The sequence below is a fragment of the Dipodomys spectabilis genome, unplaced genomic scaffold (genome assembly GCF_019054845.1).
Source record: "Dipodomys spectabilis isolate Male_0828 unplaced genomic scaffold, ASM1905484v1 ptg000175l, whole genome shotgun sequence".
Lineage (NCBI taxonomy): Eukaryota > Metazoa > Chordata > Mammalia > Rodentia > Heteromyidae > Dipodomys > Dipodomys spectabilis.
In genome coordinates this window covers 11099131-11229535 of record NW_024870852.1, presented here as the reverse complement: position 1 = coordinate 11229535, position 130405 = coordinate 11099131, and the positions used below count along the sequence as shown (strand labels likewise).

Below are 130405 nucleotides of genomic sequence, written 5' to 3'. Positions count from 1 at the left end.
CACACACACTATAACGCGCGCACGCGCGCACACACACACACACACGCACACACACACACACTACACACCACACCGAGAGCTCAGGTAGCCTAATGCAGCAACTACTTTTCTGGGTTCTACTGCCCCTCATGGACCATCTCTGTGAAGCAGTTGCCCAAGGGGCACTCAAATGTTGCCATGGTGACCACATCCCTTCAACCAGCACTCTGCAGTGGCCCCCACTTGAAGTCAAGTTTCTTTTGTCTCCTCTCTTTCCTTTCTTCCTTCCTTTCTTTCTTCCTTCCTTCCTTCCTTTTTTTCTCTTTCTTTGTTTCTTTCTCTCTCTGCCTGGGGGGGGGGGGGGTGGTGGAAGCTGGTTCTGGGGCTTGACTTCAGGGCCTGGGCATGGTCCCTGAGCTTTTTTTTAACTTACGGCTAGTGCTCTACCACTTGAGCCACAGCTCCACTTTCAGCTTTTTCTGAGGAGTTTATTGGAGATAAGAGTCTCACAGACTTTTCTACCTGGGCTGGTTGTGAATTGTGATCCTCAGATCCCAGCCCCCTGAGTAGTTAGGATTACAGGCATGAGCCACCAGCACTAGAACCATTGTTGGTTTCTTTCTTGGTGCCAGTATTGGGGCTTGAACTCAGGGCCTGGGTGCTATTCCTGAGCTTTTATGCTCAAGGCTACTATTCTACCACTTGAACCACAGCTCCCCTAGCTTTTTTTGTTGGCTAATTGAACAGACACTCACAGACACTCCTTCCTGGGCTGACTTTGAACCATGATCCTCAGCCTAGATCTCAGCCTATTGAGTAGCCACCAGGGCCCAGCCAACTCTTTTTTTTTTTTTTTTGGGTGGGGGGTGCGGTCATGGGGCCTGAACTCTGGGCCTGGGCGCTGTCCCTCAGCTCTTCAGCTCAAGGCTAGCGCTCTACCACTTGAGCCACAGCGCCACTTCTGGCTTTTTTCTTTTTGCTTATGTGGTGCTGAGGAATCGAACCCAGGGCCTCTGGCATACAAGGCAAGCACTCTACCACTGAGCCACCTTCCCAGCCCCCCAGCCAAGTTTCTTATCCTGGCATTCAAGCTCTTAGCAATGTCTTCCTCAGTCATAGGCTGAACTGGGCCGTGTGAATCCTTGGTCCCTCCTCCCTGGCCTCTCTCACCAGTGTCAGCACAGAACTGTGCTGTCCTGGCCTTTCAACAGCAGGTGAAGTCCTGATCTTGGCTCCGCCCCAACCCTTGCTCTCAGTGCCCTTCTGATGACTTTCTGTTGTTGTTGTTATTGTTGTTGTGAGTCTTGAACTCTGAGCTTGGGTGCTATCACTGAGTCTCCAGCTCAAGGCAAATACTCTACCACTTGAGCCACAGAACCACTTCCAGTTTTCTGGTGGTTAATTGGAGATAAGACTTTCACAGACTTTCCTGCCTGGGATGGCTTTGAAGTGCGATCCTCAGATCTCAGCCTCCTGAGTAGCTAGGATTACAGGTATGAGCCACCAGTTTCTGGCAAGAAACCATTCTTGAAATGGACATTACTTGAGCAAGACATACAGGCTCCGTGCAGAGTGCTGAGGACAGGTAAACCTATAAGAAATCATATTGCGGAAGTGGCGCTGTAGCTCAAGTGGTAGAGCACTGGCCTTGAGCTGAAGAGCTGAGGGACAGCGCCCAGCCCAGAGTTCAAGCCCCACGACCGACAAAAAAAAAAAAAAATCATATTGGTTTTGAAGTTCATAAAAAAATTGGCTGAGAAATTATAAGGGCAACTGTGTTTATAGCAGCTTCCTCGATTCAAGATTTTGTGTGTGTGTGTGTGTGTATGTGTGTGTGTGTGTGTATACCATATCCATATGATCAACATTTTGCGTTTGTGTGTGTGTGTGGAGGGGCATCAGTAGTATGTCCAATTCCAGAAGACAAAGCTCAGAGTATAGTGCCTTGCTCTGACCACACCTACTTCCTGCCACTAGCAGTTAGTTGGTGCCTAGTGTGAAAAATGCTGAGGGCGTATCTGACGCAGCAACTAGCTCTGGCTGGAGGAGGCAAGGGAAGCTGCCATGAAAGGTTCAAAGCCAGGCCCTATGGTCTGTAAAAGGCTGACCCCTGACCTTTTCTAAAGCTTGGGAGGATCAAGAGAATGACAGGGGAGCCTTAGAAAGAATGGATGCATAGAGGAAGGCAAGTAGCCAGAATGTTACCTTGGGTAGGCCCAGCTCTGTCCACCAGAGGGCGTCTGACACCAGGCAACGAAGCAGAGGGAGGTGTGGAGAAAGGGGTTCACTGATGGCTGCCCAGCTCCTTGGGAGGGAGGCAGACTCAGAAGGTACAGCTAATTCACCATGCTGGAACCCCAGCTCTCAGAAACAAGCACAGACAGGCAATGTGAGTGGACTGATGTTTCTGCCCATCCTGATAGCTCAGGTTAATTTCCCTTTATCACTATAAGAAAACCTATTGCCGGGCACCGGTGGCTTATGCCTGTAATCCTAGCTACTCAGTAGGATTGTGATTCAAAGCCAGCCCTGGCAAGGGAAGTCCATGAGACTCATCTCCAATTAACCACCAGAAAACTGGAAGTGGTGCTGTGGCTCAAGTGGTAGAGTACTCGCCATCAGCTGAAGAGCGCCAGGGACAGTGCCCAGGCCCAGAGTTCAAGCCCTACAACTGACCAAAACAAAAAAAAAAAACCCTATTACTAGGCTATTTGGTTTCACCCTTGGTAAAATATACATGGGCTCTACTTCTCATCTTCTAGAAAAACCACTCTCCTGGTTTCCTCTCTCTGTCCATGACAAAGAATCAGATGGAAATGTGCCACTAAGTTCTCTAGACTTCATGAATGCACTTTCAGTAATAGCCATTTCCCAAATTCTACTCTCAAGTATGCTCCTCACCTTCAGTCTCCTCTCTTCCTGCTCAGTCTCCCCCAGCCCTACCCCCAGCACCGCCTCTTAAGGTTTAATATATTTTTCTCTTAGCTCCCACATCTGAGTCAGGGGGTCTCAACGGTTGCTCCTACTGACTTGCTCATGTTCAGTGATTTGGGGGAGGAGTGGGCAGCTCATCCTATGACTGACACTCTCTATGATTGCTGAAGAGCCTTATGATCTTTTCCCTCCATTCATATTTTTGTTTTAGCCAGGCCCCAGCTTCTCTGGAGTTCTTAGACCCCTGGAGTAACATAAACCTGAGACCCAGACCCAGGGCTAAGTTATTATCTATAGGGGAACTTCTTACACTGTCTTTCAAGCAGGAAAGACATGTTTCTGTCTCCACTGTAGACATCATTCCTGTTGCCTTTTCTCAGGGCCAAAGGCCATCCTGAGAATGAGGAGCTGAAGAGTGAACACTCAGAGCCCAATCTCCCATTCCCTCCCATCTCAGGCAGTTCATCTTGCAATTTTTCTCTCCACCCCCAAGTGGTACAGGTTTCTTTTTTCAACTACCACTTTGGTTCAAACTTTTTTTTTCGGTCGTTGGACTTGAGTTCAAGGCTTAAGCACTGTCCCTGAAACTTTCACCTTAAGGCTAGTGCTGTACCACTTTGAGCCACAGTGCCACTTCTGGTTTTCTGGTGACTGATTAGAGATAAGAGTTTCTGACTTTCCTGCCCTAGCTGGCTTTGAACAGTGATCCTCAGATCTCAGTCTCTGAGTAGCTAGAATTACAGGTGTAAGTCACTGGTGCCTGGCCAAACTTATTCTTAAAATTTGTTCTGGGAAGTGGCACTGTGGTAGAGTGTTTGCCTTGAGCTGAATTGCTGGGGGACAGCACCCAGGCCCAGAGTTCAAGTCCTACAACCGAGAAAACAAAAACAAACAAAACATTAAAATTTGTTCTGGTCCTTGGGGGGGAGTTCCTGTATCTTCTCACTTGGCACCTCAGTATGCAGTTAAGATGTACATTATCATGTATCTGCCATCTGGTGGGAAGGAAAACATTTTCAGTCTCCAGCTATACAAGGAGCTCCTGTTACTTGATGGGAGCCCCATGCCTGGGACCCTGCATTGTTCTAGATGGTGGATGACACTGCCTGGCATGTAGAGGGAGACGTTGCTATTCACTATGTGACAGGAAAGGCTGGGAGCCTGGCGCGGGCTTGAGTGGTGAGGCTCAGCGCGTGGGCCCAACACCATACACAGGTGCTGTGTCCACACCCATCTGTGCCATGCAGAGTGCCACATGGCTGCTGAGGGCACTGCAAGCGTGAGTGCATTCCACAATGTACACTTCAGTAAGCCAGATGGGGAAGATGCCAAACAAGCGACTGCCAAACAGGAAGTGAAGTCTTAAGACAACTATAGCCTCAGTTAGGTTACTACCATTAGGCAAATAAAGGCGAACAGAGAAATCTCGTAGGTCTTGTCTATGAAAACTGGACTTAATAGTCATATTTCTTTTCTTTTCTTTTTGCTGGTCATGGGGCCTGAACTCTGGGCCTGGGCGCTGTCCCTCAGCTCTTCAGCTCAGGCTAGCGCTCTACCACTTGCACCCCAGCGCCATTTCTGGCTTTTTCTGCTTATCTGGTGCTGGGGAATCGAACCACGGCCTCATGCATGCAAGGCAGGCACTCTACCACTGAGCCACCTTCCCAGCCCCACAACGGTCATATTTCTAAGCATGTTAATATTAGTGTTAAAATTTGGTAAGAGGGCTGGGAAGGTGGCTTAGTGGTAGAGTGCTTGCCTTGCATGCATGAGGCCCTGAGTTTGATTCCTTAGTATCACATAAACAGAAAAGGCTGCAAGTGGTGCTGTGGCTTAAGTGGTAGAGTGCTAGCCTTGAGCAAATGAAGCTCTGGGACAGTGTCCAGGCCCTGAGTTCAAGCCCCAGGACTGGTAAAACAAAAACAACAAAAAAACTTGGTATGAAAATACGTGAGTTGGGGCTGGGAAGGTGGCTCAGTGGTAGAGCGCTTGCCTTGCATGCATGAGGCCCTGGGTTCAATTCCCCAGCACCACATAAGCAAAAAGAAAAAAAGCCGGAAGTGGCGCTGTGGCTCAAGTGGTAGAGTGCTAGCCTTGAGCTGAAGAGCTGAGGGACAGCACCCAGGCCCAGAGTTCAGGCCCCACGACCAGGCCCCTCCCCCCCTCCAAAAAAAAGAAAATACGTGAGTTGCCAGGAGCTGGTGGGGGCTCATCTTGGCGACTTAGGAGGCTGATCTGAAGATAGCCTGGGCAGGAAGGCAGCCTGGGCAGGAAAGACCTTGAGACTCATAGCTCCAATTAACCATTAGAAAACTGGAAGTAGCCAAAGTGTTAGAGAACTAACCTTGAGCAAAAAGAGCTCAGGGACAGCATCCAGGCCCAGAGTTCAAGCCTCATGACCGACAAAAAGAAAAACAAAAGAGTTATTAGAAAACAGATCCCACATCCATTATTTTATTTTTCAGACCTTGGTTGAAATCTCCTTGCCAAAAGTCACTTAACGGTGACAGGAGTGTCCCTAAGTGGGAGAAGGGGACCCAGGCCTAGTGCAGGCCACCATCACGCATAGCCCACCACGGTACCACGCCAGCCTCCCAGCCCAATCCAGCTTGAGTCAGAAAAGGAATATAGCCTTTTATTGACTAAGTAGAACAAACTAAATACATATTTAAACGGTTTTGGTTCGTTTATACAGTACCTTAAATAAGTTATGCACAGTTGAGTAACAAAAGTTCTTATCAGAGTCAAATGGTGAAGTACAGAAGCAGACTGGCGCATCCCACAGCGGCTCCCACTCAGCAGCCCCTTGACACCGCACGTGGGGCTTAGATTCTATTTATTTACATCACTGCCTTTCTTTTATGGATGGAGCCTTTGGAGCCTCATCAGGAACTTGGAAAGCTAAATATCCCTTTCACCATTCACCCAATGCTTATTGCTGCTTCTTTCCGCCAACTACAAGGCAGGGCCGGGCTGTCCCCTACAGACACCAGCTGCACACGCCCTATTTGGTATAAGCATCCGTGGGAGCACACCCTGGGTAGTCTGAGGCCTAACCAGATGGGTCTGTGCGCGAAGTGCCTCCTCTTGGGCTGTGGAGTGGGAGGTGGAGGGTTGGCTGCAGGCCTGCCTTCAGGCCTCCCAACTTTCTCTTGGCTCAGAATAGGCTGGTTACCTGCTCCACCATCTTTGGAAAATACATGTCCATGCACTGGGCAAAGAGGCAGGTAGTGAGCATTTTGGTTTCACAGAACTATTCTCGAGAGCCAGAAGGGCTCTGCTGAGCAGCTGTCCTGCTGTCCCTGCCAGCTGGGGCAGGGCTCTTCTTTGACAGCTGGCCATCTGGCCCATGCTGGAGCAGTCCAGGTCCTTCTGGCTTTTCTCACATTTGGTTCAAACATGCCACCACCCAATTCTCTGCAAATAGCTAAAAACCATCCGCATTGGCTTGCTCTCCTGACTCAGGAGCCTGGAAACCTTGGTTCTAGTCCAGTTCTTAAGAAAGCCTCCAAGATGTGTCCTATTTGTAATGATTTATTCAGTCCACAATTCCTCCTACAGTTTCTTGGACAAATGGCCATCTGGACATCCTTTATATTTTCTCTCCAAAGAATTCATTATCACACAATTGCAATTGTCATGAAGCTTCAAGCGAACATGACGAGACATCCTGAAGACCTATGTCTGTACCTCTGCGAGGAGGTGGCGGGGCTGGGGAGCAACATGGGAAATTTTCTGTCTGGAAGCAGAAGATGCTCAAGCTGATGGCAAGAAGTGATGCGCTCCCAGTGGACCAACAGGCCCTAATGGACCACGGAGCCCAAAAGGCAGAGGGAGGGCCACAGCCCAGGCCCATACAGCCGCTTCCACGTGTAGATTTGTGAAGACAAGACTCAGCGGTGACTCAAGAAGAGCAACACATTGCACCTTTCCCCTCCCAGCTACACATGAGCAAGTCTACTGAGCAGGGGCACCCCCGTGAGGTGCAACCACTCAACTTCTTCCCAAGCCTTCAACACTGCATGAGCCGAAAGTACAGGGGGACTGGCACCCAGAGAACCAAAAAAACATTTAAAGATGGCTCCCATGTGGGCTGCCCTTGGTGCCTGCTGGTTCCTGTGATTTGTCCTCATACTGTGAAGCCCCTCCACCGCCAGGACCCCTCAGCAAGCCAAGGGCTGGCTCACCTTCTCCTCTGGACATGCTCTGCCACCTTCTGAACCACTCCAGCCACTCTTGGCCTTCTTCATTTGGATCAACTGTAGAGGCCATGCCTCTGAGCCACCTGACTCTAATACTTCCTAAAAATCCCAGTGGAGATGCATGGGAGCCTGTCCATCCACTCTCAAACTGGTAGAAGTGGTCAGTAGAGACCAGAAACCAAGTAGGGAGCCTAGAATGGCTCCTACCTCACCCAGATGCTGCTTTTCCTCCCGTCCAGGGAGCTGAAGAATGGAGTCGGAGAAAGGGAAATCATGGATGGTGCCCATGCCTTGTGTGTGACAATACACAGACTGAAGACATTGAAAGGGAACTGAATGTGGTGTCTCCAGCCTGTAAACCTCTTGGGAAAGAGATCAGAAGATCATAGTCCTAGGGTAGCTCGGTCAAAAAGAAGTTCCTGAGACTCCACTTCAAATAATGGCACATGTTTGTCATCCCCAGTGACACAGGGAAGCACAAGTAGGAAGATAGCAGCGCAGGCTAACTGGGATGTAGAGATTCTGCCTTGGAAATAACTGATGCATAAAGGGCCTGGAGGCATGGACACACACACACACACACACCCCTAAAAGCTCTGAGAACTGAACACACACACACACACACACACACCCCTAAAAGCTCTGAGAACTGAACACACACACACACACACACACACACACACACACACACACACACACACACACACACACACACACACACACACACACACACACACACACACACACACACACACACACACACACACACACACACACACACACACACACCCTAAAAGCTCTGAGAACTGAACTAGTATGGAGTCCTGCCTAGGATTGCAGATGGACTCTTACAGCACAGGAGCCAAGCAGTCTGGAATGGCTTTACAGACTCAAACAGAAACTCTTTGGACTGGAACCATAGCTTACAAAAGTAGGCCAGGCTCTGCACCTGAGTTTCCCTGTGGAAGACCACAACAAGATCCTGATAACAGTCTTGGTTCTGTTTGTTTTGTTTTCCCCCACTAAAAGACATGGGTGTTAAAACTCAGGATCCTTCTGCCTCAGCCTTGAGTGCTGGAATTATAGGCATGCATCTCCACTGCCCAGTGATTTTGGCTCTTATTCTAACCAGTATAACAGCTACACTGCTAGTCTTGTGGTCAGTGACAACTTTAAATGAAGAAAGTGAGCCAAGGACAGACCCAGGACACTCTTGTGCTAACTGATTTTCCCCCTGAGACGGTGACTTCCCAGTGGATGAGGTTCCATGAGATAGATGGGGGAGAGGAAGGCCAGGCTGTACTGGACAGACTGAAGGGCTCTAGGTCTTGTATTACATGCTAAAATAGTGTAATTACCTGTTCATTCTCTGGGTCCACCTTACTTTATACAATGGAAGTCTAGGTATTTGATATTTTTGTTGGTCCTGGGGCTTGAATTCAGGGCCTGAGCTCTTTTGTTCAAAGCTAATGCTCTACCGCTTTGAGCCACAGCTCCACTTCTGATTTTTGAGCGGTTAATTAAAGATGAATCTCATGGGGACTTTTCTGCTCGGGCTGGCTTTAAATTGTGATCCTCAGATCTCAGCCTCCTGAGTAGCTGGGATTATAGGTATGAGCTACCGGTGCCTGGCAAGTCTTTTTGTTGTTGTTATTGTTGTTGGTCGTGGGGCCTGAACTCTGGGTCTGGGCGCTGTCCCTCAGCTCTTTAGCTCAAGTCTAGTGCTCTACCACTTGAGCCACATTGCTGCTTCTGGCTTTTTCTGCATATGTGGTGTAGAGAATCAAACTCAGGGCCTGATGCATGCAAGGCAGCACTCCACCACTGAGCCACCTTCCCAGCCCCAGCAAGTCTTAAGTTCCCTGTACCAGGTTTCTTTGAAAAACTGAAAATCTTTGATTAAGGTACAGTAGGGACTTAAAAGCTCTTAAGTATGTTACAACTATATGGGAGGCCCATGCCACCATGCCCATCACTTTCCTGTATGGGACCAATAGGGCTTTTAATTCAGATCAGGTCAGTGCACAGAAAGTGGCAATCTAACCATGGCTTTCAAAAGCCAGCAGGAACAAGGTCAAGCAACTCACCCCAAGTGATTCCACAGGACAGGGGAGGATGCTGGAGCTCCGTAGGGAATAAGTGGGAGTAGGTCCCTGTGCTGGCAGAGAAGGTGTGAAGTAGCGCCCACCACTCTGGGGAGTAGGGAGGGGCTGGACAGCCAGGGGAGCAGGTAGAAAGCTTTCCCAAACAGCTCTTACATGTCACACAATCTTCCTGAGCTGAAGGAATGTACTGAACAGGTCATGTGAGAAGGGAGACTGAGCCTGTGTGCCTGATAATGAATTGATGTCATAGCCATAATGCCAGGAACCAGGTGTGAGGAGCCTCTTCAGGTCCAGAGGGCTGCTCAGCTAACACCAGCCTGTTGTGCTAAGTCCTCACACTCCGGCCCAGCTCATGTAACTGCTGCAGCCTAACAGTACTAACCAGAGCCCACAGGCAGACAATGCCCAGAGTCGGTCATATGCGGTCTGAGAGAAAAGGACATAGAAGATGACTATGCAAACAGTCAAGCAGTGGCAGAGGGCCCTGAACTTCCAAGAGATGTCCTGCTCAGTAATTTAATGATACTAGTTTGGCCAGCATGCTCAGAGAGAAGACTAACACAAAGGAGTCCCATTTTCTCTTGGACCAGTCCAAGTGCTGGAAACTATTTTCTGCACACACAAAATCAAGTGAGATATGGAAGAAAAATGGGTTCCAAACTAAAGGAGCCAGCCAGGTTGGAAACTAGTCCAAAATACTTTTCAATGTCAGGGAAAACTTATTTTTATTCCTTCTTAGCATTAGGAGTGCTTCAACTGAAGTACTGGCTTCTTTTTTGCCCTTTTCTGGGCAGAGGATGAGTCCTGAGTACAGCTTTTCGCCTACCCAAGTCCCTGTGAGGCTGAGAGGCCTCCTCAGCCTGCTGTCTGCGTCCTGGCCTCTGGCACATGAGGCCCATGGATGGAGCAGGAACTAGATAGTACAGGGGTGAGTTGCAGCCAGCTTGGCCAGCACTGTGACAGTCTGCCAGTGAAGCAGGTGGGGAGCTGGTGATCTGCACTGAATGGGCTGGCTAAGCCAGCTCTGACTGGGAGAGGAACATGGGAGAGCTACCGAGGAGGCAGTTCAGGCCACCTGTGTGCAAAGTCCAACATACTAGTTCTTCTGCACATTCTTGACAAGTTGCAGGGAGGTTTGGTCAAGTCCTGCTTTCACTTCAGTTCTTGACAATGACCCAACAGCTCCTGGATCCAACAGTCAAATCCTTGCTGCAAGGGCTCTGTCACATGGAGTGGCCATAAGGGTGGGTGGAGTCTGGGGCTCAGAGTCCATTGGCATCAATGGCTGTTACAGAGGCAGGAGTTGAGGAACGTGAGGTGGTGGCCGAGGTCTTGTCTAGGGCTGGGCTGGGCACACTGCAGTCAGCTGACCTGGCTGAGGAGCCCCTCCCTCCAGGAAGCAGTGGCCGGCTCTGGCTATGGGGACTCTGACCATGCAGACTCTGGCCACAGAGGCGGTGGTGCCGCTCCCAGTCCTTGTGCTGGCAGAAGGAGCCGCAGTACCGGGCAATGTTGCAGCCACTGCACGTCTCGCTAGCTTTGCGGCCACAGTTCCAGCAGTTCTGCAAGACATAGGCATCAGTTAGTAGCTGCTAGGATCTCAAGGGGTGGGCTTCTCATTTGTCAATGTTACCTACATGGTACTCCTTGCTACTAGTTCAACCATGAGAAAGACAGACATACCCTGTTCTGAATGTCCTTCATATGCAGAGCAGGAGAACTACCCAAAAGACATAGGGGACTAGCGCTGGTAGCTCATGGCTGTAATTCTAGCTACTTAGGAGGCTGAGATTTGAGGATCATGGTTCAAAGCCAGCACGGGCAGGAAAGATTGTGAGACTCTTATCTCCACTCAGAAAACCGGAAGTGGCATTGTGGCTCAAGTGGTAGAGCGCTCACCTTGAGCTGAAGAGCTGAGGGACGGTGCCCAGGCTCAGAGTTCAAGCCCCACAACTGACCGAAAGAAAAAAAAAAAAAGATACAGGGTACATGTACAGCCTGGGCAGGCACAAGCCCTCCTCCAGCTTAAGACACAGATTTATCTTCTGACACCTGCTTGGCTTCTCAGAGAGTAAATTACCTCATCCCCAGTGCTCCTGCAACAGACACCTTCTAAACACACCATAGGTGGACATTCATTCCTTCCAATGGAGGAATGAGCCCTGTTGTTTTTATTAACATTTTTTTGTGTGTGTGTGTGCCAGCACAGGGGCTTGAACTCAGGGCCTGGGTGCTGTCCTTTGCTTTTTCACTCAAGGCTAGTGCTCTACCACTTGAGCCCCAGTTTCACATCTGGCTTTATGATAGTTAATTTGAGATGAGTGTCCCTCAGACTTTCCTGCCTGGGCTGGCTTCCAACATCAATCTTTAGATCTCAGCCTCCTGAGAAGCTAGGTTATAGGCATGAGCCACCTTGCATAAGTGGACCTCTTCCAAAAAAGCCACCTGCTAAGGAACTGGGATGGATGGGGAAGAGGGAGGTGACTGTGTATTTCTGCTTTGGGCACCTGTGCTACCCATTCTCCTTTGCTGACGGCCTGGGATTTGGGGAGAAAGAGGTCTGTCTGTCCTCAAGGAAACTTAGCCCTGAAGTGATAGCACTTTCTCATTCCTTCTTGAACTTTTTCAGAGGGGGAAGGTACTACCAGAGCTCAGCAAAACTATCAGCTGAGAATGTAGCAATTCTATTACAGAACACATGAGCTAATCAAGGCATTGGGAGAACTGAAAGCAAGACATGAAAGCAGCACTACAGACACCAGACAGACAACTGGATGCCTCTCCCAGTTGGCTAGGAGAGAAGAGCACCTTAGAATAAAGGTGGCCACAGTGCAGCCCAGCACAGGCTCAGGCCACTAGTGATATGCACGTGCCCTCCGCACAAGGACTCCAGGACCCACTGCTGACAGACAAGTCTTATGCACTATTCTGATGAAATTATCAGGAAGAATGGGATTCATAACAAGAATTTATTTTATCTTCCTAAAAATGACAGGTCTCAGCTGGAGGTTTGGTTCAAGTGGTGGGGTGGGTGCTTATTAATGAGTGTGAGGCCCTGAGTCCAAAGTCCAGTACCACAAACAAATGTACAAACAACCTCCTAAAGCCCCAAACTACCAAGGTAGCAGGACAGAGGCTGCTATATCCACTGGAGAGAGAAGAAAGTCGATTCTTTAAGGGAGGATGGCTTTCAGTATGAATGCTAAGTGGGACTAGAAGAGGACTACAATTCAAGCCCCTGCCAAAGAGCTTCTTACAGGACAAGGAGAAACTGCACAGACACCAGTGAAATGTCAGTGAGATCTGTTTTATGCAGAAAATGGAAGGAAACCAGTTTACCTAGTCAATGCAAACAAAAGCTTAGGCTCTACATACATCCCTGTTTTGGAAAGGTTTCTGGGGTAGATGTTGGTGTATGCTTCATCTTAGGCCACTTTATACATGGTTTAAAAATGATAACCTCACCAGGCGCTGGTGGCTCATGCCTATAATCCTAGCTACCCAGGAGGCTAACATCTGAGGATCGTGGTTCAAAGCCAGCCCAGGCAGGAAAGTCCATGAGACTCTTATCTCCAATAAAACACTCAGAAAACCAGAGGTGGTGCAGTGGCTCAAGTGGTAGAGCGCTAGCCTTGAGCTGAAGAGCTGAGGGACAGCATTCAGGTCCAGAGTTCAAGCCTCACAACCGACAAAAAAAAAAAAAGATAACCTCTTGGAAGTGGAGGTGACTTAAGAGCTGGAGTACCAGCCTTGAGTGGAAATGCTAAGGGACAGTGCCCAGGCTCAAACTAGTATTGGCACAAAATAAATAAGTAAAGGCTTCTTAAAAAATCTCTAAATGGGGAGGTAGGAAGTTCCCATTTGTAATCATTTGGTAGATGATAGGATAGACATACATGCTTATGGTAGATGATAGGATGCACATACAGGCTTACTGTTGATGCCTGTGGCTGGCTGCTGTGCTGATTTTCTGTGGTTCCTTGAATGATGTTATAAACATCCAAATGACACGTGGCAGAAAAAAATACAGGCTTAGGATTTGAACCTATGCAGTCTAGAACTCATCCTCAACCAAAAATCACTATTCCTTCTTTACACACAGAAGTCTGCATGGTGGCTCAATGTTAAAATCTTAGCTACTTGGGAGGCAGAGGTCAGGAGGTTACAGTCTGAAGCTAGGCTGGTGAAAAAGCAGCTCATAGGACTCCATCTCAAAGTCTAGGCTTGATGGCATGTGCTTGTTATCCTCAAAACACTATGGCGACGTGTGTGTGTTTGTGTGTTCCTCATCAATGCAAAAAGTGAGGCTCAGCCGGGCACTGGTGGCTCACGCCTGTAATCCTAGCTACTCAGAAGGCTGAGATCTGAGAATCGCGGTTCAAAGCCAGCCCGGGCAGGAGAGACCTGAGACTCCTATCTCCAATAAATCACTAGAAAACTGGAAGTGGCGCTGTAGCTCAAGTGGTAGAGCGCTCGCCTTGAGCTGAAGAGCTGAGGGACAGTGCCCAGGCCCAGAGTTCAAGCCCCATGACCGACAAAAAAAAAAAGAAAAAAGTGAGGCTCTACCTAAAAAACAACCCATGTAAAAAGAGGCCAAATGCAAATAATAAGAGCATCTACCTAAAGAGTTCAAAAACAAAAGCAAAAACTGAGGATATATCTCAGTGGCTGGATGCTTGTCTAGCATATACAAGCCTGAGTTTGATCCTCAGCACTGAAAAAAAAACAACCAACTCTACAAACTGGATATGGTGGTTCACACCTATAATCTTGGTATTCAGGAGGCTGAGCATGAGAACTGAGTTTGAGGCCACCCTGTTTCAAACAAAACAGAATAATTGTAGAGAAAAAGTAGGAGGGGTAAGGAGAAAGGAAGGCTTAAAGAAGTTGTATTTTCACACGCAGGGTCTTTTATAAAGCAAATTTGTCTTTACCTGGCTATGCTTGGCATCACTGTATTTAAATGGGTCATTTAACAAGGAAAAAATAAAACTTGTACTGTTTAGCCAGGCGCCAGTGGCTCACGCCTGTAATCCTACTACGCAAGAGGCTGAGATCTGAGGATTACAGTTTAAAGCCAGCCTGGGCAGGAAAGTCCATGAAACTCTTATCTCCAATACAGCACCAGAAAACTGTAAGTGGTGCTGTGGCTCAAGTGGTAGAGTGTTTGCCTTGAGATGAAGAACTGAGGACAATACCAAGGCCCAGAGAGTTCAAGCCCCATGACAGACAGACAGACAGACAGACACACACACACACGCATGCGTGCTCAAATAACAACAACAAACACACAAAGAAACCCCAACAAACTTGTTTAATTTTAAAATAACTAAAACCCAGATCTGGGAGTATAACTCAGTGGTAGAGCTCAGAGTTTGAACCTTAGCATTCTAAAAACAAAAACAAAAAAATGAAAATGTATTTTATTTTAAGACAATGGCTTAAAATTAGCTATTAGTGCCTCAGCAGAAGAGAATTACCATACTTACAGAGGCAGGCTTGTTTCTCAAAAAAAAATTTTTTTTGGGTCCAGTCGTGGGGCCTGAACTCTGGGCCTGGGCGCTGTCCCTCAGCTCTTCAGCTAAAGGCGAGCGCTCTACCACTTGAGCCACAGTGCCACTTCCGGTTTTCTGGTGGTTTATTGGAGATAAGAGTCTCACGGTCTCTCCTGCCCGGGCTGGCTTTGAACCTCAATCCTCAGATCTCAGCTTCTGAGTAGCTAGGATTACAGGCGTGAGCCACCAGCGCCCGGCTCAGCTTTTTTCTTTTTGCTTATGTGGTGCTGAGGAATCAAACCCAGGGCTTCACGCATGCAAGGCCAGCACTCTACCACTGAGCCACCTTCCCAGCCCGTTTCTCAAAATTTTTAAGCCTGAAAAATAACTACAATGAAAGTTAGAGAAAAACTTCATGATAGTCAAAAGTACTGTCAGGATTATTAAAATGTTACTGTCAAATGCTTTTTTTTTGCATTATTAGGGCTAGAAATCAGGGCCTTATACTCATATATCTTGGCTTTTTTTCAAAGTTGTCACTCTACACTTCCACTTCCAGGATTTTAGTGGTTAATTGAAGATAAGAGTCTCTGGAAATTATCTGCCTGGATTGGCTTTGAACTCTATCCTCAGAAAAGCTAGTATTACAGGCATGAGCCACCCATGCCTGGTTATCAAATGTGTTTTCCTTTTCAGTTTCTTCCTTTTGTCTCCATCATCATGTGCTCCGCCCAACATAGGCACTGAGCAGGTCTGCCTAATGTGTTTCAGCTCATAAGAGCTGTCCTATTTGTAAAGAGACTAGATGTCATAGGACTGTGGTTTTATCTTCCTTTTGCTGGAACTGAGGCTTGAAATTAGGGGCCTCAAGCTTGCTTGGCTGGCATTCTATCACTTAAATTATCCCTCCAGCCTGGCTTTTTACTGGTTATTTAGAAATAAAGTTTCATGAACTTTTTTTTTTTTTTTTTTTGGATTAGTCGTGGGGCCTGAACTCTGGGCCTGGGCACTGTCCCTCAGCTCTTCAGCTTAAGGCTAGCACTCTATCACTTGAGCCACGGTGCTACTTCTGGCCTTTTCGGCTTATGTGGTGCTGAGGAATCGAACCCAGGGCCTCATGCATGCAAGGCAAGCATTCTACCACTCAGCCACCTTCCCAGCCCATTTCATGGACTTTTCAACAAAGATTTATTATCTAGATCTCAGCCTCCTGAGTAGCTAGAATTGTAGGTACAAGCTACCAACCCTGGCTTTTTTTTTTTCTTTTTTTTTGTCGGTCGTGGGGCTTGAACTCTGGGCCTGGGCGCTGTCCCTCAGCTCTTCAGCTCAAGGTGAGTGCTCTACCACCTGAGCTACAGCGCCACTTCCGGTTTTCTGGTGGTTTATTGGAGATAGTCTCACGGTCTTTCCTGCCCGGGCTGGCTTTGAACCACGATCCTCAGATCTCAGCCTCCTGAGTAGCTAGGATTACAGGTGTGAGCAACCAGCGCCCGGCTCAACCCTGGCTTTTTTTTTTTTTTTTCCCCTGCAGTACTCAAATTTGAACTCAGGGCCTTGTGCTGTCAATCGGCTTGCTTCTTCAGTTGACACCCTATGGGAGCCATATCTCCAGCCCAGTACCCTGCTTTTCTTTTCTTTTTTTTTTTTTTGGGTCCAGTCATGGGGCCTGAACTCTAGGCCTGGGCACTGTCCCTCAGCTCTTCAGCTCAAGGCTAGTGCTCTACCACTTGAGCCACAGCACCACTCCTAGCTTTTTTCTTTTTGCTTATGTGGTGCTGAGGAATTGAACCTAGGGCCTCAGGCATGCAAGGCAAGTGCTCTACCACTGAGCCACCTTCCCAGCCCTACCCTGCTTTTCTTACTTCAGTATCTGTCTTCAGAATTTCAGGATTATGTCAGTTCAATCTCCTGAGCTAGTTTTCTCTACTGTAAATTAGAGAAGCAATAATCTCTACCTTATTGGGTTACTGTGAAAACCAAAAAGAAAGTACATATACAGAGCTAAATGTCATGCATGCAAGTGAAAAACTCTATTGTAACTGGCTAAAAATTAAAATTGTCTAGTTCAAGAGTGGGCTCTATGTCTTACTGCCTTGCCCAGACCATAGCCTAGTAGAACTCTGACCTCGGTTGACTCTTCTTGCTCATTGATCACAAGGAAGGCATCTTCTGCGGCCTGTCGTTTGACATCTGCTATGGTTTGTTCCATTCGAGCTCTCTCTGTTGCAATCACTTCAAAGGCTTTTTGCTCAGCCTCAGCAACTGCCTTCTGTACTTCTGACATGGCCTGAATTTTCACCTTATTCACAGCTTCTTCTGGAAGAAAGTGACAGTAAAATCAACTGGCCGGGAAATCTTTCCCCTCCCCTTCCCAGCATTTCTAAGAAGGACAAAGCAGAAGAAACAGGTTGCATATCAGGGAACATGATACTGGCAGTACCAAAGTATCTATCTAAAATGGAGATGGGGCTGGGAAGGTATCTCAGTGGTAGAGTGCTTGCCTTGCATGCATAAGGCCCTGGGTTCAATTCCTCAGCACCACATAAGCAGAAAAGCCGGAAGTGGGTAGAGCGCTGGCCTTAAGCTGAAGAGCTGAGGGACAGCACCGAGGCCCAGAGTTCAGGCCCCACAACTGGACAATAAATAAATAAATAAATAAATAAATAAATAAATAAATAAATAAATAAATAATAAAGTGGAGGTGAAGGAAAGAGAATGGCAATGCTATGCAATGAGATGAGTAATATACCAAGAGCAGGCATAATAACAAGTGATAGGGTGAGGTGTCCCTGGAGTATACAGGGACAAATAAGTGACTAGAGGAGATTTTGATTCTGGAGACTTCTCACATCAAAGAAAGATGAGCTTGCACTGGACATTGATCAAAACGAACTAAGCAACTCAATGCAGCGATGGGAGGGAACGAATGAGTGGGAAAGAGGGAGCAGCTGACGCTATGCAAAAGGAAAGGAATGTACATATCACCCGATGTAAAAGAAAGAACTGTATTGTCAAAGCCCATAGAACTTGCTGGGCACTGGTGGCTCATGCCTGTAAATCCTCGCTACTCAGGAGGCTGAGATCTGAGGATCGCGGTTCAAAGCCAGCCTGGGCAGGAAAGTCTGTGAGACTCCAGTTGTGGGCCTGAACTCTGAGCCTGGGCGCTGTCCCTCAGCTCTTCAGCCCAAGGCTAGCTCTCTACCACTTGAACCACAGCTCCACTTCTGGCTTTTTTCTTTTTGCTTATGTGGTGCTAAGGAATCGAACCCAGGGCCTCAAGCATGCCAGGCAAGTGCTCTACCACTGAGCCACCTTCCCAGCCCCTGTGAGACTCTTATCTACAATAAACCACTAGAAAACCAGAAGTGGTGCTGTGGCAAAAGCGGTAGAGTGCTCGCCTTGAGCTGAAGAGCGCAGGGACAGTGCCCAAGCCAAGAGTTCAAGCACCATGACCAACCAAAAAGAAAAAAAAAAAAAAAAAGCTCACAGAACTCATAAACTTTAGCCTGGGCACTGTCCCTCAGCTCTTCAGCTCAAGGCTAGCACTCTACCACTTGAGCCACAGTGCCACTTCCAGCTATTTTTTCCTGCTTATGTGGTGCTGAGGAATTGAACCCAGGGCCTCATGCATGCAAGGCAAGCACTCTACCACTGAGCCACCTTCCCAGCCCTGTGTTTGTGACTTTAACTAAGCATCACTATCCTACAATACTGTGAAATTGGTGAAATTTTGTAATCATTTAATCACAATGAAGAATTTGCAAAAAAAGAAAAAAAAAAAGCGCTGGTGGTTCACACTTATAATCCTAGCTACTCAGGAGCTGAGATCTGAGGATCATGGTTCAAAGCCAGACCAGGAGGGAAAGTCTGTGAGACTCTTACCTCCAACTAGCCACCAGAAAACCAGAAATGGTGCTGTGGCTCAAAGTGGTAGAGTACTAGTCTTGAGCAAAAAAAGCACAGGGACAGTGCCCAAGCCCTGAGTTCAAGCCCCATGACAAATAACAACAACAAGAAGGAAAAAAAAAGATGAGCTAGATATCTAGATTTGGCAGTTACTATCCAGTCACCTATGACCAGCCCTCATGGGCATGCCACATGATATGCTCTTTGCATTTTGACATTAGTCAAATGAAAATGTGAATTCATGTGAGTCCACAGGACTACACAACAAAGATTAAGGAACTCTGTTCAAGACTGCTGTGCTAGAAATTCTTTTTTTTTTTTTTTCTTGTTTTTGGTTGGTCATGGAGCCTGAACTCTGGCCTGGATGCTGCCCCTCAGCTCTTCAGCTCAAGGCGATCACTCTACCATTTGAGCCACAGCCCCACTTCTGGCTTTTTCTGCTTATATGGTGCTGAGGAATCAAACCCAGGGCCTCATGCATGCAAGGCAAGCACTCTACCATTGAGCCACCTTCCCAGCCCCTATAAATTCGTATCTTATTGCTCTAGCCTTAAGAAAGCTTTACCCATAGGCTAAGGACTGACTTCTTTTCCTCAGGCTAGCTACACAGACCTATTATGGTCACCACAGGTAGAGGTTAGATGTGGTGAGTGATACTTATTTTTTTTGTGTGTGTGTGCTGTTACTGAGGCTTGAACTCAAGGCTGTCTGTCTACTACTTGAGAGCTACATGTCAATTTCTGACTTTTTGCTGGCTAATTGGAAATGAGTCTTTTTTTTTGGTCCGGTCGTGGGGCCTGAACTCTGGGCCTGCGCACTGTCCCTCAGCTCTTCAGTTCAAGGCTACGGCTCTACCACTTGAGCCACAGCACCACTTCCAGTTTTTATGTGGTGCTGAGGAATCAAACCCAGAGCCTCATGCATGTGAAGCAAGCACTCTACCAGTGAGCCACCTTCCCATCTTATACTTTTTGTCTGGGCTGGCTTCAAACCTTGATTCTCAGATCTCATGGTGAGTACTTCTAGAATCAATAGAATTTACCCTCACAGTTTACGGATGAATTGATAAAAATTACAGTTTGGGTATCTGCCTTATTGGAGGCCATGTATGTTAACAGACAGCACTTTTAAAACTGAGCAAGGACTTTTGTCTAGCTGGCTCAACATCAAAGTTGGGTCCTTAACCTAAAACCTCCCTAAGCAGTCAGTTACTAATTACAAGGAGATCATGCATATGATAATCTTTTTTTCTACCTTACAACAGCTTCATTTCTCACAATTCTACTCCACTTATCAATATAATATACGTTTTTCCTTTTCCAGTTGCATGAAGTTTTTCAAACTGTTTCACATGGTAAAATAATAATTTTGTTTGGAAAACTATAAACTAATGTAACTAATAACTGATTTTTGGACATTTTGCAAGTTGCCTCTCCCCAAGAATACACTAAAAAGTAATCTTTTATTAGACAGGAGAGGAAGTACAGGGGACTAGAAGTGCTTCACACATGGAAGCACTCTACCACTGAGCTATTCCTCCGCCCTAAAAAATGGCTTATAGCCGGGCGCTGGTGGCTCACGCCTGTAATCCTAGCTACTCTGGAGGCTGAGATCTGAGGATCGCGGTTCAAAGCCAGCCCGGGCAGGAGAGACTGTGAGACTCCTATCTCCAATAAACCACCAGAAAACCGGAAGTGGCTCTGTAGCTCAAGTGGTAGAGCGCTCGCCTTGAGCTGAAGAGCTGAGGGACAGTGCCCAGGCCCAGAGTTCAAGCCCCATGGCCAACAACAACAACAAAAAAGGCTTATAACTTACAAATTGTATTTCAATCTGGACCATTTGGTCTTAAAAAGAAATGTTCAAAAACTTTCACATGAAAATGAAGAATCTGGCCTGGGAATGTGGCTAAGTAATTCCTCAGTACCACATAAACAGAAAAAGTACTGTGGCTCAGTGGTAGAGTGCTAGCTTTGAGCAAAAGAACTCAAGGTGGCTCAGTGGTAGAGCGCTTGCCTTGCGTGCCTGAGGACCTAGGTTTGGTTCCTCAGCACCACAAAACCAAAAAGAAAAAAGCCAAAAGTAGCGCTGTGGCTCAAGTGGTACAGCGCTAGGAAAAAAAAAAAAAAAAAGAGAGAAAACCATAGCAGAAAAATGAAACGTTCTTTGGGGCTGGGAAGGTGGCTCAGTGGTAGAGTGCTTGCCTTGCATGCATAAGGCCCTGGGTTCGATTCCTCAGCACCACATAAGCAAAAAAGAAAAAAGCCGGATGGCGCTGTGGCTCAAGTGGTAGAGCCCTAGCCTTGAGCTGAAGAGCTGAGGGACAGTGCCCAGGCCCAGAGTTCAGGCCCCACGACCGGACCCAAAAAAAAAAAAGAGAACTCAAGGACAGTGCCCAGGCCCTGAGTTCAAGCCACAAGACTGACAAAAAGAAAAAAAGAAAGAAAGAAAGTGAAGAATCTGACTAGATTCACTGTTGTTAACATTTCTTTTTCTGTGGTGCTGGGGACTGAACCCAGAGCTTAGCACATGCTAAGCAAATGTTGCCTCACCACTGAGTTACATCTCTAGCCCAAGAACAGTCCTGACTAGGATAGAGAGTAAATGAACTGGGGATTGAAAAGCTGCGCCAAGAGCTGAATGAAGCCAATGTGGTGGCAGCATGAACACACTGTGTGAGGCAGGAGAGATTAATTCAACTTCTATCAAAAGGAAGGAAACAGCTGGGTACTTCAGGCCTCACTGTAACCTAGGAGAAGGGTGTAAAAGGGTGACACAACAGATAGTCAGGAGATATGCAGGATCAGTTGGAAGGGAAGAAGCAGGAATCAACAACTCCATGAGGAAGACATTATTAAATACTAAAGGGTCTGTTACCAGCCTTTCCCCTAGTATGTGTTCCCAGCTTGCACCAACTAGTGAGTACATGCAGCCTAGGTGAAGAGACACACATACCTGTTTTCTTCCAAAACTCCACAGGTACATATCCTGTTCCTGGTCTACTGGTAAATTCCCGCTGAGAATCTGTACAAGAGTGATAAAAAGTACAGTGTCAGAAATTGTCTTTAATAAGGAACCTTATTGTTAGGACACAAATAAAAATGGTATTTATTGGGTATTGTTGTTTTGTAGTGCTGAGTTCAAACCCAGGGCCATGTGCAGTCCCCAGAGGACTTGCCGTCCTCTGGCCTAACTTTTTTTTTTTGGGGGGGGGCGGGGGCGTGTAGGGTGGGAGGCTGGTTGTGAGGCTTGAACTCTGGGCCTGGGCGCTGTCCCTGCACTTTTCAGCTCAAGGCAAGCACTCTACCACTTCAGCCACAGCGCCAGTTCCAGTTTTCTGGTAGTTTATTGGAGATAAGAGTCTCACAGGCTTCTTGCCTGGGCTGGTTTTGAACCACGATCCTCAGATCTCAGCCTCCTGAATAGCTTGTATTATAGGTGTGAGCCACTGGCCCCGGATGGCCTAACTTCTATTTTTTAAAAAAAAATGCTTTGAGCCAGGTACTGGTGGCTCATGTTTATAATCCTAGCTACTAAGGAGGCTGAGATCTGAGCAGCATCACAGTTTGAAGCCAGTCTCAGCTGGAAAGCCTGTGAGACTCTCATTTTCAATAAACTACACACATACACAAACACACACACACACAAAAATAGAAAAGGGGCTGAGAAGGTGGCTCAGTGGTAGAGTGCTTGCCTTACATACATGAGGCCCTGGGTTCAATACCTCAGCACCACATAAGCAGAAAAGCTGGAAATGGCACTGTGGCTCAAGTGGTAGAGTGCTAGCCTTAAGCTGAAGAGCTGAGGGACAGTGCCCAGGCCCAGAGTTCAAGCCCCATGACTGACAAAAACAAAACAAAAAACAGAAAAGCAAGGTGCTGGTGGCTCATGCCTGTAATCCTAGCTACTCTAGAGGCTGAGATGTGAGGATCTCAAAGCCAGCCCCAGGCAGGAAAATCTGTGATACTTTTTTTTTTTTTTGGTTGGTGGTGGGGTTTGAACTTTGGGCCTGGGCACTGTCCCTGAGCTCTTCAACTCAAGGTGAGCACCCTACCACTTGAGCCACAGCGCCACTTACAGTTTTCTGGTGGTTAATTGGGATAAGAGTCTCTCATAGACTTTCCTGCCTGGGCTGGCTTGAACCACAATCCTCAGATCTTATCCTCCTAAGTAGCTCACAGGTGTGAGCCACCGGTGCCCGGAAAATTTTGTTTTTGTTTTTTTAAGCTGAGCTGGTGCCCGAGTCTCACACCTGTAATACTAGCAATGTAGGTGGCTAAAATATGAGGGTCAAGGTTCAAAGTTAGCCCAGGCAGGAAAATCTATGAGACTCTTATCTCCAACAATTAAAATGATGGAAGAGGAGCTGTGGCTCAAGTGGCAGAGTGCTAGGCTTGAGCATGAAAGTTCAGGGACAGTATACAGGCACCAAGCTCAAACCCCAGTGTTAGCATGTGCATACAAGTACACATGTGCCCGTGTGTGCACGTGCATGCACGCGCGCGCACGCCCACACACACACAAATTATCTGGGCACTGGTGATTCACTGTCATCTGAGCTGTTCAAGGATGCTGAGATCTAGAGGACAGTGGTTTAAAGGCAGCTAATAGGAAAATCTTCTAGGACACCATCTCCAAAATAAAAAAAAAAAAAAAAAAAAAAGCAGTGCTAGAATGGCATGTCTCAAGTAGTAGAATGCCAGCTGAGCAAGCCAGATGAGTGCAAGGCTGTAACTCCAATCCTAGGTGCGAGGGGAAAAAAATCAGCTTCTACCTTAAGGGACAACAAATATAAGAATTCCAATAAATCAAGTGCCTGTAATCTCAGCTACTCAGGAGGCTGAGATCTGAGGACTGAGGTTCAAAGCCAGTTTGAGCAGAAAAGGCCATGAGAATCTTATCTCCAATCAACCACCAGAAAACTAAAATTGGCAGAGCCTTGAGTAAAAAAAGCTTAGGGACAGAGCCCAGGCCTGAGTTCAAACCCCATGAGGTGCCCTCTCCCCACCCCCCCCCCCCACCAAAAAAAAAATCCAAGTAGTATAAGAACTCCAAGAATTCTACAATGCTGATTAAAAGAGAAAAAAAAAAAAAAGTAGTACCAACTGTTGCCTTCAGAGGGAATCTACTTTCAACCAATTTTTTTTTTGGGTTTGTAGGATGGAGTTTGAACCAGGGCCCTGCACTTGCTAGGTTATGTATTGTACACCTCTAGTCCTTTCTTGGATAGTCTGGCATTTTTCCCTGGGGTATTCCCATATAACTGATTCTACTACATCTTGATTTTCCAATTGTAGACATTATCTGTTGACTTGCCATGGTGCAAACTTCTCTCCATGTACACTTCCTTTCCTTTCATTCTCTCAATAGTCACTTGAATTCTGTGACATCAATAGTAAATGAAAATCAGAATACTGTAAAAGAAAATTCTTATGATTTTTTTTTACATCTATCTTCTGAAAAGTTTTTTTTTTTCTGTTTTGTTGGTCATAGGGCCTGAGCTCTGGGCCTGGGCTTTGTCCCTCAGCTCTTCAGCTCATGGCTAGTGCTCTACCACTTGAGCCACAGCCCTACTTCCAGCTTTTTCTGCTTATGTGGTGCTGAGGAATCAAACCCAGGGCCTCATGCATGAAAGGCAAGCACTCTACCACTGAGCCACCTTCCCAGCCCCCAAGCTTGTTTTCTCGAAGTTACTAATTTCCTTCTTTCTATTCTAGGCACATATTGCCCAAGGCCAGTGGCATGCACCAGTAATCCTAGCTGTCTTCTAACCTGCTAGATATTTAAAAGATTTGGGCAAAGCCAGGCACCAGTGGCCTATGCCTGTAATCCTAACTACTCAGGAGTCTGAGATTAGCAGCAAAGTCTGAGACGCTTATCTCCAATTAACCACCAGAAGTGGCACTGTGGCTCAAGTGGTAGAGCGCTTACCTTGAGCTGAAGAGCTGAGGGACAGTGCCCAGGCCGAGAGTTCAAGCCCCACAATGAATATCTCCCCCCAAAAAAAGATTTGGGTAGGGTGCTAGTGGTTCATGCCTGTAACCCTAGTTACTTAGGAGACTGAGATCTAAGAATCACAGTTCAAAGCCAGCCTGGACAAGAATGTCTGTAAGACTCTTTTTTCCAATTAACCAGCAAAAAGCTGGAAGTGGAACATTGGTTCAAGGGGTAGAGCACTAGCCTTGAGTGAAAAGGGCCTTGAGTGACAAAGCTCAGGGATAATACCTAGGCCTTGAGTTCAAGCCCCAGTACTGGTACAAAGACAACCCCCCCCAGAGACCTGGAGATTAGCTTTGTCTGTTTTTGAAGATTTTATGAAAGGAATCACACCAAGTAATTAAAAAAAATCGTTTGTTACACTAGACATCCCACATAAAATGGTGCTAAGCTATGGTTAGCCTGAGATCCAAGGTTGTGGGTGGGATGGAAAAGTGGGATCCCTTAGCTACTTAGTATTGGACACATGGCGTCATTTCTGGCTTGGCCTCAAAATTTTCTTGCAGGTTTTTCCCCCCCTGAGACTAACAGCCGTCCTCTATGGAACATGTTAGGTCTGTAACAAGAAGAAATTCATCCTCCCTGATGAACATTTGGAAACTTCAAGTGGGTGGGTGGAGAAAGTGTGATCACAGATGGCCCATCATTTCAGCTGTGCCTTTGGATGAGGCACATTTTCAGTTACTGGGTTAAACTGATAGAACATTTTTAGGGGTAACTCTGGCTTCCTGTATGCATCCTTGAAAAAAACACTACTGTAATTTATGCTACTTTAGGCTGGGAAGAAGCAAGATGAGAAAATCCAGGTTGGTCTAACTAGACCTTTTGTAGTATAGTTGCCTTTTATGATCCTAGCTACTCAGGAGGCTGAGATCTGAGGATTGAGGTTCAAAGCCAGCCAGGGCAGTCCCCATGAGACTTTTACCTCCAATTAACCACTCAAAAACCAGAAGTGGTGCTGTGGCTCAAAGTGATAGAGTGCTAACCTTGAACAAAAAGCAGCTCAGGGAGGCCCCGAGTTCAAGTCCTATGACCAACAACAACAACAAAAAAATGTAATGTGCAATGTGGTCTTACAGGCAGGTAGATAGTGCCAAAAGAGAACTGCAGGACAGGACACCTTACTCAGTTGTGTCTATGTCTGCAGGATTGCTTGCTGGTGGGGAGAAATCCCCATACATCTGCAGTTTAAAGGAGTCCATGTTGAGTGTGGTATAAGAGCAGAGGAGGACAAATCAACAGTGTTTTTTTTTTTTCCTGGCAGGGTGGTACCTTCAGCCTGGCTGAATTTAACAACCGAACGTCGTATTTGTCACTTAGCTTGTGCATGGTATACGTGTGTCATTTTCCCCATATATACAGAAAATATTTGTTAAACCACAAACATTCACATAAACAATATGAATATTTAAGAATATTCCTTGTAGAGACAAGGAAAAATATACATTTCTTGACCATGTCTTCCAAGCCTATATTTAATTTTCCTTTACTTTGCATAACCACCTAAGGTTCCCTGACCCCACAACTCAGCACTACTTTGCTTTAAAAGTAAATCAGCCAGGCGCCGGTGGCTCACGCCTGTAATCCTAGCTACTCAGGAGGCTGAGATCTGAAGATCGAAGTTCAAAGCCAGCCCGGGCAGGAAAGTCTGTGAGACTCGTTTTTTTTTAAATATATTTTTTTTTTTTGTCAGTCGTGGGGCTTGAACTCTGGGCCTGGGCGCTGTCCCTCAGCTCTTCAGCTCAAGGCGAGCACTCTACCACTTGAGCTACAGCACCACTTCCGGTTTTCTGGTGGTTTATTGGAGATAGGAGTCTCACGGTCTTTCCTGCCCGGGCTGTCTTTGAACCGCGATTCTCAGATCTCAGCCTCCTGAGTAGCTAGGATTACAGGCGTGAGCCACCAGCGCCCGGTGTCTGTGAGACTCTTATCTCCAATAAACCACTAGAAAACCAGAAGTGGTGCTGTGGCTCAATCGGTAGAGCGCTTGCCTTGAGCTGAAGAGCTGAGGGATAGCACCCAAGCCCAGAGTTCAAGCCCCACGACCAACCAAAAAAAAAGTAAATCAGACTTGGACTGGGAATGTGCCTTAGTGGTAGAGTGCTTGCCTAGTAGTATGCATGAAGCCCTGGGTTCAATTCCTCAGTACTACATACATAGAAAAAGCTGGAGGTGGTGCTGTGGCTCAAGTGGCAGAGTGCTAGTCTTGAGCAAAAAAAAAAAAAAAAAAAAAAAGCTCAGGGACAGTGCTTAGGCCCTGAGTTCAGGCCCCAGGATTGGCAGAAAAAAAAAAAAAGTAAATCAGACTTGCTGGTTGGGTGTGGTGATACATGCTTATTATCCCAGCATTTGGGAGGCTGAGGCACAGGATTTTAAGTTCATGGCCATCCTGAGCTATAAACCAACTTTCTGTTTTAAAAACAAAACAAAAGAACCAAAACAAAATGGAAAGAACAGTGCTGACCTAGCAAGTGTGAGGCCCCAAGGTCTACACTGAGTACTATCAAAAAACAAATAAATAAAACCACACCCTCCATTTGCCTTATTAGGTGGAATCTACAGGCTGCTATTCCTTCTGTGCTTCCCACCATATTAGGCCTTGGCCCTTACCGTTGCTGAGAGAATCTGCACTCCCAGGGCTGTGCTGCCTGGAGCCCAGCTCCGTTCCCGTTTTTCTCATCTCTGTGTTTTCATTAAATCGTCTCTTCCAGTAGTTGAGTTCTTCCCGATCAGACTCCTGACAGCGCCTCAGAACTGCCATGGAACGCCTCGTTTTCTCTACCATTTCCATAATGCAATTCAGAGCCTGAACCGTGGAGGAAGTTAGAGATGGGACAAAGAAATTTAACAATGAATACTGAAAAATCAAAGCTAGGTTAAACAATATAAAAATTATAAGAAATTATAGCAGTATACATCTGAAAGCCTTTCTTATACCTTCTAGCTAAATATATACAGAAATCCCTTCATATCCACAGAGATTTGCTTCCAGGACCCAAAGCAGATACTAAATGTCATGGATATTCAAGTTGCTAAGTGAATAATGTAGCATTTGCAAATAAAATGTATTTCCCTCCCATATATTTACATCGCAGATTGCTCTGATTACCTAATATAAATACTATGAAAGTAATTGTTATGCTGTTAAGGAATAAAAATTCATTTTTTCTTTGAATATTTTCGTTTTCAAACTATGATTTGAACTCAGCCTCATGCTTGCTAAGCAGGCATTCTACTACTTGGGGATGTTCTGCCAGAGTCTTTTTGCATTATTTTCAAGGTAAAGGTCTTGCTTTATTGCTGTGCTCGTCTGGACTGTGATTCTATTTGTGTTTCCCTCTGTCACTGAGAAGCCACGTTAAAGAGGGAAGCTATTATTCATTAAGAGGGAATTTCTAGCTGGTTGCTGGTGGCTCATGCCTATAATCTTAGCTACTCGCGAGGATGAGGATCACCATTCAGAGATAACCCAGGCAGGAAAGTCTATGAGACTCTCATCTCTACTAAACTACTTAGAAGAAACTGGAAATGGTGCTGTGGCTCAAGTGGTGGAGTGCTAGCCTTGAGCATAAAGAGGCTTCAGGGACAGTGCTCAGGCCCTGAGTTCAAACCCAGGACTGGAAAAAAGAAAAACAAAAAAACAACAAAAAAAGAGAGACTCTCTAGACTGGCTTCTACTCAGGATCAACTCCCTGTCTTTCAAGGATCACAAGCTTAAGCTATCACATTCAGCTTTTTCTCTGAATATTTTCTGTTCATAGTTGGCTAACTTGCCCAGTAGTATCAAACTCATGGAAGTGAAATCTGTGGATAGAGAGCCAATTGTGTGCACACATACACTGAAATGGATATGTTCTGAGAATTACATCACTGGACAATTTCTTTTTTTTTTTTGGTTGGCCGTGGGGCTTGAACTCTGGGCCTGGGCGCTGTCCTTCAGCTCTTTAGCTCAAGGCGAGTGCTCTACCACTTGAGCTACAGCGCCACTTCCAGTTTTCTGGTGGTTTATTGGAGATAGGAGTCTCACGGTCTCTCCTGCCCGGGCTGGCTTTGAACCTCAATCCTCAGATCTCAGCCTCCTGAGTAGCTAGGATTACAGGCGTGAGCCACCAGCACCCGGCTACTGGACAATTTCTTTGTGGTATGAACATCACAGAGTGTTTACCCAAAGACAGCTATGTTGTTAGCAGAAGATATATTCTTTTTTTTTTTTGGTCTTGTTGGTCATGGGGCTTGAACTCTGGGCCTGGTCTGTCCCTCAGCTCTTCAACTCAAGTGAGCACTCTAATCACTTGAGCTACAGTGCCATTTCTGGTTTTCTGGTGGTTAATTGAAGATAAAGAGTCTCATGGATGTTCCTGCCCAGTCTGTCTTTGAACCACAACCCTCAGATCTCAGCCTCCTGAATAGTTAGGACTATAGGTGTGAGCAACTTGCACCCAGCTAGAGATCACCTTCTTAAATCTTTTTTTTTGGGGGGGGGGGGGGGAAGGTCCGGTCGTGAGGCCTGAACTCTGGGCCTGGGCACTGTCCCTCAGCTCTTCAGCTCAAGGCTAGCTCTCTACCACTTGAGCCACAGTGCCATTTCCGGCTTTTTTCTTTTGGCTTATGTGGTGCTGAGGAATTGAACCCAGGGCCTCAGGCATGGAAGGCAAGCGCTCTACCACTGAGCCACCTTCCCAGCCTCTCACCTTCTTAAATCTAACTTATCACTGACTGAAAAGTTATTATGATATGACTTTGCTTTTCAGATTTCAGAGTGCTTCTTAGGATTCTTCAAGGTGAACGCAGGCATACAATCTTATTATAACATGGCCTTTTATTATTATTATTAACATGGTCTACTAAAGACTATGATTAGGGATGGGAAGGTGGATCAGTGGTAGAGTGCTTGCCTTGCATGCATGAGGCCCTGGGTTCAATTCCTCAGCACCACAGAAGCAGAAAAAGCCAGAAGTGGTGCTGTGGCTCAAATGGTAGAGTGTATAGTTCAGCCTTGAGCTGAAGAGCTGAGGGACAGCGCCCAGGACCAGAGTTCAGGCCCCATGACTAACAAAAACAAACAAACAAACAAAAAGACTATGATTAACAATACTAAATATCTGTCTAAATATACCAAGTTATTTGATAAATCTGGTGTGAGGGGCCTGGGGCTTGAACTCAGTGCCTGGGTGCTGTCTCTAAGTTTTTGTGCTCAAGTCTATCACTCCACCCAGAGTCACAGCTCCACTTACAAAAAACAGATTTTTATAGTAATGCAATGGGCCTGAGTAATAAGGACCAGGGACAAATATTAAGAAGAAAAAATAGCTAGGGGCTGGAAGGTGGCTCAGTGGTAGAGTGCTTGCCTTGCATGCATGAGGCCCTGGGTTTGATTCCTTGGCACCACATAAGCAAAAGGAAAAAAGCTGGAAGTGGCGCTTGGCTCAAGTGGTAGAGCACTAACATTGAGCTGAAGAGCTGAGGGACAGCGCCCAGGCCCAGAGTTCAGGCCCCACGACCAGACCCCCCCCCCCTCAAGAAAAAAAAAAAAAAAAAGAAAAAAGAAGAAATAGCTAGGTGGCACTGATGGCTCACACCTGTAATCCTAGTTGCTCAGGAGTTGAGGTGAGGATCACAGTTTGAAGCCAGCTGTACAGGAAAATTTGGGAGATGCTTATTTCGAATTAATCAGTTGTTGTTTTTTTGTTAAAAAAAAAAAACTCCAAGTAGAGCTGTGGCTCAAGTGGTAGAGCACCAGCCTACCACACTTGCTTTTTTTTTTTTTTTTTTTGCCAGTCATGGTGCCTGAACTCTGGGCCTGGGCACTGTCCCTCAGCTCTTCAGCTCAATGCTAGTACTCTACCACTTGAGCTACAGCACCACTTCCAGCTTTTTCTGCTTATGTGGTGCTGAGGAATCGAACCCAGGGCCTCATGCATGCAAGGTAAGTGCTCTATCACTGAGCCAACTTCCCAGCCCCCCTACCACACTTGAAAAAGTGAAAAGCTCAAGGATAGGGACCTGGCGTGAGATGATGACCCACACAAATAATAACAACAGCAAAAAGGACTTTTTATTCTGATCATAAAGGCAAGAATCAAGCCGGTTCGCTGGTGGCTCATGCCTGTAATCCTAGCTACTCAGGAGGCTGAGATCTGAGGATCATGGTTCAAAGCTAGCCTGGGCAGGAAAGTCTGTGGGACTCTTATCTCTAATAAAAAACCACTAGAAAACTGGAAGTGGGATTGTAGCTCAAGAGGTAGAGTGCTCGCCTTGAGCTGAAGAGCTGAGGGACAATGCCCAGGCACAGAGGACAATGCCCAGGAACAGAGTTCAAGCCTCACGACCAACAAAAAAACAAAAAACAAAAACAAAAACAAAAAACAAAGGCAAGAATCAGCAAAGCTGAACTCTTTTTTCTTTTTTGTCTGTCGTGGGGCTTGAACTCTGGGCTTGGGCGCTGTCCCTCAGCTCTTCAGCTTAAGGCGAGCACTCTACCACTTGAGCTGCAGCGCCACTTCCAGTTTTCTAGTGGTTTATTGGAGATAGGAGTCTCACAGTCTTTCCTGCCCAGGCTGGCTTTGAACTGCGATCCTCAGATCTCAGCCTCCTGAGTAGCTAGGATTACAAGCATGAGCCACTGGCACCTGGCCACAAGCCTTTTCTTTATTCTTTCTTTTTTTTTTTTTTTGGTTGGTCGTGGGACTTGAACTCTGGGCCTGGGCGCTGTCCCTTAGCTCTTCAGCTCAAGGCGAACGCTCTACCACTTGAGCTACAGCACCACTTCCGGTTTTCTGGTGGTTTATTGGAGATAGGAGTCTCACGGTCTCTCCTGCCCGGGCTGGCTTTGAACCGTGATCCTCAGATCTCAGCCTCCTGAGTAGCTAGGATTACAGGGGTGGGCCACCAGCGCCCGGCTTCTTTATTATTTCTTAAATGACAATTTGTCTGATGACTTGAAGAGATCACCTCACCATCAAGACTTGAGAGGGATTCTGTTGCTCTCCAGCTGAATGAATAGTGCATAAACCAGCTTTTGTTAAAAATGGCTCTTGCTATGTTAACTTCAAGCACATTTAAATGACTGGTAACATTAACAATTAGAACGTTAGGGAAATTAAACATGTAAGCTATAATCCTTACATGGTCAAGATGTTTCCATTCATCAGCCCATTCCCTTTCTGTCAAACGGTGGTCTACCAACTCATCTTGATAGCTTCCATTTATACCTATTAAAAATTAGAGATTACATTTGAGGACACTAGGAAGAATAATGAGAACCAGATTCTATCAGGCTAAATAAATACACATTACTTCCAACTAAGAGCATGTTATTAAGAGAATGATTCAAAATAGGGTGTGGGACCCACAAAATGATATAATAACAAAGGGTTAGTATTCAGATTAAACAAAGTCAGGGATTACGAGTATAGCTCAGTAGTAGAATGCTTGACTAGTTTATATTATTGTATAAGATCCTTGGTTTGGGGGGAGAGGGCCGGAGGGGAAAAAAAAAAGATCCTTGATTTGATCCCCAGCACTGGAATGGGGCATCTACTCCAACAAATCAATTGTTCCATAAAAACAAACAGAGCCAGGTGTCAGTGGCTTATATCTACAATCCTAGCTACTCAGGATGGTGGAACTTGACTCAGAAGGATGAGACCAGGAGGAATGAAGCTCAAAGATAACCCTAGCAAAAAAGTCCATGAGACTCTTATCTCCAATTAACCACCAAAAAGCAGGAAGTAGAGCTGTAGCATTAGACTAAAGCAAAAAAGTTCAGAGACAGTATCCAGGCCCTGAGTTTAAGACCCAGGACCAGCATTAAAAAAAAAAAAGGCTGGAGAAATGGCTTAAGTGTTAGAGTGTTAGTTGTTAGAAGTACAAGACCCTGAGTACAAGTCCTGGTATCAGTGAAAGAAAAAAAAAAAAGAAAGAAAATGAATAGGTTAGTCAGGCACCAGTGGCTCACACCTGTAATCATAGTTACTCAGGATGCAAAAATCTGTTCAAAGCCAGTCTGGGTAAGAAAATCTGTAATTCTCTTATCTCCAACTAACAACCAAAAAGCCAGAAGTGGAGCTGTGTATACCTCAAGTGGTAGAAAACTAGAGCCTTGAGCAAAAAAATCTCAGGGACAGCCAAGTTCCAGTGGCTCATGCCTGTAAGCCAATCTCTCTCTCTGCCTCTCTCTCTGCTGCAATATGAACTGTTTAACAATCAGAATTAGAGTGTGGATTGGAAACAGCTGAGTATCACTAATATTTAATCTATTTACAAAATTTCTAGGAATGTAGTATCTCAGAATCAGGCTACTTTGAATGAGTTGATCATTATTTTACTTTTTTTGGTGGGACTGGTACTTCTACCTCAAAAGACAACATATTTTTACTTTTTTAACAGATATGCTCCACAACACCAGACAACTTTATTCTTTATTCCAGTGTGTTTCATAGAATTTGTTCATTTTGGTTTTTGTTTTGGAAGATCTGAGACAGGTCTTGCTTATGTAGTCAAGGCTTATGATCCTCCTGGCTCAGTTTCTCAAGTATTTGGATTGGTGCGCACCACCACATCCAGTTGACATTTACCACTATATTCACTTTCCTATTTTTTTAAAAGTTGACTTACTTTTCAGATTTCCATGTGGATAATATTCTATTTCTAGCAATATCGTAATGAAGATAGCAACAAAACATAAAGGGAGCTAAATACCACATAGGATAAATTACAGTTATAATAATCCCTTTTATGTATCGTTTGTTTTGGAAAGCAACTTGTTATGTAGCCCAGGATGGCCTAGCATTTATGATCCTTATTCCTAAGGAGCACTTAATTTACAGGAGTGCACTATCACACCTGGCTGTACAATAGTTTTATTTTATCAGTAGTTAAAAAAAAGCAATGGTATTCTTTGGCTTTATCAATAAGAAGAAAAGAAATTCCTAGATTCTGCCTGTACTTAAAGCATTCCCATGCCGCATAAGTCACTTACTAAGATTGTGGTGCCTCTCACGAACATCTCGGTGTTCTAGCATCTTGTTCGGCTCCCGATACAGGTGAGAAGTTGCGATATCTTCTAAGGTATAGTGCTGAAGAGGTGGAGGAGTGGGGTGAAACTGGCCCCCAGGATTCATGAGGGGCACAGTGAGGGCAGGACTGTGTCGAGGAGCAGGACTGATGGTACATACTCTCTTGGCAGGAGGCTCAGGAGGAATTGTATCTCTTTCAAAATTACTCTCTTCTCTTCTGCAGAAAAACCAGAGGTGCACATCTGAACATGTGAGCAAGTACCTATATTTCCAAGCACCGATTTTGTGTATACCCCCACACCTGTCCTGGAGCTTGAACTCAGTCCCTGGGTGCTGTTCTTGAGCTTTTTGTTCAAGGCTAGTGCTCTGTCAATGAGGTGCAGCCCCATTTCTTGATTTTTTGGTGCTTAATTGGAAATTAAAGTCTCATGGATTTTCCTGCCCAGGTTGTTTTTTGTTTTTGAACTGAAATCCTCAGATCTCAGTCTCTAGAGTAGCTAGGGTTTCAGGTGTAAGCCACCAGCACCTGGCCTCTATGCATTTTATTTATTTGTTTGTTTTGTTGGTTGTGGGGCCTGAACTCTGGGCCTGAGCGCTGTCCCCCCAGCTCTTCAGCTGTAGACCAGTGCTCTACCACCTGAGCCTCAGCCCCACTTCTGGCTTTTTCTGCTTATGTGGTGCTGAGGAATCAAACTGAGGGCCTCATGCATGCAAGGCAAGCACTCTACCACTGAGCCACCTTCCAGCCTTCCTCTATGCACTTTATGTACCACGGCCTGGGCACTGTCCCTGAGCTCTTTTGCTCAAGGCTAGCACTCCACCACTTTGAGCCACAGCACTACTTCCAGTTTTCTGGTGGTTAATTGGAGATAAGAGTTTCATGGATATGGGCTAGGAATATGGCTTAGTGGTAGAGTGCTTGACTAGCATGCATGAGGCCCTGGGTTCGATTCCTTAGTACCATATAAACAAAATTAATAAATGAAATTAAGAATGAGAAACCGTGAGTTGAAGCCCTAGTACTGGCACCAAAAAAGGGAAATATGTGGCAGAGGCTTAGGAAGTTTGGCATAAGGCATGAACTAAATTATCTCTAGGGACTAGTTACAAATTGCAAATTGCTAAAGAGAGGTCAAACCCATATACTAGGCAAACCCATCTGATCCTCATTAGTCTAAAAGACAGCATTTTCCTATAATAGAGATATGGAGGATTGTGGGCTCAACGATATTTAGTGTTTTGTTTGTTTTTTTGTGCTGATAACTGGGGCTTGAACACAGGGCCTTTTGCTTTTGCTTAGCTCTTTTTGTTTAAGGCTGGTGCTGCTCTACTAGTTAAGCCACATTTCTACTTCTGGCTTTTTGTTGGTTAACTGGAGATGAGTCTCTTGGATTTGTATGCCCAAGCTGGCTTTGAATTTTGATCTTCAGATCTCAGACTCTTGAGTAGCTAGGATTATAGGAATATGCCATTAGTGTCCAGCAATGTTTAGGAAAATTTTAAAATTAAACTTCTAAATGTGGAGGATAATTATTGGGGGAAAAATCATACAATTAATCCTCTGTGACTAGAGTTTTCCGTCAATCAGCTTCACCTATAACAAAATTTCTACTGATGTTCACAGCCATCTAATCATTATCTCTTACATACAAACTTAAAGAACAGGCAAAAAAACTTCTGGAGAGCTGAACCTGTGGAGGTTCCTAATGAATGGCAGTTCACAAGGAGAGGCATGGCAGCTCCATGTCCTTCCTCTTCCATGCCTTGCACTTTGCATCTCCTCAGCCCATGTCTATCAGTACTCTGTGTAATATCCTTTATAATAATCCAGTACATGCTAGTGCTTCCTGAGACCTGTGAGCCACAGAACAAATTAATCAAAACTGAGAAAGGTTGCAGAAAGCCTGATTTACACTAGTTAGAAACAGGAAAGCACAAAAATGGTGTGTTTATTTGAACAGACAGTATTCACAATCACAACCCAGGATTTGAAACTGGTATCTGAAGGAAGGAGAGTGTCCTGAAGACAGAGCCTTGGAACTTGTCTGCTGTTTTATCTCTAGGTAGTTAGTGTCACAACGGAAGGACAATCAACTAGTGTCCAACCAGAATGGACTGTGCTTGATGTATAGGAGGAAAACTAGAAGAAGCTGAGTGCTGTGCTGCTTCCACAGTAGTGGACCTATCCAGAGCAGAGTTTCTCATCAGGAGTTAAGCACTGTTGGAACAAAGCAGAAAACAACCTTGGAAGGTCTGAGATATTATATAGCTACAACCCAGCAATCAAATTCTCTCTTCCACATGCAAAGGGCTGAATCACAGTGGATCCAGAAAGCCAAGGTCAACAAATCTCCTTTCTGCTCACCTCTCTGGACTGGGCCTTTTCCCATTTCCATGTACTTCCATGAGTAGCTCGGAAGAGTCAGCTGGAGACGCAATGCTGGTGTTGAGCAGAAGGTGTTCATGTTGCGCTAGGTACTGGGATGGGGTCTGCTTGGCAGCCCGGGCACAGTGCAACAGTTCTCGCTGTAGCAGTGGCAGGTTGGCCTGAAAAGAAGGGGCAGAAATAGTACTGAGCCTACTTCACAGGGATTAGCACCTCAAAGGGCTCTTACCAAGCAGTATCAATCCTCTACCTACTAATCTTTCACCAGACATTTTAGTGAGTAAAGTGACATCTCTTATTCCATATCTCAACTACTGGTTCACTTGTTTGTTGCACAAGATGTCAACCCCCTTAAAGGAAGAGGCTGTAATTTAATTATCTACCTTTGTGGACTAGTACAGAGTCAAAGCTTAATAAAGATTTGTTGACCAGCTGGGCGCTGGTAGCTCATGCCCGTAATCATATCTACTCAGGAGTCTGAGATCTGAGGATCACAGTTTGAAGCCAGTCCAGGTAGAAAAGTCTGGGAGATTCTTATCTCTAATTAACCATCAAAAAACAGGATGTGAAGCTGTGGCTCAAAGTGATAAAAGTTAGCCTTGAGTAAAAGAGCTCAGGACCCAGGCCCTGAGTTCAAGTCCCACAATGACCAGAAGAAAAAAAAAAGATTTGTTGACCACATAATTTCAAAACATACATTTTTCTTTTTTCCTTTCTGTGTAGTACTGGGGTTTAAACTCAGGGACTAGAATTTGTTCAGTTTGCTCACTCTGGTCCTGCTTTTTGATGGTTATTTTAGAGATGAGTCTTGAAGAGAGATTTCTTCCTGGTCTGGCTTTGAATCATGATTTTCTGGATCTCCTAAGTCTTTGTTTTTGTGTTTTTGGTTGTGCGGCTTGAACTCTGGGCCTGGTCTGTCTCTGAACTCTTCAGCCCAAGACTAGTGCTCTACCATTTGAGCCACAGTGCCACTTCCAGTTTTCTGGTGGTTTATTGGAGATTAGAGTCTCATGGACTTTCCTGCCCGAGCTGGCTTTGAACTGCAATCCTCAAATCTAAGCCTTCTGAGTAGACAGGATTACAGGTATGAGCCAACCAGCACCTAGCTCTGTGAGACTCTTATCTCTAATAAACCATCAAAAAGCCAGTATGTTATGGTGATTTAATTAAAATATTATTGGAAAATCACTAATCAGTGAAATAAAATACATTCGTTCTTACAAAAAAAAAAAGTCAGAAGATGTGGCTTAAAGTGGTAGAGCGCTATAGCCTTGAACAAAACAGCTCAGGGAAGCCGGGCGCTGGTGGCTCATGCCTGTAATCCTAGCTACTCAGGAGGCTGAGATCTGAGGATCGCGGTTCAAAGCCAGCCCGGGCAGGAGAGACCGTGAGACTCCTATCTCCAATAAACCACCAGAAAACCGGAAGTGGCGCTGTAGCTCAAGTGGTAGAGCGCTCGCCTTGAGCTGAAGAGCTGAGGGATAGCACCCAGGCCCAGAGTTCAAGCCCCACAACCGACAAAAAAAAAAAAAAAACAGCTCAGGGACAGTGGCCAGGCCCTGAGTTTAAGCCCAAGGACCAGCACACAAAAAAAATTCCATGTATCATTTATTTATTTGTTTGCTTGTTTATTTATTGGTCCGGTTGTGGGGCCTGAACTCTGGGCCTGAGCACTGTCCCTCAGCTCTTCAGCTCAAGGCTAGTGCTCTACCACTTGAGCCACAGCGCCACTTCCGGCTTTTTTCTTTTTGCTTATGTGGTGCTGAGGAATGGAACCCAGGGCCTCAGGCATGCAAGGCAAGCGCTCTACCACTAAGCCAACTTCCCAGCCCTCCATGTATCTTTTAAACCACAGAATTCTACTTTCATAAACAGGATTTGGGCTGGGAAGGTGGCTCAGTGGTAGAGCGCTTGCCTTGTATGGTTGAGGCCCTGGGTTCGATTCCTCAGCACCACATAAACAGAAAAAAAAAAAAAAAAGCCAGAAGTGGCCCTGTGGCTCAAGTGGTAGAGTGCTAGCCTTGACCTGAAGAGCTGAGGGACAGTGCCCAGGCCCAGAGTTCAGGCCCCACAACCGGACCCCCCCCCCAAAAAAAAAAAACAAAAAAAAAACACCAGGATTTATGTTCCCTATATTTCTTTTATTAAAAAAAAAAAGAACAATATTTTTCTTTCCCTATTTAAGCATAATCCAGGCTGAGCCTGAAACAGAAGTTTATTCTCAAGGGACAGATGAGCAAGCAAAAGGAGTTTTAATACATGCAAGTAGTCATCCCCTTGCTGAGGGTTAATTTGGTAGGCACCATAATTAGCGACTGTTTTAAAGCAGAAATAAATTGACAAAACCCCAAATGCTAGCCAAAAAGCTGCCATAACAACCTACCTCATGCTGTTTTCCAAAATAACAGAGTTAAGAATAGAGAATTTAACAGTATAAAACACTTTAGGTCTGTTCTCTAACCTCAATCTTATTGCACCTGTAAAAACTGAACTGAAAAAAAGTTATGTTTGCATTTGTGGCATATATCCTTTGGTTAAAAAAGAAAAAAAGAAGGAGAGAAAAGCACAAATTATTTTCTATTAATACAAATTTCAGGAATCTTTCTTGATTCCAGAATCTTAGAGAATAATTGTTTACTGGTTCTGACATGCAGCTGTTTCAGAACTAGAAAAGTTTCAAGGACTGCTTTGAGCAGCTAGGTCTTGCACAGTATTAGAATATAGCCACACATGGGCCTGTACATCTTCCTCTATATGCCCACTATGAGCCAATTCTAAACTTTTTTTTCTTGGTCAGTTGTGGGGCTTGAACTCAGGACCTGGGTGCTGTCCCTGAGCTCTATTGCTCAAAGCTAGTGCTCTATCACTTTGAGCCACAGTGCCACTTTCAGTTTTCTGGTGATTAATTGGAGATAAGAGACTCTCGGCCTTTCCTGCCCAGGCTGGCTTTGAACCATGATCCTCAGATCTCAGCCTCCTGAGTAGCTAGGATTATAGGCATGCGCCAACAGAGCCCGGATCAAAACTTTTTTTTTTTTTTTTTGGGGGGGTCCAGTCGTGGGGCCTGAACTCTGGGCCTGGGTGCTATCCCTCAGCTCTTCAGCTCAAGGCTAGTGCTCTACCACTTGAGCTACAGCACCACTTCCGGCTTTTTTCTTTCTTTTTTTTTTTTTGCTTATGTGGTGCTGAGGAATCGAACCCAGGGCCTCATGCATGCAAGGCAAGCACTCTACCACTGAGCCACCTTCCCAGCCCCTCAAAACATTTTTAAAAAGTGGCATTATGTTGGACATAGTGGTATATACCTGTAATCACTATCTGTGGTAAGCTGAGGCAAGAGGATTATGATGTTTTAGGATAGTATGATCTATATAATAAGACTTTATCTCAAAAAGAAAAAACATGGGTTGGGAAGGTGGCTTAGTGGTAGAGTGCTTGCCTGGCATGCATGAGGCCCTGGATTTGACTCCTCAGCACCACATAAGCAGAAAAAGCCAGAAGTGGTGTTGTGGCTCAAATTGTAGAGTGTCTGACTAGGATGCATGAATCCCTAAGGTTGAACCTGAGAACTTCTACAAAAAGTTTTGTTTTGCTATAAAGCACATAAGTGGGACACTAATGAAAGATAAATAAGTCCATAGACTAGTAATAGTGTGGAATCAAAACTTAATTTTCTGATTGGTTAGTTGTATTTACATTAACCATGTCTGTAGCTTTTTTATTCTCAAGTATTTTGGGAGAAAAATAGAGAATGATGATGAAATGTAATAATATTATGTTAACATTTAAGGAATGTGGATAAAGGCTATATAGAAGTTTTATTATACCATTTTATAGCTCATCTGTGAGTTTGAAATTATTTCAAAATAAAAGTTTTGGGTTTTGTTTTTTTTTTGCCAGTCCTGGGGCTTGAACTCAGAGCCTGCCTGGGCACTGTCCCTGAGCTTATTTTTACTCAAGGCTAGCACTCTACTACTTGAGCCACAAAGCCACTTCTGGCTTTCTCTATGTATGTCGTACTGAGGAATTGAACTCAGCTTCATGCATGTTAGGCAAGCATTCTACCACTAAGCCATATTCCCAGCCCAAAATAAAAGCTTTCTAAAAGGTCAGCTGTATAAATGTAACACTACCTCAGTTACATCAGGTAAATAAACACAATGATTTAAAACAGTAACCTAAAAATTTATTTCAGGAAATGAAATTCCAGAGGACATGAATGTAAGACTAGGTTACCTGGGGCTTAGGGAGAAAAAAACTGCCTTCTCACATCCTCCTATCCTTGTGGCAAATCACAAGTGCACAGGCCTCTCCTCTCATATAACACACTCTGTTATAAAGCCCATACTTTTTCCACCTCCAGACTACTTACCCCTCCTCCTTCTAGTACTTGCTTGTTCTTATTCTTTGCATTACCAACAGTGTCTGCCCACAGACCACACTCAAGGCTTTTGCAATCTGCATCTCATCATGCAGGAGAGTTATTTACAGATTGCACTCACACCTCTCTACCAGCCCAAAATAAAACAAACATATGAAAATGTAGAGAGCTATCCTGATTTGCATGGCAGAACAGTGATCAGGAAGATTCTGAGGAAATGCTGAAGATAAATTATGTTCTGTGGTTCCCACTGTTACCTTGAGAAATGGAATCACAAAGGGACGAAGAGGAAAGTTTGTGGCCTCCTGGAGCTTGCAATGGAATTCTTCAATTGTCACTGTTGAGTTCTGAAAAGATAATGTTCAGTTTCTAAAACTGAATACAGTCTCACAATACTGAACCCTGAATTGAGACCTCACTCAAAGGTTAACTGCTTCCTTAATGGTAGAAGCTCTCTGAATGTTATGCCCATTTCAGCAGCAAATTACTTTAAGTAAGGTCTGTGCTTAACGATAATTTCCAAAGTAAAAAGAAGTGTTAGAAGCTCAACTGTAAAAACAAACTAACAAAAAAACCCCAGTGATTCTGTTTCTGGTTATGAAAAGTGTATCTAAACATTCGTTTAGTCATTCATTCCTTTGCTGATCCTGAGACTTGAACTCAGGACCTGGGCAGTGTCCCTTTGCTTCTTTTGCTTCAGGCTAGCATTGTACCACTTGAGCAGCTCAGGTGGCTAATCGGTTGTGACTGTCCTGGCAGGGTTGGCTTCAAACCTTAATCTTCAGATCTCAACCTCCTGTGTAGCTAGGAATATAGGCACGAGCTGCCAGCCCTCTAGCATGATAGAGGACAGCTTGATTCTACTATCTGCATTTACTACTTTGTAATAATCTCATGTCCTGTAGTCCCTAGAAAATTCCACTGCCCACCCTTGAGAGAATAAGAATAAAAAGGCAGTAAATCTTAGTAGTAGCATTATAAAAGTAGTTTTTTCCTAGACCTCCCTAAGGATCATGGGAACCTTAAGAGTCTCCCTTGAATTACACTTTCAAAAATGAGACATTTTTTTATTGTCCTGGGGCTTGAACTCTGGGCCTGAGTGCTGTCCCTCAGCTCTTCAGCTGAAGGCAAGTGTTCTACCACTTGAGCCACAGTACCATTTCTGGTTTTCTAATGGTCTTATTGGAGATAAGAGTCTCATGGACTTTCCTGCCCCGGCTGGCTTTAAGCACAATCCTCAGATCTCAGCCTCCTGAGTAGCTAGGACCGGCACCTGGCCAAAAATGAGACTTTAAAGGTTTGGTTTTTAATTTTTTTTTCCCACCATGCATAGAGGCACCAAGCAAGAACATAGACGATGTAATGTACTGGGGAAAAAGTGATAAAAAAAAAAAAGTGATTAAAAAGTGATAATGGGGCTGGGAAGGTGGCTCAGTGGTAGAGAGCTTGTCTTGCATGCCTGAGGCCCTGGGTTCGATTCCTCACCACATAAGCAAAAAGAAAAAAGCCAGAAGTGGTGCTGTGGCTCAAGTAGTAGAGCGCTAGCCTTGGGCTGAAGAGCTGAGGGACAGCGCCCAGGCCCAGAGTTCAGACCCCACGACCAGACCCCCCCCACCAAAAAAAGTGATAACATTTCCCTTCTAAATTCAGAGTTAAATCTCTCTCCTCAATCAATTCAGAAAATCATCCTCCATAGTACAGCCTCACCATGATCAGTACCAAAGAAAATCACACATACCTTGAAAATTCTAAATAAAGACACACACACGCACACACACACACACACACAAGAGGAGCTGAACAATGTAATCACTTTGATACTATATGTTTAGACTATGAAACTTACAATTTTACCAATCATTTCAAAAATTAAAATGGCTACTTTTTTATTCTCTTTGGTTTGGAAATAATGCACCAGCCACCGAATATATTAAATTACAAAAAACCTTGCATTAACTTGGTTGGATCTCAGCAGGATTGTTGAAAACAGTTTTAAGACAAATTCAAAGCTGCTTATTGGCATTAAATTAGTACCTTAAGCAATAAGAAAATCATTATAGACTTTGTTTTTTAATGCACTATTATCATGAAATAGCCAATTCAACTGCGTGTTATATATATATATATATATATATATATATATATATATATATATATATATTTATTTATTTATTTATTTATTTATTATTAACTAATCTAGTCTGTAGAATCTACCACATTTCTACAGGTTTGGGAACAAGCAAAAACAATTTCTCTGCTGGCTGTAGACCTGAGCCATGAACTCAGGCAGCCATCAACAGTGATGCGGTACTTTGTAGTGTACTTACCACCAATGCTAGAACAAGAGTCCGAACCTTCTCCCCAATCTCAGGGGAAATGTCATTGCCAAACTGTTGCAAAGTGGTGAGAAAGCGTTTCAACTTGCTGAGTTGTCTGGCACCGCAAGTGGCTGGCAATTGTTGATTTGTTAGTGCAGATGATGTGGAAGAGGCAGGACCATTGCTGAATCTCTGTGGTGGTGAAGGAGCACCATTCAAAGTAGGAGGAGAATGGCTGATGCCATTGCTTACTACAAGAGAGCCAAAATGACTGAGTTTAAGTGCAGAATACAAGCGTCACTGGTTGATTTCTTCTCCTGTTTTCTTTCACTGAAACTTTGCAAAGCAGATGTTAAGTAAGTATTCTGTTTCTGTTCTCAATAAGATTGCTATATATTCAGACAGACTGTGTGGTTTTAAAAAACTGTTAAACAAAAATGTAAAGCAAATTGTGGTGGCAGGTACCTATAAGTCCCAGACACTGGGAGGCTGAGTAGAGAGGACTGATAGAGCCCAGGAGTGTGATCCCAGCTTGGCAATAATGAAAATAAGCAACCTAACAAAAAGTAGCCCAGAAATGTACAGTGCTGTAAAAGCAGAGAAGCTATGTGTGGTGGAGTACACTTACAGTTCCTGTTGAGGCAGGAAGATCTTGGATTTGAAATTAGCCTACACACTACGCAAAAAAAGCAAGCAAGTCAAATGTTTTTTTTCTTTCTTGCGATTGTTTCTAACACATTTATAAGATTATTTCTTCGTTGCTTTGTATGTCCCTCCCCCACAGTATAACCCCTGCTTTCACTGTATTTGATGTCAGTATAATTTGTGGAGGGGAAGGGAAAAACAAATCGTTTAAATAGGGATACAGGTGGACCCATTGCAACAATGAGATGTACAAGTCGTTATGTCGAAAATGAACTTTACAACTTTGGTGCGGGGGTGGGGGGGGGTGGGGAGGGTGGGACGGGGAGGATTGGGGAGGGGCAGGGGGAGGATGGGAAGGGATGAGAAGGGGAAACAAAGGAGGAGGCTACAATGCTTGCTAAGAAATGTACTCATTATCTTGCTCATGTAATTGTAACCCCTCTGTACAGTATTTTCACAATTAAAAAAAGCAAGGAAGGAGGAAGGAAGGAAGGAAGGAAGGAAGGAAGGAAGGAAGGAAGGAAGGAAGGAAGGAAGGAAGGAAGGAAGGAAGGAAGGAAGGAAGGAAGGAAGGAAGGAAGGAAGGAAGGAAGGAAGGAAGGAAGGAAGGAAGGAAGGAAGGAAGGAAGGAAGGAAGGAAGGAAGGAAGGAAGGAAGGAAGGAAGGAAGGAAGGAAGGAAAAGAAAAAAGTGAGGTAGAGGGTATTCAGACTGGAGGCCAGCCAGGGCATATAAATCACCAAGAATTTTATCTCCATAACTAGCAGTTGCTGGAAGTATTCAGGTCTGCACTCACATACTCAAGCTTGCTAGGCCGGCACTCTATCACTTGAGCCAGTCCACCACCCCTTTTTACATTATTTTGTTTCACTTCATATCCTGGTTGATCTGAATTATTTGTCTACTTATAGCTGGAACGATATGTGCATAATACTATACCTAACAATTGGTTGAGATGGAGTCTTGTACACTTTTCCCTGGGCTGGCCTAGAAGCATAATTCTCCAGGTCTCTGCCTTCCAAGTAGGTACAATTGTAGGCTTGAGCTACCCTGTAGTTTTTCCTTTTCCCTTCTTTTTTTTTTTTGGAGGGGGGGGGAGTGATAGGAATATTAAGGTTTGAACTCAGGACCTTGTGCTTGCTAGGCAGGTGCTCTACCACTTGAGATATGCCTCACTCTGAATACTTATTTCTATAATTGTACTACCTTAATATATTGAACTGGGCCTTGAAATCCTCTGGTATTAGCCTCTTGAGATTACAAATATGAACCACCATTCTTGGCCTTTATATTTGAATAGCAATTTGAAAATGTTATATAGTATATGTGGAAGACAATGGAAGTCAGTCATGAGATTCAATTATTCTAAAATACAAATCCAAGTAATTAAGCAATCTCACATGCTGTAGGAGTAAAGGACACTGGCCTCGGCCCTCCAGGATTTATTGGTGGGAGAGGTGGCATGCTGGGAGGTGAAGATCGTGACTGTATTTTCACTTCTGCAGGCGATCCAGGCATTGCTGGCACTTTTTTCTCAGAACCAACTGCAGAGAATAAGAGAAGTGGGAAGTCAGAGTTCTGTAAGATAATAAAAATAGCAACAACAATTTGAAATACCAATATGCTTTCCGAGAGGACTAAGAGAAGATGCTTAGTATAATGAGTGCATGTGTCCATGACCAAACATCTAAATCTCTGATGATACCTTATTTGGAAAAAGGAGGATTGAAGATATACTTAAGGATTTTCAGGAAATCTCCATAGACTATCTGGGCAGGTAGAAAAATCCAACTTGAATAGTGTCCTTAAAGACAAGACAGAAATATCCACAGAGAGGAGATGTGAAGACAGTCACACAGAAAAAAACATTTGAGAATATAGGCATAGGCTGAAGTAATGTTCCTACAAACCAATACCTGCTAAGGGTTATCAGCAGCCGTTGGAAGTTCAGACAGAGCTGGGATCTGGTGGCTCATACCTGTAATTTTAGCTGCTTGGGAGGCTGAGATCTGAGGATCATAGTTCAAAGCCAGCCTGGGCAGAAAAGTCCATGAGACTCTTATGTCTAATTAACAAGAAGAAGAAGAAAAGAAGGAGGAGGAGGAGGAAGAGGAGGAGGAAGAGGAGGAAGAGGAGGAGGAGGAAGAGGAGGAGGAGGAGAAGGAAAAGGAGAAGGAGAAGGAGAAGGAGAAGAAAGAGAAGAAGAAAAGCCTGGAAGTGGTGCTGTGGCTTAAATGGTAAAACGCTAGCCTTGAGTAAAAGAAACTCAGAGACAGTGCTTAGGTCCAGAGTTCAAGCCCTAACACTGGCAAAAAAAAAAGCAAATTAGAGAAAGAAGTGAACACAGGAACTTTCTAGAGTCTAGACCAGGTTTCAACTGCATGACATGGAACAGACTCTTAATCAGTTATATAGAAATTACTACCAGTAACAATGTACTAAATTTTTATACATACCAACTAAGTAAGGAGAGTTGAAAATTAGCATCTCTAATTAGGTCCTAATTGATATGACTAAGACTAAATAATGTTTGATAATATTCTACTATCTTTTTAAAGAAGGTTTTTGGGATTTTTTTTGGGGGGGGTTGTGGTTTTTTGGTGTGTGCTGGTACTAGGGCTTGAACTCAGGACCTCTTGTTCTTGCTCATCTTTAGCTCAAGGCTAGCACTCTACCACTTAAGCCACACACTCACTTCTGGCTTTTTGTTGATTAATTGACGGTAAGGGTTTCATGGACTTTCCTGCCTGGGCTGGCTTCAAACCTTAATCCTTAGATCTCAGCCTCCAGAGTAGGTGAGATTACATGCATAAGCCACCAGTGCCTAGCAAAAAAGTTATTTTTCTGACATATAAAATGGTATGTGTCTGTAGTCTCAGCTTTTGGGGAAGCTGAGGCAGGATACTGAGCCCAACAGTTAGAGGTCAGTCAGAAACACATAGCAACAGGATCTTTTTTTTTCCCCCACTTTGGTTGTGGAGCCTGAACTCTGGGCCTGGGCTCTTTAACTCAAAGTTAGTGCTCTACCACTTTAAGCCACAGCACCACTTTTTTTCTGGTGGTTAACTGGAGATAAGAATCTCCCAGACTTTCCTGCCCAGGCTGGCTTTGGACTGAGATCCTCAGATCTCAGCCTCCTGAGTAGCTAGGATTACAGATATGAGCCCCTGGCATGTGGCCCTCAGGATCCTGTCTTAAGCACACACACATAAACACTTTATATCGATCTATGCTCCTTAGTAATTCCAAGCTTTTCACTTAAGCACCAGGTCTTCAATCTCAGTAACTGCCGGACTCAATTTAAAGTGCAAGGAACAGGTAGGAGAGGATGAAATGAGAATGTAAAGGCAGTTTCCTTTCTGTGAAGTCACATCTATGAAGACAACCCATACCAAAGTGTTCATGATACCAGAAGGCATCTCTGTGCAGAACATGTTCTAATGAGGAAAAAAAAATCCCCCAAGTATTATTTTACATTTCAGTTTGCAGTGGCCTTATTTTTGGAAAGGGATATAATGAAGAAAGAAAGTCAAGGATGCCAAGTCCCCATGTTACAAATCCTCTTAAGGATATGCAGTCCTCTGAGAACCATGTGGGCAAAACTGTCAGCCCCTGCCATCTCTCTGTCCAGGACATTTTTGTGAAACTGATGGCTGTCCTGTCTGATTAGTGGACTAATGAGCTGTTGCGCTTGCCTTTTTTCTCCCTGACAGTGTTTTCTCAATGCCCTTCAGAGAACAGTTGACATGTTTCCAGCTCTTCCATCTGGGGCCCGGTTTTCTGGAGGGGTAGAGAGAGGGAAGGAAGGAAATGACAGTTGTCTCGCACTGCTATGTGTTGTGTACAGTGTGCAACAACCTAGAGGGAGCCTTTCTTCAGACCACCTGCCTTTACAGCAAGGGCGCCAAAGGCCTGAGGAGAGCTTAGCTGTCAGATGTGCTTTAACATTCAGCATTTGGCAGAATAACAAAGGTGGAGCAGCCCCCTTCAGCACACTAAACTGTATGTTCTTCCCAAATGAAAGCTTAGATGTAGGCAAAAACTCACCTATGAGAATTCTGCTTACAGACAAAATCACTAATCTCTTGCTCAGTTCACTATCCACAAACCTGAAAAACTAGCATTATTTCTTGTGTATCAAGCAGTAATACAGCAACAAAACTGCACTATTCACCTGTCCTTTGCAATCTACATGAATTTTAGTAAACCATTTCACCTTTTTGGGTCTTCCCTCTCACCTTGCCCCCCATCCTCACACCACAGCTTGAACTCAGGGGCCTTATGCTCTTGTTTGCCTTTCTTTGCTGGCATTCTACCACTTGAGCCATGCCCACAGCCCAGATTTTTTTGCTGGTTAGTTGGAGATGGAATCTCAGGGACTTTTCTGCCTGGGCTAGCTTTGAACCATAATCCTCTAATATGCCTGGCTCATTTTTGAACATTGCAACATGGCAGGAAATATCTTGGCAGCAAAGATACAAGGACTAGAGATAATTTCAAGACTAGTGCTAGACATAAAAAGGGGGCTAAATAAACAACATGATAATCAGAATACTGAATGCTAATATCAAATTCAGGACTTACTCTTTCACTAGCCATGTAATAATGCCTAAGCTACTATTGTAGCACGTTTCCCATGGAAAATGGATATACCACCAACAATTTATCCATCTAACTTCAGAGATACTGTGTGAAAATATCCAATAATTAATAGTTGGAAGAGCACCAAGTACAACGTAAGCTGGTATTTTTATTAGAGGGTGAGGGGAATAAATGTACTTCATGGTGTTGGAAGATATTTAGCTTATGTATAATCTGACAATCTGACATATTCAGGAAGAAGTTGCTTAGATGATGAGTAAAGGGAACCTTTCAAAGTACCTTTTAAACTCTGCTTGGGGTAAGAGCAGAGGTAGAGAACCCCACACAGGAAGACAGCTATTATATGCTCTCTGCAGCATTGTTAACAATGACTGTTCTCTGGATTTTTATGAAACTGATAATTTATGTGTTACATTTCATATATGTGTTATATTGAAAGTACCCACAGCATTTTGAGCATTTTATTAATCACAGAGAACCTTAAAGTTCTAGTAGAAGAAAATCTTTTTGAGCCCCCAAATATCATTGCTTGGACTATCAAATGATCAGAGGGACTATGGACATAGCTTAATGGGAAAGCTCTTGCCTTTGCATGAGTGGCTCAAGTGGCAGAGCAACCTCTGTGAAGAAGAAAGTTGAACAAGAGCTCAAGGTCTTGAGTTCAAGCTCTGTGCACTGGCCAAAAAAAAAAGAGAGAGAGAGACAGAGACATGCAATAGTACTAGCTATTTGGGTAAGTATAGATCATGATTGTGGTTTCAGGCCAGTTAAGAACTGGGGGCATGGGGCTGAGAAGGTGGCTCAGTGGTAGAGCGCTTGCCTTGCATGCCTGAGGCCCTGGGTTCGATTCCTCAGCATCACATAAGCAAAAAGAAAAAAGCTGGAAGTGGCGCTGTGGCCCCACTGGGGGCAGGAGGAATGAAACTTCATTTCAATAAAATAACTGGGGAAATCAGGTGCTGGTGGCTCACACCTGTAATCCTAGCTATTCAAGAGGCTAAGACCATGAGAATCATGGTTAGAAGCCAGACCAGACAGGGAAGTTTGTGAAACTCTTATTTCCAATTAACCAGCAAAAAATCTGAAATGGAGCTGTGGCTCAAGTAGTGGAGCCCTAGTCTTTTTTTTTTGGGTCCAGTCGTGGGGCCTGAACTCTGGGCTGGGTGCTGTCCCTCAGCTCTTTAGCTCAAGGCTAGCGCTCTACCACTTGAGCCACAGCGCCACTTCCGGCTTTTTTCTTTTTGCTTATGTGGTGCTGTGGAATGGAATCCAGGGCCTCATGCCTGCAAGGCAAGCGCTCTACCACTGAGCCACCTTCCCAGCCCGGAGCCCTAGTCTTATATGCAAAAAAGCTCAGGCCTAGGTGTTGGTGGCTCATGCCTGTAATCCTGGATATTTAGGAGGTTGAGATCTGAAGATCTCAGAAAGTCTTTGAGACTCTTTATCTCCAATTAACCACCAGAAAACCTAGTGGAACAGTACTCAAAGTACTAGCCTTGAGCAGAAAAGCTTTGGGACAGTGTCCAGGCCCTGAGTTCAATCCCAACAACAACAAAAAAAAACTCAAGGATACCTAGGCCCTAGGACTAGCACCAAAAAAAACCAAAACAAAACAAAAAGCAAACTACTAATAAAACATAAACCAGAGGTAGTATCCCAGACCTGTCTTCCCAACTTTGTGGGAAGAATAAATATGGGGGTTGTAGACAATGCTGGGGAATAGGAGAAGCAATGGAAGACTCTACCTTCAAGAAAATACGGGAGCAAAAAGGGCTTGGGGTAGTGTCCAAGCAGCAGAGTAACTGCCAAGCAAGTGTAAAGCCCTAAATCTAAATTCACGCTGACCGACCCCCCAACCTGCCCTCCACCCCCGTACTACAAAAAAAGGAGAAAAAAAGATAAGATTACATAAAAGACAGAGATCAAGGAACAATCCTGTGGCCTTTAGCCTGAGCAGTAGGAAGACTAGAAGTGTTATTTACAAGAAAAGCAGGTAATAGGAGATAGCAATGGACACTTGGAGATCAGGATTAACTGAAATGTATAGCAGGTAATCAATTAGAGGCCTAGAGTGGAAAACATACCTTGTGATTAAATGTTGACAAGTAATTGTGTATGGATCTTATTTCCAGTCTAAGATGAGATATCTTTAAGAACTTAATACAAAATAGAGGTTCAAAGACAGCTCTGTTTTCTTTTTTTTTTCTTCTTTTTTTTGTGGGTCCTTGGGCTTGAACTCTGCCCCTGAGCTCTTCAGCTCAAAGCTCTACCACTTGAGTCACAGAGCCACTTCTGGTCTTCTGGTGGTTAGTTGGAGATCAGAGTCTCACGGACTTTCCTGCCTGGGCTGGTTTTGAACTGAGATCCTCAGATCTCAGCCTCTTTAGTAGCTAGGATTACAAGTGAACCACTGGGGTTCAGCTTCTCCAGTTTTCTTACATGTAGAAATCATCAAAGACAGAATGTAAAAAAGGCACTTTAAAAAAAGCAGCTAGAGCTGGATGCTGGTGGCTCATGCCTGTAATCCTAGCTACTCAGGAGGCTGAGATCTAAGGATCACAGTTCAAAGCCAGCCCGGGCAGGAAAGTCCGTGAGACTTTTTATTTTGGTCAGTTGTGGGGCCTGAACTCTGGGCTTGGGCCCGGGCCCTGCGCTCTTCAGCTCAAGGCGAGCACTCTACTGCTTGAGCCACAGCGCCACTTCTGGTTTTCTAGTGATTTATTGGAGATAAGAGCCTCACAGACTTTCCTGCCCAGGCTGGCTTTGAACCTCAATCCTCAGATCTCAGCCTCCTGAGTAGCTAGGATTACAGGCCTGAGCCACCGGCACTCAGCTTGTGAGACTCTTACTTGCAATTAGCCACTAGAAAACAGGAAGCAGTACTGTGGCTCAAGTGGTAAAGTGCTTGCTTTAGCTGAAGAGCTCAGAGACAACGCCCAAGCCCAGAGTTCAAGCCCTAGGACTAACACAAAAAAAAAACAAAGTTAAAAAAAAAAAAAAAAAAAAAAAGCAGGGCACTGGTGGCTCATGCCTGTAATCCTAGCTACTCAGGAGGCTGAGATCTGAGGATCACAGTTCAAAGCCAGCCCAAGTATTTAAGTTCATGAAACTCTTATCTTCAGTAAACCACCAGAAAACTGAAAGTGGTATTGTGGCTCAGTGGTAGAGAACTAGCCTTGAGCTGAAGAGCTGAGGGACAGCACCCAGGCCCAGAGTTCAGGCCCCACCACTGACAAAAAGAAAAAAGCAACTAAGGTGGAGCACTGGTGGCTCAAACCTATAATCCTAGCTACTTAGGATGCTGAGATCTGAGAATAAGATTCAAAGCCAGTCAAGGCAGAAAAATCTGTAAGACTCATCTCCACTTAACCACCAGAAAACTGGAAGTGACTCAAGTGGTAAAGTACTAACCTTGAGCAAAAGAGCTCAGGGACAGACTTCAGGCCCTATTCAAACCCCAAGACTGACAAAAAATAAAAATAAAGGGCTGGGAATGTGGCTTAGTGATAGAGTGTATGCCTAGCATGCATAAACCCCTGGTTTGATTCCTCAGTACCACATAAACAGAAAAAGCCAGAAGTAGTGCTGTGGCTCAAGTAGTAGAGTCTATCCTTGAGCACAGAGAAGCTCAAGGACAGTGCCCAGACTCTGAGGTCAAGCTCCAGGACTGGCAAAAATAAATAAATGAATGAATAAATAAATAAGTTTTCCTTTCTCAACTTAAGTTCTTATCTGAAACAGAGTAATAAATATAAAAAGCATAGTGGCACTGTGGCTCAAGTGATAGAAAGCTAGCTTTGAGCTGAACAGCTGAGGGACAGCACCCAGGCCCAGAATTCAAGCCCTAGGACCGACACACATACATACATACATACATACATACATACATACATACATACATACATACATACATACATAAAGCAAGCAAGCTTGTTTGTATACAAGATGAAGAGGGCTGTTTTGTCAGGTGTGGTAAAAACATACCCATAACCCTTGCTACTAGAGATAATATAGGAACATGAGTTCTAGTAAATCTGAGCCATACAAAAGACACAGGGTAGTTTAAAAAAATGAACCAATCCACATATGTATGTGGATTGTATATGTGTATTTTTAAAATTTATTTATTATTTATTTATTTTTGGTCAGTTGTGGGGCTTGAACTCTGGGTGTGGTCACTGTCCCTGAGCTTTTGAGCTCAAGGCTAGTGCTCTATCACTTGAGTCACAGCACCACTTCTGGTTTTCTAGTGGTTTATTGGAGATAAGAGTCTGATGGACTTTCCTGCCTGGGCTGGCTTTGAACAATGATCCTCAGATCTCAGCCTCCTGAGTAGTTAGGATGAGCCTTTGGCGCCAGGCTCTGGATTTATATTCTTAAAAGGTCAAAAGCAAAGCTGTTAAAGGAAAAGAAGATGGCATGAAATTGGAAGATGTGCCTGAAACTTGATTCTCAGGTAATCTATCAATTATTGCAGAATTCTGGACAAGCCACTTAAGTGTCTTGGTTTCCCCATCTCTAAAATGGAGATGAGGGAAGTATTTATTGAAAGGCCAGTAACAAAAAAGAAAGTTTGATATGAGACCATTCAAGGATGTTATTAGCTCTCTATCACGAATTCACTGACAGTCATTATGCCACTGTATTTAAGATAATTAAAGGTTCTCTTCTAGTGCTAAGGGTTTTAATATTTAAAGATATGATATAATCAGACTATCAACATCAAAATCCTAATGCAAGTTAAAAGCAGCTGCAACACAGTTGACCTGATAATTTAAATAGGGAAAAGTGAAATATGGATTGCTGCTCTCAAGCTCTAGCAAATGTTTATTTGGAATAATATAGTTATCTACTCCAATCATATAATCATCTACCTCAAGTCCCAGCCAAGGCAATTATTTTTCACATAAAGAGAAAGGACAAATATCTTTCTTATAAAGGCTTCTTCTATCAGTCTAATCCTACTGAACCTCGTTTTCTAAACATGGGTAGCATTATTGTCCTGGCCAAATGTATACAAAATTAGAAAAGGCAGAGTAAAAATTAGTATCAGGGAATAAGCTAACATTCTAGTGTTCTTGGTCAAATATAATCCTCATTTTTTTTTAGTTGAAACAGAAATACTATCAATTTTTCCTATCATTAATTACAAATATCTCTGGATTTAGCCACTGATGCATATGTGCTACTACTATACTATGTCCTTTTTTTCCCTACTATGTCTTTGACACAGACAACCTTCCAGCCTTCCAGAACAAATGCATCAAAAAAATAAAAAACAAAAGCAAAAACAAAAACATGTTGACAGAGTCAGATGTGGTGGCTCACGCCTGTAATCCTAGCTACTCAGGAGAAAGAAATCTGAGAAATGTGGTTCGAAGCCAGCCCCAGCAGAAAAGTCTCTGAAGCCCCTGTGAGACTCTTATTTCCAGTTAACCAATCAAAAAAATTGGAAGTGGCACTGTGGCTCAAGTGGTAGAATGCTAGCCTTCAGCACAAAGAGGCTCAGGGATAGGGTCCAGGCCAAATTCCAGCCCCACAACTAATGATATTAAAAAAAAAAAAAAAATCCTGCCAGTAGGTGAGTGCTGATGGCTCTCACTTATAATCATGGCTACTTAGGAGGCTGAAATCTAAGAATCAAGGTTCAAAGCCAGCCCTGGCAGGAAAGTCTATGAGACTCTTATTTCTAATTAACCATTAGTAAACCAGAAGTAGAGTTGTGGCTCCAAATGGTAGAAGGCTAGTCTTGAGGGAAAGAGCTTATGGACAGTGCCCAGGTCCTGAGCTCAAGCCCCAGAACCAACAAAAAGCAAACAAACAAACAAAAAAAAATGCCAACAGTCAAATTGAAAATGTTCACAATATATTAGTTCTTCCACCTCCACTGGTTAATACTTTGCATACTGTCATCTCTACCTCAATAACTGCAACTGCTTCCTAATAATTGTTTCTGCTTCTGATCTGACCCCTCCAATCCATTCTTCATGTAACAAAGTGTCAATTTAAAAACATAAAATAGCTGGGCATTGGTGGTTTATGCCCACAATCCTAGCAACTCAAAAGATTGAAATCTGAGGACTGTAGTTTGAAGTCAGTCTAGGCAGAAAACTCCATAGGCCCTGAGTTCAAGTCCTAGAACCAACATAAAACAAAATTTAAAAAAGGCTAGCAAAGTGGCTCAGTGGTAGAGTGCTTGCCTCACATACATGAGGCCCTATGTTTGTTTCCTCAGCACCACATAAACAGAAAAAGCCGGTAGTGATGCTGTGGCTCAAGTGGTAGAGCACTAGCCTTAAGCTGAAGAGCTGAAAGACAGCGCCCAGGCCCAGAGTTCAAGCCCCACAACTGGAAAGAAAGACGGGGAGGGGGGGAGGGGGAGAGGGGAGCGTAGGAGGGAGGGAGGGAAGGGGAGAGAGAGGGAGAGAGAGAGAGAGAGAGAGAGAGAGAGAGAGAGAGAGAGAGAGAGAGAGAGAGAGAGAAGGCATTACTTAAAACAAAGATGAGAGTACACAATCAGGAAGGAAACTATACTGGGCGGCCACATGCAGAAGACTCAAAGTGGACGCCAGCCTATCACCATGCACCAACATCAACTCAAAATGGATTAAAGACCTTAACATCAAACCTGAATCCCTGAAACTACTGCAGGACAGAGTAGGAGAGACACTTAAGCTTATAGGCACAGGCAGGAACTTCCTGAACAGAATCCCAGGGTTACAACAAATTGAAGAGAGACTTGACAAATGGGACTACCTTAAAATAAAAAGTTTCTGCACTGCTAAAGCTATAGCAACCAAGCTAGAAAGACAACCAACTAATTGGGAAAAAGTATTTACCAGCAGTATATCAGACAAGGGGTTAATACCCAGTATATACAGGGAACTCAAGAAACTAATCCCTCCTAAACCTAACAAACCAATTACTAAATGGGCAAAGGAACTAAAGAGAGACTTCTCAGATGAAGAAATAAAAATGGCAAAGAAACACATGAGGAAATGTTTACCATCCCTAGTTTTGAAGGAAATACAAATAAAGACAACCCTGAGATACCACCTTACCCCAGTCAGAATGGCCCACATCCTCAAGTCAGCCAACAACAAATGCCGGAGGGGATACAGAGAAAGAACCCTATTACACTGCTGGTGGGAATGTACGCTTATACAACCACTTTGGAAAGCAGTCTGGAGGGTCCTCAGAAAGCTAAATATTGACTTCCCTTATGACCCAGTCATACCACTTCTAGGCATCTATCCTCAACAACAGGAACCAGTTTACAAGGACACATGCACCTCCATGTTTATTGCAGCCCTGTTCACAATAGCCAAGATACGGAAACAACCCAGATGTCCCACCACAGATGAATGGATCCAAAAATTGTGATATCTATACACAATGGAATATTATGCAGCCATTAAAAATGACAAAATAATGGCATTTGCAGGGAAATGGATGGAGCTAGAAGAAATCATGTTGAGCCAGGTAAGCCAGGTGCAAAGAGACAAACGGCACATGGTCTCCCTGATAAGTGGATGTTAAATCCAAAATGTTAGGTGATACAACAAAATTAACAGGACTTAAGAAACAAAGGACTTCCACTCATCTGGTCGAACCACTACTAAATAACCCCTATGCTGCTGATCACATGTATGGTATATATGTGCACACCGGAGGGAAACCAGGAGGATGACACAGAACTAGAGGGAATCAGGGGAAAACATACAACAGCAGGACCCATTAACTGCACTGGACATTGACCAAAATGAACTAAGCAACTCAATGGCAGCGATGGGAGGGAGGGACCAAGTGGGAAAGAGGGAACAGCTGATGCTATGCAAAACAAAAGAAATGTACATATCACCCAATGTGGAAGAAATAACTGTATTGCAAAACTCATAGAACTCATAAATGTTATAGACCATGATAGACAATTTGTCCCATGAAAGTTAGAATGTGTTTGTGACTTTTAACTAAGCTTCACTATCCCACAATACTGTAAAATTTGGGAAATTATGTAACCACTTAACATAATAAACGTTTTGAAAAAAAAGGAAACTACAGAACACATGTACAATTAAATGCATGGCATAGTTCATATGGGAAATGGGTGCACAGGAAAGTGTTTCCAGCTTTTTGAGAGAGATTTTTCTCCCAAAGAAAGTTCTGAGAATGAATATATGTAAAACACAGCAGCAGAACTCCCTGCAGAGAAAATACAACTTCTAAATGCATTGCTGGTAGACTTTGGGTCACCACCTAAATCCAAGTAAGTTGGCTTAGGCCCTACATCTATTCAGCAAACCTCCCTGAATGATTATTCAACAAATTAATTCATTCTCAACTATATGTAATTATCATTTTTAATTTTGTCAGTCATGGGGCTTGAACTCAGGCCTAGGTGCTATCCCTGAGCTCTTTTGCTCAGGCTAGAGCGCTACCACTTCCAGCCACAGGCCACTTCTGGGTTCCTGGTGTTTAATTGGAGGTAAGAGTCTCATAGACCTTCTTAACCAGGGCTGGCTTTGGCTCTGAACATGATCCATAGATCTCAGCCTCTTGAGCAGCTAGGATTACAGGTGCCACCAGCACTCAGCTGCTTTTTAAATTTTTTAAATATTTGTTTGTTGTACTGAGGGTTTAAAATCTATCACTTAAATCACATACTCCAGTCCATACTATGTATGTATGTATGTATACGTCAGTAGTGGGCCTTGAACTCAGGACCTCACTCTCTCACTTGGCTTTTCCACTCAAAGCTGGCATTCACCACTTGAGTCATGACTTCACTTCCAGCTTTTTGCTGGTTAACTGGAGATACTGCAATCCTCAAAACACAATCTCCTCATTAGCTAGGATTACAGGTGAGAGCTACCAGTACCTGGACATGCTGTCCTTTTTAAAAATCAGTATTAGTATTAGGCCAAGTGCTAACATGTCCCAGGCACTATAACAAGTACTCAGGATATAACATGAGGTGCAATGACAATTCGAGTTCACTATGTAGCTGGTTGTAAAAGCTAAAAGAAGGTACCTAAAGTAGAAGAGGGACAGCTAAATGTGTTTTTATTTTGTTGGTCATGGGGCTTTAACTCTGGGCCTGGATGCTGTCCCTCAGCTTTTCAGCTCAAGGCTAGAAGTCAACCACTTGAAGCACAGCGCCACTTCGAGTTTTATGATAGTTGATTGGAAAAGAGAGTCTCATGGAGCTGGCATTGATGGCTCACGCCTGTAATCCTAGCTACTCAGGAGGCTGAGATCTGAGGATCATGGTTCAAAGCCAGGCTAGGCAGGAATGTCCATGAGACTCTCATCTCCAATTAACCACCAGAAAACCAGAAGTGGCGCTGTGGCTCAAGTGGTAGAGTGCTAGCCTTGAGCTGAAAAGCTGAGGGACAGCACCCAGGCCCAGAGTTCAAGCCCTACAACTGATAAAAAAAATTTAAAAACATATATGTAAATACATAAATAGATAAGAGAGTCTCATGGACTTTCTTGCCTGGGCTGGCTATGAACGGCGAGCCTCAGATCTCAGCCTTCTGAGTAGCTAGGATTACAAGTGTGAGCCACCAGCATCCGGGTCAGCTAAATGTTTACAGTGTAATCAAACTGTATATGTTATGACAGGGTCTCATTAAGTAATTTAGGCAAGTCTCAATCTTGAGATCCTGTATAGTAAGATTACAGGTCAATGCTATAAAATATTTATTGTATCTCAATACTGTTTCAGGTCATGGCTACCTTGGAGAACCAGATTAAAAACTAAAGAGTATGGGCTAGGAAGGTAGCTCAGTGGTAGAGAGCTTGCCTTGCATGCCTGAGGCCCTGGGTTGGATTCCTCAGCACCACATAAGCAAAAAGAAAAAAGCCGGAAGTGGTGTTGTGGCTCAAGTGGTAGAGCGCTAGCCTTGAGCTAAAGAGCTGAGGGACAGCGCCCAGGCCCAGAGTTCAGGCCCCACGACCAGACCCCCCAAAAAAGACAAAAAACAAAAAAAAACTAAGAGTATGTCTATATACACTTACACTACTACAACAAAATCTAGGGCCTACTTACAGACCCAAAATTGCCTCTTCCACCCAGCCCCACTCCTGCCGCCATTCCTAGGCTTGAACTCAGGGCCAGGATGCTATCCCTGAGCTTTTGTGCTCAAAGATAATTCTCTACAACCTGAGCCACAGCTCTACTTCTAGCTTTTTGTAGTTAATAGAAGAGTCTCATAGATTTTCCTGCCTGGGTGGCTTTGAACCGTGATCCTCAGATTTCAGCCTCCTGAGTAGCTAGGATTATATACCACCAGTACCTGTCTAAATTGCTTCCATTTTAATGCTGGGTTGGGATACAATACTGAGGATTGATTACCCTTGCTACCCAAGTACTCTACCACTTAAGACATGTTCTCAGTCACCTATTAGAGATTTTACTTAGCACACCTTCATAATTTCATTGACTTAAAAATTATATGGTTCATTTTTCATTCTGATTTGGCAGTAGGGAGCAGGTAGCCTATCCAGCATAAACTCTAACAAGAATTAATTTTTACCAATCATAGGCAGTTAAAAATCTAAACTTATACCTACAGATTAGTGAGCAACAGCAACCTTTATAATGATGTGACAATTATTCAGTGTGACAGCTGTTTATACTACTACCAAATGTCAGTTATAAAACATAGATATAACACCTCTGGTTCCCTGAGATTAAAGCAAAACAAAACAACCACCACTACAAAATCTACTTTGAGTTACAAAACTGACCAAAGGTATAGAACAAGCTACTGTAAAGAAATTTTTATTGTTATTACTGCTGTACTGGTGACTGAATCCAGGGCCTTGCTTAGGCTAAGTAAGTACTATATTACTGAGCTAATATCACCAAGTCCTTTGTTACTTTATATAGAAACAGGTGCTCACTAAATTGCCCAGGGTGATCTCAAAGATGCAAACTTCCTGTCTCAGCCTCCTGGGTAGCTGAGATGATAGATTTATATCATCAAAGTGTGCTGCAAAGAAACTTTTAAAAAGTCAATCCTGAGAAAGTAGCTAACCAACATTGAATACCATAAACTTACATACATATTTATTTCAATCGATGTTAATACTATATAACATGACTTCTGGAAATATTTTCACTAAATAACAAAATACTGTAATAGGGGCTGGGAAGTGGCTCAGTGGTACAGTGCTTGCCTTGCATACATGAGGCTCTGGGTTTGATTTCTTAGCACCACATAAGAAGAAAAAGCTGGAAGTGGCGCTATGGCTCAAGTGGTAGAGCACTAGCCTTGAGCTGAAAAGCTCAGGGACAGCGTCCAGCTCCATGACCAATTAAAAAAAAAATACTGTAATACCAATATTACCTATATAAGTCCTTTAAGTCCTACCAAATTCTGATGCTTCCACCAGCAACTGTACAATGAAGAATATTAAAAAACTGCTCATCTCACTTGGCCCAAATTTCATCAGTTGCTTACTTTTGTTTCAGAAACAGCTTGCCTCTGTCCCTCAAATTGTAAACTCTCAGACAGTTGGGCCCTTGTTTATGCCCAGTCTGAGTTCAAGTCTGAGGACCAAAAATACAAACAAACAAAAACCTTACTCATGATCAGTAAGCCAATAACCCCTATTTCATGATGAGATAGCCAATAATCATTGGTTATTATTGAATCATAAAACCATTAGGGATACAAACAAGGGATTATCTTCCTGAACTCATAGAAAACAATAATTCTTAGGTCACAAAAAGCCCAAACCATAAAAATTTAAATTTGGTAAATCACATTTTATAAAAATTAAAGCTTTTAGAATCACATGATTGGGCTGGGAAGGTGGCTCAGTGCTAGAGCACTTGCCTTGCATGCCTGAGGCCCTGGGTTTGATTCCTCAACACCACATAAGCAAAAAGAAAAAAAAAAAAATCCGGAAGTGGCGCTGTGGCTCAAGTGGTAGAGTGTTAGCCTTGAGCTGAAGAGCTGAGGGACAGCACCCAGGCCCAGAGTTCAGGCCCCACCACCAGACCAAAAACAAAAATAATAATAATAATAATAATAGAATCACATGATTATCGCCACAGATGCAGAAAGGGCCTTTGATAAAATTCAACATTCATTCATGCTAAAAGCTCTGGAGAAAATAGGAATAGAAGGAACATTTCTTAAAACAATAAAAGCCAGGGCTAGGAAAGTGGCTCAGTGGTAGAGCGCTTGCCTTGCATGCCTTAGGCCCTGGGTTCCATTCCTCAGCACCACATAAGCAGAAAAAAAAAGCCGGAAGTGGCGCTGTGGCTCAAGTGGTAGAGTGCTAGTCTTGAGCTGAAGAGCTGAGAGACAGTGCCCAGGCCCAGAGTTCAGGCCCCACAACCGGACCCCCCCCCCCCAAAAAAAAAAAACCAACAATAAAAGCCATTTATGACAGACCAATAGCAAATATTATACTTAATGGGGGAAAGCTATAATCAATTCTCCTAAAATCAGGAACAAGGCAAGGATGCCCATTGTCTCCACTCCTCTTCAATATAGTCCTGGAACCCTTAGCCAGGGAAATAAGGCAAGAAAAAGACATTAAAGGGATCCGCATAGGGAAAGAAGTTAAACTATCCCTTTTTGCAGACAACATGATACTATACCTTCACGATCCCAAAAACTCCATCCCCAAACTCTTAGAAATCATAAATCACTTCAGCAAAGTAGCAGGATACAAAATAAACCCACAAAAATCAGTTGCCTTCCTGTACACTGACAATGTGCAAGAAGAGAGGGAAATAAAGGGAGCAACCCCATTCACAATAACCTCCCAAAAAATAAAGTATTTAGGAATTAACCTAACCAAAGATGTAAAAGAACTATTTAATGAAAACTATAAAAAGTTAAAGAAAGAAATTGCAGAAGACACCAGGAAATGGAAAGACCTCCCATGCTCTTGGATAAGCAGACTTAATATAGTGAAAATGGTAATACTGCCAAAATTAATATACAAATTCAATGCAATTCCTATTAAAATCCCAATGACGTACATCACTGAAATACAGAAAACAGTCCAAAAATTCATATGGAACAACAAAAGACCTAGAATAGCCAAAACAATTCTAGGGAATAAAGACAACATGGGAGGGATATCCATGCTGAACTTCAAACTCTACTATAGAGTTATAATAACAAAGACAGCATGGTACTGGCACAAAAACAGACCCGAAGACTAATGGAATAGAAGATCCAGAAATAAATCCACTGGCCTACGGTCAGCAGATATTCGACAAAGGAGCCAAAGCCATACAATGGAAGAAACATAGCCTCTTCAACCACTGGTGCTGGGAAAACTGGGCGGCCACATGCAGAAAACTAAAAGTGAACCCCAGCCTGTCACCATGCACCAACATCAACTCAAAATGGATTGAAGACCTTAACATTAAACCTGAATCTCTGAAACTACTGCAGGACAGAGTAGGAGAGACACTTGAACTAATAGGCACAGGAAGGAACTTCCTGAACAGAGTCCCAGGGTCACAACATATTGGAGAGAGACTCGACAAATGAGACTACCTTAAAATAAAAAGTTTCTGCACAGCTAAATCTATCGCAGCCAAGCTAGAAAGACAACCAACTAATTGGGAAAAAATATTTACCAGCAATACATCAGACAAGGGGTTAACATCCAGTATATACAGGGAACTCAAGAAACTAATCCCTCCTAAACCTAACAAACCAATTACTAAATGGGCAAAGGAACTAAAGAGTGACTTCTCAGATGAAGAAATAAAAATGGCAAAGAAATACATGAGGAAATGTTCATCATCCCTGGTGGTGAAGGAAATGCAAATAAAGATAACCCTGAGATACCACCTTACCCCAGTCAGAATGGCCCACATCCACAAATCAGCCAACGACAAATGCCAGAGGGGATGCGGAGAGAGAGGAACCCTGTTACACTGCTGTTGGGAATGTACACTTAAACAACCACTTTGGAAAGCAATCTGGAAGGTCCTCAGAAAGCTAAAGATTGACCTCCCTTACGACCGAGTCATACCACTTCTAGGCATCTACCCTGAACAACAGGAACCAATATACAAGGACACATGCACATCCATGTTTATTGCAGCACTGTTCACAATAGCTAGGATATGGAAACAACCCAGATGCCGCACCACAGATGAATGGATCCAAAAATTGTGATATCTATACAGGATGGAATATTATGCAGCCATTAGAAATGACAAAATAATGGCATTTGCAGGGAAATGGATGGAGCTAGAAGAAATCATGTTGAGCCAGGTAAGCCAGGTGCAAAGAGACAAACGGCACATGGTCTCCCTGATAAGTGGATGTTAAATCCAAAATGTTAGGTGATACAACAAAATTAACAGGACTTAAGAAACAAAGGACTTCCACTCATCTGGTCGAACCACTACTAAATAACCCCTTGCTGCTGATCACATGTATGGGTATATGTGTACACCATTATATGTTATAGACTATGATAGACAATTTGCTCCAGGAAAGTTAGAATGAGCTTGTGGCTTTATTTTTTTTTTTTGGGGGGGGGGGGGGGAGGTCCAGTCGTAGGGCCTGAACTCTGGGCCTGAGCGCTGTCCCTCAGCTCTTCAGCTCAAGGTTAGCGCTCTACCACTTGAGCCACAGCGCCACTTCCAGCTTTTTTTTTTTTTTGCTTATGTGGTGCTGAGGAATTGAACCCAGGGCCTCAGGTATGAAGGCAAGCGCTTTACCACTGAGCCACCTTCCCAGCCCGAGCTTGTGACTTTAAATGAGCATCATTATCCCACAAAACTGTGAAATTTGGGAAATTATGTAATCACTTAATCACAAAAAAAAAAAAAAAGATTTACTATGCCTAATGGTACTGAATTTGAGTGTTAATAATATTTTACTTTTGGTTTCTTTTCCTTGTGTTTCACTCTCTTTTTTTGTTATGATATTTGGCTTGATAAGAAAAAAACTTTTTAAGGTTTCCTTGCTCAACAAGAAATGTACTCATTACTTTACTGATGTAACTGTAACCTCTCTGTACAGCACCTTTACAAGAAAATAAATTTTTTTTTTTTTTGGGTCTGGTAGTGGGGCCTGAACTCTGGGCCTGGGAGCTGTCCCTCAGCTCTTCAGCTCAAGGCTAGCACTCTACCACTTGAGCCACAGCGCCACTTCTGGCGTTTTTCTTTTTGCTTATGTGGTGCTGAGAGATCGAACCCAGGGCCTCGAGCATGCAAGGCAAGCGCTCTACCACTGAGCCACCTTCCCAGCCCCAGAAAATGAATTTTTTTTTTTAAGTTAAAAAAAAAAATTAAAGCTTTTAGCCAGGCACTGGTGGCTCACACCTGTAATCCTAGCTACTAAAGAGGATGAGATCTGAGGATCACAATTCAAAGCCAGCCAGGGCAGGAAAGTCCATGAGACTCTTATCTCCAATTAACCACCAGAAAACCGAAGTGGCACTGTGGCTCAAGTGGTAGAATGGTAGCCTTGAGCTGAAGAGGGACAGCGCACAGGCCCAGAGTTCAAGCCGCATGACTGACCAAAAACAAAAGAAAAAATTAAAGCTTTTAGCTGGGTTCTGGTGGCTCACACCTGTAATCCTAGCTACTCCGGGAGGCTGAGATCTGAGGATCTCAGTTCAAAGCCAGCCTGGGAAGGAAAGTCTGTGAGGCTCTCATTTCCACTAAACTACCAAAAAAGCCAGAGTGGAGTTGTGGCTCAAGTGGCAAAGTAATAGTCTTGAGCAAGAAAGCTCAGGGACAAGACCTAGGCTGAGTTCAAGCCTCAGAACTGGCATAAAAAAATAAAAAAAAAATTTATGAGTAGGGCTGGGAATGTGGCTTAGTGCTTGTCTAGCATGCATGAAGTCCTGGGTTCAATTCCTTAGTACCACATAAACAGAAAAAGCTGGAAGTGGCACTGTGGCTCAAGTGGTAGAGTGCTAGCCTTGAGCAAAAAGAAGCCTAGGGGACTGGGAAAATGGCTCAGTGGTAGAGCGCTTGCTTTGCATGCATGAGGCCCTGGGTTCGATTCCTTAGCACCACATAAGCAAAAAGAAAAAAGCCGGAAGTGGTGCTGTGGCTCAAGTGGTAGAGCACTAGCCTTGAGCTGAAGAGCTGAGGGACAGCGCCCAGGCCCAGAGTTCAGGCCCCACAACCGCACCCAAAAAAAAGAAGCCTAGGGACAGTATCCAGGCCCTGAGTTCAAGCCCCAAGCCCCAGAACTGGCAAAAAAAAAAAAAGTGAATAATAGGGCGCATATATGAATTCCTAGCACTCCAGAGGCCAAAGGTAGAATTACAAACTCAATACTTGTTTGAACTATATAGCAAACCACTGTCTCAAAAAAAGAAAAAAATTAAGAATGATGTAAGGGAAAGTTAATATTCTGATACACACTGCTGTTGGGGAGTATAAATAAAAGTGTACAACTTGGGGCTGGGAAGGTGGCTCAGTGGTAGAGCGCTTGCCTTGCATGCCTGAGGCCCTGGGTTCGATTCCTCAGCACCATATAAGCAAAAAGAAAAAAAGCCGGAAGTGGCGCTGTGGCTCAAGTGGTAGAGCTGAAGAGCTGAGGGACAGCGCCCAGGCCCAGAGTTCAGGCCCCACGACCGGACCCAAAAAAAAAAAAGTGTACAACTTTCTGGGTAACTATTTGACAGTCCCCCAGAACTTAAACATACTTCTACCCAATGACTAGATAATTAACCCCAAGAAAAATTAAAGTGTTTGTTACTAAAATCTTCTCACAGTAAATATAGCAGCCTTACTTAATAATAGCCAAAAGCTGGAAACAACCTAAATGTCCATCAACAGGTAAAGACGAAATTATGGCATACCTAAATAATACTATAACATTAAAATGGAACATAACTGAATCATGCAATTCAAGTGTAGACAGTTATTAACTCACTGAGGGCCAGGTGCCGGAGGCTCACGCCTGTAGTCCTGGCTACTAAGGAAGCTGAGATCTGAGGATCAAGGTTCAAAGCCAGCCTGAGCAGTAAAGTCTGTGAGACTCTTATCTCCAGTTAACCACCAGAAAACCCTATGTGGCACCGTGGCTCAAGTGGTAGAGCACTAGACTTGAGTTGAAGAGCTGAGGGACAGCGCCCAGGCCCAGAGTTCAAGCCCCATGTCCGACTAAAACAACATCAAAAAACAACTACTCGGGCCTAGGAAGGTGGCTCAGTGGTACAGTGCTTGCCTTGCATGCATGAAGCCCTGGGTCCAATTCCTCAGCACCACATAAGCAGAAAAGGCCAGAAATGATGCTCAAGTGTGGCTCAAGTGGTAGAGTGCTAGCCTTGAGCTGAAGAGCTAAAGGATAGCACCCAGGCCCAGAGTCAGGCTCCACAACCGACCAAAAGAAAAACAACAACAAACTCACTGAGGACCTGGAATGTGGCTTAGTGGTAGAGTGATTGTCTAGCATGCATGAAGCCCTGGGTTTGGTTCCTCAGTATCACATAAACAGAAAAAGCAGAAAGTAGTGCTGTGGCTTAAGTGGTGGAGTGCACCTTGGACTAAAGAAGCGAGGGATAGTGCCCAGGCCCTGAGTTGAAGCCCCAGGATGGGCAAACAAAAACAAACAAAAACAAAAAACCTCTCTGAATTGAACATGCAATGTCTGTTACTTTATCTCTTTTTTTTTTTCTTTTGGGGGGGGGGAGGGGACTGGAAGGGGCAGGCAGTCTTGAAGCTTGAACTCAGGGCCTGGACACTGTACCTGAGCCTCTTTGTGCTCAAACCTAGCACTTTATCACTTGAGCCACAGTGTCACTTCTGGATTTTCTAAGTAGTTTATTGGAGAAAAGAGCCTGGGCTGGCTGTGAGCCATGATCCTCAGATCTCAGCCTCCTGAGTAGATAGGATTATAGGTGTGAGTGACCAAGATCTGGCTGTGTATTTTATCTTAATTATATATAATTATATAATCAATTATATATAATAAATTAATATTCATTAATAATATAATTCATAAATATTAATTATAAATATTTTTGTCAATAGTGAGGCTTGAACTCTGGGTCTGGGCACTGTCCCTGGACTTCTTTTGCCCAAGGGTAGCACTCCACCACTTGAGCCACAGCACCACTTTCTGCTTTTTCTATTTATGTGGCATGGAACCCGGGGGCTTCATGCATGCTAGGCAAGCACTCTACTACTAAACCACATTCCCAGCCCCTCAGTGAGTTTTGTTTTGTTTTGTTTTGGTCATGGGGCCTGAACTCTGGGTCTGGGTGCTGTCCCTCAGCTCTTCAGCTCAAGGCTAGCGGTCTACCACTTGAGCCACAGCACCACTTCCGGCTTTTTTCTTTTTTCTTATGTGGTGCTGAGGAATTGAACCCAGGGCCTTGAGCATGCAAGACAAGCGCTCTACCACTGAGCCACCTTCCCAGCCCTCCAATTTCTTATAATGTGAAAATCACTAAGGTTAGTTATTATTGTGTATCATACTTCTGTACAATATGAAAGGGTCCTCTCATATTCTCTCTTCAACTAGCTAAGTCATCTTTCAGTTTTCTTTCTTTTTTTTTTTTTTTGTCAGTTGTGGGGCTTGAACTCTGGGCCTGAGTGCTGTCCCTCTGCTCTTCAGCTCAAGGCGAGTGCTCTACCACTTGAGCTACAGCGCCACTTCCGGTTTTCTGGTGGTTTATTGGAGATAGGAGTCTCACGGTCTTTCTTGCCCGGGCTGGCTTTGAACCATGATCCTCAGATCTCAGCCTCCTGAGTAGCTAGGATTACAGGCGTGAGCCACCAGCACCCGGCTCATCTTTCAGTTTTCCTGCAGCATTTTTACCCTGAAAGCTGAGCTTGGTAATTGGACCACTGTTCTTACATCCTAACTGACCAGCATTCACTACTAATCAATAGCAGATGTGGGAATGGTGCCAGGGTGGGCCTTACGCCAAAGTAAGTGTTTTTTTCCCTTCCTATTCAAGAGCAAATAGTCTTCTTAAACTCCAAGTCATCCGAACAGAGAATGACATCTGGAAATACACTTCACTGCCATGTGTTTGGCCCCTTTAGATGCTAGCTCTAGGCACTACAAGCAGAGAGTTGCTGTGCCTGCCTCATAGAACAATGCAGACTACAGCAAATCCACAATCTGGCAATATGGAGAAAGTACTAAAAACTCTTAAGGGAAGAGTAGCAGCAACTGGGTGCAGGTAGAAGTTAATTTAAGAAAACTCCCTTGATGATAGCTTTCTCCAAATAGATGGAAACTGTTGTCCTTCCATTACCACATTGAACTTTAGGCCCAAATTTTATTCAGTCTTGAATTCCTTACCGTGTGTGTGTGTGTGTGTGTGTGTGTGTGTGTGTGTGTGTGTGTGTGTGTGTGTGTGTGTGTGTGTGTGTGTGTGTGTGTGTGTGTGTGTGTGTGTGTGTGTGTGTGTGTGTGTGTGTGTGTGTGTGTGTGTGTGTGTGTGTGTGTGTGTGTGTGTGTGTGTGTGTGTGTGTGTGTGCCCAAATTTTATTCAGTCTTGAATTCCTTACCGTGTGTGTGTGTGTGTGTGTGTGTGTGTGTGTGTGTGTTGGGTGCTATCCCAGAGCTCTTATGCTCAAATTTTATTCAGTCTTGAATTCCTTACCGTGTGTGTGTGTGTGTGTGTGTGTGTGTGTGTGTGTGTGTGTGTTGGGTGCTATCCCAGAGCTCTTATGCTCAAATTTTATTCAGTCTTGAATTCCTTACCGTGTGTGTGTGTGTGTGTGTGTGTGTGTGTGTGTGTGTGTGTGTGTTGGGTGCTATCCCAGAGCTTTTGTGCTCAAGGATAATGCTCTACCACTTGAGCCACAGATCCACTTTGTGTGTGTGTGTGTGTGTGTTTTCGGTGCTATCCCTGTGCTTTTGTGCTCAAGGATAATGCTCTACCACTTGAGCCACAGATCCACTTCGTGTGTGTGTGTTGGGTGCTATCCCGGAACTTTTGTGTTCAAGGATAATGCTGTACCACTTGAGCCACAGCACCATTTCCAGATTTTTGTGGTTAATGGAAGAGTCTCACTGATTTTCCTGCCTGGGCTGGTTTTGAACGGTAATCCTCAGATCTCAGCCTCCTGAGTAGCTAGGATTATAGGCATAAGCCACCAGCACCCAGCTAGTGTCCTATTTTTATAAAGCCAGTATTCTCAAAGAAATTCATTACTTAGTATTAAATTGATTCAATCCTACATAATATGCCCTAATAATACATCCAAAATTTTCTTTTGTTTTCTTGAGACAGGGTCTCAACTCTGTAGTCCAGGCTAACTTCAAACTTGCTATCTGGCCAGACTAACCTTAGAGTTTGGATTACAGATGTGAGCCACCAATCTTACCATCAAAATTATTTTTATTGTTATTAAGTAGTTGTATAAAGGTGTTATGGTTCCCTAGGTCAGGTTATGAGTACAATACTTCTTGATCAATGTAGCCTCTTCCTTCCCTTTCTCTCCTATTTTCTTCTTCCTGTCTCTACCCACAAGTTACATAGTTCATTTTTTATACAATGAATTCATTTGCTCACCCATCTTCCCTTCAATCCTGTGCCTCCTCCTGTGTCCATGTTCCTATTTTGGGTTATTCGTTTTGATAAACAGTACTGCAGTTGTCCAGGGGAATTACACTTTTGGATTCCTTTCCTAAGTATACCCTCGTCTATTCAATTTTTTCTTTTTTGTCAGTTGTGGGGCTTAAACTCAGGACCTGGGTACTGTCCCTGAGCCTCTTTGTGCTTAGGGCTAGCACTCTACCACTTAAGCCATAGCACTACTTTGTTAATTGGAGACAGAGTCACAGACTTTCCTGCCCGGGCTGGCTGTGAACCGTGATCCTCAGATCTCAGCCTTCTGAGTAGCTAGGATTACAGGTGTGAGGCACTGGTGCCTGGCTTCAATTTTCTTTAAAAAAAAAAAAAAAAAAAAAAAGCTAGAAGTGGTGTTGTGGCTCAAGTAGTAGAACACTAGCCTTGCACAATGAAGTACATTGTAACCAAGAATCTTTTTTTTTTTTTTTTTTTTTGGGGGGGGGGGTGAGTTACTGTTCCTGACACTTGAACTTGGGGCCTGGGATACTTTCCCTGAGCTTGTTTTGCTCAAGGCTAGTGCTCTTGTTTTTTGATCGTTTAATGGAAGTAAGAGTCTCACAGACTTTCCTGCCTGGTCTGACTTTGAACCAAGATCCTCAGATCTCAGCCTTCTGAGTAGCTTAGTTTAGTTTTGAGAGAAGGTATGGCTTTGTAACCCGGGCTGGCCTGAAACTCCAGATCTTCCTGGCTCAGTCTCTTGAGTGCTGGATTTCCAGGCCCATGCCACCATTCCCAACTGTGAATAATAATTTACTAAGAGAAAAGAAACATTGATTGCAGCTCAAAAAGAATTCATCCACAATTTTTTTTTTTTTTTGGGTCCAGTCGTGGGGCTTGTACTCTGGGCCTGGGTGCTGTCCCTCAGCTGTTCAGCTTAAGGCTAGCGCTCTACCACTTGAGCCACAGCGCCACTTCTGGCTTTTTTCTTTTTTGCTTATGTGGTGCTGAGGAATCGAACCCAGGGCCTCAGGCATGCAAGGCAAGCACTCTACCACTGAGCCACATTCCCAGCCCTCAAAAAGAATTCATATTCTTGTAAACATTCTTTCTTTACAATATATGAATATAAATGTAGTTTATAGCTGAAGCACACTCTAGGAAAGGTAGAAGACTAAAGAGTAGAAGCTATTCCTTAGGATCCCATTTATGTCTCAACTGACAATCCAAACACATCTGACAGAGCCAACCTACTGGCATTATCACATGGAGGAATGTTAAGGTATAGCAACAAGGAAGCCAAGATTTAAAATATGTGACTCCATACCAACCTTTCCCCATCCTCATCCAGCTCCTCATCCAGAAAGTTCATTTCTTCACTATTTCTAATTCTCTCCGCATCCCCCTCCCGCCCCCCTCAGGTCTTGGGGCTTGAACTCTGGACCTGGGCGCTGTTCTTGAGCTCCTTTGCTCAAGGCTAGTACTTTACCACTTCAGCCACAGTAACACTTCTGACTTTTTTCTGTTGTTGTTGTTGTTTTCCTTGGGTCGGTCGTGGGGCCTGAACTCTGTGTCTGGGTGCTGTACCTCAGCTCTTCAGCTCAAGGCTAGCACTCTACCACAGTAACACTTCCAGCTTTTTCCCCCCCCTGCTTATGTGGTGCTGAGGAATTGAAACCAGGGCCTCATGCATGCAAGGCAAGCATTCTACCTCTGAGCCACCTTCCCAGCCCTTTTTCTTTTTTCTTTTTGGTCCAGTCATGGGCCTGGGCGCTGTCCCTCAGCTCTTCAGCTCAAGGCTAGCGCTCTACCACTTGGGCCACAGCACCACTTCCGGCTTTTTGCTTATGTGGTGCTGAGGAATCGAACCCAGGGCCTCAGGCATGCAAGGCAAGCGCTCTACCACTGAGCCACCTTCCCAGCCCCCCAGCCCTTTTTCTGTTATTAATTAGAGATAAGTCTCTGGACTTTACTGCCTCGGCTGACTTTGGACTGCAATCCTCAGATCTCAGCCTCCTGAGTAGCTAAGATGGCAGGACTAAGCCACATGTGCCCAGCTTATTTCCAGCTTTTTATCTTCTTTCTTTTTTGGCATGGGTATGATGTTTGACCAAACATGGCAATATGTGAACCAAGCGAGGAAAGTATCAACTGTGGGATCTCATGAGTAGATAATTCCCCTCAATTTAGAATAAATCCAGAGATGGAAAACATTTCTAATTTTGGAATTATTTAACTTATATTCTTCTGTATTCTGTTCTTCACAAATGTGAGCAAAATATAGTTAGGCTGTAGCAAAACAGTACATCTGCAGCATACAGATATTAGGCTACTGGTTCTGTGATCAGCAACCATGCTGCCTGCCTTTCAGAGGCCCTTGCTGGGCTGCCTTAGCCAAGCCTTCAGTCAGGTTGTCCAATTGAGAGAGGTTCTTCCTGTTAGACAATACTCTTTGCAGTCAAGCTATAGAAAAAGGCCTTATCTGAAAACTAAAATGCTGATAGGATGATGATGTCTCAGCTTTCTCCTTCATAAAAATACAAGTACTAAAAAAAAAAAATACAAGTACTACCACCTGGCTTTTATTTCCTATCCCTGGAGAGTCTTTATGAGGATAAAAAGCATTGAAAATTAAAAGCACAATGTAAATTTGAGGCTATAATATAGTGGGGACTAAATCCAAACATAAATGGAAGGTAGATGGGCACTTTGGCAGAGCAAATAACCATGTATGCTATCAGAGCAAATTCTTAAGTGCCAATACTTACTTTTATATTTAGAGATTTTTCAATACCTATTAGGCATAAAGCCTATAAAACAGGTTTTCCTATTGATGTTCTCTCTGCCTTTCATACTTCAGGTACATTAGGAACTTCTACTTTATGATTCAACTCAATACTATCTCTTAGATAATCTTGCCTGCCACTCAACTACACTTTCACAGAATTAAATCCTCCTCCACCTGCTCCTTACAAACACCTTTAAATGTCATTGGTCATATTATACTATCATATTCCCATGGGTAATTTGTTTCTGTGTTTATACCTCTGTGAGATGAGTTCTCTGCCTCTCTGATCACTGCTCCCAGTGTAGTATCTGTTACATAGTCTGGACTCTATATACCTCGTTCCTAATTCCAGATAACCAGCTGCAATACAAAAGATTTCTACATTTTCCTGTTTATTCATTTCTTTTTTCTTTTCTTTTTTTTGTTGTTGTTGTTGGTCATGGGGCTTGAACTCTAGGCCTGAGCGCTGCATTTTCGTGTTTAGACAGAACTCCCCAAATTAGGTGTCAAGCAACTCTGAGACATATGAATGAATGACTGGGTTTACTGAGACATTGATTTGTACAGTTTGGGATGGTGGGGGGGGGGGGGTGGGCTATGATATGAAAAAGGTTAGAAAACACAACAGAAAAGTAAAATTTAAAAATTCTTTTTCAGCTGGGCGCTGGTGGCTCATGCCTGTAATCCTAGCTACTCAGGAGGCTGAGATTTGAGGATCGTGGTTCAAAGCTAGCCCAGGCAGGAAAGGCTGTGAGACTCTCATCTCCAATAAATCACTCAGAAAACTGGAAGTGGCACTGTGGCCAAGTGGTAGAACGCTAGCCTTGAGCTGAAGAGCTGAGGGACAGCTCCCAGGCCCAGAGTTCAGGCCCCATGACCAACAAAAAAAAATTTTTTTCCCAGAGGGGGGACTGAATTTAGGGCTCTGCACTTTGCTACTTGAGCCACACCTCTATCCACTATTTAAAATCAGGGTTAACCACCATACAAATAGTGGCATCAAGAAAAGCTACAATGGCTAGAATAATTGCTTAACATACTGTTGACTAGAAAATAAATGTTTCAGAACATTGGCAGCAGGTAAAGCATCATATCCTGAAAAAATAACACAGCTACCTCACATAAGCAGTCAGCCTGTGAAAACACCATATGGTCTGCTAATTTAATCAAAAAAAAACCCCAGAATTTACTTTTTAATTCTGCAGATAAAAATGAAAATGAGACTGCCAGAAATATTTTAGCAATTATTTTGTCACCCACATGTCTAATAAAATACATATAGAACTCAAGTTTATTCATCTTCTAACTTCCCTTTGAAAGCACAAAGTGCTTTATCAGCTACATTTAGAAAAAAAACCCAAAAACTCATTAGTTTAATACTTCCATTCTAAACCAGTTTTAATGCTTTCATTTTAAATTACATAAACGCTAAGTTCAAATTCTCTGTCCCTCTCTATTCTACCTACAACAAAGCTCAGACCATAACCATCTCTTGCCTGTGCCTATCAAAATCATCTCAAATGATTCCTGCCTCTAAGACGGCCCCTATCAAATCCATGCTGAAGCTGCCCTCAGACATATGCCTATGTATGAAATCACGCTTCCCTATTTCAAAACAAAAACTCAGGAAAGTGTAATATAACTCACACATCAATTCTTACTATGCTTAATGATAAGACTAACAACAGGGCTGGGAATGTAGCTTAGTGGTAGAGTGCTTGTCTAGCATGCATGAAGCCCTGGGGTTCAATTCCTCAGTAACCACATAAACAAAAAAGGCTGGAAATGGCACTGTGGCTCAAGTGGTAGGGTGCAAGCCTTGAGCAAAAAGAAGCTCAGGGACAGTGCCCAGGCCCTGAGTTCAAGCATCAGGACTAGCAAAAAAAGAAAAGATAAAAAGAAAGAAAGAAAAAAGAAAAAGAAAAGAGTAGCAAGACTAGCTTTATGTCTTATCTTCTACTCTAGTTTTCTTTCTTTCTTTCTTTTTTTGGTGCTGGTATTAGGACTTGAACTCAGGGCCTGAGTGCTGTTCCTGAGCTTTTTCACTTAAGGTTGTCACTCTGACCCTTGAAGCCACAGCTCTCCTGGCTTTTGTTGTTGTTATTGTTGGTTGTGGGTCTTCAACTCTGGGCATGGGCTCTGTCCCTGAGCTCTTCAGGTCAAGGCAAGTGCTCTACTCCTTGAGCCGATGTGCTACTTCTGGTTTTCTGGTGGTTAATTGGAGTCTCCTGGACTTTCCTGCTCAGATCTCAGCCTCCTGAGTAGCTCGTATTACGGGTATGAGCCACTGGCACCTGGCATTTCTTCTGGCTTTTTGCTGGGTTACGTAACTGGGGAGGAGAGTGACACAGACTTTACTTACCTGGCTGGCTTCAAACCTTGATCTTCCCATCTCAGCCTCCCTATATGATTACAGGCATAAGCCACTGGTGCCCAACTATTGTTGTTGTTGTTTTTTAAAGTGTATTTATGAGAATGAAGAAAAATTTCTAGAAAGGGCCCAACAGACATTATGAAAAAGCTCATCAAACATAGTTGAAAGGGCAATAGACCTGAAAGGGAGATAGACCTGAGGAAATTACCTAAAATGCAGTACAACGATATAAGCCAACACCCTCTCCCCAAACACACCAATTTAAAACAAAACAACAACAAAAATGCATGGAAACCAGTGCAAGAACATCTAACATGAACCCAGTTCTAGAAGGTAAAAGCACAAATGAGAATGGAGGCAACAATACCAAATACAATGTAGACAAGAAAATTTCTCAGAACAAAATAAAACCCTGAATCCTCAAATGAAGTATACTAGGTCTGAAACAGTACAGATAAATCCACATTACATCAACATTATGGCATAATGGCAAACACCAAGCCAAGCAAGCAAATCTTAATGCAAACCTTAAATATGCAGAGAGCAAAACTGTATAACTAAGAGCAGAACAAAAGCACTTTCAGCCGGGAGCCCAGGGGCTCATGCCTGTAATCCTAGCTACTCAGGAGGCTGAGATCTGAGGATCGTGGTTCAAAGCCAGCCCTGGCAGGAAAGTCTGTGAAACTCTTATCTCCAATAAACCACTCAGAAAACCAGAAGTGGCACTGTAGCTCAAATGGTAGAGCGCTAGCCTTGAGCTGAAGAGCTGAGAGAGAGTGCCCAGGCCCAGAGTTCAAGCCCCATGACCGACCAAAAAAAGGCAATTTCAATGGAAAAAAACTTCAGAAAAACAAAAATTACTACTACAGCCAAGTGCTGATAGAAACTTCTACTGACTAGCTGCAGTTAACTATTGTTTAAGTAAAGATAAAATAAAGATATTTTCAGATCAACAATGACTCAAGTTTTTCTTACAGCTGTTGAAGGATGTACTTTGGTGAAAAGGAAAATTAATGCAGAAAGAAACATAGTAGTATGGATGCAATGTGAGGGTAGATTGTGTAGTTCAAGGTAGAGTATTTACCTAGTATGTGAGACTCCCTGGGCTGAATCACAACAAAGAAAAAAAGAGTTGCAATATGAGCAAATAACTTGATAAACATATTGTATAACGGCTGGAGATATGGCTCCAATGGCATAATATTTGCCTAACTTGTGCAAAGAAATCCTGGGTTCAAGCCCCAATACCACAAAATCATCCAACCAACCAATATAATCCTAAATAAACTAAAATGATCACACCTATAATGCCAACTACTTGGGAGGCAGATGGGAAAGATTGTTTTAGATCAGCAGAGAAAGAAAGTTAGTAATACCTCGTATCTCAATAAACAAGCTTTGTACATAGTAATCATATCTGTGCATAGTAATCATATCAATCCCAGGTTAGTGGGGGGCATAGGTAAGACATTCACTATTTGAATCTTGCTTTGGGCAAAATATACCATCCAAACAAAGTGGTAGAAACCTGCCTAACAAGTTCAAACCCCAGTATCATCATTCTTCCCTGTAACAAAACCACTATTCTCTTACCACTGGCCAAAACAAACAAAAAAGACCCATAGTTATTATTTTGGCTAGCATACAAAACATACAATGGAAACAATATGAGACAGCAGTAGCATACTGCAAAGGGAAGTTACTGGATTTGAAGCTGTATTTAAATTAAAAAAAAAATAGGGGCTGGGAAGGTGGCTCAGTGGTAGAGCGCTTGCCTTGCATGCATGAGGCCTTGGGTTCAATTCCTCAGCACCACATAAGCAGAAAATCCCGGAAGTGGTGCTATGGCTCAAGTGGTAGAGTGCTAGCCTTAAGCTGAAGAGCTGAGGGACAGCGCCCAGGCCCAGAGTTCAGGCCCCACGACTGACAAAAAAGAAAGAAAAAGAAAGAAAGAAAAACAAAAAACAAAAAAAAATAGACTATGTGGGGTTGGGAATGTAGCCTAGTGGTAGAGTGCTTGCCTTGCATGCATGAAGCCCTGGGTTTGATTTCTCAGTACCACGTAAGTAGAAAAAGCTGGATGTGGCACTGTGGCTCAAGTGGTAGAGTGCTAGCTAGCCTTGAACTGAAGGACAGCACCCAGGCCCAGAGTTCAGGCCCTACAACAAAAGAAAGAATGAAAAAGAAAGAAGGAAGGAAAGAACGAACGGAGGGAGGAAGGGAAGGAGGAAGGGAGGGAGGGAGGGATGGAGGGAGGAAGGGAAAAGAGAGAAAAATAAGTACCAAATAAAATGTTCAAGTTAGGTGGGTACCAGTGGCGCACATCTATAATCTGAGCTTCTCAACCTATAGGTGGGTGTGGTGGTGTTCACAAAAAGAAACTACCAGTTCCTCTGAATCTCTTCAGAAACGTTTTTTCTTTCAAGTGTGGGGTTTGAACTCTGGTCCTGGACGTTGTCCCTCAGCTCTTCAGCTCTCCACCACTTGAGCTACAATGCCACTTCCAGTTTTCCAGTGGTTAATTGGAGATAAGAAGTTTCATGGATTTTCCTGCCTGGGTGGCTTTGAACCATGATCCTCAGATCTCAGACTCCTGAGTAGCTAGGATTACAGGCATGAGCTATTGGCACCCGGCCTCTTCAGACACATTTTTAAAAGATTTAATGTTAAATCAAGTTGGTTGAAACATTCTTATAACATCAGCACTTAAGAGACAGGCACATGAGTCACAAGCTTAGGACCAGTCTAGACTACCGGCCCAAGCCAGCCTGAGACCTTTCAAAAACAGAGAAAAAGATTGCTTTTCTGCTTGTTTGTTTTTAATCCCTCTTTAATACTGAGGTTCTAACCCAGGGCCTGGTCCAATGCTAGTTAAGCAAGTGCTCTAGCACAAAGCTATTTGTTTTGTTTTTTTGGGTTTTCTTTCTTTGTCAGTCATGGGGCTTGAACTCTAGGCCTGGGCCCTGTCCCTGAGCTCTTCAGCTCAATGTCAGCACTCTACCGCTTGAGTTACAGTGCCACTTCTGGCCTTTTCTGTTTATGTGGTGTTGAAGATCGAACCCAGGGCCTCATGCATGCAAGGCAAGCATTCTACCACTGATCCACCTTCCCAGGCCCAGCTGTTTATTTTATTTAGCATTAAAATTAGACTTTTAAAGGGGGAGAATATTCATTAGCCTTTATACGCCACTTAGGAGAGCCAAAAGTTGATTGGCTTTTTAAAGGAAGGGAGCCCTTCCCATTTGGATGGATCAAATGTTGGACTTTTTTTCCCCAGTAAGATTAAAAAAAAAAAGCTTCACGGGAATGCAGATGACACTCTTAAGTGAATCTCATGAGGGGAACTGCAAGAAAATTAAGAGGGAACCATGGCAAAAAGACATTCCCTCTATCTCTTAACAAAAATGGCCATTTCCTATTACTGTTTATGATAAAAGGTCCAGGTAGCTGGGACTAGTGGTTTCTTTTTGCAAAGATGCAATCCTAAATTCAAACCCCACTACCAAAGTTCATATAGCTAAGTTTAAATGAATGAAAATGTCACTTTCAGTGTTAGAATTATTGAATAATTTAAAGTGTAATGTTTTAAACTGAGGAAAGATAAAATCTGAGTTGTTGCCCAGTAACTAATTATTCAGCAGTCAAAAGTGCAGTCACCTCCACGGTTATCCAAGATATCCAGGGTTGGTAACTTCTATAGAACACTCTTTGCTTGTCAAGATCACTATACAAATCACAAGCCAACAGCAACTCCAGATCACTCCTAAATTAAGGTTTAGGGTTTTAAGGAGTGTAGTTAAATTACTTCTTTGCAATTTCGGTTCAGAACTGTAACCAAACCTGCATACATAAATTAGCTTAATTGATAAAGAAAAAAGTCTAGGACATCAACCTTCTCACTATGTTATTTATTTGGGATAAACTAGAACCAGGGAACCAACAAGATAATATAAAACAAAAAGATTTAACTAATACCAACTGCATATAGTTTTTTTCCTTCTGCAACACTTAAACTAAGCTCCTTTCCCAACATACTGTCCACCCCAAATAACTTAATGAGTCAAAAAAGCAAGCAATGAAAATTTGTATCCCCTCCACCTCCACCCTAGGGACCCACTGGGCCATGATTTGCTTGAACATCATGGGTGTGGTATGAAATGTTTAAAGCTGTGACTAAAATTTTCCACAAAAGTCCATCTAAACTCTAAAAGCTTTACTACTAAGACACAGATTCATCTCCAAACATTTAGAAGATTTATCATTCCACTCTTGACACTCTGTTTTTTCTCTATTTCATAGATAGTAGAGAGGGGAGAAGAAAGGTGTAATTAGTTTTGCTTGTAAAACGTTCATCACAGTTGTAGTGCCAACTGAGCTATACAGCCTATTGGGGGGTCTAATAGATTTCAGGGTATTATAGTTTGAGTAATAGAGGTGGGGGGTTGTAGTGAAAATCAATAAATTGCTACTACTTCTTTGCACAGCCCCATATGGAAGTAATCAAGCGCAAGGGTGGCAGCTGGGGCCAATAACAGTCACCTGCAGTTGAGGGACATGGGGGTTTCAGATGGGTTTTTAATGCTAATTTCCTACAGAAACAATGAGCTAGAAAGAGCAGAGTAACAGACGAGGACGAATGAAGAGAGACCAGCCAGAACAATGGCTGCACCTGGTGCTGAGAGCAGAGGGACAGAACCGGCACGCGCCTGCCAGCAGCAGAGGGCACATCTGTCACCCTCAAAGTGACCCATCCCCCAGTTCTTACAGCAGAGTAAGTAATGCAAGTCCCTAAACATTAACAGCTTGCCACATAGCAACAGGTTTGAGTCTTTAAAGGATGCTTCATTCTCTATACAACCTCATGACCAAGAATTAGTTAAGGAAGCAGAGCTAGTTTCCTGAGACATATTAAAAATAAAGCAGCCAGGTGCCAGTGGCTCATGCCTGTAACCTTAGCTACTCCGGAGGCTGAGATCTGAGGATCAGAGTTTGAAGCCAACCTGCCTGGACAGAAAAGTCCATGAGATTCTCATCTCCAATAAACTATCAAAAAAGCCTAAAGTGGAGCTGTGGCTCAAGTGATAGAGCACTTAGCCTTGATCAAAAGAGCATAGGGGCAGTGTTAAGGCACCAAGGAAAGATAAATCTTATCAAGCATGCAACAACTATCATATATTTACTAACTTAGTCATTAGTATTCGTTTTACTCCCATTTTGTAGTTGAGAAAGCAGGCTCAGAAATGACAATTAAACTGGTCCCCAATTACACAACTTAATGCCATAGGCTACACATTTCCACTGCCTTTCTTCTACCTTCCCTCACTAACACAACCAAATGAAAATTTATATCCTTTAAGCTTCAGCTGAGAGACAATGCAGGAGAAAATATGTACATGTATGTTCTACACAGAGCTTTGTCAAATATTCTAACAAGCTACACAGGAATAAACAAAGTATAAAGAGTTTTTCTCCCATTTTTGGCCAAGTAAATCCGTGTGTGTGTGTGTGTGTGTGTGCGTGCATGCGTGCGTGCGTGCGTGCGTGCGTGTGTGTGTGTATAATATAATCATTACATAGCTGTATCAACACATAGCTAGGTATCATATCAACCACCGTTCTTCAAAGTTAAATACTGTTTGAAAAGTCCATTTGCAAGTAAGACTATGTAATAACAACCAGTGGTATCAGGTTGCTTTTCTTCAAGATAGAGCCAGAACTAATTTATTTATTGACTTGAACTAGGAGGAGAATTAAGGTCACTACAGTCAACTATAGGAAACCTTTTGTTTTGTTTTGTTTGGGGGCGGGGGCTGGTCCTGGGGCTTGAACTTGGCTTGAACGCTGGGCCTGGACACTCTCCCTGAGCTTCTTTTGTTCAAGGCTAGTGCTCTACCACTTGAGCCAGAGTGTCAAGTCCAGCTTTTTTGAGAAGTTTATTGGAGATAAGAGTCTCACGGACTTTTCTGTCCAAGCTGGCTTTGAACTATGATCCTCAGATCTCTGCCTCCTGAGTAGCTAGGATTACAGGTATGAGCTACTGTACCCAGCCTATAGGAAACATTAAAAAAAATAGAACTTACTGGTACATAAGCCATAAACTCAAGGGCAGAGAGTATGGAAGTGTATAACTGTCAGAAGCAAACAAATGCTATTGGATTTGAAAGAGAGCAAAAGCTAGGCTGGCTTCAAAGCACAGTAGAACAAAGTCTGACTTAGGGCACAAGAACATCTGCAAAAATGAACTTTTCTATCTACCCAAGATGCTTCCATCTCACAAGAGGCTCTAAATCCTTCCCATCTTGCTATTTTCTCATAAAAAATGCTACCTCCTCCATGAAATCCAGATTATAGGCATGAGCCATCAGCATCTGGCTGATAATTCATATTGAAGAAAAAACAACAACAACAACAAGTCTAGTCAGTAGCATATAAAACAGAAAACCAAAAAAATATAGGTGTGGAGGTATGCTCAAGTAGAGCACTTATCTAGCCAGCATGGAAGAGGAAAGGAGGGGAGAATAGAAGGATGGGTGGAGGGACAGAAGGAGGCTTCCTAATCCTAACACTGTCCACAGGTCATCATGAAGGACTTAGGAGCACTTGTAGCACTGAGTAACCTTCAAATAATCATCAATGAATGGAGCCAACAATCTTTTAGATCCACTTCAATTTTCTAGTTGTGCATAAAATGATAATTCAAACTCAAAAGCACTTGTTGCAAAGATGTTATTTAAATGTCATGATCCTCATATCCAGTTTATTGGTTTTATTGCATTTTAGCTTCAGTACAACAGACTTACTATGAAAAAAAAATCATTGATTCATTCCTAGAAGCCAATTTAGAAGATATTTTCCTAGTAATAATAAAGCATCTTAGAATGTTTATATAGCCTCCAGAAAGTATTATGATTTCTGCTAGTATGATTTCCTCTAGTAATCCTAACTCAGAGATGCCTTGGTTATAAACACTGGTAACAAACAACTACTCTCCAGAATGGTTATGATCCTAGAAGAAATTTTTCACTTTGGCTTTGGGACCTGAACCCAGGGCATGCTAGGCAAGTATTCTACTACACAGCTAGAGCCTCAGCAATAGCAGGGCTTCCAATCAACTACCTTTATCTATAGTCACTGGGTGTGTCCCATATGTAAATACATATTATTTATTTATCATTGTTTATGTTTCTTAAAACTTCAGCATGAAAAGCATTCATGGGGACAGGGCATGGCCAGTGGTAAAGCACCTGCTTTTGCTTGTAAAAGGCCCTGGACTCAATCCCCAGGGGGAAAAAAAAAGTTATTTGAGATGGGTGCCAGTAGTAGCTCATGCTCATAATCCTAGCTACTCAGGAGGCTGGGATCTGAGGATCACTGTTTGAAGCCAGCCTGGCAGAAAAGTCCCCATGAGATTCTTATCTCCAATAAAACTCCCCTCTCCACCCCACAACAAAAGCCAGAAGTGGCTCTGTGGCTCAAGTGGTAGAGCCGCTAGCCTTAGCACAGAGTCCAGGCTCTGAGTTCAAGTCCCAAGACTGACCAAGAAAAAAAAAGCTATTCAGGGGCTAGGATGTAGCTCAGTGGCAAACTGCCTAGGCAAACACAATGTCCTGGGTTCAATCCCCAGTTCTTTTTTAATTTTTTTCCTCCCCGCCCCCCCCCCTCAATCCCCAGTTTTGTTCTTTATTTTTTTTATTTTTTTGTTTTTTATTCGGTCGTGGGCCTGAACTCTGGGCCTGGGCACTTTCCCTCAGCTCTTCACCTCAAGGCTAGCACTCTACCACTTGAGCCACAGCGCCACTTCCGGCTTTTTTTTCTGCTTATGTGGTGCTGAGGAATCGAACCCAGGGCCTCATGCATGCAAGGCAAGCGCTCTACCACTGAGCCACCTTCCCAGCCCTCAATCCCCAGTTCTAAAAAAGACAAAAGACAAAAATAAATAAATAAAAAGAAGTTATTTCTAGTATGGGCATACAGTGGTAATAAAATCCTTTTTTGCTTGAGCCTCCCCACCCCCCAGCAGACTATAGCTTGTATTACACTTTTAACATTAGTCCTTTCCTCCCCATCCATGCCTAGGAATATGTCTCCCAAGGGTATATAAATAAACTGTTCACTGAAAGTATATCTTGGTAAATTCAACATAAACTCTGTATCTTCTCAAATATTCAGACAAGCCTAAAAGATGCCGAACACTGCACCTATCAAAACAGAAGCCCACAGTGTTTCCAATATCATTCAGTTAATTTGGTACAAAGAAAACTTGTAAAGAGGTCCTTGCCTTGCATGCATGAGGCCCTGGGTTCAATTCCTCAGCACCACATAAGCAGGAAAATGCCAGAAGTGGCGCTGTGGCTTAAGTGGTAGAGTGCTAGCCTTGAGCTAAAGAGCTGAGGGACAGCACCCAGACCTAGAGTTCAAGCCCAGGACTGGCAAAAAAAAAAAAAAAAAAAGTTCCTTCTGGGGCTGGGAAGGTGGCTCAGTGGTACAGTGCTTGCCTCGCATGCATGAGGCCCTGGGTTCAATTTCTCAGCACCACAGAAGCAGAAAAAAACTGGAAGTGGTGCTGTGGCTCAAGTGGTAGAACGCTAGCCTTGAGCTGAAGATCTGAGGGACAGCACCCAGGCCCAGAGTTCAAGCCCTGCGACTGAAAAGAAAAAAAAGTTACTATAATCCTAGCTACTCAGGAGGCTGACATCTGAGGGCTGAAGTTCAAAGCTAGCTTGGGCAGGAAAGTCTGTGAGACTTTTATGTCCACTAACCTACTAAAAGGGCTGGACATGGGAGCTGGGACTCAAGTGGTAGAGCTCTAGCCTTAAGGAAAAGCAGCTCAGGGACAGAGCCTAGCCCTGAGTTTAAGCCTCAAGATCAGCACAGAAAAGTTTTCTTCTACCTGAAGATATCTGATATAAAACTGAATAGCTTGGTACTGTTTTTCTCATCCAATATTCAATTTAAGAGTGAAGAACTTGCTTGGCACCGGTGGCTCATTCCTGTAATCCAAGCTATTCAGAAGGCTGAAATCTGAGGGTCACAGTTCAAAGCCAGCCCAGGCAGGAAAGTCCCTGAGACTCTTACCTCCAATTAACCACTGGAAAACTGGAAGTGGCACTGTGGCTTGTGGTACAGTGCTCACCTTGAGATGAAGAGCTGAGGGGCAGTACCCAGGCTCAGAGTTCAAGCCCCACGACTGACCAAAAAAAAAAAAAAAAAGTGAAGAACTTAAGAAATCAAAGTATTTTTAATTTCCTATGTGAAAACATACATTTGTGGGAATAGGAGTATATTTTGAATAGTGTAGTTACAAAATAATACAATTCCATCCTCATACTTGTTCTTGTAAACTGACTCAAAGTTCTTCTGTTCTGGTATAGTCTAATAGGTTCATTTGCATTATAATACTTGGTATGTTGTCCAAACAATAGTTATAAAGAGACTTGGCAAAGATGGCATATAACATAACAGACACAGATGAATTAAGACGTGGATGCAGCCAGAAGAAAGGTAACCTGAAAACAGGATAGACAAGACCCATTCTTAGTCCAAAGACTGAATGGGCTTAGGAACCTACTGCAATAGAAAAATAAATATGTAGGAACTTTTGAAACAATTTGAATGCCTTCTATATGCTAGGCAAACTTTCCTGTACAAAACTAGGGACTAAAAGAACATAGTATGTTGCTCAAGAAGAGAGAACTAGTGAATAATGGCTATTCAGTATTTACTTTTAAACTCTTCTTCAGATTGTTTAGATTTGGAAGCCTCTAAAACAAGAATATACTACAAAAATAGCAAAATAAATATGTATCACAACTAATATGGTTATATAGAAGATGGTATTTACATATGTAAGAATATCCCAAACTCACAATTCAATTCACATTTGATGTTTACTTTGTAAACAGAAAATAACAAAGGAGCAAAATGTGATTTTTTTTAAATAGCTAAAAAGCATCTAAAAATAAATGAATAAATAATATTAGATTGCATTAAGCATCTCTTTTAGTTGTAATTTGCCAAATTACACTGGAATAAAACCTGACAACAGGAAAAGGTATTCCCTATTTGTACTATTCATACTTGGGGGGGCGGGGGGAATCCCTCAAAACATCACAGAAGGATAATGTAAAATAGAAGGACTTTTCTAGTTGTAGAATTCATATATTCCATCTGATTATTAACTAAACTTTCTGTTCAAAAAAGCATGGTGTTCAAATATAAAAGTAGCTACTGAAAAATGAGATAGAAACATAGCAAAATGAAGGATCAAAATGAAACAGCACAGGCTAAACACATAAAAAACATCAATCAACAAACATTTCACATCGTCATGTTTTGGAAAGGCAGAGAATTGTGCATTTTATCCTCCAATACTAAAGTAAAATGTACTTACCCCAAATGCCCAGATTATAACAATCCAGATTCTTATTTTACCAAATTTATTTGAAATAGATATTAAAAAGCTCCTTTTTCTCCTTCTAATCTTCAAAGCCCAATCCGAGACCAGCCTTCCTCCTCCTTTCATTAGCTGGACATGTGTCAGCTCTCTCACATCTGCGATTTCTCACTGACTAGAGCTGCCTGTCCCATTCCAGGGAAACACAGATGGATCCCAGATGGGAAGGTCCTGCCAAACAGACCAGCTCTTCACCTTGCCAGAATCCCCAGATACAGTCAGCCTCTCTCTCCCTCTCTCCCTCCTGCTTCCTCTCTCCACTACCCTTCCAGCCCTCCCTGTTACTAGGCTCTTTGCCAGCTGATGTCACTAAGTACACACCTCCCGGTGGCTCCTGGCCAATCTGACATTAACTTGTTAAATACGTGTAATTTGTTTATGGCTGACAAAAACAGCAAGAATATTGTACAAAACCTAAATATGAACTCCTTAATGGAATAACATGTAGAGATACACTTAAACACACAGACTCACATTTTTGGGAACACCGAGATGTTTAACAATTGTCATTTAAAGTCTTATATCTTGTCTAGTTTTTCTATTGTGTAATTGCTTCTGTTCTATGAGCCAATTTTTAAGTTCTACATTGGCAAATTACTTCACAAAATGAATTGTAAATGTTTTTAATGTAAATTGCATAAAAATATAAAAAGCTGCAAATGAATTTGGGGGATATAAACAGAAATGTAAGTAAATGACTCATACAAGCTGTCTCTCAGATCCAGACTTGGTAGCACTGCAAATTGACACGTGACTAAAATAAGACAATGCAGGCAACATGGTTCTGGTGCTGTTAAGTATTATAAATCAAAGGTAAGAACACAATGCAAAAATGGTTACAAAAGCAAGCAAACAAGAATGTCAGGGACATGTTTAACATTTAAAAGAACTGCAAATATAAATTTCAATAAAGAACAGCCAGAATAAAAGACATTTTGGACATAATTATTTTGAGATTTTTGAAAACTCAGAGATTGAACCATATGAGTTCAGAGTTTAATCCTTTACACCCAAGAGCTAGTATATAATAACTGCTTGAATCAATTTCTTCTGAATGAAGGTAACTGAAAATTGCATATTACTTACATAAGATGTTACCATTGGACACTATGTTGAAAATGGTCTGTGTAAGACATGTGAGGGGGGACTGGAGGGAAAAACTCCAAAGGAAGGGGTGACACTGTCCAAAAAGAAATGTACTCATTACCTGACTTACGAAACTGTAACCACTCTGTACAGCACCTTTATAAGAACAATTTAAAACACACATACCCCATAAAAAAAGATTTTACCAATTGATAATGAAGTTCTTTCAAATGTGCTTGTATCAGTCCCCTTTTATGCTTCATAAAACTTATATTAATTTAAAAAAAATTAAAGAGGGGCTGGGAAGGTGGCTCACTGGTAGAGTGCTTGCCTTGCATGCCTGAGGCCCTGGGTTCGATTCCTCAGCACCACATAAGCAAAAAGAAAAAACAAGCCGGAAGTGACGCTGTGGCTCAAGTGGTAGAGCGCTAGCCTTGAGCTGAAGAGCTGAGGGATGGCATCCAGGCCCAGAGTTCAGGCCCCATGACCGGACCCAAAAAAAAAAAAAAAAATGTACTCATTATCTTGCCCATGTAATTGTAACCCCTCTGTACAGTATTTTCACAATAAAAAAATACGTTTTTAATTTAAAAAAAAGAAATGTACTCCCTTCTGTATAGTATTTTCACAATTAAAAGACTTATTTTTTTAACAAAAGAAAGAAATGTACTCATAGCTGGGCACCAGTGGCTCACACCTGTAATCCTAGCTACTTAGGAGGCTGAGATATAAGGATCTCAGCTCAAATCCAGTTGGGACAGGAAAGTTCATAAGACTCTTATCTCCAATAAACTATTCAGAAAAAAAGCCAGAAGTGGTACTATGTGGCTTAAGCCATATATTGCTAGTCTTGAGCAAAACAAGAAGCTCAAGGACAGTGCCCAGGCCCCTGAGTTAAGCCCCCGGACTGGCAAAAAAAAAATTAAAGGAAGGAGAGAGCCCACTAGGTATAGAGCTGAATTGAACATTAGCCTGAAGGGCTCATGCCTGAAATCTTGGCTACTCGGGATGCTAAGACCTGAGGATTACAGTTCAAAGCCAGCCCAGAAAGAAAAGTTGGTGAGCCTTTGCATGATTTTTTTTTTTTTTGGCCAGTCCTGGGGCTTGAACTCAGGGCCTGGGCACTATCTCTGAGCCTCTCTGTACTCAAGGCTAGCTCTATACCACTTGAGCCACAGCACCACTTGTGGCTTTTTCTGTTTATATGGTACTGAGGAATCGAACCCAGGGCCTTCATGCATGCTAGGCAAGCACTCTACCACTAAGCCACATTCCCAGTCCCAATTAGGGATTCCAATTAACCACCCAAAGAGCTGGAAGTAGAGCTGTGGCTCAAGTAGTAGAACATTAGCCTTGAGCAGGCAAGCTCAGGGACAATGGCCAGGCATTGAGTTCAAGCCCAAAGACCAGTACGCACGTGCACACGCATGCGTACACGCACATGCGCGCGCACACACGCGCACACACGCGCACACACTCTCTCTCTCTCTCTCTCTCTCTCTCTCTCTCTCTCTCTCTCTCTCCTCTCCTCTCCCCTCTCTCTCTCTCTCTCTCTCTCTCTCTCTCAAGGTACCAAGATAGGCCACAGTGAGCTAAACTAACTTTTCAGAGCTAAAAATATAGGTTCTGTTGGATTGGACTCCAGTGGCTCATGCCTGTAATCCTAGCTACTCAGGAGGTTGAGATCTGAGGATCATGGTTCAAAGCCAGCCAGGGCAGGAAAGTTCTCCAATTAACCACCAGAAAACTGGAAGTGGCGCTGTGGCTCAAGTGGTAGAGAGCTCACCATTGAGCTGAAGAGCTGAGGGGCAGTGCCCAGGCCCAGAGTTCAAGCCCCACGACCAACAAAAAACAAATCATCACAGGCTAAAGGAGCTTGCCTAAGGAAACATGAAAACATGAAGCCCGAAGTTCAAACCCCAGCACTGACAAATACAAATAAGACCATAGCAGACTATGAATTGTGTGTGTAGCTAGTGGTAGAGCTTATGCATTCAAGGCCCTGTTTTAATCCCTAGCACCACTCCCCGCCCCCCCAAAGACACATTAGTGTATGATATACAAATATCTCCTCTCTCAGATAAACAATTTAAGAGGTGTGAAATTCAGTATTACTATTAACTAATGATTATAAGATACCTAGGACATCGTAGGCTTGTGCAAAAAGATACAGGCCTTGTAGGACATTTAACAAAATATCCTCCTACAGTAATACTTTCATTATTCAAATTGGCACATGACAGATCATGTTAACAGATTTATTTATTGACTAAGTCTAATCACATTTCCTCAGTTGGCACCAATATGGTATCTACTATTTACGTTTGCTTCAACATTGGATATTTGATCAAGTCTTCCATGTTTGGTTTTCTATGGCAAAACTTTGAGTTCAAATACAATGCATTGGTAGATTATGAAAGATAGACATAAAAAAAATTTCATTTACTTGTGAATCCCATTAACAAGCCAAAAATTAGCTTTTGTGCTCAAGGCTAGTGCTCTAACAATTTAGCCACAGTTCTACTTCCAGGTTTTTGTTGTTGTTGGTTAATTAGAAATAAGAGTTTCGTGGAGGCCGGGTGCTGGTAGCTCACGCCTGTAATCTTAGCTACTCAGGAGGCTGAGATCTGAGGATCACGGTTCAAAGCCAGCCCGGGCAGGAAAGTCTGTGAGACTCTTATCTCCAATAAACCACTAGAAAACCGGAAGTGGCGCTGTGGCTCAAGCGGTAGAATGCTCGCCTTGAGCTGAAGAGCACAGGGACAGGGCCCGAGCCCAGAGTTCAAGCCCACGACCAACAACATCAACAAAAAAAGAGTTTCATGGAGTTTCTTGCCTGGACTAGTTTCAAACCCTGATCCTCAGAGATCAGCCTCCTAAGTAGCCAGGATTACAGGTATGAGCCAATGCCCAGATGGAGCTCAATTTTTTTTTTTTTTTGGGGGGGGGAGGGCGCTAGACCTGGGGCTTAAACTTAGGACCTAGATCTGATTTGGGGAGCAGAAGGAGAAACACAGAAATGGTGGGACAAAGGGTGAACCAATTCAGCAGTGAAACCCACTAGATACTATATTGGAAATGAACTACACAACTTACACAACTTGGAGGGGAAGGAAATTGGGAAGGAAAAAACTGGTAGAGAATAAGGGAGGGGGTGTCACTGTTCAAGAGCAAATGTAGTCATTACTTGACTTTATGTAAATGTAACCCCTCTGTACCTCACCTTTACAATAAAATTGTTTTAAAAGACTGGTAGAAGAGATGTGGAGAAGGAAGTCCTAAAATTCAGAAATGGACATCATTATTTCATATGATATCCAAGTAGAGATGCTATGTAGGCAACTGAACAAACAAGTCTTAAGTTTAGGGAAGAGATCTGGGTTCTAAGTGTGAGAGTTGTAAGATATGATGAATCAACTAGACACTGCTGGCTCACGTCGGTCATCCTAGCTACTCAGAAGGCTAAGATCTGAGGAGCATGGTTCAAAAGCCTGCTTGAGCAGGAAAGTCCAGGAGACTCTCATCTCCAATCAACCACTAGAAAACTGGAAGTGGCTCCAAGTGATGTTAGCCTTGAGCTCTAAAAAAAGCTCAGGGACAGCGCCCAGGCCCTGAGTTCAAGCCCCACTACCAACCAAAAAAAAAGGTGTCCTTTTTTATTACAAGGTCTGCAACAAAATACTCTGCATAGACTATGACCTAAAACAGAGAAAAAGAGATGTTTAATGGCATAAAAAGCAAGGTGAGGGCTGGGAAGGTGGCTCAGTGGTAGAGCGATTGCTTTGCATGCATGAGGCCCTGGGTTCGATTCCTCAGCACCACATAAGCAAAAGGAAAAAAGCTGGAAGTGGTGCTGTGGCTCAAATGGTAGAGTGCTAGCCTTGAGCTGAAGAGCTGAGGGACAGCACCCAGGCCCAGAGTTCAGGCCCCACAACCGGACCCCCCCAAAAAATAAAATAAATAAATAAAATAAATAAAAAATAAAAAATAAAAAGCAAGGTGACAAAAGCTAGTGTGGTCTATAGATCAAACCCAAGGCTCAACAGAGTCTGGGCTTCCCTTCAGTAAGTCTGATAAAATGGCAGCTCATTGGGCTGGGCTGTGAGGATAGACTCTTGAGAATTCACTAGACTAATATACTTTTTGGGTATTTAAAATTCTGCACAATAAATTTTTCTTTAAAGAAGGAGAGAGAATGGGTGAAAATATGACTAAAGTGTTTGTGATCTTACTTTCCTACCTTTGAACTTTTCTCTTTCCTTTTAACTTGATCTTTGCCAGTCTCTGCCTTTGTTGTCAACAGGTCCACTGGGTCATTAGCCACTTAACAAATGGTGGTTTGGAGGATAAAAGACAGACCCCATTGCACAGGCAGTGGAATTCCAAACGCTAGACTACTGGCTCCACAATGTCTGATTCAGAAGAACTGCTGGGAGCTATTAGTTTAGCTCGCCCACCCAGGCATATGAGACTCTTAAGAGTTCCTTTTACACCACCCCCATATGCCTCTCATTTATGCCTACACAGTTTTGTGATTGTGTGCTTTTGTTTGCACAGAAACGTATCAGGTCCAGTGTGACTACATATATAATTCAGAAGGACTGATGATATGGAGTCTAGGATGAAACAGCTTCAAATGTGGAACTACAAGGAAACAGATTTTTTCTAGTGAGGCAATAATGCAACAAAAATGCAGTTCAAAGTCACAAACACAAAATGGAAATGATACACAAGAATAATAACTGAGATATATTCTGGCCTAAATGAGATCACTTGCCATTTTGTAAGCATTCTATTTTTCTATTCCTGAACTTTTGCTAACCATCTGCCCTCATACCTGAATTTGTGTCTAGATCAAGCTGCATACATTTTTTTATTTCTCCATCTTAGACTGTCCAATTACACTCTTCCTTCAGCACATTTATCAAACATTGTACCCTGGCATTGATACTGTACTATGCCCTGACACTTAGTTCCCTAAACCCTTCCTTGTTCTCATTTTTTTTTTTTTTTTTTTTGCCAGTCCTGGGCTTGAACTCAGGGCATGGGGACTGTCCCTGAGCTTCTTTTGCTCAAGATTAGCAGTCCTAGGGCTGGGAAGGTGGCTCAGTGGTAGAGCGCTTGCTCTTCAGCTGAAGAGCTGAGGGACAGCACCCAGGCCCAGAGTTCAGGCCCCATGACCAGACCCCCCCCCCAAAAAAAAAAAAAGATTAGCAGTCTACTACTTGAGCCACATCACTACTTCTGGCTTTTTCTGTTTCTATGGTACTGAGGAATCAAATCCAGGGTTTCTTGCATGCTAGGCAAGCACTCTACCACTAAGCCACATTCCCAGCCTCTCAACTCATTTTATTATTATTATACATTGTTTTGCTGGGAGTTTTGCTTTGTTTTTTGCTTGCTTGCTTGTTTTTGCCTCATTTGGCTTTTGCTGGGAACATGAGTGTTGAACCATTCAAACTTTTTACCACTCTTATCAAGTCCATAAATGACCACCACATATTGATTCTAAGATTACAAACAGGGCTGTGGGTATAATTCAGTGGTAGAATAATCTTGCCACCCTAGAATATAACACCCAGCACTAGAGGACAGGGCAAAGTAGTACTACAACATGAGTAAAACTCAAAAACATTATGCTAAGACATTTAAGACAGTTACAAAAAAGGCACATACAGTATTGTGCAATTCCAGTGGCTCATACCTGTATAATCCTAGCTACTCGGGAGGTTTAGGGATCACAGTTCAAAGCCAGCCCAGGCCAGAAAGTCCATGACATTCTCATCTCTAATTAATCATCCAAAAGCCAGAAGTAGAGCTGTGCCTCAAGTGATAGAGTACTAGGCTTGAACAAAAAAGCTAAGAGACAGAGCCCAGGCTCTGTCACCAAAAATTAAAAATAAAAAATAAATGACATTGTGATGTGATTCCACTTAAATGAAATATCTAGAAAAGGCAAATCCATAGAGACAGAAAGATTAGGTGCTGGATGATGATGTATTAATAGTTACAACCTTGTGGTTATTTCGTTGATTGTGGGACTTGAACTCAGGGCCTGGGTGCTGTCCCTGAGCTATTTTACTCAAAGCTAGGGCTCTAACACTTTGAGCCACACCTCCACTTCTGGATTTTGAGAGGTTAATTGGAGATAAAAGTCTGTGGAGACTTTCCTGCTGAGGCTGGCTTTGAACCATGATCCTCAGATCTCAGCCACCTAAGAAGACAGAATCACAAGCCTGGTTTGTGGATATCTTAAAACCACTAAATTGTACTCTTCAGCTGGGCACTGGGGGCTTAACGATTGTAATCCTCACTGCTCAGGAGGTTCTGAGGATCGTGGTTTGAAAACAGCCTGGGCAGGAAAGTCTGTGAGACTCTTATCTCCAATTAACTACCAGAAATCTGGAAGTGGCACTGCGACTCAAAGTAAGCGAATACTATCCTTGAACAAAAGAGCTCAGGGACAGTACCTAGGCCATGAGTTCAAGCCCAATGCATAGACAGATAGAGAGAGAGAGACAGACAGACAGACAGACAGAGATAGACAGACAGACAGACAGACTGACTGACTGACTGACTGACTGACTGGTAGATAGAAAGTACACTTAAAACCAGGCTGAGAGGGGCTGGGAAGGTGGCTCAGTGGTAGAGTGCTTGCCTTGCATACATGAGGCCCTGGGTTCGATTCCTCAGCACCACATAAGCAAAAAGAAAAAAGCCAGAAGTGGTGCTGTGGCTCAGGTGGTAGAGCGCTAGCCTTGAGCTGAAAAGCTGAGGGACAGTGCCCAGGCCCAGAGTTCAAGCCCCATGACCGACAAAAAAAAAAAAAAAAACAGAAGTGGCACTGTGGCTCAAGTGGTAGAGTGTTCACCTTAGCTGAAGAGGCTGGGACAGCACCCAGGCCCAGAGTTCAAGCCTCACAACGGACAAGAACAAAAAATCAGAAATCTGGAAGTGATGCTGTGGCTCAAAGTGGTAGAGTGGTAGCAAAAAAAGGCCTCAAGTTCAAGCCCCCTAACTGACAAAAAAAAGTTACTTTTCACACCTTTTTTTCTGTTGTTGGTGGTCGTGGGTCTTGAATTCTGGGCCCTGGGCCTTGTCCCTGAGCTCTTCAGCTCAAGGCTACCACTCTACCATGTGAGCCACAGCGCCACTTCTGGTTTCCTGATGTTTTATTGGAGATAAGAGTCTCATGGACTTTCTGCCCAGGCTGGCTTTGAACTGTGATCCTCAGATCTCAGCCTCCTGTAGGTAGGAGTACAGGCGTGAGCCACTGGCTACCCAGCTTTCAGATCATTTTCTAATCTATGTTTTATACATATGAGACTTTCTTTTCAAATTAATACCAAAAGTCGAGGCATGGAAATGCACACCTATAATCCCACTTAGAAGTCTAAGACTCTATCTCAACCAAATAATAATTAAAACAAAATCTAGCAATACTGTGTTAATTCCTAAGTGTAATTTAACATCAAGCATAAATGCAACACTTCTCTCCTATTAACACTGTATAGCCAGGCATGGTGGTGCATGTACTTCAGAGGACAAGTCAGGAAAGTCTCAAGCCCGAGGCCAACATAGGAAATATATAGCAGGAGCTTGTCTTAGAGGGGGAAGGAAGGCAGAATATTCATTCTGGGTGTGTGTGGTATGTCAGTGTTTAAATTAACATCCGGATAAGGGGAAAGCAACTTTTTTTATTTTTGGGGGGGGGATCGGTTGTGGGGCTTGAACTCTGGGCCTGGACGCTGTGTCCTCAGCTCTTCAGCTAAAGGATAGAGCTCTACCACTTGAGCCACAGCGTCACTGCCAGCTTTTTCTGCTTATGTGGTGTTAAGAAATCGAACCCAGGGCTGGGAAGGTGGATCAGTGGTAGAGTGCTTGCCTTGCATGCATGAGGCCCTGGGTTCGATTCCTCAGCACCACATAAGCAAAAAGGAAAAAAAGCCGGGAAGTGGCGCTGTGGCTCAAGTGGTAGAGCGCTAGCTTTGAGCTGAAGAGCTGAGGGACAGCGCCCAGGCCCAGAGTTCAGTCCCCACGACCGGATCAAAAAAAAAAAAAAAAAAGAAATCGAACCCAGTGCATGTAAGGCAAGCACTCTACCGGGGAACTACCTTCCCAGCTTGTGGTGGGGAGGGGAGGTAACTCTTAAAACTAAATTTGCAACGTTGTATTTGAAAATGAGAACATTTGCTAGTTTGTAGCATGGCAATCAAATAACTGGAGAATCCACAAACTGCAAACTCCTTAGTTATTTCCAAAACCATATCCATATGGTATGCAACAGAATGTGGAAACCACTTCTCTATTCAAACCCTCAGAGTGTAGATTCCAACAACATTATCACAGAGTCCAAAGCTCATACCAGTATGAAAAAGAGAAAAAGAGTATACTTTTAAAAGTGAGGTGGGGGGACTGGGAATGTGGCTTAGTGGTAGAGTGCTTACCTACCATGCATGAAGCCCTGAGTTCCACATAAACAGAAAAAGCTGGAAGTGGTGCTGTGGTAGAGTGCTTGCCTTGAGCTGAGGGACAGAGACCAGGCCCAGAGTTCAGGCCCCATGACCAACATACATAAATAAATGAATAAATCTCTAAAAGTGGCTCTGACCACAGATCAACAGGTAGAAATAAAAGCTGTATTATGAAATTAGATGAGAAATTTTTCAAAAACCCAGCTAATCTTTACCTTGCCTAGTTATTATAAAATCTATGAAGTTTCTACAAAGTTTGTCTTTAACTAGGTCATAAATTCCTTATATGATTGCTACATTTTAACATTCTTTACTTGGAAACCAGTGTCCTGACAGTTTAAGAATACATTGTAGCCGGGCACCGGTGGCTCACGCCTGTAATCCTAGCTACTCAGGAGGCTGAGATCTGAGGATTGAGGTTCAAAGCCAGCCGGGCAGGAGAGACCGTGAGACTCCTATCTCCAATAAACCACTAGAAAACCGGAAGTGGTGCTGTAGCTCAAGTGGTAGAGCGCTCGCCTTGAGCTGAAGAGCTGAGGGACAAGTGCCCAGGCTCAGAGTTCAAGCCCCACAACCTCCAAAAAACAAAACAAAACAAACAAACAAAAAAGAATACATTGTAAGCTGGCACCAGCGGCTCACGCCTGTAATGCTAGCTACTGAAGAGGCTAAGATCTGAGGATCGCAGTTCAAAGCCAGCCTGGACAGGAAAATCCATGAGACTCTTATCTCCAATTAACCACCAGAAAACTGGACGTGGCACTGTGGCTCAAGTGGTACAGCACTAGCCTTGAGCTGAAGAGCTGAGGACAGTGCCCAGGCAGTTTTTTTTTTTTTTTTTTTGGTCCAGTCGTGGGGCCTGAACTCTGGGCCTGGGCGCTGTCCCTCAGCTCTTCAGCTCAAGGCTAGCGCTCTACCACTTGAGCCAAAGCGCCACTTCCGGCTTTTTTCTTTTTGCTTATGTGGGCCTCAGGCATGCAAGGCAAGCACTCTACCACTGAGCCACCTTCCCAGCTCCTGTACAAGGTTATTTTTTATACTGTAACTGATAATGTTTTGTGAGAAGACCATAAGACTGAAGTTTCTATACTGTATGTATGTATATACAACAATTTTAAACTATCTTTCTCAGTGTCAGCCCAAAAGGACAGAGCTAGACATGGTGGGGCACACCTATAATCCGAGTACTTGGGAGACTGAGGCAGGAGGACTCAGAGTTCCAGGGATATAGAATAAGACACTATCTTAAAAACAGCACACATAAGCAATTAACTTTACACTTTGGCTTTTAATATCCTGACCAGAGTCAACACCTGTGCCAAGGTAAAAGATTTGCTTAGGTATATGTGGAAGAGCTGGAAAAGCAATCAATTAACTTTCCTCCTAAGTCCCACCAGCTGTGTTTTCCTGATGACACAGAATCTGTCCACCTGCTCCCACAGATGGTACAGCTGCAGTTAAAGGAAAACACCTGGTTCAGTACATCCATCCCATACAGTTAGAACAATGCTAGCAGCAAATCAGACAAGTGCAGGTCAGCATTTTCATTATTACCCAGATTAAAACCAACACCACTCATAGGAAGGAGAGTAAAATATGCCTTTTATCCTCCAAACACAAATATAGAAAACTCTTGGTTTCTGTGAGTATATAGTTCCTAGAAACTGCTCAGGAAACACAGAGCTTAAACATAACTGACAATAATATAGAACCTATCAACTGAACCATGTGCTGTGTACACACACATAAATTATTTTTATAACTGTATTTGGTCAAAACTCCATATAATAAATCTTTGAGTAAGAGCCTAGTACCAGATGCTTACACCTGTAATCCTAGCTATTCAGGAGGCTGAGATCTGAGGATGGAAGGTTTGAAACCAACCTGAGCAGCAAAGTTGGTGTGACTTTCCAATAAAGTTTGAATTTACTACCAAAATGCCACAAGTGAAACTATGGATCAAGTGATAGAGCCCTAGCCTTGAGTACAAAAGCTCAGCATCAGAGTCTAAGTCCTGAGTTCAAGACATCAGAGCAGCGTGCCTCTGCCTATACACACACAAAAGTTTAAGTAACTAGTTAAAGCCACAATACTGGATTCCAAGTGTTAAGAAAATTAACTCAATGCTTCTTTTTCACTAAGCCATACTGTCTGCCTAGATTAAAAAAAAAAAATTGGGGGGGGGAGGGGGGAGGACCAGTCATGGGGCTTGAACTCGGCCTGAGCACTGTCCCTGAGCTTTTTTGCTCAAGGCAAGGGTAAAACTACCACTGGAGCCACAGTCCACTTCTGGATTTTTTTTTTTTTTTGGTCGGCCATGAGGCTTGAACTCTGGGCCTGGGCACTGTCCCTCAGCTCTTCAGCTCAAGGCGAGTGCTCTACCACTTGAGCTACAGTGCCACTTCCGGTTTTTCTGGTGGTTATTGGAGGTAGGAGTCTCACGGTCTCTCCTGCCCGGGCTGGCTTTGAACCGCGATCCTCAGATCTCAACCTCCTGAGTAGCTAGGATTACAGGCATGAGCCACCGGCGCCCAGCTCACTTCTGGATTTTTGAAGACAGTCTCATGGACTTTCTTCCCTAGGCTCGCTTCAAACAGCAATCCTCAGATCTCAGCCTCCTAGGATTATACACAGATGTGAGCCACCAACAGCTAGCCTACAAGAATCTTTCTTTTTTTTTTGGGGGGGGGGGGTAGGGAGGTTGGTTGTGGGTCTTGAATTCAGAGCCTGCTTACCTGAACTCTTTTTTTTTTTTTTGTCGGTCATGGGGCTTGAACTCTGGGCCTGGGTGCTGTCCCTCAGCTCTTCAGCTCAAGACTAGCACTCTATCACTTGAGCCACAGTACCACTTCCGGTTTTCTGGTTGTTTATTGGAGTTCTCACAGACTTTCCTGCCCAGGCTGGCTTTGAACCAAGATTCTCAGATCTCAGCCTCCTGAGTAGCTAGGATTACAGGCATGAGCCACCCGCACCCAGCTCCATGAGACTTTTATCTCCAATAAACCACCAGAAAACAAAGTGGTGCTGAGGGACAGTGTCCAGGCCAAGAGTTCAAGCACCACCACCCATGGGGGAAAAATTACACATAAAGCTGGGCACTGGTGGCTGTAATCCAAGCTACTCAAAAGGCTGAGAGCTGAGGATTACTGTTCAAAACCACCCTGAGCAATAAAGTCCTGAGACTCTTATCTCCAATTAACCAGCAAAAACCTGAAAGTGGAGATAGGACAAGTGGTAGAGCATCAGGAGATACATCAAGTGGTAAAGCACTACCAGTCTTGAGCACAAAAGCTCAGGGACAACATCCATACCCTGAATTTAAAGCCCTAGGGCCGGCACCCAATAATAATAATAATAATGATCCAGGTTAAAGAAGACACTCACTGGCTAAAAATCCAATGCCCTTCCAAAAGAACCAAAAATACTGAGATTTGCAATTAATAATTTCAGCCAAATTTGGTGTTGTACACATAATCACAGGACTGAAGAGGCTAAGGAAAAGGACTGAGAGCTTAAGGCCAGCCTGGGGTATATAGCAAGAACCTGTCTCTAAATAACTACATTAATTACATGTTCTTAGGTCTAAGGATGGGATGCAGATTGGTGGTAGCTTACATGACTCCATGGGTTCAATCTCCAGCAGCACAAAAAATTAGTAAAACTGTGATGGAGGAGATATCTCATGATATACTGACTATATAACATCATTCAGAAGAAAAGGGAAGAAGGGAGAAAGACTGTCAATTGACAGGTATTTCACAGTAACATGAGTTAGCAATTTTGGAATTATTCTTTGTATATTCCACATAATAGATAATGTGAGTCAGGCTTTTCAATACAAAAAGACAAATATAAATAGGAGAAAAGCTAAATGAACTTTAAGATATTAGGTGGGAATTAAAGGTATTAGTATGAACTTATTGTTTTTACTATATATGGATAAAGGTAGAAAATAAATTTAGATACATATGAAAGTATGTGTGTAAAAATGGATACACACACACACACATTTCCAAGTTCTGCTCATTAAGAGGCCAGAAAAAGTGACATCCCTAAAGCAATGAAGACACATGGCACACAGACTTTTATTTTGTTTTTTCAGACAGTCTCGATAAGTAGTCCAGACTAGCTTCAAACTTGTAATCTTCTTGACTCTTTCCAGAATGCTGGGATTACAGTCACAAACCACAATGTCAGGCTCAGATCTTGGTTTTTATTTACTATACTACAAAAAATTTGAAGGAATAAGTTTTGGAAAAATGGCTGATTCCATGGCTCAGGAGGAAGAAAGAGAAAACTACAACATTTTTGTGTAAGAAACTAAGGAAATAGGTTAGAAATGCATGAACTTGTCTTTTTTTTGGAGGGGGGGGGGTCCGGTCGTGGGGCCTGAACTCTTGAGCCTGGGCGCTGTCCCTCAGCTCTTCAGCTCAAGGCTAGCACTCTACCACTTGAGCCACAGCACCACTTCTGGCTTTTTTCTTTTTGCTTATGTGGTGCTGAGGAATCGAACCCAGGGCCTCAGGCATGCAAGGCAAGCGCTCTACCACTGAGCCACCTTCCCAGCCCGCATGAACTTGTCAAAAGGACACAAAAATGAGCTTGAAGGGGTTCCACTGACCAGAGTGAGACAATAAAGGTGATAACCCATATTCATACAAATAAATACAGTTAAGGAAATTTTCTTATACTAATACTAGGGCTTGAACTCAGAGCCTGAGCACTCTTTTAGCTTTATCCTGGTGTGAACCACCAGCACTTGACTTGCTTTCTCTTTTAATTAGTATGAATTGTCTAAAAAGATAGTGACTTCATGCAAATATTCTTTCTTTCTTTTCTTTCTTTCTTTTTTCTTTCTCTCTCTCTCTCTTTCTTTTTTTGTTGGTCATAGGGCTTGAACTCTGGGCCTGAGTGCTCTATCACTTGAGCCACACAGCACACAGCTACTTCAGGATTTCTGGTGGTTAATTCGAAATAAGAATCTCACAGAAGGGGAGGATGGGAAGGGATGGGAAAGGGAAACAAAAGAGGAGGCTACAATGCTTGATAAGAAACGTACTCATTATCTTGCCCATGTAATTGTAACCCCTCTGTACAGTATTTTCACAATAAAAAATATATAGAGATATCTATCTATCTATCTATCTATCTATCTATCTATCTATCTATCTATCTATCTATCTGAGAGTCTCACAGACTTCCTGCCCAGGCTGGCTTTGAACCATGATCCTCAGATCTCAGCCTCCCAAGTAGCTAGGATTACAGGCGTGAGTCAAGAGCCCCACTTGTAAATATCGTGTGTGTGTGTGTGTGTGTGTGTGTGTGACATTTTTCCCTACTAAAAATGTGACATGGAAGCTCATACCTGTAATCCTAGCTACTCTGGAGACTAAGGTTACTCTGAGGACCAAGGTTCAAAGCCAGGCCGGCAGGAGAAGACTCTTATCTCCAATTAATCACCAAAAACAGTAGGAAATAGAGTGATGACTCAAGTAGAAGGGCAACTGCCTTGAGCAGAAAAAGCTAAGGAACAATGCTCAGGCCCTGAGGTCAAGCCCTAGTACTAGCACAAAACAAACAACAAAAATAGAATGGATAGATATCTAGATACATACAGATATGCAGGTTGACAGACAGAAGCTGGGAGAATCTAACTGAATAGCTTGCAGAAATTTAAAACTATTCTTACTACTTTATTATACACCCCAAATTATATCATAGTACAAAATTTAAAAAGGAAAACAGGGGCTAGGATGTAGCTCAGTGGCAAAGTGCTTGCCTAACAAGTGCAAGTTCTAGGTTCAATCCCCAGTACCAAAAAGAAAAAAGAAAAAAAAAAAAGGAAAGTAGTATAAAAAGTATTTGTATATTGTTCATCATCATCCTCAATTTTTTTTTCTTTTTGTTGGTCATGGGGCTGAACTCTGAGCCTGGGTGCTGTCCCTCAGCTCTTCAGCTCAAGGCTAGCTCCCTACCACTTGAGCCACAGCACCACTTCTGACTTTTTTCTGCTTATGGTGCTGAGGAATAGAACTCAGCATGCAAGGCAAGCACTCTACCACTGAACCAACTTCCCAGCCCTCCTTAAATATTTTTATGCTACATATATCTACACAACATACTTAAGGTTAATAATCATATACCACACACATTTCAGTCAATAGTGGTTATTAAGCCAGGTGTCAGTAACTCATGTTTGTAATCCTAGTTACTCAGGAGGCTGAGATCTGAGGATAGTGGTTCAAAGCCAGCCCAGAGTCTTGTCTCCAATAAAGTACTCAGAAAAAGCCAGAAGTGGGGGCTGGGAAGGTGGCTCAGTGGTAGAGCGCTTGCCTTGCATGTCTGAGGCCCTGGGTTTGATTCCTTAGCACCACATAAGCAAAGAGAAAAAAGCTGGAAGTGGCGCTGTGGCTCAAGTGGTAGAGCGCTAGCCTTGAGCTGAAGAGCTGAGGGACAGTGCCCAGGCCCAGAGTTCAGGCCCCACGACCGGACCCAAAAAAAAAAAAAAAAAGCCAGAAGTGGTTTGGTGGCTCAAGTGTTAGCCTTGAGCAAAAAGAATCTCAGGGACAACATCCATGCCAAATTCAAGCCCAAGACCAACGCATACACAAACAATAAATAGTATAAACAAGGGTATATTATATAGCCTAGGTGTGCAGTGGGCTATATTACTTAGGTTTAAGTACTCTGTGTGATATTTGTGCAGTGGCAGAATCAATTGATGCTTTTTTTTTTTTTTTTTTTTTTGCCAGTCCTGGGGCTTGAACTCAGGGCCTGGGAGTGCTATCTCTGAGCTTCTTTTGCTCAAGGCTAATGTTCTACCACTTGAGCCACAGTGCCACTTTCAGCTTTTTCTGAGTAGTTTATTGGAGATAACAGCCTCATGGAGGGCTGGGAAGGTGGCCAGTGGTAGAGCGCTTGCCTTGCATGCATGAGGCCCTGGGTTCGATTCCTCAGCACCACATAAGCAGAAAAAAAAAAGCCAGAAGTGTCACTGTGGCTCAAGTGGTAGAACGCTAGCCTTGAGCTGAAGAGCTGAGGGACAGCGCCCAGGCCCAGAGTTTAGGCCCACCACTGGACCCCCCCACACCCCCCCAAAAAAAGAGCCTCATGGACTTTCCTGCCCTGCCTGGGCTGGCTTCAAACCATGATCCTCAGATCTCAGCCTCCTGAGAAGCTAGGATTACAAGTATGAGCCTCCATGTCACATTTTTAGTAGAGAAAAATGTCAGTAGGCTGGGCACTGATGCTCATTCCTGTAATCCTAGATACTCAGGAAGCTGAGAGCTCAGGATCACATTTCAAAGTTCACAGTTCACAAGACTCATCTCAAAAGAAACTACCAAAAAAAAAAAAAAGTGGAGCTGTGCCTCAAGTGGTAGAGGACTAGCCTTGAGTAAAGGAAATTTAGGGATAGTGCCCAGGTCATGAGTTTAAATACTAGGACTAATATATATTAGAACTAGTTACTAGTATATATTAGCTTTTATCTGAAGGGGAGGAAAGTTGGTAGTTGTCAAGAATCAGTAAAACTAGCTAAAAACTACAAACAGGGCTGGGAATGTGGCTTAGTGGTAGAGTACTTGTCTAGCATGCATGAAGCTCAGGAGTTGACTCCTCAGTACCACATAAACAGAAAAAGCCAAAAGTGGTACTGTGACTCAAGTGGTAGAGTACTCAAGAACAGTGCCCAGGCCCTAAGTTCAACCCCCAGAACTGGCCAAAACAAAACAAAATCCTGCAAGTGATTTAGAGGGAAATGTGGGTGTGGTTAGTGTCACTCTTGGGATATGAGGCCAAAATGAACAAATCTGTGCTATTCTCATGTGGCTTCAAAAAATTAAAAGCAGGCAGAACCTCTGCATGGCTGGGTAAATTAACAAAGGGATAAGGGAAACATTTATAAGAGAGGAAAAGGTCAAAATAAGAGTGTCAAGGGAGCGGTACAATGCCTGATATTAGCATTTCACTTGAGCTGCTGAAGGGGTCAGATTACATATTTGTCTCCATCAACTAATTTAATTAAAAAGTCTAACCAACTCCAAAGCTATAAATTCAGACTGAAGGATATCTAACTCTAGATTATACTGAATTTTACTTTGATTCCTGTATTTAATTATAGCAATCTAAAACAAAGGGGGAGAATCAAATCTTTAGGAGCACATTGCAAGGTAAAGGTTCACTGCAGAGTCCATATACCATAGTTGATGATCCATATTTGACAGCTCCTCATGGAGTCCTGAAAAATTAATGTGGACATTTCTTGAGCCTTTGATGTTCACTGCAATCATCTGCTTCATTGTTAAGATCAGAAAACATATGGGATGAATTGGTAAGGGCTGCTAAAAGTTACTGTTGCCTTTTCTTTCCCAATTTATCTCTGTGGCCAATTTAAGACATTCTTGAAACAGATCTTGCATAGCTACCTTTAAATCATATTCCAAATCTAGGACACATTAATAAGAGAGGTTAGGGAAAGAAAGTTGAAGATGGGAAATTAAGTATCCTCAGGGAGCCTTTCTGAAACAAATACCTTCAGATACTGTAGCAAATGTTAATAATCCAGAATTCTGGAGGCTGAGACAGAAGGATCTCAAGTTCTAAGGCAGCCTGGACTACACACAGCAAGACCCCATCTTTACAAAAAGAGATACGGGCTGGGAATGTGGCTTAGTGATAGAGTGCTTGTCTAGCATGCATGAAGCCCTGGGTTCAATTCCTCAGTACAGAAAGAGCCAAAAGTGGTGCTATGGCTCAAGTGGTAGACTGCTAGCTTAAGCAAAAGAAGCTCAGGGACAGGACCCAGGCCCCAGGATTAGCAAAAAATTAAAGTTAAAAAAAAAATTAGGTGTAGATGACTCACGCCTGTAATCCTAGCTACTCGGGAGGCTGAGAGATGAGGATCAAGGTTCAAAGCCAGCCCAGGCAGGAAAGTCTGTGAGACTCTTATCTCCAATAAAACACCAGAAAACTGGAAGTGGTGCTGTGGCTCAAGTGTTAAGAGTACTAGCCTTTAGCTGAAGAGCTCAAGGCCAGTGCCCAGACCCAGAGTTCAATCCCCACGACTGACCAAAAAAATTAATTTAATTTAAAAAGGAGCTATGTGCCAGCTGCCCGTAGCTCACACCTGTAATCCTAGCTACTCAGGAGGCTGAGATCTGAGGATCTTGGTTCAAAGCCAGCTAGGGCAAGAAAGTCTGGAAGAGTCTTATCTCCAATAAACCACTCAGAAAACCAGAAGTGGTGCTGTGGCTCAAGAGGTAGAGTGCTTGCCTTGAGAGTTGAGGGACAGCACCCAGGCCCAGAGTTCAAGCCTCATGACTGACCAAAAAAAAAAAAAAAAGAGCTATGTAATATATACCAGCACCTAACATTATTACTATAATTAAGTAGAATTATCTCCATTTATAGATTAAGCAAGAAAATCAGTTTCAGAGATTGAAAAACTCCCAATATAACTGGTCCTCAAATTCAAACTCTGTTCAACTGTTACCATTATGTCTGTTTCCTGTACATTTCTGCCCTGTATATTTCTGAAGCTTGAACTCAAGAGCGTGGGTGTTGTCTCAAAGCTTTTTTGTTCAAGGCTAGCACTCTACCACTTAGAGTATTTTGTTGGGGAGAGTGTTTAATTGGATGTAAGAGTCACAAATTAGGACAGCACCAGTTGATTCACAGCTTTTTCTGAGTAGTTTATTGGAGACTGAGTCTCACACTTTCCTGCCTAGACTGGCTTCAAACTGCAATACTCAAATCTCAGCCTCCTAAACAGCTAGGATTACAGGTGTGAGCCAATGACAGACGCCCAGCTATAGTGCTCTCAATCTTACCCCTTTTGGGGCTGGGAAGGTGGCTCAGTGGTAGAGTGCTTGCCTTGCATGCATGAGGCCCTACATTCCATTCCTCAGCACCACATAAGCAGAAAAAGCAGAGAGTGGCGCTGTGGCTCAAGTGGTAGAGCACTAGCCTTGAGCACCTAGACCCAGAGTTCAGGCCCATGACTGACCAAAAAACAACAACAACAACAAAAACTTACCCCTTTTTCCCCTCATCCAGTAATTGGGGTTAGGGGTAAAAACATCACTGTGGCATAATAGATAAGGACTAATGGAAAGCATGAAACATTGTGAGTGTGCTTACCTGGGGGAGCCCCTCTTCTCATTTATTGCTTTTCTATTTTTTATTTTTTTTTGTGGGGGGGGGGGGAGGTACAAGTTTGAGGACCCAATCCAGGGTCTGGAGCAAGAAAGTGCTCTTACCATTGAACTACATTCCAATCTGTTAACTGTAATTTAACACAAATATTCAGCCAGGCATTGGCAGCTCACACCTATAATCCCAGCCACTAAGGATGCTGAGATCTGAGGATCCCTGTCAGAAGCCAGTCCCGGCAGGAAAAGCCCATGAGACTTTTATCTACAATTAAACAGCAAAAGCCAGATGTGGGTTTGCATCCCAGTGTTAGAACACCAGCCTTGAACAATAAAGTTAAGGGACAGCACCCAGGAAGGGACTGAGTTCAAGCCCCAGTTCTGGAAATAAATACAAAATAAATATTCAAGGAATGCAATTCAGGGATAGAGTGCTTACCTAAGGAGCAGGAAGGAGTTCCTGGTGTTCAAAACCCAAGGAAGGAAGGAAGAAGGAAGGGAAGGAAGGAAAAAAGGAAGGAGCAAGCAAAATAAATATTTATATGCATATGAAAGTATATTTCCTGATGCAATGAGCCCATAGACTACTTCTCAAGAGATATCAGTTAGGATGTAGGACTGAGCTGCTTCTTACATTCTCTCTCACCAGCACTACAGATAATTATAAAAGCCAGACAGGACTATGCTGAAATGAATTTACACCACTTTGGGGAGGGATGGGGTTCAGGAGAGAAAAATCTGTGAGGAAATGAGGAAAGAGGTGACAACTGTTCAAAAAGAAATGTACTCAGTACCTGACCTATGTAACTGTAACCCCTCTGTAAATTTAAAATATATATATATATATATACATATATAATCAGAGTGGGGAATCTAATTAAGTGGTAGAGCAGAGCATTTGCCCAACATAGACTAGAGGCTTGCGTTAAAAAAAAAAGACAAAAAACTTAAAAGGAGAAAGGGAAAGAAAAAGATAAGAAGGAAAGAGGGAAAATGAGGGGGAAATGTAGGTAGGCTTCCAGAGTGACTACCATATGGTCAATTTTGAACTTAAATGCAGCTTAAGAACCTCACTGGAAAAAAAAAAAAAGCTCTGTTAATAACATCTCATTTCAAAGTAACGTAATACATTCTTCCTGATTAAAAAAAAAAAAGTAGAGCCAGGCATGGTGGCACATGCCAGTAATTCCAGCACTCAGGAGGCTGAAGCAGGAAGGTCAAGAGTTCCATGCCAGCTTGGGCTAATATGTAGTGAAACCTCTCTCCTCTCTCCCACCCCCCAAAAAAGGCAAAGTTAAATGTTTGGGATGTTAGCTCAGTGGTGAATGTATAAGGCCTGGGTTTGGTTGCCAGCACAGCAAAAAATAAACAAATAAAAAGAAAAAGTACACTAAGCACACTGTCTAGGAATTTAAGAGAATTCTCTTAGGAAAACTTTTTCTTTAAGTTACATAACAGAACCAAAAAATTGTACTTTGGGGGTATTAAAAATTAAAACAACAAAAGATTTGGACATAATTTTAAGTTCAGTGAAAAGTCCATTTACTGTACTGTCAGACCAGTCTGCCTCTCTGGAGTGGTAAATTCCACAAGAAATGGACCAAGAAACCTTATAACACAGCAACTGTAGACTTGATTTTGAAAAGCCATTAACTGGATGAATCTGATCTACCTTTCCATTTCTTCAATCCAGTATTTACTCAGTCCAAACAAACAGACAAACAAACAATACCACGTAAATGTTTAAAAACTTTGCTCAGGGGCAAGAGCAGAGTTCTTATTGCCCCTCAGTTTCTTCCCTGGCCAAATGGATACATTCAAATACCTAATTGTTATGTAGGTTGTCAACAGGCTTTAATAGAAGAAAACATGCAAAACAGACTTAGCAAATAAGTTTCCTTATTTAGTGAGTCTCTTCCCTCTCCTAAAGAGTGGTCAATTCTCAGGGCCTAGCATGACACTTTTTCCTTGAGGCGATTTAATAAATATTAAACGAATCTTAGGCAAAATGCCTGGTGCTCAAAAAAATACTGGCTATTACCACCACCGAAACGAGAAGCAATTAAATTTTTATTGTACTTATTAAGAGATACCACCACCCTTCCCCCAAAGATCTCACATTTCTAGAGGAAACACTAGATAAATGCCTGAATGGCGAAATGGAGGTTAGAACACAACTGGATTGCAGAATAGAACCGTACACAAAATGCAAATCGTTATCAAATACACAACCAGAGCCTAATTTCGGACTTTTCCCGGGCAGGTTCACACAGTATGCCATCGATAAACCGCGATTAGGACGGTGACAGTTTTCACGCGTGGACGTGAGCGGGAGGGGGGGGGAGGTCTCTGCTCCGTCCGACTGGTCTTCCCTAAACCCCACAACTCCGGGAAAATGGAAAACAACGACTCTTCAAATCCCATTTTTCAGACAGGGCAACTGAGACTCCGGGAGAGCCAAGGTCACGGTCAGTAAAAGGGCGGGGGGGTATTCGAACCCCGGCAATGCCACCCCTTAGCCTGCAACTCACAGGCCCCCTCAGGCAGGCCAGCCTCGCCCTCCACCCACACCGAGCACACATCCCTCAAAACCCAGGGGCGCGCTACTTTCTCGGACCGGACTTGGGGCCCCCGCGCCAGGAAAACAAAACAATACTTGTCCGCAAGCAAGTCAGACGGCCGCCCGCCGGGCCTGGGCTGGCGAGGCCGCGGTGCCCAGTTTCTCTCGCACCACGAGCTCCGAACCCTCCGGCGACGTAGAAAACACCAAGGTGGCCTGGGGACCCGCGAGGGACCGGGACGTCGCGTGACCTTGGATCCCCCGCTCGGCTTCGGGCCTCAGTTTCCCCGCCCCGGCCTCGAGCCCCAGCCGCTCCCTGGGCATGTCGCGCCGGTAGAGCAGCAGGCCCCTCACACGCCCCCCTCAACCGCCCGCCTCCCCGCCTCACTCACGCTGGAAGGCGGCCGCTCCAGGGACGCCCACCATCGCCGAGCCCAGAACGTCGCGCTCCGCGCGCCACACGCCTCGACCCAAGGCCGAGGTCCTTTGCAAGCGCCGCCGCGCGACCAGCAGGCGCCCAGCTCACCAATACCAGCGACGCCGCCGCGGCTGCTGCCACCGCCGCCGCCGTTAGGCCGCGCGCAGCCCGGCCCCCTGACTAGCCCCTCCCCGTCCTCTAAACACGCCCCTGGAGCGCGCTCACGCTCGCCAGACCAACGCACGCGGAAGCCGGACCACAGATGGCTCACGCTAAACCCCGCCCCCTGACCTGACCCGCCCCTTCCGCGCGAACCTACGCCCTATCCCGGTTCCTCCTTGATCTTCAGGCCCGCCCCTCCTGCGCTACGCGTTCCCGTCACGATCACCGCCCACCTTCCAGGCTGGGGCTTCCGGATGTGGCCCGAGCAGCCGCCCGGGCGCGAGGGCGGAGTCTTGGGGCGAGGCTTCGGAGGATATAACTAGGTCTCACCTGAGTACTCCAGGTACAGGCCTGATTGCCTTTTCCTGAGCGTTTGTGCAAGTACTTCCACTTTTTGACACACAGTGCTCTGAATGTCTAAAATATTAATATTAATAGCTGTTAGCTACCATTATTACCGAGCTCTTTAATTAGACTCAAGGGCTGCTTTTATACACACCGTGTAGTTAGTGCTCACAGTGAGGAATAAAGGCATGAACCACCACACCAGGCTCCGCTGTACTTCAGATATAATGAACTATTAAAGAGTGATATTTACGTGGGAATAAATATGTGGGTGTTTTCATTAATGTATTTATTTTGGCAGTACTGGGGTTTGAACTCAGGGCCTGGGTACTGCCCCTAACTATTTTTGCTCATGCCTAGTGCTCTACCACTTGAGCACAGCTCCACTTCCAGTTTTTTTTCTGTGTGGTTAATTGAAAATAAGAGTCTCATGGACTTTCCTACCTAGGCTGCCTTCACATTGTGATCCTCAGATCTCAGCCTCTTCAGTACCAGGATTACAAGCATGAGCCACCGATGCCAGCTAAACTTAAGGGTTGTTTTTTTTTTTATTTTAAGCTTTAAAAACAAAAATAAATAAATAAATAAAAATAAAGAGTGATATTCGAAGGGCTGGGAAAGTAGCTCAGTGGTAGAGTGCTTGCCTTGCAGGCATAAGGCTGGGAGTTCAATTCCTCAGCACCACATAAGCAGAAAAAGCCAAAAGTGGCTCTGTGGTTCAAGTGGTAGAGTGCAAGCCTTGAGCTGAAGAGCTGAGGGACAGCGTCCAGGCCCAGAGTTCAGGCTCCACAACCAACTACAACAACAAAAAGAAGTATAAGCTGGGTGCTGGTGGCTCATGCCTGTAATCCTAGCTACTCAGGAGGCTGAGATCTGAGGATCATAGTTCAAAGCCAGCCTGGGCAGGAAAGTCTGTGAGATTCTTATCTCCAATAGACAGCACCCAGGCCCAGAGTTCAAGCCCCATGACTGACAAAAAAAAAAAAGTGATATTTGATAAGCTTTGACCGTTGTAAAATAAAATTCCTCCCACTCACCAGGCACTGGTAGATCACACCTGTCATCCTAGCAACTCAGGAGACTAAGATCTGAGGATCACTATTCAAAGCCATCCAGGGCAAGTACGATGAGACTTTTCATGTCCAATTAACCACCAAAAAAGCAGGAAGTACAGCACTAACCTTGTGAAAAAAAAAAGCTCAGAGATAGTGCCTAGGCTTTGTGTTCAAGTCTCATTGTCGGCACAAGAATAAGAAGAATAATTTTTTCCCTGCCTTTGCAATCATCCTTCCATCTTTATCTGGATCCAAGTAACCACTGATTTGCTTTCTGTCATGGGGCACCAGCTTGCTTTTGTGGAACTGCTTGTAAATAAATTCAAAAGCTATTACCCTGTCCCTTTAAGTTCCTCCTGGCCAACATAGACTTGGAGTCAACTGTGTTATTCCGTGTGTTAGTAGCTTAAGTTGTTGGTTTTTTTTTTTTTTTTTTTGCTGGTTGTGGGGCTTGAACTCTGGGCCTGGGCACTGTCCCTCAGCTCTTCAGCTCAAGGCTAGCGCTCTACCACTTGAACCACAGTGCCACTTCCGGCTTTTTCTGCTTATGTGGTGCTGAGGAATCGAACCCAGGGCCTCATGCCTGCAAGGCAAGCATTCTACCATTGAGCCACCTTTCCAGCACCTTGTTGGCTTTTTTTTTTAATTCATTAAATGGTTTTATATACCATCTTCCCTGTTTTTTTGTTTTGTTTTGTTTTTTCCTCCCTTTGGTTCTGAGGCATGAACTCTGGGCCTGGGTGCTGTCCTCAGCTCTTCAGCTTAAGGTTAATGCTCTACCATTTGAACCACAGTGCCAATTCTGGTTTTCTGGTGGTTTTTTTTGTTTGTTTTTGTTTTGTTTTGTTTTGTTCCACCATGGGGCCTGAACTCTGGGCCTCGAACACAGGGCCTCATGCATGCGAGGCAAGCTTTCTACCATTGAGCCACCTTCCCAGACCTTTTCTGGTGGTTTATTGGAGATAAGAGTCCCCAGTCTCATAAACTGGGGCTGGGAAGGTGGCTCAGTGGTAGAGTGCTTGTCTCACATGCATGAGGCCCTCGGTTCGATTCCTCAGCACCACATAAGCAGAAAAAAGCCAGAAGTGGCACTGTAGCTCAAGTGGTAGAGCACTAGCCTTGAGCTGAAGAGCTGAGGGACAGCGCCCAGGCCCAGAGTTCAGGCCCCACGACCGAAAAATAAAAAAATTATAGGCTCAAGTGCTGGAGAATTAGCTTAAGATATATCATTTGTGGGCTGGGAAGGTAGCTCAGTGGTAGAGTGCTTGCCTTGCAGGCATGAGGCTGTAGGTTCAATTCCTCAGCACCACATAAGCAGAAAAAGTCAGAAGTGGTGCTACAGCTCAAGTGGTAGAGTGCTAGTCTTGAGCTGAAGAGCTGAGGGACAGTGCCCAGGACCAGAGTTCAGGCCCTACAACTGACCAAAAAAAGAAAAAATCATTTGTCTAACAAGGCGGATGTACTGGGTTTGATGGGGGAAATGTTCATGTCCCAACCAAGTGCCCAGTGCCAAATGAATGTTTTTCTTTACCTAGTGACAGCAGGATAAAAATGGGTGGCAGAAGAGAGGGGTACACACTGCCTGCCATCTGCTCTAGCCATGCCCCTTCCATTAATGAAGGATAAACACCAGGCCAGGCCAGATGACAGTGAGGAAAAGCCACTTAGAAGTGTATGTATGGTCTTTGCTAAGTAAATAGGAGACAGCAATACCCATGGCACTTTAGAAAGGCTATATATGTATGCCAGAGAAATATCTGCCATGGCTGCCACCCTTCCAACAAACAAGCCTTTTTTCCAAAGACAAAAAAGCCCAAGAGGGCTCAATGGAAGAGAATGAGCAAGTTAAGTTTTTTGGCCACTAGTTATATTACTAAAATTAATTATCAAGGGCTGGGAAGGTGGCTCAGTGATAGAGTGCTTGCCTTGCATGCCTGAGGCCCTGGGTTCGATTCCTCAGCACTACATAAGCAAAAAGAAAGAAAAAGAAAAAAAATTAAATTAAATTAATTATCAATTATGGTTTACATTCTGGAATATGAACATGCTCAGGATGAGAAATTTGCATACTCTACAAAAAGATTATGAGGAAAGTGAAAAGACTTTTGTGTTTATGTGTATGCTAGTGCTAGGCCTTGTTGAACTCAGGGCTTGAACACTGTCCCTAAGCTTTTTTGTTCTATGTTAGTGCTCTACCATGTGAGCCACATCCCCACTCTGGCTTTTGGGTGGTTAATTGAAAATAAGAGTCTCAAGACTTCAAACAGTGATCCTCAGTTCTCAGCCTCCTGGGTAGCTAGGATTACAAGCATGAAACACTGCTGCTTGGTGGAAATACATTTAAATTTTTACCATAAGTAATAAATTGTGGTCACCATTTTACTGTGTATTCTTCAAAATTATTCCTACTGGTGGATATGACACATTTACAGAACTGAGATCACATGTATTTCTGCATCCTGGTCCCTGGCCTATGTGTAAATATTTTTGAAAAATAAACACAAAAATTATCTTTGGCTGGGCACCAGTCACTCACATCTGTAATCTTAGCTACTGAGGAGGCTAAGATCTGAGGATGGAGATTCAAAGCTAGCCCAGACAGGAAAGTCTGTAAGACTCTTATCTCCAATTAACCACAAGAAAACTGGAAGTGGTGCTGTAGCTCAAGTGGTAGAGCAGTGAGCTGAAGAGCTAAGGGACAGTGTCCAGGCCCAGAGTTCAAGCCCCACAACTGACAAAAAAAAAAAAAAAAAAAAGACTCATCTACTCAGAGCTGCACACACAGCCTTAGAGCAAATAGGTCTGAGATTTCATTCTTAGGCAAATCCTCCGGGGTCTCACACTTGATCTCTTATACCTTCTTGGCTCTCCATTGTAATTGTCTGTGAGAGTGGAACAAGAGACACAGTGAGAAGAAATCTATTAGCAAGTCTATTCTGAGTCCCATTTCTCCATTTGTAATATCAATACTACCCACCAGAGGGGCTCTGGATAGTAGATGAGAAACACACAGTAGATGCTAAAGCATGCTTCACATTACTGGGTTTCCTCCCTCTCTCCTTTCCATCCTTTATTGAACACCTACTATGTACCAGGGATTTCCCTGAGCACTGGGGATGCAGCCATTAATAAGACAGCAAAATCCCTGCCCCCTGGAGCTGGCATTCTTGAGAGGACTATTAGGATGAATTGTCAATAAACAATAATAAAAAGCAGGCTAGAGAAAGGCAAGTAAGGCAAGGAGGATACAGGTGATCTTTTATATAAAGTGGCAAAGAAACTTCTGTTTGTGTTTTGCACTGATACTAGATCCTGAACTCAGGACCTGGGTACTATCCCTGGAATTTTTTGTTCAAGGCTCGTGCTATCTCTTGAGCCTTAGTTCCACTATCAGCTTTTGGCTGATTAATTGGAGATAAGAGTCTGAGTGATGTTCTTGCTTGGGCTGGCTCTTCAAACCAAGAACCTTAGCCTCCAGAGTGGCTAGGGTTACAGGTGTCAGCCACCTGTGCTGGGAATAACTGTTTAAGGTGGTGTTTACACTGTAGAAACTAGAAGAAAATAACAAAAGCTGCCAGAGATTTAATGAGAGCTGAAGAGACTCCCAAAAAGAGGGTAGCAGGAACAAAGGCCCTGAGGCAGGACTCGGGGACACACAACAGTGGATAGATAAAGAAGGCTGGACACAGCCAGGTGATGTGTGATTATTGCTCCATAATAAGGAATTTGGCTTTATTTTAAGTCAATTTAGGAGCCACTAGACAATTATGGACTAGGTGGTAACTGGATCTTTATCTCCTCAGGGGAAAGAGAGGACAGAGAAGGCAAGGGGAGGGGGGTGGTCCCTGGAGGCCAAACCATGGTGGGAGCAGAGATATTGAGATGATGAGTATTTTGAAGGTGGAGGCAGTAAGGTTGGGGGGCTAGGTGGGGAGATGAGAAGGTGAGAGGTAAAAGGTAATTCTTAGATTTGGAGCCAGAGCAGCTAGAAGGATGGAGCAGCTGCCGGATGAGCAAAGACATCCTGGGGCCAAAAGCCAGGGTTCTGGTGTGGGGATCGGAACTTGGGATGAAAAGAGCCAGTCACAAGGAGATAAAGATTTCCCCCCCCTGGGATTGCTAAACTATTTTCCCCCCAGGTGAGAGATGGAGCCACAGTGGCTGTGGAGTGTGGATGATTTAAAACAGTCTCCATGTGTGTCCCACACAAGCCTTCCACAGCTTCAGCTGCAGCTGGGCCTGGGCCATTGGAAGGTGGCCAATCCTCCCTGCCTCTCCTCTCCCCTCCAAGCCTCCCACCTGGTGCACCTTCCCCAGGTGTCAGCTGTGCTGAGAACCCCATCACCCCCAGGCCCAGACTGGTTGTTGTGTGACCTTAAAGTGCCTTGTGCTTGGTGGTGCTGACAGGAGCCACAATTCCCCTCCCCTATTGCCCCCAGGAGTAGAGGCAGAAGCTGAGGCCCCCTGACAGAGTTGGGTGCTATTTGTTTGCTTTACAAGAGGAACAATTGAGCCCACCCCCTTGGTGCCAAGAGGCCTAGCTCCACACCTGTTCTCCACCCTCCTGCCCAGGTGCAGGCTGGCCAAGAACAAAAGAACACCCACTCAGCAAGGTCATTACCTTGATGGGGGCAGGGAGAAAGGCTGTAGAGGAGAAACCTGGTTCTAGAAAGGAAGGCTTACAGGGGGAATTAGAGTATACACACCCTAGTCCATAGAACTTTTCAGAATCTCCATCTGTGTTGCCTACTATGAGGGTCACCAATACATATGGCGTGGGGGGGGTGGGGGGGGGAAGGGGAAGAAAAGTCAGGCTTGCACACATACACCAGGTAAGCTCATCACTGAACTATAGCCCCCAGCTCTTCCTATGGCTATATATAAAGCACTTTAACCTGTGGCTGTGGTGACAGAAGAACTAAAGCAGCAATTTTATTTTAGTTTAATTAACTTGAATTTCAATTGCCACATGTGGCTCCAGTATTGGGCAGCCCAGGTTTGAACAGTTGGCTCTGGAGGAAGTTTGGATGATAACAGCTATCATTTGTTGAGCACAGGCTTAATGCCAAGAACATGGCACACAACCTACTTTTTGTGCTACAGGGAAAGTCATGGTCTCCACTGGACTGATGAGGAAACTGAGGACCAGACTGGCAAAGTCACCTGGCTAAAGTCCCAGGATAAGGAAGTGCCAAAGGCTGCAAGGGAACACCCAAAATCACCTCATTAGAATAAACTAAACAAATCTCTAGGTCCTGGAAGGCCTTCCCTCAGCCTCAGCATTTGAATGGTGAAATGGTGAGTACAAATTACTAAAGAATGCAAATGAGCTTCTGATTTGAGGGACAAAAGCTCAGACTCTGTGATCACACCCAGAGTCTCTCTGGACTGTGGGAGGGTGGGGGTAGAGGCCTAGTGACTAGGAGGTGTGGGGGGGTAGGGGGTGGGATAAGCCTGGCCAGCTGGTGTCGGCGACCCTGGGACATCAGCTGGCTGGCGAGCTGAGACAATGGGAGGGGGTCTAGCCGGAACCCTCCTCCCTGGGCACCAGGTCCTCTTCCCGACTTTGGCCAGCTGCCATGGGCAGCTTCCCGTGTCTCTGCAGAATTGGGGGGGGGGGGCGGTGATGGAGGATTCTGGTAAGGTCTGTCTGGAATGGCCTGGGGGTGGGAGGGGAGATGGAGGGGGACATTTGGAGCTTTTCTGAAGGTCTCCTGGGTGCCAAGCCAGACACTGGTGGATTTGCATATGTCTTTCCGTTAGTTCGATATTCCTAAATCCCCCTGGTAATAGTAATAATAATTACAATCAACAATAGCAATCCGATGGCTCATGCTGAGCCCATGTGGCTGGGAGCTGAAGGCGTTAACTGCATTAATCCTCATGACTGCCTTGGGAACCAAGGACTTTTATTACAGCCCTTTACCAAATGAGGAGCCCCAGGATCAGTATGGTTAAGGGGCTCACTGAGGTGGGGTGGGGGAGGAAGAGTTCCTCCACTTGAGACTCCCACAATACCTTAAACCTTTATCACCAGGGTCTGGCACCTCTCCCTTCTCCTTTGAGAGTTTAAATAAAAATGCACACACTTCAGTATGATTAGGAGAATTTTATTGCAAAAAAAAAAAATAGTCCAGTTATTGTCTATGGCTCATGTTGTACTTGGCTGATTGCTGTGACAGCAGACAGAGGAACCACAAACTGTATGGCTGGCACAACCTAGGTTTTAGGTGTGCCTTTATAACAAAAGCCCGGGCAAAATCAACTTGGCCTCTCACCCAGAAGCTGACTCCAGAGGTGAGCTGGAACCCAGACTCTCAGTCCCCTGAAGATTGTCCTCTCTGACATCTATGGATCCTTGGCAGCGCTTAGACTCCTGCAGAGCTTTTTTCCTATTCTCCTGCTGGCATCCATGCTACTGTGTGCCAGGCACCTCTCTAGGCAAGAGGTAAAAAGTCGGTGTGATCCTTGTCTGCACAAAGCAAAGAATCAACTAGCATATCTCTAAATACAAATAGCATAAAGACGTACAGACAGACTAGAAGAGCTTGAAAACCATTTTAACAGGGGAGTCAAATCCATCTTGTCATCAGGGAGGACCTCCTGAAGGAGGTGATGGTCACATTTGAGATGTGGAAAAATGAGAACTTCCAGGTCTGAGGACACTTCCCCTCCCCTCAACTTCCAGAGTGATTTCTCCTCCTTGTTAATTTCAATTCTTTTCCAGCTCCTTGTCATAGAAGAAATCTGTTCTCTGTGTGTGTGTGTGTGTGTGTGTGTGTGTGTGTTAAGTCTCATGCTTGCTATGCTGACAACAATCTACCATTTTTGCCATGCTTCCAGGTCTGATTTTTGCTGTTTTTTTGGAAGTAGAGTCTAATGAACTTTTCAACCCAGGTTTGCCTCAAATCCTGATTCTCAGCCTCCTGGATAGCTAGGATTATAGGAGTGAGCCACTAGCACCTAGCACACCGGATGTTTTGTTTTGCGGTATGTTTGAAATTTGCCAACCTCTTGATTCAGTCTTCTGAGAGCTGAGATTATAGCTATGCATCACCATACCCAGGATGAAAAATCATTCTTTAGACAGAATGCACAACTTTGCAATCCACTCATGAGCTGAAGTACTAACTGGAGATAAAGCATGTAGATAAGTTAGCATCATTATTTCTAAATATGATAGGTTTTTTTGTTTACTCTCCCCTCCTTTTTATTTTTGCAGAAGGCTACTTTTTTGGTAGTTAATTGGAGATTAGAGTCTTCTGGTTTTCCTTCTTGGGCTGGTGTTAAACTGTGATTCTTAGATATAAACCTCCTGAGTAACTAGGTTTACAGGTATGGGCCACTGACAACTGTGCTAGTCCTAAGGCTTGAATTCAGGGCCTAGGCTCTGTCTCTGAACTTCTTTTGCCCAAGACTAGTGCTCTACCACTTGAGGCACAGTGCCACTTCCAACTTTTTGGTAGTCTTAGTGGAGATAAGAGTCTCACAGGGCTGGGAAGGTGGCTCAGTGGTAGAATGTTTGCCAAATATGCATGAGGCCCTGGGTTTGATTCCTCAGCACCACATAAGCAGAAAAAGCCAGAAGTGGTGCTGTGACTCAAGTGGTAGGGCACTAGCCTTGAGCTAAAGATCTGAGGGACAGTGCTCAGGCCCAAAGTTCAGACCCCACTACCAACTACAACAACAACAAAAAAATGAGTCTCACAGACTTTCTTGCCCAGGCTGGCTTCAAAAAGTGATCCTCAGATCTCAGACTCCTGAGTAGGATTACAGGCATGAACCATTGGTGCCTGGAACATTGTTTGTTTGTTTATTTATTTATTTATTTTGGGTCCAGTTGTGAGGCCTGAACTCTGGGCCTGGGCGCTGTCTCAGGGATGGGCTAGGAAGGTGGCTTAATGTTTGTGTGGCGTGCATGGGGCCCTTAGTTTGATTCCTCAGCACCACATAAGCAGAAAAAGCCGGAAGTGGCACTGTGGCTCAAGTGGTAGAGCATTAGCCTTGAGCTGAAGAGCTGAGGGACAGTGCCCAGGCCCAGAGTTCAGGCCCCATGACCAACCAAAAAGAAAAAGTCTCTGGACTTTTCTGCCCTGGCTGGCTTTAACTGTGATCCTCAGCTCTCAGCTCCTGAGTAGCTAGGATTACAAGCATAAGCCACCAGCACCTGGCCCGTTAATTCTTTTTTTTTTTTTTTTTGGTCATTCGTGGGGCTTGAACTCTTCTGGGCTTGGGCACTGTCCCTGCACTCTTCTGCTCAAGGCGAGAGCTCTACCACTTAAGCCACAGCACCATTTCCAGTTTTCTAGTAGTTTATTGGAGATAAGAGTCTCATGGAGGGGCTGGGAAGGTGGCTCAGTGGTAGAGCACTTGCCTTGCATGCATGAGGCCCTGGGTTCGATTCCTCAGCACCACATAAGCAAAAAGAAAAAAGCCGGAAGTGGCGTTGTGGCTCAAGTGGTAGAGCGCTAGCCTTGAGCTGAAGAGCTGAGGGACAGCGCCCAGGCCCAGAGTTCAGGCCCCATGACTGGACCCCCTACGCCCCACCCCCCCCAAATAAAGAGTCTCACGGAGGTATGGGAAGGTGGCTCAGTGGTAGAGTGCTTGCCTCGCATGCATGAGGCCCTGAGTTCGATTCCTCGGCAACACATAAGCAGAAAAAACCAAAAGTGGTGCTGTGGCTCAAGTGGTACAGCGCTAGCTCCGAGCTGAAGAGCGGAGGGATAGTGCCCAGGCCAAGACAGCGTTCAGGTCCTACGACCAACAACAACAACAAAAAGAGTCTCACAGACTTTCCTGCCCAGGCTGGCTTTGAGCCATGATCTTTAGATCTCAACCTCCTGAGCAGCTAGGATTACAGGTGTGAGCCACCAGCACCTGGCTCTGTTAATTCTTTTATAACATTCTTCCAGTAAATACTGAGATCCTACTATGTGCCAGGCACTGTCCTAAACCTGAGGACACAGCAGTAAATAACATAGAGCTTCTTATATCAAGTAAAGGTGATAGTAGCAAGGAATTCATTGGTTGTATTATTGTATTATATATATATGTTTATATATTATATATCATATATAATATTTGTATGTATGTACACACACATATGTTTGCCAGTCCTGGGGCTTGAACTTGGACCTGGATGTTGCCCCGGAGCTTCTTTTGCTCAAGGCGAAGAGCCCTACCGGGCTGGAAACCATCCTCAGATCTCAGCCTCCTGAGTAACTGCTACTGGCGTGAGCCACTGGAGCTTGACTGATTATGTGTGTGTGTGTGTGTGTGTGTGTGTGTGTGTGTGTGTGTGTGTGTGTGGCTTGAACTCTGGACCTGGGTGCTGCCCTTAGCTCTTCAGCTCAAGGCTAGCGCTTTACTACTTGAACCACACTGCCACTTCTGGTTTTCTGGTGGTTAATTGGAGATAAGAGTCTCACAGACTTTCCTTCCTGGGCTGGCTTTGAACCATGATCCTCAGATCTCAGCCTCCTGAGTAACTAGGATTACAGGTGTGAGCCACCAGTGCCCGGCTAATTATATTTTTAAGTGGTGATAAACACCATGGAGAAAAACAAATCAGGTGGCTGGCTGATTGAAGTAGGACAGACAGAAAAGGCCTCCTGGGAAAGATGATAGTGTAAGCAGAGACCAGAGGCATCTCGATGGAGAAAGCCTGCATCCTTGGAACATGAAGATGCCATGAAATTCAAATCAATAGAACCCTCAGGTCAGGAAACTCTGAGTAATTGAATTCTGTGGCTATGGAATGTCGATCAATATTTCTTTGGTGCCAATCAATAGAATTCTCTGGCTTTGAAATTTTGACTAATAGAACTCTGAAACCTTGCAATTCTCATCAATCAGGAACTTTCCCTCCAAAGACAGAAAGCATACTCAGAGGAGGAAGGGAGATTCAGCACAGGGTCCTGAGGCAACAGTGTGGAAAGGGTAGAAAGGTTGAGAACGGAAACCTGACCCTCACCCAAACTTTCAAATAGGGATGACTGGTATTGCAAAAGGCTCCATTTCTCTACCTTTGAGCTATAATACCAGAGGAGGGGGGGTTGAGTGGGGGGTGTTCACATGCACACATTGGTACTAGGGCTTGAACTCAGGGTCTGGGCATTGTCCCTGAGCTTTTGTGCTCAAGGCTAGCACTCTACCACTTCAAGCCACAGTAATTTTCAGCTTTTTACTAAATAGGATATAAGAGTGGTGTGGACTTTTCTGCCCATGCTGTCTTTAAACTGTGATCCTCAGATCTTAGCTTCCTGAGTAACTAGGATTTACAGGCATGAGCCATCAATGCCCAGCTGTCCATTAGCTTTCTCTTCCTCCTCCTCCTCCTCCCCCTCCCTCTCCTCCTCTTCCTCCTCTCCTCCTCCTTCTCCTTCCTTTTTTGCTAGTCCTGGGGCTTGAACTCAGGCCTGGGGACTGTCCCTGAGCCTCTCTGTGCTCAAGGCTAATGCTCTAGCACTTGAGCCACATTGCCACTTTCTGCCTTTTCTGTTCATGTGGTACTGAGGAATTGAACCTAGGGATTCATGCATGCTAGGCAAGCAATCTACCACTAAACCACATTCCCAGTTCTCCTTTTAAACTTTTTTTTAAACTCAAAGTTAGAGATCTACCATTGGAACCAGAATTCCACCTCCAGCTTTTTGCTGTTTGAATGGAGATAAGCGTCTTTTGGACTTTCCTGCCTCTGCTGACTTGAGCTGTGATCCTAGATTTCAACTTCCTGAGTAGCTAAGTTTGTAAGTAGGAGCTACTGGTATCCAGCATGCCAGTTTCTTTAACAGGGAGCTGTTTACATGCCCACCTGGGTGAGCCCACATTTCCAATTCTACGTCTTTCTCCAACTGGGCCTGTAACAAATGTGTACCGCTTCACTGCATGGAGTCAGAGGGCTCTGGAGGGTTATTGTTTGCCAGATGCACATTAGCTACAAAAATAGATTTCCTCTTTCCCTCTTTATTCATTGCTCATCCAATGTTACGTGGGTAACAGTGATGATCGTTCCTGTCCCTGCTGTGTGTCAGCTATGAAACCAAGTACCCTACAATCCACTCAAGAGTTTGCTTGGACTGTTCCTATGGGAGAAAAATGTAATGTTGTTAGGGGAAGGCTGAGGTCAAGGAAGCAGAGAAGGCTGCTGGAGCTCATTCCTATAATCCTGGCTACTCAGGAAGCTGAGATCTGAGGATCTTGGTTCAAAGCCAGCCTGGATAGGAAAGTCCTTGAAACTCTTATCTCTGGCTGTTTGGCAAAAAGTCAGGAGAGTGGAATGTGGCTCAAGTGGTAGAGTGGCAACTTTGAGTTAAAAAGCTCAAAAGAGCCCAGGCCCTGAGTGCAAGCTCCAGCCAGTACTGGCACAAAGGGAGAGAGAGAGAAACAAAGAGAAAGAGAGAGAAGAAAAGGACGTAGAGGAAGAAGGCTTTGTAATGCTTTTGTTATGAAGATTTAGAACATAGCCATATGAAAGAGTTGTTGGTGGTCTCTAATGTAATGTTTTTTGTTGGTCACGGGGCTTGAACTCAGGACTTGGGCACTGTCCTTGAGCTCTTTTGCTCAAGGCTAGCTCTCTACTACTTTGAACCACAGCTCCATATCTGGTTCTCTGGTAGTTAATTGGAAATAAGAGTCTCAATGACTTTTCTGCCCAGGGTGGCTATCACTTTAGCCACTGTACCACTTCCAGCTTTTTCTGTTTATGTGGCTTCATGTATGCTAGGCAAGCACTCTACCACTGAGCCACCTTCTCAGCCCCAGGTGAGACTCTTATCTCCGCTAAACTACCAAAAAGGCTAGAAGTAGAGCTATGGCTTAAGTGATAGAGCACTAGCCTTGAGCAAATAAAGCTGAAGGACAGTGCCTAGGCCCTGAGTTCAAGCCCAAGGACTGGTAACCCCCTCCTCCCAAAAAAGCAGATTGGAAATGGAAAACTAGTTCCTTATTACACATGACGGAAAGTAGCCCTGTTGTACTCTTCTGCACATACCAGCCTCAAATATTTTTTTCACTCAGGCTCAAAAAATAAGATGGCTTAATGGTAGAGTGCTTGCCTTGCATGCATGAGGCCTTCGGTTCGATTCCCCAGCACCACATAAGCAGAAAAAGCTGGAAGTGGCACTCTGGCTCAAATGGCAGAGTGCTAGCCTTGAGCTGAAGAGCTGAGGGACAGCACCCAGGCCCATAGTTCAGGCCCCATGACTGATCCCCCCCCCCAAAAAAAAAATTGTTGACTAAGCTGGTCTCAACTTCTTGGGTTCAATGATACCCTCTTGTTTCAGCCTCCCAAGTAGAAGAGACTATAGACATGTGCCACCATACACAGTCTTACTCACCCTAGACTTTTTTTTTTTGGGAGATGGGGATATTGATATGTAGCTAGGCTGATTTCAAACTTCGCATCCTTCTTCCTCAGCTTCTGGAGTGCTAGAATTACAGACCTGCACTGCCACCATCATGTTGGTTGCCTGACAACATTATGGAGAAAAATAAGCGATGAAATGAGGTAATGTGTGCTATACCCTATACAGAGAGCTATACAGGCTCTCAAGATCAGCTATTTTTCTATGACAATTGTGTTTGTGTGTACACACACACACACACACACATGTGCATGCACATGCCAATACTGGGACTTGAGCTCAGTTTTGTACTCTCCCTTGGATTTTTTTGCTCAAGGCTGGCATTCTACCAACTTGGGGCACAGCTCTACTTCTAGGTTTTTGCTGAATTGGAGATAAGAGTCTTAAGAGGGGAATGCTCAGGCCCTGAGTTCAAGCCCCAGAACTGGCAAAAAAAAAAGTCTTAGGGACTTTTCTGTCCAGACTGGCTTCAAATCATGATCCTTAGATCTCAGAATAGCGAGGATTACAGGTGTGAGCCAATACTGCCTAGCCTCCTGTGGTGATTATTTAACTATAATAATGATTGTTTGCAGCAGAGGAAAGACAGATAGAGGAAGGGTGAGCATATATGCAGTCATAATATTCAATATACATACATGTTAGGTTTTTAAAAAGAGGTAGCCGACTAAGAACAGCACCAGCACACACGTGGTATTCAGGTAAGGGGTAGGTTTATTCAGTACACCTGCTGGGACCAGGCAAGGTTGGCACTCCACGTGGCTGGGAAAGGCCTGGGAATGAGAGAGAGAGAGCTGGGAAAGAGCAGAGAGAGAGGTAAGAACAGAGAGAGAGAGAGCTAGAATAGAGCAGAGAGAGAGAGCCTGGGCCTGTGCTAGGCCTTATCTAGGGTATGGGCGGGGAAAGGTGTGGCCACATCAAATTCAGATGTGACCTCAGCGGATGCAGATGTGACCTCTTCCAGGTGTCCCAGTTGCCTAGGTAACGCAGGTACTGGGTGGAGACTTTGCTGCGAGGAGGGTGGAGTTTCCTAGCCATCCAGGAGCGGACCTTACAATACACATAAGTTAAACCAGTAAATTGAGAATATGGGTGGGGTTGGGATTGATGGCTTAGAAGGATCAAAGGAGTGACATTGATCAAGATGTATTGTATTCACAAACTGCCAAGTGTTGAAACACCTTTGTACAACTAAAGATAATAATAATGATTATTGTTGTTCACAATTATTCCAACAGAGTGCTTTTATCTGCCTTAAGAAACTGTGGCCTGAGGGCTGGGAAGGTGGCTCAGTGGTAGAGCGCTTGCCTTGCATGCATGAGGCCCTTGGTTCAATTCCTTAGCACCACATAAGCAAAAAGAAAAAAGCTGGAAGTGGCACTGTGGCCCAAGTGGTAGAGTGCTAGCCTTGAGCTGAAGAGCTGAGGGACAGCGCCCAGGGCCAGAGTTCAGGCCCCACGACCGGACCCAAAAACAAAATTAAAAAAAGAAAAGAAACTGTGGCCTGAGCCCTGACACTAAGACCCATCCAGGCCCCCTATTTCCATCTTGATTAGCTGCAGAGGACTGAAATGATTACCTGAAGGGGAAGGTGATGAACTGGGGCACTGGGACAGGATGCAGATACTGGAAGTCTGAGGTAGGAGACGCCCCAGGCTGCCTCCTAACCAATGGACTGGGGGAAGATTTGGTTCTTTATGGACCCCGTGGTAGGCTGCTGGCGCCTGAGCAAGAGCTCTCCTGACTTGGAGCTGACCAGGCCTGGGAGGAGACTGGGAGCTCTGGAAACTAAGGTGAAGGTCATATAGTATCTGCAGTCTGGGAAATTAATACTAATGAAGTCCAGGCCCTGCAGGTCCTCCACAAGGCACTCCCAGGCCAGCCAGCAAGGCCTAGTCACTGAGTCAAATGAGAAGCACCTGGGGGAGAGTGGGGTTCCCTGGGGTTAGCAGGCAAAGGGGACTGGAGAGAGCAGGAGATGGGGGGTGGGGATGGGGGCACGCCGGCAGAGAACAGTCATCCAAGAAGTCCTTTCATTCCCTGCAGGCAAATGTGCAAGGAATGTGCTTTAACTTTGAGACCCTGCACCTTGAGACTTCCAATTCAGGATTCTCCCAGACTTAAAGAGGAAGTTCTGGCTTTGAGGTCATCAGGAGGTCAGGATTAGCTCTGTGACTTTGGGCAAATCCTCTGACGTGAGACTCTTTCCAAATCATTGAACAGAGTGTGTGTGAAAATTCAGAGCTGAGATGTTACCTGGCTCATAGTAAATGCTCATGAAATGTTAGTTACTATCCTCCAGCTCCCTAAACTTTCTGATTTGTGGATGCCCAGGTCTGCAGAGCACTGGGGTAAGGATAAAGTGATGAGGGAGGCAAGAAGTAACTTCATCTCTAGAGTCAGGATTCTTACTTCGGGTCACAATCTGGATTGTCTGGGTCCCCATTTCCTTTTCTCTACCACAGGGAGGAATTCGAAGTTTATGCAATGGAAGTCCTTGGTAGAGCACTTACTCAGCATGCGGGAGGCCCGTAAAAAGGCTCACCAGACCTCAGGTTCCTTTACTCAGCTTTGATACCCTACACTTTGCAAGCTCATCCTCTGAATTTTTGGCCAAATCCTTTTCAGTTTCAAGCATTGGTATCACCATTAGCTTCTGGCATCTTGGATTGCTTCTTTACCCTTTTTCTGGCTGGTAAGATTGAGGCTTGGATTAGAGAGTGACTGGCTCAGTGGCACCTACCAGAAGGTGGCATGAACCTGCTTTGGGAGTGCCCTTCCTTTCTCTTTCCAGTGTGTCTGTGCACGCATGCGCAAGCATGCACGTGCACATGACTGTACTGAGCCTTAAATTTAGGGCCCAAGTACTTGGCTTTTTCAATCAAGGCTGGAGTTCTACCATTTGAACCACAGTTCCACTTTGGGCTTTCTTTTCCCCTGTGCTGGTCTTGGGGTTGAACTCGCGGCCTGGGCACTGTTTCTGAACTTCTGTACTCAAGGCTAAGGCTCTACCACTTGTGCCAACACTCCACTTTCAGCTCTGTTTTTTGTTTGTTTGTTTTTTGGTTGTGGGGCTTGCACTCTAGGCTGTAGGCCCTATCCCTGAGCTCTTCAGCTCTACCACTTGAGCCACAGCGCCACTTTCGGTTTTCTGGCAATTAATTGGAGATAAGAGTCTCAGGGACTTTCCTGCCCAGGCTGGCTTTGTTTTTTTTTGCCAGTCCTGGGCTTGAACTCTAGGTCTGGGCGCTGTCCCTCAGCTCTTCAGCTCAAGGCAAGCACCCTACCACTTGAGCCACTGTGCCACTTCTGGCTTTTTCTGCTTATGTGGTGCTGAGGAATCGAACCCAGGCCCTCATGCATGCAAGGCAAGCACTCTGCCACTGAGCCACCCTCCCAGCCCTTTTTTTTTTTTTTTTTGTCAGTGGTGGGGTCTGAACTCTGGGCCTGGGCGCTGTCCTTCAGCTCTTCAGCTCAAGGCTAGCACTCTACCACTTGAGCCACAGAGCCACTTCTGGCTTTTTCTGTTTATGTAATGCTGAGAAATTGATCCCAGGGCCTCATGCATGCCAGGCAAGTACTCTACCACTGAGCCACCTTTCCAGCCCTGACAATAAGTATTAAAAAATAATCTTAACTGGATGCCAGTAGCTCATACCTATAAATCCAGCTACTCAGGAGGCTGAGATCTATGAATTGTGGTTCAAAGCCAGCCTGAGTAGGAAGTCTGTGAAACTTTTATGTCCACTAATCTACAAAAATGCAAAAAGTGGAGGGCTGGGAAGTTGGTTCAGCAGTAGAGAAGTTGCCTTGCCTGCATGAGGTCCTGGGTTCGATTCCTCAGCACCACATAAGCAGAAAAAAAAAGCCGGAAGTGGCGCTGTGGCTCAAGTGGTAGAGAGCTAGCCTTGAGCTGAAGAGCTGAGGGACAGTGCCCAGGCCCAGAGTTCAGGCACCATGACTGACCAAAAAAAAAAAAAAAAAGTGCAAAAAGTGGAAGCCGGCGCCAGCGGCTCACGCCTGTAATCCTAGCTACTCAGGAGGCTGAGATCTGAGGATCGAGGTTCAAAGCCAGCCCGGGCAAGAAAAGCCATGAGACTCTTATCTCCAATAAACCACCAGAAAACTGAAAGTGGCACTGTAGTTCAAGTGGTATAATGCTAGCCTTGAGCTGAAGAGCTGTGGGACAGTGCTCAGGCCCAGAGTTCAAGCCCCATGACCGACAAAAAGAAAAAAAAAAGTGGAGAGCTGTGGCTCAAGTGCTAGAGTGCTAGCCTTGAGTATAAAAGGTCAGGGACTAAACCAGAGGCCCAGAATTCAAGCCCCAGGACCTGTAAAACAAAACATATAAATATCTTAAGCTTGACCTCATATGTGAGTTTAAGGAATCATCCTGCCTCAGTCTACTTAACAACTGGGATTACCTTAGCCTCTCTTTTCACCTGTTCTTTTTTTTTTTCTTTTTTCTTTTTTTCCTCCTATAATACTGTGGATCAGAATTTAGAGCCTCTAGGGCAAGTGAGCCACCACGGAGCTAAACTCAGTATCCTGACACAGTTTTAAGTAGTGACTCAAAAAAGAGTAATCTAGGAAGAATATTTATGAAGGGAGTGGATCTTGAGTCACGGGGTCTTTAATTTATTTTTGAGACAGGGTCTGATTATGTAGCTATCCCCAAGCTGGTCTTGAACTCATGATCCTCCTATCTCAGCTTCCTAAGTGCTGGGATCACAAGAAGGGGCCAAGAGGTTTGACCTTCTTGAATGTTTTGCAACTCACAGAACTGTTTGGGCTTGGGCAAAGTTTGTGGCATTATATTTAGAGCTGGCAGATATGGAAGAAAAAGCTCTGTCATATCGAAAAACGAACTTTACAACTTTGGTGGGGGGAGGGGGCGGGGAAGGGGAGGTGGGGGGGAGGTTGAGCTGGGAAGGGATGGGAAGGGGAAACAAAGGAGGAGGCAACAATGCTTGATAAGAAATGTACTCATTGTCTTGCCCATGTAATTGTAACCCCTCTGTACAGTATTTTCACAATAAAAAAAAAAAAGTCTGGTGGAGTCAAAAAAAACAAAAAGAAAAGAAAAAGCTCTTGTTACAGTGACATCCAACTGTTATCTGGTTACAGAGGTATTGGTAAGAAAACTACCCTAAGAAAATGTTTTGCAGGGCTGGGGATGTGGCTCAGTGGTAGAGTGCTTGCCTAGCATGCATGAAGCCATGGAGTTGATTCCTCAGTATCACATACATAGAAAAAGCCGGAAGTGGTGCTGTGGTTCAAGTGATAGAGTGCTAGCCTCCAGCAAAAGAAGCTCAGGGACAGTGCCCAGACCCTGAGTTCAAGCCCCAAGACTGGCAAAAAAAAGAAAAAGAAAATGTTTTGCAAACAGTATTTAGTGATTTACAGTCTTGTCTTTCTAAGCAACAGTTTTCTGAGACAGTCCAATCATATTACCATAAGGAGACCTCAGTTCTCAGCTTGAAGAGTAAAGGAAGATAGTCTCAGTTCTCAGGTTTATCCAGTCCCTTGTGGATGGGCACTGACATTTTCTCCCATATTTCTGTCACATGTCGTGCTGTAAAGATACCACAAACATATTGAGTGCTTTTCTTTGGTGCCCCGTTTAAAAGTGATTGGGCTAGATTTGAGCATTTGCAATCTTCCTATAGTCCTATATTTTTCACATCTCCCAGAAGAGAAAAACCTCCCTCCACAGCCACCAGAGCAGACAGCAGAAACTGCCAGGACTTTGCCCATGCAGGCTGCCTACCCACCCACCTGCCCTCCCTTGTTCTGGCAGATTAACGGTGACCTATGACCTTGACAGGCTGGCCACACTCCCGGCCAATTTCAGCCTGTCCAAAGGAGTCCCAGGGGTGGTCAAGGCCTGGGGATGTGTTGGCCAGATGGGCCTGGGAGGTCTCGGGTTGGCTTATCCCAGGAGGCAGAGCAGGTGGGCAGCCCTTAGCACCCCTCCTCCCCCATCATGCATCACTGGGCTGGAGCAGGAGGCAGATGGTAGGGATGGAGCAGCCTTGCAGCTCTGTCCTGACAAAAGATCCTCTGTACTGCCCCCTCCCCTTCACCAGCTTGGCTAGTCTAGTCTCAGGCTGTGCAAGCACTGGTAGCCCTGGCCCGGCCTGGCCAGTCTTTCTGCTGAGATTGTCCCTTCCCCCACCCCATTTGAAGGGAAGTTTTCCCAGGCAGTGTTTTTGGAAAACCCTTGGCTTGGAAACCTATAGTCAACCTGAGAGACGGCAAGTATGACCAGAATGGTGTGACTGATCTGGTTATAACTGGTCACAGATTCAAATGCAATAATAGGGTCAAGCTCAATGGGTGAAGTAGGGTTGTGGCACACTGGTGCCTGACACTCAAGGAACCTCTATCAGCAGTCCCTGCCTAGGATTGTTATAGATGGGGAAACTGAGGTCTAGAAAGAGACACTTGCGGGGCTGGGAAGGTGGCTCAGTGGTAGAGTGCTTGCCTTGCATGCATGAGGCCCTGGGTTCGATTCTTCAGCACCACATGAGCAGAAAAAGCTGGAAGTGGTACTGTGGCTCATGTGGTAGAGCACTAGCCTTGAGCCTTCAGCTGAGGAACAGTGCCCAGGCCCAGAGTTCAGGCCCCACGACCGACCAAAAAAAAAAAAAAAAAAAAATTAAAAAAAAAAAAAAAAGAAAGAGACACTTGCAAAAGAGTATCAAAGAACAAAGACTTGGACATCGGTGGCTCACACCTGTAATCCTAGCTACTTAGGAGGCTGAGATCTGAGGTCAAAGCCAGCTTGAGCAAACAAATCCTCTAGACTCATAGCTCCAAGCTGGAAGTAGAGTTGTAGCTCCGTTGGTTGAGTGCCAGCCAGGAGGGAAAAAAGATGAGAGAATACCCTGGTCCTGAGTTCAAGTCCCAGCACTACCAAACATACACAAAGAAAAGTAACAAGGACAAGCGAATAGGTTTGCTTTGCTGCAGCGAATCCAGACCTGCTGCTGACAGCCAGTGTTAAGATAGGTCACTCAAGCTCTCAATTTTCCCATCTGAAACAGCTAGGTAAGTAATGAGGGTGAGGGAAGAGGAAGCCTGGTGCTGGTGGCTCATGCCTATAATCCTAGCTACTCAGGAGGTTGAGATCTAAGGATCATGGCAGGAAAGTCTGGGAGACTCTTATCTCCAATAAACTACTCAGGAAAAGCCAGAAGTGGTGCTGTGGCTCCAGTGGTAGAGTGTGAGCCTTGAGCAAAAGAAGCTTGGAGACCCGTCCCGAGGCCTTGAGTTCAAGCCCCAAGACTGGCAAACAATAACAACAGAACACCTGTGGGCTAAATCTCATTATTTTTCTAAATCTGGGAAGTGGTTACAAGCTTAGAGACAAGAAAGCCTCAGAGTGGAGAGACAAGAGTCTCAGAGCTTCCATACTAGCTTTAGGCCTGGAGTCCTCCCTAAGGGTCCTCCCCAGTAACAATTGTGAAATCTTCTGGTCATGACTCAGTTTCCTTATCTGTTTTCTGTTTTGGGATTCTATTTGTGTGTGAGTTTGTGTGGGTAGCAGCTCTAGGGGGTTGAACTCGGCCTGTGCTTGCTAGGTAGGCAGTCTACCATTTGAGCCATGTCTCCGGCCTAGTTTCTGTATTTGTAAAGTGGGTTAAATGACAGCAATTGCCTCACAGGGATGCTGTGAGGACTGAGAAAATTATTACTCAGGAAGTTTCTAACACATACTCAATTGGAGCTACTGTTGGGGCTAAGTAGAAGATCCTGAGAGGTCCTACCAGTAAAGGTGGGGGGTAGTGATGGTGGGGGGGAGGTTGTTCCGTTGTTCCAGGCTCAAGACATAGCTGAGTAGAGATAGGAAGAAAGATGATAACTAGGAGCCTGCACAATGGAGGTTCTGCCTCCATCTTGTGGTGCAACTCTAGGCCTCTGGAGAATACATGGCCTCTTTCTTTCTTTCTTTTTCTTTCTTTCTTTCTTTCTTTCTTTCTTTCTTTCTTTCTTTCTTTCTTTCTTTCTTTCTTTCTTTCTTTCTTTCTTTCTTTCTTTCTTTCTTTCTTTCCTTTCCCTTCCTTCCTTCCTTTCCTTTCCTTTTCCTTTCTTTCTTTTTCTTTCTTTCTTTCTTTCTTTCTTTCTTTCTTTCTTTCTTTCTTTCTTTCTTTCTTTCTTTCTTTCTTTCTTTCTTTCTTTCTTTCTTTCTTTCTTTCTTTCTTTTCTTCCTGGTGTCTACCGTTTCTCAGGTGATTGTGATTCAAGGAGCCTCTTGGTTTCAGTGAGAACTCGTGGATTAGGTGGATTAGGGATGGAGGGAGGGAGGAAGGAAAGAGGGAGGGAGGCCAGCCGGCAAAGACTTCAGCTAGGCCAGGACTACTTGGGATGGTTTCCCAGAAGTCCTTCTTGCACACAGGGCCTGGGCAGCTTTCAATTGGCTCCTGGGTGCCAATTGAAGTCTATTAATATCAAAGTAATGAGGTAATTACTGTGATTTGGAAAAACTACCCACAAATGCTTTTGAGGGAATTTTAGAGAAAAGAGGGCAGTGATGAGCCATCTGTGAGGAGAGGGATGAAGAGTTTCTTTGAAGAAGTGTGTGTGTGTGTGTGTGTGTGTGTGTGTGTGTGTGTGTGTGTGTGTGTGTGTGTAGGGAAGCTGTAGGAAAACTGACAGTGTCATGCATGGTTGTGGGAATTCTGGAGTGACCTGGGGGTAGGTGTGTGTGTGTGTGTGTGTGTGTGTGTGTGTGCGCACGCGTGTGTGTGCCTGTGTGTGTGTGTGTGTGTATGTATGTGTGTGTGTGCTTCAGACAGGCTGGGGAGAGCTTATAAGCAGAGGTTATCCCAGATATGATTCTTGGATTAGCAGAATGATCTTCACCTGGGATCTAGTTTTTATTTTAGTTACTTATTGTACCACTACTGGGGATTGAACTCAGGTCCTAGCACTCTAGCTTGCTCATAGCTCATGTTCTACCACTTGAGCCATACCAATAGTCTTAGCTTTTTGCTCATTAATTTAAGAATCAGCAAGTTTTGTTTACCGAGATTGGCTTTGAAGTTCCATTCTCAGATCTCAGCCTCCAGTGTAGCTATGATGATAACTTATTTATGTTTATAGTGAAAGTGATAAGAAATTCTATTAGGAAATGAATGTGCTTCCAATACAGAGTAGATCTTTGGTTGTTGTTGTTGGTGGTGGTGGTGGTGGTTGTGGGGCTTGAACTCTGGGCCTGGGCACTGTCCCTCAGCTCTTCAGCTAAAGGCAAGTGCTCTACCACTTGAACCACGGCACCACTTCTGGTTTTCTGGTGGTTTATTGGAGATAAGAGTCTCATGGACTTTCCTGCTCTGGCTTTGAACCACAATACTCAGATCTCAGCCTCCTGAGTAGCTAGGTTTACAGTTGTGAGCCATTGGTGCCCGGCTCTCTGAGTTCTTTTGCTCAAGGTTAGCACTCTATATTACTTTGAGCCACAACTCCACACCCAGTTTTCTCATGGTTAATTGGAGATGAGTCTCATAGACCTTCATGCCCAGGCTGATCCTCAGATCTCAGCCTTTTGAGTAGCTAGGATTACAGCATGAGCCACTAGTACCTGGTTTAGAGAGTAAGTCATTTCTAAGGTGAGAATGATGATTTTTGCCCAACACAAGTTTTGGGGGAAGTATAAGAAGTTTGGAGAGTGAAGTCTCTCCCCAGGACTAGCTCAAGAGACAGAGTTCAGTGGGAACTT

General features: G+C 44.0%; 1 protein-coding gene across 2 annotated transcripts; it reads right to left on the bottom strand.

Moving 5' to 3' along the window:
* Nucleotides 1-9916: 9916 nt before the first annotated feature.
* Cbfa2t2 (CBFA2/RUNX1 partner transcriptional co-repressor 2) lies at nt 9917-106873 on the bottom strand. 2 transcript variants are annotated; one of them, XM_042694443.1, is made up of 11 exons: nt 106729-106873; nt 44762-44905; nt 42727-42968; nt 40657-40746; nt 35998-36179; nt 33596-33849; nt 31741-31826; nt 27226-27421; nt 21574-21642; nt 16841-17031; nt 9917-10782 (listed from the first exon to the last, which is right to left on the bottom strand). In XM_042694443.1, the coding sequence occupies exons 1-11, from the start codon at nt 106760-106762 to the stop codon at nt 10483-10485; spliced, it is 1788 nt and encodes a 595-aa protein (XP_042550377.1). In that variant the 5' UTR covers nt 106763-106873; the 3' UTR covers nt 9917-10482. The 2 variants fall into 2 exon arrangements, with proteins under 2 accessions (XP_042550377.1, XP_042550378.1); XM_042694444.1 differs by having other exon boundaries at nt 16841-17028.
* Between the last annotated feature and the right edge of the window lie 23532 nt (nt 106874-130405).

Excerpts from the sequence above, each read along its gene's own strand:
- Cbfa2t2 (XM_042694443.1), bottom strand. The coding sequence starts at position 106,762 with ATGGTGGGCGTCCCTGGAGCGGCCGCCTTCCAGC. Across the intron at positions 42,969-44,761 it reads GTCCTTTACTCCTACAGCAT|TAAGCAATGGCATCAGCCAT; the intron begins GTGAGATTGCTT and ends GCTCTCTTGTAG. Across the intron at positions 40,747-42,726 it reads CTCTTGTTCTAGCATTGGTG|AACTCAACAGTGACAATTGA; the intron begins GTAAGTACACTA and ends TTATCTTTTCAG.